At 40.6% G+C, this 126,647-nt stretch overlaps 7 protein-coding genes across 10 annotated transcripts; 3 read left to right on the top strand and 4 right to left on the bottom strand.

The window, feature by feature from the left end:
* Positions 1 to 16,486: 16,486 nt before the first annotated feature.
* LOC124272416 lies at positions 16,487 to 33,967 on the bottom strand. The gene is given in 4 exon segments (XM_046707587.1): positions 16,487 to 18,219; positions 18,221 to 19,122; positions 20,391 to 20,684; positions 33,598 to 33,967. Coding segments are annotated over 3 exon segments (1,746 nt in total). The 5' UTR covers positions 20,500 to 20,684; positions 33,598 to 33,967; the 3' UTR covers positions 16,487 to 17,484.
* Positions 33,968 to 40,983: 7,016 nt separating this feature from the next.
* On the top strand, positions 40,984 to 51,306 carry LOC124272729 (carboxypeptidase B-like). The gene is made up of 10 exons (XM_046707938.1): positions 40,984 to 41,067; positions 41,440 to 41,524; positions 42,235 to 42,450; positions 43,014 to 43,115; positions 43,990 to 44,094; positions 46,193 to 46,303; positions 46,730 to 46,820; positions 48,756 to 48,961; positions 50,688 to 50,772; positions 51,102 to 51,306. The coding sequence occupies exons 1-10, from the start codon at positions 41,000 to 41,002 to the stop codon at positions 51,284 to 51,286; spliced, it is 1,254 nt and encodes a 417-aa protein (XP_046563894.1). The 5' UTR covers positions 40,984 to 40,999; the 3' UTR covers positions 51,287 to 51,306.
* Positions 51,307 to 52,717: 1,411 nt separating this feature from the next.
* Positions 52,718 to 64,297, bottom strand: LOC124272425 (carboxypeptidase B-like). The gene is made up of 10 exons (XM_046707595.1): positions 64,157 to 64,297; positions 62,150 to 62,234; positions 60,971 to 61,192; positions 58,884 to 58,985; positions 57,207 to 57,308; positions 56,509 to 56,619; positions 56,058 to 56,142; positions 54,338 to 54,542; positions 53,551 to 53,635; positions 52,718 to 52,919 (listed from the first exon to the last, which is right to left on the bottom strand). Exons 1-10 carry the CDS (start codon positions 64,225 to 64,227, stop codon positions 52,896 to 52,898), a joined length of 1,092 nt encoding a protein of 363 aa, XP_046563551.1. The 5' UTR covers positions 64,228 to 64,297; the 3' UTR covers positions 52,718 to 52,895.
* Positions 64,298 to 65,656: 1,359 nt separating this feature from the next.
* Positions 65,657 to 79,411, top strand: LOC124272436 (carboxypeptidase B-like). The gene is made up of 10 exons (XM_046707605.1): positions 65,657 to 65,842; positions 72,055 to 72,139; positions 73,929 to 74,126; positions 74,975 to 75,076; positions 75,805 to 75,912; positions 76,381 to 76,494; positions 77,251 to 77,350; positions 78,202 to 78,407; positions 78,671 to 78,755; positions 79,200 to 79,411. The coding sequence occupies exons 1-10, from the start codon at positions 65,775 to 65,777 to the stop codon at positions 79,382 to 79,384; spliced, it is 1,251 nt and encodes a 416-aa protein (XP_046563561.1). The 5' UTR covers positions 65,657 to 65,774; the 3' UTR covers positions 79,385 to 79,411.
* Positions 79,412 to 82,532: 3,121 nt separating this feature from the next.
* LOC124272443 (glutenin, high molecular weight subunit PW212-like) lies at positions 82,533 to 93,649 on the bottom strand. 4 transcript variants are annotated; one of them, XM_046707633.1, is made up of 9 exons: positions 93,548 to 93,649; positions 93,431 to 93,493; positions 92,273 to 92,361; positions 89,968 to 90,014; positions 89,083 to 89,298; positions 88,835 to 88,962; positions 88,393 to 88,429; positions 87,132 to 87,356; positions 82,533 to 85,044 (listed from the first exon to the last, which is right to left on the bottom strand). In XM_046707633.1, exons 2-9 carry the CDS (start codon positions 93,485 to 93,487, stop codon positions 84,755 to 84,757), a joined length of 1,089 nt encoding a protein of 362 aa, XP_046563589.1. In that variant the 5' UTR covers positions 93,488 to 93,493; positions 93,548 to 93,649; the 3' UTR covers positions 82,533 to 84,754. The 4 variants fall into 4 exon arrangements, with proteins under 4 accessions (XP_046563589.1, XP_046563581.1, XP_046563573.1 ...); XM_046707625.1 differs by having other exon boundaries at positions 88,835 to 89,052; XM_046707617.1 differs by having other exon boundaries at positions 88,835 to 89,298.
* On the bottom strand, positions 93,498 to 110,743 carry LOC124272674 (mitogen-activated protein kinase kinase kinase 7-like; the record flags this gene model as incomplete). The annotated part of the gene is made up of 9 exons (XM_046707859.1): positions 110,589 to 110,743; positions 109,458 to 109,758; positions 108,807 to 109,017; positions 107,771 to 107,917; positions 104,994 to 105,088; positions 102,980 to 104,112; positions 102,334 to 102,552; positions 101,698 to 101,819; positions 93,498 to 93,982 (listed from the first exon to the last, which is right to left on the bottom strand). Coding segments are annotated over exons 1-9 (2,742 nt in total), but the record flags the coding sequence as incomplete, so codon positions are not given.
* Positions 110,744 to 112,779: 2,036 nt separating this feature from the next.
* Positions 112,780 to 122,766, top strand: LOC124272467 (nudC domain-containing protein 1-like). The gene is made up of 9 exons (XM_046707649.1): positions 112,780 to 112,891; positions 113,567 to 113,721; positions 114,139 to 114,327; positions 114,806 to 114,992; positions 115,524 to 115,715; positions 116,534 to 116,744; positions 118,699 to 118,840; positions 119,783 to 119,911; positions 121,023 to 122,766. Exons 1-9 carry the CDS (start codon positions 112,780 to 112,782, stop codon positions 121,479 to 121,481), a joined length of 1,776 nt encoding a protein of 591 aa, XP_046563605.1. The 3' UTR covers positions 121,482 to 122,766.
* Positions 122,767 to 126,647: the final 3,881 nt, after the last annotated feature.

The following is a 126,647-nucleotide window of genomic DNA, read 5'->3' on the forward strand; positions in this document are numbered from 1 at the left end:
GCTCAAGGCGCAAGAATGACTGATTGAAAGAGTCTCCCACATTTATACAGCAACATGTACACGTCCAAATAGAGTTCCTAATAATACATTGAAACCAGGTATGTTTTGAGTCCTGACTTGAATGTGGCAATACTATCAGAAACTTTCAGATTGTATGGGAGTGAATTCCACAAGGTTGGGGCTGCACATGAAAAAGTCCGGTGTCCAAAAGTTTTAAGCCTGAAGTTTGGCACAAACAGAAGCTCTTGATTGGATGATGGAAGGCAGCGTTTGTTTCAGGAAGGAGTAAGCAGGTCAGAGAGATATGGGGGAGCAAGTCTGTGACCGGCCATGTAGGTGAAGCAGATACTTTTGTAGTCGCTTCTTGTCTTGACGGGGAGCCAGTGCAACTGTTTAAGAACAGGTGTGATGTGGCCATGTTTAGGAATCCGACTGATAATACGTGCGGCCGTGTTCAGCACCTTCTGTAACTTATCCAATAGCCTCTGACTGATCCCAAACAACAAGCTGTTGCAGTAGTCGAGCCTTGAAATCACAAGCGCCCGGACTAAGGCATGGGTGGCTTCAGCTGTAAGATATTGACGGGTGTTGCTGATGGAGCGAAGATGGAAATAGCAAGTCTTACAGATGTTGTTCACCTGTGTTTCCATTGACAGTGATGTATCAAAGTATATGCCTAGATCTTTGACAGATGAGCTTAACTGCATCGGCGATGGTTAGGTTCTTAATGGGACATCTTGACATTTGGTGACTTGTTCCTACCAGAAGTGCCTCAGTCTTCGTGCCATTGAGTTTAAGCATATGAGTTGTCATCCAGGACTTGATTTTCCTTGTGCAGTTTGTACATATGGACCACTCCCCTTCACTCGGTCCCGAGACTCCATGTACGCTCCAAATGTCGACATCATGGGATTTCCAATGAAGTAAGATCTATTCTGACGATTCTTCCCATACAGGCATTCTTTTATATACGTTATGTCTACACTTAGAATCAGATCATGGAACGGCCACCCAGTGTAGCAGGGCCATTTGATATGAAGATAAATTGACTTCTCTTGTCCCAAGACTAAACCGGAGTTGGTACTGGTTAACGGAGTTTTTCAGCGGATACCCTACAAATATGTCTCGTCAGACGGTCAGGGCCAGCGTGTTTTCCCTTAGTCCAGCTGGTCAGAGCATACAAGAAGTTCACAAGATCGGGGCTGAGTTCGACGCTAGACATGATGGAGATGTACCTGGACGAGCCAGTCCTCAGGCAGTATTGCGACGTACATTGACGTACAGGACGTGGTAGGGTACCAAAGATATTGCTATTTGGTTGAACATCTCCCTGTTTGTGATCATATATCGCTTTGATCGTGTTTGAATTTCATTGTTTTCATTTGAGTGTGTGAGTGAGTATGGTTTTGCGCCGCTTTTAGCAATATTTCAACAATATCACGGCGGGGGACACCAGAAATGGGCTTCACACATTGTACCCATGTAGGGAATCGAACCCGGGTCTTCGATGTGACGAACGGACGCTTTAACCACTAGGCTACCCCACCGCCCCGTATTCATTTGAGAAAGATATAATGAGGATATTAAACTTTGCAGATTACACCATCTCAAAATGTAGATAGACGGCCACGGACTCTTCCACCATGCCAGCGGTGTCTTGTGGTTGGTTTGATAATGCTGGTCGTGATGCTGTTAGGGGAAACCGGCACCACAACATTGCTTATCGTCAATCATTAATCCTCGCAAAGACACGAGGGCCTGTGGTTGGAATGGGATGTAGGTGTTTGGGGAGATAACCCTCTTTGTCTATTATTGACAGTGGTTATTTTGGGGGTTGTACAATGACGTAACTAACCAAATGATTATTTTGAATATCACACGTGGGTAGACATGCTCATATGTTTTATAGGTGTGGCATTACCAAGTATTGTGATGTTAAGCTGTATTGGAACATAAACGATATAGGCAAACAATATTTAAATATGTATATTAACGACTACAGAACATACTTCAGCTACTTGTACCTCAGCTACGACGACTGATAACACTACAAAAACCTATGCGTCGTCTATTACACCGTCTTCGGCTCCTTCAACGACACCGTCGCCTACCCGTTGTCTACTTCTAAGCTTCATACGGTGACTCATATTACCTCGACCGTGACAACAACCACAACGGCCCCATTACCGGTAAGTATTTATTAAAGATATTAAAGAAATTCCAAGATACGTAGGATTATATCTGGTTGTGGGTTTTGTATAAACTTTGCATATATTTGTACATATATTTACGGAGAGATCATGATTATTTAAGTCTCACATTCTCTACAGAGTCACACAATACACACATTTTCGTGATGTTTATCAATACACACATTCTCTACATAGTCACACAATACACACATTTTCGTGATGTTTATAAGTACAGAAACCACTGGTTAGGTTATGAGAGATTCATAAAACTGAAAGAAAAAATTACAACCCGTGAAGATCCGGGTTAGAATTGGTCTTCAGCATTCCATGCTTGTCGTAAGAGGCGACTAACGGGTTCGGGTGGTGAGGCTCGCTGACTTGGTTGACACGTGTCATCGTTTGGCGTGACGAGCGTACGCGTTGACCATTAGGCTATCCCTCCGTCCCAAAAGGGGGCATTTTGGCACTGATTGCTTATGGGTATGGAAAGGGTTTCGTCGCAATATTTTCATTAACAGCATTCCCTATTTCGAATCTAATCACCGTTTCTGTGCATGTTGATTCTAAATACCTACATCAGAACCTTTTCCATTGTCATAAGATACATCAGATTGATACAGGATATATTGTACGACTCAGAACTGTATCATTTGTATGTGATTATGAATCACTGTCAAATAGTGAAAAATGATACCAGGTGTTCGCAAAAAGTAGAGAATATCATTTTGAAATTTAAATAAAATGCTATGGTGTTCGAATACACACACGCACACACACACAATGCTGTTGTTCGCACACACACACACACCCCACAGTCGACTAAATCAGCTACGATATATCGCCATCTACGTTTCAGACAACATAGTTCATAGAAGATGCAGGAGAGCCACTCCGACGGTTGATCCAGCCACAGGGGCGTGTCACGCTTAGAAACAGCGTTAGAAAGACATATAGGTATATAGACCCTACCCTAGAACTATATAAAAGGAAAGGGATGTAACGACGGAACCATTCCCTCCTCAATCAAAGTTAGATTTCACCACGTAAACTATTTTTAATGTCCCGTCGAGGCCTACGGATCAAAAACGAGATGATTTCCCTACAAAATGAGCTAGAAATGGTCACAATCGGATCATTATTTCAAAAGTTATACGCCACGACTCACCGAAAGCAGCTACCTCCGCAATTCCAAGCCAAAATCATGGATCACCCAAGACAGCGAAAACTCACCTTTTAAATTCGTTTATTAATTCCAGCCACGTTGACAGCACCTATCTAGGGCTAGATTCGATCGGCAGCGGCATTCCACGGGTCTAAAAACGTATTACAACATCTACAAATCATTTCCTCGACAGTAAGTAGGCATCTTCTCCAAAACCATCGGCAATCATACTCACTTGTCGGCCATAGATGGCCTTTTATATAGTACTAGGGTAGGGTCTATATACCTATATGTCTTTCTAACGTTGTTTTTAAGCGAGAGACGCCCCTGTGGATCCAGCATCCTCAATCGTCCTGTCATGTCAAAACGACAGGCCACACTGGCTGTGTTTTTGTTATTGAGATCTCTGCAACGTCCTCAACGTTAACATGACGCCATACACTCCCAGACCTTGCATCGGTTTATATGGGTACGTTTTCAGTGAATGCCAAACGTTCGTGATGAAATTCTTTTATACGAAGAACATCAGAACATTATTATCATTGCTGCTTGATAACGGAAGGCTGAAAAAGCAAATATCTGCAGGATTCCCCTGGCAATTGTTTGTGATTAGTATAGCGCCGCAAAAACATGTATAATATCCTTTGGGATGTGGAGGTATTGTGATTGCCACTCCAATCTGACTGACTGACTGAGTTTAGTTTTACGCCGCTTTTAGCAATATTCCAGCAATATCACGGCGGGGGACACCAGAAATGGGCTTAACACATTGTGCCCATGTGGGGAATCGAACCGGGTCTTCGGCGTGACGAGCCAACGCTTTAACCACTAGGCTACCCCACCGCCCGCCACTCTAATCACGAATACCAGACAGGGTATTACTGACAATGAGAATTGTATACATTTAACGACTTCATATAAGTTCTTATCAATCGCTGCACTAGAAGCTTGTGTGAAAATTATCTCTGGTTCACTGTAAGCATTGCGAACATTGTACAAAACTTGATTCCGAAAGAAAATATTATTCACATATTATGCATCTTCGCTTTGCATGTTTTGGGAACAACTTGTTTTTTACTCTGTATGCATTAACATTATGTCTTTTCGACAACTGTACATGATTTATACATATAAATAATGATATCAATATTTAGCACCCTATTATTATAGCATGTGACTTAACCGTTGTTCACAATAACCATCCACTTTCAATAACTAGTTTTGTCAAACATGCAGTGTGGGTACTTATATTTTATCAAATTTGTGTTTTGTTAAGAAATGTATGTTTTATGCAGTACATGTTAAAGGTATTTGGTGCCTTCTCTCATAATCAGTGTTTGCTGTTAAATTGAACTTTAAGGCTTTCATGGTATCTTGTCTATAGCCCGGTCGTGGACGAATAATTGTCGATATGGTATTGTGGTACCAACAAGTAGATTTGACTTACTTTGCTGTTTGTAACTGACGAGCCCTCTTCTACAAAATGTACATTCAACACATCCTTGAGATGTCCAATAGTGCGTCTTGATACTTATTTCATTAAAATAATATAGTAGTTTGTACTTATATACATGTTCCTACTAGTGTTGGGAATTGGTTGAAATCTCATAACTGATGATTGCTTCATTACGAATGAACAATCATCGATAAAAATTGGTTAGCGTCAATTTTCAGATTTTCCTATTCAGGTTGTTATTGCAGATATGTATAACATGATGCACCTTGCTACTTTAAAGTGATGTTGATATATCATGAACATAAACCTTCTGGGGTCTTAAAGAAATATTCAGTCATGACTTTTCAGTTAGTGAAGTGAGTTTTCTAAGAATTAAACAAGTTTTCAGGCCCTGACAACTTCGAAGATATGTTTCATCGTCAAGTGTTTCAAAGACTAAAACAGCAATTATTTCAATTAATCGGAACACCACTAGTTCCTACCAATTTGTGGAATAATGAATGAAAATGCAGTCGCGTGTGCGCTTATGTAGTCACAAGGTTTTCCTCAATAAAGCAGAAGAGTATTGCGATACCTCAAACACTGTTGTTATAGTGGAACACCCTGTCGCACCTCCCAGTCCTCTTTGGTCTTACAACAAGCATGGGTAACCAAGAACCTTCTTCCAAAGATGGTATGCTTCTTAATGGTTCAATACAAGAGTGAGTATGGTTTTGCGCTGCTGTAGTGATATTTCAGTAGGGTGGATGACATGCGAACTGGGCTTCACACATTATACGCATGTAGGGATTCGAACCTGTGCCTTCGGCGTGACGAGTGAATGCTCTAACCACAGGGCTACCACATCGCCCCGTTCTATACAAAAATCAATGTGAGCATGAATGCTCTATCATTTATTAACGTACGTACATATTGATTTCTAACAGTCTTCTGGTTCATCTCGACTGATCAGACAACCAACAAAGCTTATTTCTAACGATGTTTCATCGGCATTTTAGAAGTTGATGAATGATGAGAAAGGTTACTATATGGCAATCTATAATATTTTATGATACTCTTGCTTGACAACGGTATAAGAATCTATACCGAAACGTCGCATCATAACATAATATAGAAGTTCATCAATAAAGTATCACACCTTTCTTATATATCTAACGTAATTTAAACTATCCTGTCATATTTCAATCCTGAAATACAGACGTGTGTCGCAGATTTCTTAGTTTAAAGCCCCTTTTACAAGGGTGAGTTAGGGTGAGTGAGTTAAAGATTATCGTCACATCGGCAGTATTTCAGCCATACGAGACGAGAGAAAATGATGCGCTAATAACAATATATTTAAACGGTAAAAATCATGTTGTCAAAGTACAGTATAACAACTAGATTATCACATTTTATTTAAAACTAGTTTGAGAGCAAATGAAAATATTAAACTGTTAATCAACAACACAATATAAAAATGGGCGAGAGATCGCCTGCAACCATACTAGGGACCATAGGGACTAACAATACTTCAGCTTCCTGCACGGTTTTTCAACTGGATCAATACCATTCCTTTCAGCTAGAGACTTTACGCAAGGTTAGCTATTGATCTAAAATCTACATACATACTGCGATTTACAAACTGTGGTAGATATAAATATTCTTTGAATGATGTTGGCTTAAGGGGCGTATTTCTCACTTAAAATGCAATATGGGTTAAGACCAGCGTTTTTTAAAACCCTTTACTATTTTCCTGACTGTGCCATTTAACGAAATGAGTTTGAGTATTGTGAACTAAACATTTCAAAATGTGGGCAATCGAATTCAGAAATACGACAGAGAACTGATACTTGTGCTAAATTTAAATACTTTCCGTGAATTTCAATACTAGGTAAGTCTCATACAGCAAAGGGAAAATGCTCAGTTGGGTTTTTCGCTGGTGTCACAATCACACAGGTTCCAATCGTCGGTAAGCTTGAACGAACTGCATGGAACGGGTAGAGTAGTTACTCAGGGTTCCTTAACGCCCGAAATGATGTGGCATTTATAAACAGCAGAAGCCGATCTAAACGCAATAAACTTATTCTTTTCTGATCTTATACGCACACCATTATCTGATTCAATTACTTTGACATACAAGGCGTTGGTTTGGGTGTTTACCTCATAACCCCCTACCAGGTGGAGCTATTTGAAAGTCTTTCAAGTTATAGAATTACGTTTGGATAGGTCAAGCGTAACCATCGCTGTCGCAATGTCATCAGTTTGCTTGTCGGGTTTCCCAAGTTGTGCATGGCGTGTTTTGTTGCGTTCCTCAGTGAAATTATGTTAATGTGAAATTCTAGAAGGAAATTTGTAGCGTGTTTTCAGTGATCCATTTTTATTAGGTTTAGAGCAATTTTTGCCTTGACACCTTAGTGAAGCCTGGGTATTATTTTGCATTGGCGTTCATGTGCCCATTTGTACTTTAGTAACGTTCGATTGAAATACAGTAAACCACGTTATATGGAAGACGCTTTTGACGAACTGATCCATATAACGAACCTATTTTTGGGTCCCAACCACTTGCTGTATATTGTAGTCGGGGTACAAGAAGCTATAGTTAAAACGAACTATAACAAATGGTTCATTTGAGTTCATTATAACCGGAGTTTCTAAAACACATGGCTGTCGATGCGCAAGGAACCTCTTCATCTTGGAAAGTATACTCTTAAAACAGACAATGTGATAGTCAGAGAGAACTTCACTCAAATAAATTAACTTGTTGAGCACACTTCGTGTATTTAAGTGAAATATATCAAGTGCTTGTTCAGAGTCCTGGTTCAGTTTTAACTGTTTTACCCAATGATATAAAAGTGTTGATGTGGATGAAAGAAATCCCACAAACCTCACCAGGAGAACGAAGAAATCCATCTGGTAAAGACAAATCACATTTGCAAGTTATAAACTTTATTGTGGAGTGTTAGACTGACCATAATGTAGAATAAAACTCACCTCTCTATGTCTACCAAAATGGTTTCAGGAAAAGTCTTATTACAGGCAAATATGGCCTTAAACAAGGCTGTTTATTGCGTCCTTTGTTATTTAGCATGTACATAAATATTGTTACATGCATTAAAAAATCTACAAGATTGATAATAAAATAGTTGTGTGTTAGCTTGAGCTAAAAGTATAATACTTGAGTATGTTGATGCAATTTTATGTCTATGTATAGTGATAAATCCAAAGTTTTTCAAAAGTTTAAGATGATAATCGCCATTCAAACAAATGTTCTATTCATGTCTGGTAGACATACTTTAGAATTTAACAATTGTTAAGGATATATATTCCGGTAACTATTGTAGCATGGGGTTATTGCTGACTGAATATTTGACTGGGTTTAGTCAACAGAGCTCTTAGTTTAAGTATAAATATCTAAGTACATGCATCTCCAAGTAATCTCTAATTACAAATCTTCCAGGACAGCTTCACAACCTTTGCTGATTTCCCATAGCAAACATGATAGAGTGGCATATCCTGTTACCTGCCGTGTTGCCCAGTTCTTGCACATGTTTATTGTACATAAATCTGTATAAAGGTTACTTACCAGTAAATACCACAAACCAGTGTCTAAACAAAGTTAAATAACATTCCACCTATATATAATTAATACTTAATAATGTAATCATAAAGATGAGTCCATGACGTAAATATATTGTAACGGTTCAATGGGGGTAAAACGAGAAAAATATATTTTATTTAAGTAGCATGTCTGTTCTGTGGACCACTCTCGCTTTTACCCTGTTAATTACAGTTTTTACTAATACAAAGAAATAACTTGACAACATGAAGTTGAAACAATAAACAAGGATTTATTACACATAAATTTATCACAGTCAATAATGTCAAATATTATTTAAATCAGAACAAACTTCTGATTAAGTAAGTACTGTCTCAAGCAAAGCTTGGATATATTATACTTACATAATATTGTGGTGTTCTCGGTAGATACCGGTGAAAATATATACGGAAAATCTGCGACTCGCATCCACCACAATCAGTCTAGAACTGTCAACTGTCAACTGACAACTGACCAGAACTACGTCACAATCCTCATGACGTAATTTGTTTACAAACAACAAGCAAAACATATTAATTTATTATTGGTGCAGAATAATAAATGTAGAGCGTCACAGGACTCATTATAATTGTGGAAATGTCTTTTGACGCTTAAAATACAGAATTTGCAAAAGTAATTTTGTCAACGAACTGTGTACACATAAACTCATGACGTCATCATCAAATATGGCCGCCTCCATGGATAACATTGCCGAAGCAATAGCTCTGACGAAACGACAGTTAAATATAAGTTCTATCAGGTAAAAAAGGATATGGATTACAATGTACACAACATCGAGTAGTTTTTTAATGTTATTCAAACGGTATTACGTCTCACAATCCAAAGACTGAGGATAAATGCAATGAAACTCACTGCCTATATACCGACGGGGAAAACTCGTCGAATGGAAACACACCGGAATTAACCCGAGGCCAAATGCGAGAAAAGATAATTAGGGCTGTATATTACAATATCCCCCCTTTTACAATTAAATCGTCCCCGATTTAACACATTACTTTGTAAACCTTATTGCATGTCGAAACTTATATATATACATGTTAAGATAACCATTTTTATCTTATAGAATGATACAGTTCTTTTTATTAAGGACAATCATAATATACTTACATAGTAAGTGTTACAAGAACAATCCATAGAGAATCACACACAATATATATACAATTTCATGATAATTACATACTTACGACACATCCAAGAAAGAGTCCAAGGCAAATTCAAAGAATTACAATTCATATAGTAGTGTTAAATGTCACATCTCAGAATTCTTTGCTTGGGCTTGCAGAGAATTAATGTACGCATCTGCCTGTCTCCTTAATGTGAGCTGCTCCATAAACCTCCTATCTTCCGCAAGATGAAGAACTGACATGGCTTCCCTGCCAGCCCGGATAAACTTGTCGAGAGCTGGCCTGGATAATGGTACTTCCGACATCGTCGGCCAAGCTGGAGTTGCTTTGTGGAGGCGCCGGGTCAACTGCTCCACTTTCATCCTGAGGGCCTGTACCTCCAGGGCCTGACGGTCATAAGCGAGCTCCCAAGATGACTCGCTGGCATCTTCATCTCAGGCTGGGCCTGGCTGGCAACAAGTGATTGCTTTATCTCAGGCTGGGCCTGGCTGGCAACAAGTGATTGATTCATCTCAGGCTCTGCCTGGTGGTTACTCTCTGCTAGGGGCAAGGCGAGTGTTCGGGACCGCTGCCGCTCCTTCTTTGGCTTGAACACCAGGTTTCCAGGGTCGATAAAAGACCGGTTCTCGGACACCTTGGTCTTGCCCTTCGACAGATGACCATTGGGTTGCTGGGATTCCCCTTTCTTCCAGCGTGGGTAGCCGTGTAGTGCCTGGTGAGATCTCCAAATCTGTTATAGGTCGCTTGGCACCGATCAACAGGACAAAATAATGTCGTCAGCTTCTTCAGGTGACGCATGGTCCAATGCCGATCAAATGCATGCAGGTTGGTGAACATTTGCTTGTCCGGACATGCTGGACACTCCATCCCCGGCACGAATGTCACGACCTTGATGGATGGGCTAGCTGACACTTCTGGTTGTGGATTCTCCTCCTCTCCGAGGGACATGTTCTCATCAAACAACTCCAGGACAGATGTGGAAGACCTTATAATAAGAGTAACAATTAGAATTAGCAAATTGTCAACCAGAGTGAAGAAATGTATTTCTAATGTGCAAAGAATTTACAATTATTTTATTTTATTATTATTTTATTTTATTAATTTTTTTTTAAATTTTGTAGTGCAGGTATAAGAGAGAGAGTTCCAATTTCAATGTTATTCCCACAATAACATACCCTACTAATCCTACTGGTAATTAAGTTGATCCGACATCTACTCTCAGTAGGATTTATAACTCAGTCATTCTAAATGTTTAGGCCCTTAGAAATACTGATGGAAAGCGTCCAACACGCCTAAATTTTAAATCCGTACAGATTTGTAAGTCCTAAGCACTAGACTTTAGTCTACTTCATCAGTCCGTTCTCTGCATCCCTAAGTACCTATACTGATAATTTTGATATTTTTGTTTTAATGAGATGATTTTTAACTCTCATCTCTGATTGTTTCAGGAATACATGGATGATGTCTCAAGCCTATTGCTTGGAAGTCCACCATTTAGGTGGATCACTCCCCAAATATGGTAACAACCGGTCAATATGCACAACCTTTGGTGTTTTATTAGGTCCATTCTGGATCACGGTAGGTTATGTCATCAATTTGTTTGGTGACAACCCAACCAGCTGACCATTTGGGGATAAGTTTGTAACTGAGGTTAGTGGCTCTGTGGGGGTTAAACAACCACACTGGTTGCCCTACTTTGAGTCTGGACTCTTTGCTCCCCAAGTCGTGTAGCGTCTTTTTCGCACTTCGAAGAGCGTTTGAGACTTCTTCTGGCAGTCTCAAAAGCTTTTGTGAACTGTTGTTTGATCTCGTCCACATATTCTTCTCTAGTAATGGGATTCTCGTTAGGATCACCAGTTACTAGGTGAAATGGCATTCGCACCTCTGAACCAAATACTAATTTATTTGGCGTGCAGCCCGTTGATTCATGCTTGGAACTTCTATAAGCTGCCATCACAAAGGGAGATGTGTGTCCCAAGACCTTGGTCTCCCTTCTGTATATATACTTAGCATTGCTGCTAGCGTGCGGTTAAAGCGCTTCGACCTGACCGTTAGCCTGAGGTCCGGGAGAGAGGTTGTTCTGGTTTTACCACTCCCAGCAATTTACATAGCTCTTGGAAAAGTGTAGCTTCATATTGTCTACCCTGATCACTATGTAACATTTTTGGGGTACCAAAAGCATATCCACTCTTCCACCACTTTCTTATCCACTGTTTTAGCCTCGATATTTGGTATTGCATAGGCCTCTGTCCATTTAGTGAAAGAATCTGTGACCACCAGAACATATTTATTTCCAGCAGTGGTTCTTTCAGGGGACCCATGATATCCGTTGTCAATCTCTCCATGGGTGAGCCTGTTATATACTCCTTCATGGGTGCTTTCTGCTTTTTAGGTGTTTTCCTGGCTACACATTTGTCACAGTGTAGACAGTGGTCTCTGACATCTGCCTTCATTCCAACCCAGTAGAATGACTGTTCGAGCTTCTGCGAATGTCTTGGAAACACCAAGGTGACCTCCCAAAGGTGAATCATGACAGCCGAGGATGAATCTTCTCTTAACAGCTGGTACAACAATCTGCCAGCGCCATTCCTTACCATCATTACTTTCCCATCTCACGATGAAGAATTCCTTGTCGCATAGACAAGCGATCAAACTGACCCCATAATGCCTTGCAAGCATTAGAGTATCCTGAAACCGTTTCCCATTTGGACGTTTATTCTGCTCTCTAGCCTTAAACATAAGACTGATATCGGGATCTTGCATTTGCATGTCTTTTAACTCTTCCTTTCTGAAGGTTATATCATTTTGTTTTGCAGATTGGGATCTGGTGATGGCAGAACAAACAGCACTTGTCTCAGCAACACTGCATGGTCCTTCCTCTCTATGACACTGCGGACAAGGGGTACAAGGTCGGCGACTTAGAAGCGTCAGCATTCCAGTGAACTTCGGCGGGTCTATGAACTTCTGTCAAGTCATAGTTACCTAACTCCTGCAACCATCGAGCCATTTGATTGACTGGCCTCTTGATGCGCTTAGCTAGCGACTGCAGAATTGTCAGTTCTGATGGTGACAGGCCTACCAAAGACATATGGATGCCAATGGCGACAAGCTGCAACTACTGCCAACAGCTCACGGCGAGTGACACAGTAATTCTTTTCAGCTGGAGTGAAACATTTACTGTAGTAACCCAGTACCACCTCTCTGCCATTTTGATTCTGTGACAGGACAGCTCCAAGACCATCACCAGATGCATCACTGTCGATGGTGATTTCACCCTCTCGTGTGGGAAAACCAAGGACAGGGGCTGAGGTGAGGCGTCTTTCAACTGTATGAAAGCTCTGTCAGTTTCCTCAGTCCATTGGAACTCAACCGGCCGGACTGGAAAGTTTTGTCAGTGGTCTCGCGATTTTCGAAAAATCTTTGATGAATTTTCTATAATAGTTGGCTAGTCCCAGAAATTGTTGGATCTGTTTTCTAGATTTGGGAGTTGGCCAGGATCTGGCGGTTTCAATTTTCTCTGGCTGGGTGTGTACACGTCAGCCGAAATGACATGACCCAGAAAGTCCACTCTCTCCTTGAAGAGATGGCACTTCTTCGGCTTTAATTTAAGGCCTGCTAAAGATAAGCGATCAAGACTGTTTTCAGGCGGATCATTACTTGATCAAAATCACGCCCAAACACTATTATGTCATCCAGGAAACAGAGACATTCGTTCCACTGGAGACCTCTGAGAATCATCTCCATGAGCCTTTCGAGCGTGGAAGGGCGTTGCAGAGACCAAATGGCATAACATTCCATTCGAACAAGCCGAAGCGTGTTGTAAAGCTGTTTTCTCCACGATCACGTGGATCCATCTCGACTTGCCAGTAGCGGCTTGTAAATCCATGGTACTGTACATCCTTGCACCCCTAGGCTATCGATACAGTCATCGATCACGAGGCAAAGGATATGAGTCCTTTCTAGTGCGCTTCGTTTAAAACCACGAAAATCGCAACAGTATCTCCAACGACCATCCTTAGCAGAACAAGAACTGTTGGGGAAGCCCAGGGACTACTGGATGGTTGTATGACACCTTGCTCCAACATTCGATTAACTTCTTTCTCCTCCGCCTCTTGCTTAGCAAGGGTCTGACGGCGAGGGGCTTGCTTGACTGGTCTCGCATCACCCGTGTCAATGCGGTGTTTAACTAAGTTGGTACATCCAAGATCATCATCGTTCTTAGCAAAACTATCTCTATAATTGTATAGGAAATCTCGAAGCTTATCTTGTTGGCTTGCGTCCAAATTAACCTTGCCGGTCAAACAAATCTGCTAAATGATCAGGTACCTTAGCATTGTTAACTCTGACACGTGAGACTCTCTTAGCCAGTTTATTTGAAACTAAGTTTACATTCTCACACTGTCCCAGGATTCTACCTTTAGCTAGGATATATTCTTTGTCTAGAACATTGATCACTTTGACTGTAGCCACTTTACTTTGATTAGTAACTACTGAATTGCCCATAACTAACCCATGTGCACATAACATGTCTTTGCAGGGTTCTATGAGGATAGAGGACTGATCTCTCTGAATCTCAGGCAAGCTAACTTGGACATAGGATACAGACTGGGGTGGCAATGGGACATCATCAGCAACCATGACAGTGGTCTCTGTGCCAACCATTGGCAACCATCTGCCCGGCGCAACTGGATCCTCGACCCAGCGATGTCGATCACACCCTCAAGTCTTTCTAACACATCTATTCCAATAATGCCATCGCACTCATGAGAGTTATCTACCTCTGCAATGATGAACTCTTCCTTACTAGGGCTTAAATCATCTCCCAGAAAGACAGATGCTTGGAAAATTCCAAAAGCCTGGAACAAACTTCCATTCACAGCCTCAAGCCTCATGTCAATAGGATTAATAGCTATAGAGGAGGACAAGCTTGCTTGCAGCATGAGACAACAGAGACACTTGGCTACCAGTGTCAACAAGTAAGGTGAAATAAGTATGACCTATCCTTAAATTAACAAATTGGCCCTTATCACCTATTTTAAAGCAAGCTTGGAAATCTGCTTTAACAGCAACTGGGTCAGGTGGATTGTGTAGAGGATTATCGGGAATTGCCTCCCCTTTACTGGAAACCACACTAATCCCCTTTCCACCTGACCACTGGATTTAGCTGATTTAGGCTTTGAGGTCTCCTTAACTGGTACATTCTCCACTGGCATCCGACCTAATTCCGGGCCAGTGGGTAACCATTCCTGACAACCATTCATCTGGGAATTCAGAGGACACTCAGAAGCCCAGTGACCTGTCTGTTTACACTGGAAACAGGCATCTTTATCTCTCCTGCTCGTGCTTGGCGGCGAGATTCCTCCGCCGACCGGAATTGTCTTTCTTCCATGGGGACTGAGACTGATTTTGTCTGTCCTTATTGCGATTGTAGTTTTGTCTTCCTCCTTCAGGTAAACTACGGGGAGCGAGAAGAGTGAAACTGCCGCGGCAGCAAGTTTTTCCACAGTCTTCTGGAGGCTTGATAACTGGTCAGTAAGAGAATCGATTTTTTTTATCCACGGAAGAATCTTCCGACTCAAACTGAACTCTCTTCCCTCGAGAAGGATGAGGACTGACAGATCTCACAGATTTCTTTGAACCTGGTTTTCCAACAACAGACTCATAAAGTTCTGCAACCTCGATAGCATCTTGAAGAGTACAGACACCTCTATCAAGGAATCTAAGTCTTAAGTCTTTATCGACTGCTCTTTTAAGTGCATCTAAGGCAAACCTTTCTTGCATCTCAAAAGGTAGATCTGGATAGGCTCCCAAAGCCAAATGCCAGATATCATCACATAACTCAGCGATAGTCTCACTAGGTTTCACGGGTTCTCATCATGAGCTCCTCCCGTTTGACATCAGGGATACAAGTACCATACCGTCTTCTTAACTGATCAGACAGCCAATGACAGTCTAAGCGGCTCTCTTACAGGTAAACCTGCATAGAAGCGTTGTGCTGCTCCCTCCAGAGCACATCCCAACATCTGAGCAGCCTGGGCATTGTTCCAGCGGGACTGATTAGCAATATTGCTAAACTGGGCCGAAAACCCGATAATCACCAGTTCCATTGAACTTGGGCAACTGCAGAGAAATTCTACCAATGGAAGTATCTCCCTTGAGGTACCTCTATCCATTGAATCTATTCTCTGAGACAAACTGAGAACACAGCTGGACAACTGTGACACCAGACCCACAAGATTTGGATCTGAACTCACCACTGGGCGTGGCGGTTATGCGAAGGTGTAGCATGCATAGAATTGTCTTGAGAATTGAGCTCAGGATGCAAACCATTATTCACTGGGGAATGAATGAATGTGTTTGAACTAAGTACATCAACTGGTGAAAGCTGAGGCGGTATAGTACCAGCAACATTCTCAGACTCAGCCCTATAGGCATTATCTGGAGAAGTATTTGTCACAGAGTGTAACTCTGGAAAGCTGTGCATTTGGCGAGAGCGTAAAATTACCTGCGGACCCTCCACAGAGTTTACTCTCCTTAGATCAGGGTTATTCTGACTGTGAAACTCCATTTTTATGTAATGGGAAAATTTTACTTGAAGTTATAATAAAAGTTACCAACTAACTTATGTTTTATTCAAGTTATTTCCTAAATATTTCTTTGATCCACAAGAAAGGATCCCACCGCTGCCACCATAAAACTGTGGAGGCGCCGGTTCAATGGGGGTAAAACGAGAAAAATATATTTTATTTAAGTAGCATGTCTGTTCTGTGGACCACTCTCGCTTTTACCCTGTTAATTACAGTTTTTACTAATACAAAGAAATAACTTGACAACATGAAGTTGAAACAATAAACAAGGATTTATTACACATAAATTTATCACAGTCAATAATGTCAAATATTATTTAAATCAGAACAAACTTCTGATTAAGTAAGTACTGTCTCAAGCAAAGCATGGATATATTATACTTACATAATATTGTGGTGTTCTCGGTAGATACCGGTGAAAATATATACGGAAAATCTGCGACTCGCATCCACCACAATCAGTCTAGAACTGTCAACTGTCAACTGACAACTGACCAGAACTACGTCACAATCCTCATGACGTAATTTGTTTACAAAACAACAAGCAAAACATATTAATTTATTATTGGTGCAGAATAATAAATGTAGAGCGTCACAGGACTCATTATAATTGTGGAAATGTCTTTTGACGCTTAAAATACAGAATTTGCAAAAGTAATTTTGTCAACGAACTGTGTACACATAAACTCATGACGTCATCATCAAATATGGCCGCCTCCATGGATAACATTGCCGAAGCAATAGCTCTGACGAAACGACAGTTAAATATAAGTTCTATCAGGTAAAAAGGATATGGATTACAATGTACACAACATCGAGTAGTTTTTTTTAATGTTATTCAAACGGTATTACGTCTCACAATCCAAAGACTGAGGATAAATGCAATGAAACTCACTGCCTATATACCGACGGGGAAAACTCGTCGAATGGAAACACACCGGAATTAACCCGAGGCCAAATGCGAGAAAAGATAATTAGGGCTGTATATTACAATATGTACCTGCTAGGCTGTTACAAGCACTGAAATATAGTACTGCAGTAACCAGCTATACAACAGCAACCTGTAGATGATAATGTCTGGGCTAGGTAAACCGGGTATGTCGACCTATGAATCACTCACATTGAAAGCACAGTGACAGTCGGAATCTCTCACACAGAAACCACCGTCTGTATCTATCACAGTGAAATTCAATGACAATGTAGTGCCTTCAATGGCTTCTTAGCACATTGTAAAAAGACTAAATACTCTCAAATCTTTCTTGGAAATGACATTTCTGTAAATGTGTATTCAGTGTTGTAGAATATAGTTTTGACTTCTTCAGAATGGAATATTCTTCAACTGTAATAGTACTGTTTTCTACACAGTTATTAAGTCAAAAAGGTGAAAACATTAATACCCTCAGACAAAACATATACATGACCATGCCTATCAACACAAATACTACGGGGACACTTTATGTCAGTAAGGATGTTCCCTACAAACTGTCCCGACTCAGTAAGATGGATGACTCTGTGTTGAGATATTTCTGTGACCAGGATGTCACCCCTGCAGGTACTTGTGATACCCTGAGGACACTTCAGTGCTGTTTCTCCAGAAGGTCTGAAGGTGAACACTTCATCACCCTCAGGGGTCAGACACACGACACAATTGGATCCCCTATCAGACACCAGGATGTTTCCTGTCCTTAAAGTACAAAGGTAGTTGGGAAACTGTAAGATAGTGTTACTATTCAGCTGAGGACTGATTGACCTGAGCACGTTTCCTGTCATATCTAGGATATCAACAGAGGGAGGAGACTGGGAACTTGCTGCGAGTGTTGATGGTGTCAGAGATGTAATGCCCACGTACATTTTGCTGGTTGTGATGGTTGACAGCAGTACCAGGTCGGGGTTGACTCCGACTGTTACTATCTCTTTTATCTGTGGCACTGCAACAGCTACCTGATTGTGACTCAACTTCGTCAGACCCCATGGTTGACTGTTCAGACTTAGTCGACCCTGACAGGGTTGACTGTTCCTTGTATAGAAAGACTTAACACAGTTGTTGTACTGGTCTGTGATGACAATAGTATCTGTTCCGTCTGCAGCCAGCATCGTCATGTCAAAAAGGATCAGTTGCACTCCCATCTCCTTCTACTCTGGGGTTGATTGTGTCAAGTGACACAGGACTGGCGTCCAGGTCCATTACTCCTTCATATAAGACGTCAATCTCCCCCAGTTGTAGACTGTCTATTGCTCTGCTTAGCTCACTGCTGTCCTGTCTAAATGAGATCCTCGCAATTCTTCTCCTCTCCTTCAAGTCTGCATCTCCAACACCCTCCGCATCACCTGTATCACACCTTTGATACATCTCATACACATCCATGTCACACTCAGACTGTAGAGCCTGGTCTATCAGTTCAGCTTGCTGTTGGTACACCTGAACTGTCAACTCGCCTGATTTTACATCTGCTTTCAGTTGCCCAATGTGTTGGTCTGACAACTCTTTCAGTTCAGCCAGGAGCTTCTTTTCCTTTAGATTAATCTTGTCTATGGCTTTCCTGGATGCTGACTGAATGAGTGATTCCATTTGTTCATGTCGTGCTGTTTCTGATTGAACTTTGGATTGCTGTTTTTCAACATGCTCTTTCACCTGTTCTTGTTTTGTAGATAACTTTGTCCTTGTCATTGTGATGACACTTTTCATTGTCTGCAGCTCGGACTCAATGGTGACAACCTGGTCACATTTCCTGTGGTGGATGGTACAGCATGTGTGGCACACGGCTCTCTTACAATCTTTACATAGGAATTTTATATGTTCCTCATTGTGCTCTCCACACATGACCTTCCTCTTTCTTCTGACCTTCACCTCTCCAGACAGTTCAGTGACATCATGATGACGTGTTGCTGGGATACGGTTGTGCACTCTTGCACATTTCTGGCAGAAGGCGTCATCACAGACCGAGCACCAAACGTCAGCTGGAATTGTCTCCCCATCATCTTTACAGTAACTGCAGGACATGGTATCTGAAAACCATATTTCCCCTGTTATGATCTTCTGACAAACGTTTACTGTGGCTAGTGCAACACTCCAGTTGCAGAATGAGCTACATTTAAATATACTACAAATATACTATCCCAAAAAGAAACGCATAGGCATTTTGTAATTTTTAAATATCTATTAATTACCTATTGTGGTCAAACAATCCTCAAAATATGTAACAAAAGTGTTGATAACATGATTCTACATAATTGCACAAGTGAAAAGTCGACTCTACCTGAAAATGTTGATTTTGATGAGATTTCTTACAAGAATTAAAAAGGCATCGCCACAACGCAACGGAAATCACCTTCCAGTTGAAATTGTGCAGCAAAGGGCATGCACTGTCTGGCTATAAAAATCCAGATTACTTTTGGAAATCGGCATCCGTTTTGAAGGAGTTTCAAGGTCAAATCACTACGCCAAGCCTTGACCCTGTGACACAGAACATCGCAATTGAAAGAATGCACGCTGGAGATTACCAATCTTCTGTTGCCAGGCGTCTGAATGTTAGTCTGAGCACGATATCACGGCTTGCAGCTCGTTACAACGAAACAGGTACAACAAATGACTGTCCCCGTAGAGGCAGACCTCGAGTCACCACTGCAGCCCAAGATCGGTACATCTGGGTACTACATTTGCGTGATCATACTGCCACGTGTGAGAGCACAGCGGCAAGGGTGCCTGGACTTCAGAGGATATCCGGTCAAACTGTACGGAACAGGTTGAGTGAAATTGGACTGAAAGCCAGGAGAGTCGACGTCGTGAGCATGCTATGTGGTCACCATTGTGCTCAACGTCTCCGTTATCTAAAATTGTCCACTTGGGTGCATAGACATTACCTTCTTCTAAACTGATGTCAAAATTCATTTCTTAAAGTTTATTTGTAAACGAGTTATACGTTTGGAAATGCAACATTTTCGCAACAGATTTCTGGGTTATGAATGTTTTTTTTTTAATAGTATAGAAAGAATAAAGTGGAAATATGGACATTATTGGCTCAAACAGGAGTGGTACCAAATGTGAGTCCTCTTTTTACATGGCAAATCTTCTTGCTCCAATAACACTGAAGACAAAATATAGGTAGCAGAACCAGAGGTTAAAATTCCTGTCAACTGTCACTTTTGACAGTTACTGAAATATTGCACTGGCTCATGAATGAAGTATTTTGGGATGTGACATCTAAATATTCAGTGCCAGTTGATATTTGCTGTGACAAATTAAACAATGAGCATGTTCTATTTCAAAGGTTTACCTTTAGACCCAGGACCAAATGAATCCAAGAGACCCTGGATGAGAAAACTAGGCTTGATGTCATCCGCCCAATCCTCTACTGGTCTCTTGGGATCAGACACTTTTGTCATCTTCCTGCAGAATGGACACAGGAGAGACTTGGCGCGCTGATGGCTTCTGGTTTGGTTTTGGTGTACTTAATGACACATTTCCGACAGAAGGTGTGATTGCAGTCAAGTGTACAAGGGTTGCCAAACACCTCGGTACAAATGACACAGGATAGGAAATGCTCTGTCAGTTTCTGTGAGGTTGCCATCTGAAAAATATAAAATGAAACATGCTGACTAATACATTTGCTCTCACAGGAATTTTAACCCACCACTCACATAAACAAGAACACTGAATCAAAGTAGTTACCCTTTGAGTGAGTGAGTGAGTATAGTTTACGCTGCTTTTAGCAATATTCCACCAATATCACAACGGGGGACACCAGAAATGGGCTCCACACATTGTACCCATGTGGGCAATCGAACAGGCTTTTCCGCGTGACGAGCGAATGCTTTAACCGCTAGGCTACCTCACCGCCCAGCTACCCTTTGAGATGCGAAGCAGTTCTTCACGAAACCCCAAAGTGGCTAGATCTGGAGCAGGGAGTAACATGTTTATGGAAGTTAGAATGGTCATAATACCTTCCTCTGCAATCATATTACTGTTAAGCAATGGGAAGTAACCTTGTGACAAACCACAATTAATATAATCTCCTTGAAATTGCGAGAAATTAGTTTTGGATCACCGTTATTTTCCTCACAGTAGTGCAATCCCCTCTGTCATATTTGTTAGTGGAGGAAGATGCCTATATTCAAGGTAAGAATGATATGTGGAATATCTTAACCAATCAATTGGTAACACATTGCTATTTTTCAGTGTTGCAAAACTAGATGACACGTAATAGAAATAAACACAAATAATTACTTTCAGCGTGAAAAACATGTGAAGGGGCAAAGTTGTGAGTGTTTCATGCTGAAAAATTGTGTTTGTCATTTCAGTTAATTGTTTTGGTTGATTTTTATGTAATGGTGCATATGTTAAACATGCATGTGCACATGCTAAACAATAGAGTCTGAACTAGATTACCCAGTGATTGACATCCATCTCCTCAGTGGTGGTCCATTAATTGAAATAATCGAAGATCGGTCGCACTCGCAGTGACCAATTGAGCAAGCAATCGAACATGTTTTCTCATAATCGAACACAAACAATTTTGGAACACTTGTTTGCACCAACAATATTTTTCACAAGGTTGGTTTTGTCTGTGTCATTAAATTTACATTTCATACACTACAGCTCGTTCCAAATCATGATTGAATTTATCTAAAAGACTTCTGGAAAATTATATTCCAAACATTAGCCCTCCTTTATAGATATGACATTTGCAAATGTATTTTGCGCAATTTGAAAAAAAAAAAACCCTCAAAGAACTACATATTTTTTCTTTAGTTTTTTGTGCATTAACAAAGATAACAGGAACATTTGATAAATGTTGCTAACCAATTATTTTCGATGATTGATCGGGTGTAATGGACCAATCATCAATTATGAGATTTTACCCAATTCCAAACACTAGTAATTGATCAACTGAGTTTGACAACCCCATCCCATTAGTCACTTCTTATGACAGGATTGGTTGCTGAAGACCGATTTTGGCCAGGTTCCTTACAAGTCTTGAAGGTACCTAACATCATCTCTATACCAATCTTGTCATGATGAAGAATTTGGCTTCATACACATGTCGGTGTATGTCATTTTTTCTAATTTTAACTGTTTGGGACCTTCAGGACCGAACAGAAAAGCACTTTATTTCTCTCAGGCCGAGTGCATCAGCACATGAGGTAAATACATAAAAAGCCCTGGGAGGTCAATCCAAGTCAAAAGGGTAAAAATATCATTACTTTGTTCAAAATTGGGATTTGTTTTAAAAGTTCCTATTTCCTAAGCTAGGGGTGTTTTTTAACATTGCAATAATGTAAAAATATACATTAATGCCTCTTTGTCACATACAGGCATCAAATCTACAATAACATTAAGTGAGAAAATTCCAGTTCAGAATCTTTTTCTAAAAGCAGCTAGACTTCAGGTTGAATTAAAGGCCAAGCAGGTCTAGATGAGTCGCTGACATCATTATCATATCAAGAAAATTGAAACTTTTGACATTTTTTCAATGTCAGTTTGTAACTGAAGTTGGAGAGATAGGGTATGGGTCACTTCAGATGTTGAACATATATGTTTATATCAATAATACAAAGGTATTCATGCATGCATGCACACACTCCATGGGGATAGGTCATTGAATAAAACAGTAGAAAGTTTCCATTTTTCATAACAATTCTTTATTACTTGCAATGATTCATAGATCTACATTTGGACCTTGCTTTATCTCATCATGCAACTTTCTATATATACTTCCCACCTAAAGTTTAGACTCACTAGTGTAAATATAGACACTTACTTCAGGCAACTTTTCTAAACTAACTTTTGCCAAATATTCCATACGGTTTGAAGGTACTGTTTTCACATCAGAACTGATGTATTGTAAAACAAATTTGTAACGTTGAAAAGATTGTGGTCATGAGTCCAATAAATGATGAACCTCAGTGAAAATTGGTGAATTCTTAACAAAACTTTACACCAACATGCAGCTGTTCACATGAACTATATTTGCACATGCTTTTCAGCAATTTGATGTATGATCCTCGCGCAATTCATCTGCATAAAGTTTGCAGTTGCTTCCCTAAGGTTAGTGGAGAAATCAATCTTCGATGTAACCATATATATATATATATATATATATATATATAACATATAGTGCGTGTTTTAAGTGAGTCTAAACTTTTGATGGGAAGTATATAAGTTGTATAGTCTGAGGTTTATTAAAATCCTGAAATGCATATCACTTGTAAGAAAGTTTGCGAAATAAATGAAAGGGAAGCAGTGCTTGCATGACAATTTATGACAATTCATGACAACTCAGTCACAATGTGACAAGGAAAGGGTCACTGCATTCATTTGCTGTAGAAAATCTGTGTTTATCAACATTATATAAGGGAGATAATCACACAGTAGTCAAAAACATTGTGCAATTTGTAAAATTGAATTCATTGAAATGAAAATTGTTCACACAGTTTTATATGACACTGTTCATAGAATAGATATGATAGAAGTGACCACATCCATATGAAATCTCTGCTAAGGGAGCGTTCATAATTTAGGGGGTGGGGGTGGGGGTGGGGTGTGATGATGATTTTTATGGAGAAGCATGTACAATGTGAATGACCCCCTTAAAATTTATGTACAAAATAAGTGAACCCCCTGCATGCCATGTACAAAATCAATGACCCCCTCCCCTTCCCATAATTTCTAAGCATAATTTTAAACATACTTTTATGTACAAAATTGCTGACCCCCAGTATGTGTGTACAAAATTGATGACCCCTAGCCCCCAGAACAAAATGGGTGACCCCCTTAAAATCATCATAAGCCCCCCTAGCCGTAAATTATGAACGGTCCCTAAAAGCAGAGTCAATTGTACAGTTGTGACTTAATCATGAGTATATATTTGTTTCAGCAGTATTGCAACTGTACGATGTTGTTTGTAAACCAACTGAGTCTGGACCAGACAATCCAGTGATTATCACCACGCGATCTATTGACACTTTATGCTACAGGAGATCTCATTTGTTTGAATGGTAATTTGTTGATGCCTTGCAACAATGTTTTCTCTATAGGACAGTGAGTAAAAGCCTTGTGACAAAGTAAGCCCTGTTCATGGCCCAACCGGATGGTCTTAAAGGGGGCTGTTAAAAGACAGTTACTGTAATCAGTGAAATTTAAGGCATTTAGTCAGGAGTGATTCTTTTTCAGGTTATTATTATTATTATTTTTTTATATATTAAAAACGCATGGATAATGGATAGAGAACATACTGTCAAGCTGAATCTAAAACGTGCTCCATTACTCTCAATTATGCAGATTATCAGTATCCCTTAAAGGTAACACTAAGATAACTTGTTCTCATTTTGATCGACTGTTGCAGTTTGTGACTTGCTATCACTAAATTATGTTGTGTTGGATCTAATCATATACAAGATGCATATAGACAATTATGGATGACTATGATAAAGAATATAGATTTAATTTAAGCTTAGTGATTCTCTATTGACATATTTATGTTAATCCTTTATTAATACAATAAACAGTCACCAAACATTTATGTCCTTATGTCAACAATATTACATCAGAACAAGCGTTTGATAGATTACACATCAGCCCACTGTTACAGATTTGGAGGACAAAGAACACTACGCATTATGTTATTTGGTGTCCCAAATCTCAATGATGTACTGAAAAGAAATCTACTGAACATCATTAAAAACGCACCACTTATAAAAGTTCAGATTATTAAAAGCATGTGTAAGGAATTGATATTTTTTGTGTGATAATAGCAGATGGACGAATGACAAAAACAACAACACAGAAAAGACGCTCAATCATTCAAATGTTCGACAGTCAGAAAGGATCAAACACACGTGGGGTCAAATCGAAAAGTCAATATCGCGTGTGACCGCCATTTGCATTGACACATGCAGTTCAACATCTCCTCATTGAGTCAATAAGCATCCGAATAGAGTTCTTGAGGATGGCATTCCACTTCTGCAGTAGTGCAGCCTCGAGTTCCCGGATGTTTCACATCTGTTGTCGCCGCGAAAGACTTTGACTAATTTCGTCCCACAAGTGCTCCATGGGGGAGACATCTGGCGACTGTTCTGGCCAATGAATAACCTGGATGTGTTGATGGGCCAGATGCTGCATGGAAAGTCTTGTCGTGCGTGCCCATGGCTGTCCTGTTGAAAAGTATGGACATCTTGGTGGTGATTGAAGACAGATATGATGTGATTCTGAAGAATCTGCTCACGGTAATAAAGGGCATTAACTCTCCCTTGACAGACATGAAGGCAGTCCTGTGATTGTAATTTATTCCACCCCAGACCATGACACTCCCACCACCCAAAGGTCTGTCTGAACCACACTCTCATCAGCATAATGTTCACCACGTCTACGCCAAACACGTAATCGGCCGTCAGCATTACGTAGATGAAGACGTGACTCGTCAGTGACTACCACACTATGCCATTGTTGTAACCTTTACTGAAAATGCCTGCTAGCCCATTGTATACGCTCATTACGGTGTCTGTCAGTCAGAATTGGTCCCACGTAAGGACGTCGAGCATGGAGCCCTGAAGCGTGTAGACGGCGTCGCATGGAGTCAGCGCTGATGACCCCCACGGCAACCTTGAACTAGTGCAGCAGTCCTGGCAGTCGGCAGTGTTCAATCACTGATATGGACAAGGTCAATATGGTGATCCTGATGGAGTGTCGTAACACGTTGTTGCCAAGGTCATTGAAGGTCACGGGTGCTGCCTGTCTACTGATGTTGTCTATGAAGCCTAATGATGGTGGAGTGGCCAAGTCCAAGTTGTCGAGCAATATCCCTGCTGCTGGTGCCAACCTGAATCATGCCTAGTGCACGTTCTCTTCGTGAGGTGTTAACCTCGGCATCTCTGTCCTCGTTTCACAATCGTTAGTAAAGCAATGAGAATCGGTTATCATACACCTGCTTTTCATGTCACAGTCAGTATGATTTCAGAATGAAATTCGCGCTTTTTTCATGGCGTGGCTGCATGTTGATGCATTTTGGAATTATGAGTCATATTGTGGACAGCAATTTGTTTCTAAAGCATTTATTCAACTGGACATGCCCTTCGACTTCATGTTAGTTATATTCATTGATCATTGTCAAGCTGAAATCCATCTTGATGAAAATATGGACAATTTTAGACTGGTGCGTTTTCAATGATGTTCAGTATATACAGTACAACCAGAAATTATTGAGAATTTAAAAATTGTAAAATTTTTATTTTTTTCACTCATTACTCATGTATTAAATGTGAATATTAGCAGAACATAACTCCAGATTCAAAGACAGGTGAACAGTTAGTATTTTGTCAAGTCACCATGGGCAGCAATGCGGGCTTCAATGCGGCGGGGCATACTACTGATCAAAGAAGTTAGAAAGTCGTGGTCCATGCTGTCCCAATATCGGACCACCTTTTCGTTCATTTCAGCAATATTTGTCAGATTTTTCTTATTGACACTTTCCTTCATAAGTCCCTAAACATTTTTTATTGGATTTAAGTCAGGGCTATAGCTTGGCCAATCTAAAAATGTCATATTTTGGGTCCGAAACCTGGCCTGTGTATGCTTTGAACGATGTTTTGGGTCGCTGTCCTGCTGGAAAATCCAAACATTTCCATAGAACACGTGAGCAGATGGAAGTAAATGTCCCTCGAGAATATCTGTGTACCGCTCACTGTTCATATTCCCTTCAAATACACAGAGGAGCGTGGCCCCTAGCACAGACATGCCACCCCACAAGTTAAATTTCAGACTGTACTTTGGGCGCTGATACAAAGGTTTTTTAGTTTGTTTGGTCCAGAATTTCAGTGTATTAGGAAACAGCCACACAGAACTTTCATCTGAGAAAATCACATTGTCCCATTTAAAATTTCTATGCTGTAAGCACCAGTTCAACCTTCACTCCTTTTGTTCAGGTTTCATGATCGGTGATGGAATTCCTCGACTTTTCTGCCAACCCATAGCCTGCAGCTCAGTTCTAATTGTCTCCTTGCAGACAGCCACAGTTCCTCTATCAATCATATCCAGCCTTAAGTTTTCTAAACTCCTTAGTTTGTTTTTAGAAACAAGAATACCAAGCCGCCTCCTGTCACCGACAGTCAATTTTCTGGGACTACCTGCGCCTCCCTGGTGCTCAATGCCATATCCATTTGCAATATTTTTCAAAACATGATAAACAGTGGACAAAGGGATGCCTGTTCTACTTGAAATCACTTTAGCTGATCTGATGTCCTTGTTATAATACTTTAAAATCAACTTCCTCTTCTCTAAATCATCCATACTGAGGATCACTGAAAAGGTCGTCTGCTAGCAAGTAAACAAAGGGGATAACTCTTCACAAACTAATGAAAAAGGATTAACGAAGTTGTCTCTCTTGAATGAAACCAAGCACTTGATAGCTGGTCATGGTTGTTTATACTAGAAATCCAATTAAACATATTCCTAAAATTCTCAATAATTTTTGGTCATACTATATTCTTGGCTGTCCACAAATATATAGAAACAACAAACAGATTTTGCAGCTAGCATAATATTATTGTCGCCAAATCATAGTTCAGTCTATATATAAATAGTAAACTGTATAATATTTGCACATGTATGAAATATTCACTTTTCATTTTATCCGATTGTACATATCCTGTACATTAATACTATACATATAATTTGTACACATTTATGTTTCCCTAATATCAAGCCTGGTCCTATTGCATGCATGAACTATGTTACCATGTATTTAGCTGGGTTGCTGTACTTTAAGTGCAAAGGAACTGTTCACTGCAGTTTTCATACAAAGCAGGGCTCCAGATAAGGGCCGTATCGGCGTATGTATGGATAAAAAAAATGCACGATACGGTAGCAAATAATTTAGAAAACGTAGCAGACACGCACCACAGCAATTGTGTACGGTCTTAGAATCATGTACAGGCGTATTTATCTAAAAAAAATATTGTTTATTGACCTGTTTACACAAGAGTAGCAATGTTGTGGTGCATATATGAAACGAAACAAGATTACTGATAGTCCATTAACTTCCGTTCAGTACTCTAAATGTACGCTTAAGGTTTTCCAGTACTCACTATTGAACAAATAAGGAGTACGTACTCCTGATGTTTAAAAATTATCTGGAGCCCTGCAAAGTCACTAGACCATTGCCCCTGCGCATTTAGATAGAGTACATCTTGACATTAATGTAATGGAGACCCTGAAACAAATTGATCCAGGACTCCACCCCTCTAACCCACACCCCCTTACCCCTAGCCCCCTGTTGTTATAAGCTAGTAATTAGTACCTCTAGCCCCTCGCCTGGCTGTTCTGTTATTTGTACTCACTCCCCTGTAAGTATGAGGGACACTAGTTGGTAGCTATGCGGAGTCTCTCTTTGGAGTGTTTAGAAGTACATGTCATTCACCTTCTCACTCAAGGTCAATGCCCTTTCAAAGTTGTCTTGCATTTGGCATGATGCTATTTTCGGTTTCCTACAGCAATGATTGTACATTGAATTTTTTATTGCAATATATGTAACTTTGGAATATTCCTTATTTTCTCATCAACTGGGTTTTGATTGTTTTCCTATGTCCGTCTTATGTCTCAAATTTCACACCAGACAACTAGGAAAAATGGCGGACTACAAATCCCCTCTTACATAAAAGAAGAAAATCAAACTCGCATATGAAGACATTGTGTTCAAACACACTGTGTAACTAGATGGATCTGAAAACTGGATTGTCAGTTCCTTCAACCAATCCATGTCAAATGCGTTTAGTGACCTGTTGAAACTGCACACATCATAGGTTTTAGCGTAGCGTCGATGTGGGCTAGCTTCCTGGTTCAGCATCAGTCAGTAACTGGCTGTACGTTTACAAAACTGGTTACACGAAGTGAGTTAAAGAAAATGTCATTTGTACAAATACAGTTCCTGGTAGGAGTTATTTGTATGCGTTCACATTAAAGTCCCATAGAAATGAATATAACCAGCTGTCATCGAGCGATTCACTTGTCAGATGTTAACAATTCTCCGGGTGACGAATTTCAAACGGGGGTACACGCGATAGTTCTACTGTCACGGACAACCGCGTGCATAAAATCCACTTGACTACAAATGAATTATAGATAAGTATTGTCCAAGTTGTCAATTGTCTTTTTATAGAGATCAGAGTAGCAACAATACCTACCTGTATCCCGGTACGGCAAAATGCTCGTATCCAATTTCGCATCAAATCTCGAATAGATATCTATAGTACTGCAGTAGAGTTATCTCCCTTGGAATACCACAAAAACGGTTCTCAATCATCAGATAGTCAGTTACACTTGAACCTACGTCTTGAAAAGAGGGCGAAATTTCTTGTATTTTTATATTTTTATGTGTACATTTTGCTTTTAGTTCATTTATTGCAAAACAATATCGGAAACTAATGGGATACAATTTATGGGGACAATCAAAATAGCTTGGTAGGAGGGAGGGGCTGAAACTAGACTGGTTCCCGTGCGTTCCTGTGACTGATTAAGCTTGAACGGCCGCACACTCCGGCGCAGTGATGACTTACCATGGAACTCTGGGTAGTAGTGAATGAAAGTGCAACAACACCAAGCGCAAAGGGAGCCGGGAACCAGCTTCTCAACGCTGCCAGCAGCATTACACTCAGAGTTACCTCCCATACCTTAAGCACATACATGTATGTCCGTTTGCGTAAGCTGGTTCCCGGCTCCCTTCGGCGGCGGAGCTAGGGGCCGGTACACCGGTATATCGGCGGATTTTAGGTTGTCCTCGGATTTGCCTGCAGGAAATGTCATAACGGGTAGAATCTAGATATAATTGACGAAAAACAACAACATGTCAAATGTTACTGCAGCATCTTATAGCCCACTGTCTCATCGTTTATCGATTACCGATAAATATCACATTGTTATCGTATTTCGCACACACAAGCAATGTCAACTACTGGTTTTGTTATAGTTTATCTGGGGGAAAATGGCAGTTGATAAAAAGAACACGAATATTAAACATGTTGAAGTTTTCTTGACTGTCACAAAAATGGCCATGATTTGAAGATGTTTTAAAGATATTTGAAACTATCTTCACAGTATACATATTCAGTGTACGAAATAAGGCCCGTCCGACCGCCCGAGACGGGCTAGACTTCTGACGGACGGCCTAAATTTACAGCTAGGCAGCCCGATGGTCTGGTAAAAAAAATAGATAAGATGTTCCATACATCTGAATAAATCTACCACTTCTTGAAATCTATTTTTCAAATTGAGCGTTACATTTACACTTGACAATTACTGTTTGAACGTTGAACCACCATATCGCACCTAAACAGTAACTACAAATGGAGTTATTTTCTTTGGATTGTCTGGTCTGGTTAAATCCATATTGGGCTGGTAACATTTTGAAGGGACGGTCTGGGTTGACTGAGACTGAAGCATTATGGTTGACGGCAGTACCCGGTCTGGGTTGACTGAGACTGAAGCATGATGGTTGACGGCATCCATCTGGGTTGACTGCGACTGAAGCATGATGGTTGACGGCAGTACCCAGTCTGGGTTGACTGAGACTGAAGCATGATGGTTGATGGCAGTACCCGGTCTGGGTTGACTGAGACTGGAGCATGATGGTTGATGGCAGTACCCGGTCTGGGTTGACTGAGACTGAAGCATGATGGTTGACGGCTGTACCCGGTCTGGGTTGACTGAGACTGAAGCATGATGGTTGATGGCAGTACCCGGTCTGGGTTGACTGAGACTGGAGCATGATGGTTGACGGCAGTGCCCTGTCTGGGTTGACTGAGACTGAAGCATGATGGTTGATGGCTGTACCCGGTCTGGGTTGACTGAGACTGAAGCATGATGGTTGATGGCTGTACCCGGTCTGGGTTGACTGAGACTGAAGCATGATGGTTGATGGCTGTACCCGGTCTGGGTTGACTGAGACTGAAGCATGATGGTTGACGGCAGTACATGGTGTGGGTTGACTGAGACTGAAGCATGATGGTTGATGGCTGTACCCGGTCTGGGTTGACTGAGACTGAAGCATGATGGTTGATGGCTGTACCCGGTCTGGGTTGACTGAGACTGAAGCATGATGGTTGATGGCAGTACCCAGTCTGGGTTGACTGAGACTGAAGCATGATGGTTGATGGCTGTACCCGGTCTGGGTTGACTGAGACTGAAGCATGATGGTTGATGGCAGTACATGGTCTGGGTTGACTGAGACTGAAGCATGATGGTTGATGGCAGTACATGGTGTGGGTTGACTGAGACTGAAGCATGATGGTTGATGGCAGTACCCAGTCTGGGTTGACTGAGACTGAAGCATGATGGTTGACTGCTGTACCCGGTCTGGGTTGACTGAGACTGGAGCTGTGATGGTTGATGGCAGTACATGGTCTGGGTTGACTGAGACTGAAGCATGATTGTTGATGGCAGTACCGGTCTGGGTTGACTGAGACTGAAGCATGATGGTTGATGGCTGTACCCGGTCTGGGCTTGACTGAGACTGGAGCTGTGATGGTTGACGGCAGTACCCGGTCTTGGTTGACTGAGACTGAAGCATGATGGTTGATGGCTGTACCCAGTCTGGGTTGACTGAGACTGAAGCATGATGGTTGATGGCAGTACCCGGTCTTGCTTGACTGAGACTGAAGCATGATGGTTGATGGCTGTACCCGGTCTTGGTTGACTGAGACTGAAGCATGATGGTTGACGGCAGTACCCGGTCTGGGTTGACTGAGACTGGAGCTGTGATGGTTGACGCCAGTACCCGGTCTGGCTTGACTGAGACTGAAGCATGATGGTTGATGGCTGTACCCGGTCTGGGCTGTCTGAGACTGAAGCATGATGGTTGATGGCTGTACCCGGTCTGGGTTGACTGAGACTGAAGCATGATGGTTGATGGCTGTACCCGGTCTGGGTTGACTGAGACTGAAGCATGATGGTTGACGGCAGTACATGGTCTTGGTTGACTGAGACTGAAGCATGATGGTTGATGTCTGTAACCGGTTTGGGTTGACGGAGACTGAAGCATGATGGTTGCCGGCAGTGCCTTGTCTCGGTTGACTGAGACTGAAGCATGATGGTTGACGGCAGTACATGGTCTGGCTTGACTGAGACTGAAGCATGATGGTTGATGGCTGTACCCGGTCTGGGTTGACTGAGACTGGAGCATGATGGTTGACGGCAGTACCCGGTCTGGGTTGACTGAGACTGGAGCTGTGATGGTTGACGGCAGTACATGGTCTGGCTTGACTGAGACTGAAGCATGATGGTTGATGGCTGTACCCGGTCTGGGTTGACTGAGACTGAAGCATGATGGTTGACAGCTGTACCCGGTCTTGGTTGACTGAGACTGAAGCATGATGGTTGACGGCAGTACCCAGTCTGGGTTGACTGAGACTGAAGCATGATGGTTGATGTCTGTAACCGGTCTGGGTTGACTGAGACTGAAGCATGATGGTTGCCGGCAGTGCCCTGTCTCGGTTGACTGAGACTGAAGCATGATGGTTGACGGCATCCATCTGGGTTGACTCTGACTGGAGCCTCTAACGTCTCCTGCTACTGTGGTGATGATGATATTACATGACTCAACAGCTGCCCACTGGTCCAAGACACCTTCATTCAAGACATCAACCTGCCCTAGTTGAAGATCGTCTATTGCACTACTCATGCAGGTTCTGTCTATATCCCAGTTCTCCTCTCCTTCAGGTCTGCAGCTCCAACTGCCTCCACTCCACCAGTCTCACAGCCTTGATACATCTCTTACACATCCATGTCACACTCATATTGTCGAGTCTGGTCTATTAACTCAACCCGATGGTACACCGGCACTCTTCCGTCGCGTTTAAAAGAATACACTCAGAGCTACAGGTAACTTTTGGGGTCATTGAGTTATGTACTCGCTTTTGTTCATCTCAGTTGGGTATCCTAATTATCCTTTGAGTAACCAAATAAATTGTACCCACCTCACTTAAACTTAATTGGGTATTTTGCCATTTTTCATTAATTGTAAAAATATAGTAAAGTTTAATTGTTGGTTTACTTGTTTGTTATTTATATTTGATCTGTAATATGAGAAACGATAAGGAAGACTGCAAGTTGCCAAGTTCATGTGTTGAAATAGAACCTCTCAATATATCTCAGTTATTTTATCTATCCTCAGTAAAGTCCATCACATGTTTGTGTGTACACATGTAAGATCCCATTTATTGAGTATTTACAAATATTCAAGCGTACTTGTACGCACTAGACTTAATAGGAATTAAGATTTCACATAAATATTTGCGTAATTTACGCGGATACGCAGCTTATCTGTACCTCTTATACACGATGTATCCATTGATACTACAGTTTCTGAAATCTATCTCCTGTATATGAACTGCACAGAAGATCATTTTAGATTTGTCATGTTTGTCTTCCAAACATTTCCAAGTATCAGTGTTTACTTGCTTTGAGGAAGCACGGTGTGCATTGTTTGAAAGTTTTACCTTCATATCCTGGACCAAACGAATCCCAGAGTTCTTGGCTTGACGTCATCTGCCCATTCCTCAACTGGGTGCCGTTGTACAAAGCGATCTTAGCGCTAAGGTGACCGTTACCCCAATTCCTTAACATAGACTTAAGGTAGTCATAGCACAAAGGTTGTTTTGTACATCGGCACCCAGGTCTCTTAGTGTCAGATACGTTCGTCATGCATCTTTCTTCAGAATGGACATGGAGGACACATTGCGCTGATGGCTTCTGGTCTGGTTTTGGTGTACTTGATGGCATATTTCCGACTGAAGGTGTGATTGCAGTCAAGTGAGTGAGTGAGTATGGTTTTACGCCGCTTTTAGCAATATTCCACCAATATCACAGCGGGTGACACGAGAAATGGGATTCACACATTGAACCCATGAGGGTAATTGAACCTTGGTCTTCGGCGTGACGAGCGGACACTTTAACCACTAGGCTACCCCACGCCCCATGCAGTCAAGTGAACAGGCTTTATCCAACATTTCCGTACAACTGACACAGGACAGGAAATGACCAGTCAGATTGTGTGAGGTTGTCATCTGAAACAGCGAAAAAATGAAATACAACCATAAGCAAACATACACATCTTGGTGCGTGCGTGTGTACGTGCCCGTATGCGTGTACGTATATGCGTGTGTACGTATATGGCGTGGACCAGGCGTCAAAGGCGCTGCAATTGGCTGTGCAACGTTGCTTCCCTATGACCTACCAGAAACATTTGATGTTAGTTGGAATCGTGGTTCGTTTTTGGGTTTGTGTGTACCAAACCCGTACTCGTGGCTAAACGTTTAAGACTATCGGGAATTCCAGTATTTTAGCCCCGGAAAATCACTGTTCTAGTGATGACATACTAGTATGTAGCCATATTTAAGCCCAGGGCTTAAATTCGAAAATGCGCAATATGTTGATAAAATAAAAAGAATTTTTTTTTTAAAAACTCTTTTATCAGGAAACTGGTCTATTTATCCAAAATTGAATGACCACATGGTTCAATCTAACTGCAACTGCATGTACATCATAGGGGATAAGATGATCAATTTCTGTCACTAATAACTGCCCTGTAACTGGTGTCCAAAATGTTCTGTAAACGTGATAACCTCGCAGAGGCACAACTAATGTTAAAAACGTCGAGGGTTGCCATGTGTTTGGAAAGGGACATCACTCTAAACACCCAAGAATTAAATCCAAATTCAAACCCATGGGCTTAAATACGGAAAAATTTTTTTCGCGTAGGCCTAAATACGTGAATTCCCGGTAGCATCACTTCGGGCTTTCCTTCCTCATTAGACTGACACGCAGTGACATAAATGGAGTAACTGATCGACTCTGTCAATTTCTGTTTGTTAACCAAATAAAACATACAAATACTATAATTCTGGTATTACAGATACACAACCTCGCCTGCGTCAATTCAAAAGATAAACGCGAAGGAATATTCAGTCTCGATTATCTGCTGTAACTGATTCCGTTTGGCGTAAAAGGCAAAATATAGATACAAATTATATGGGATTACTGAACGTCAGTGATGACACCGGGTGTTCGCGAAAAGGGTTTGCATGTAGTGACCTACCAGTACCACGCCAATCACACAATTTTCATAACAAAGTAGGTGTTTGACGACACAAAACAGTACACCATTTATTATACGCCACGTATAATTTCGAGAAAATCAACCCAACTGGTTCATACTTAGTGAGATTCCAGAAATGGGGGGTGGGAATTGCGATAACCGCATTCTTCTGAGCGAGCACGCTGACATTGCTCATGTCCATAATGAAAGTAGAGGAGAATATTCAACTTCCTGGTACAGCCCCGCATTTCACCTTGTAACAATCTGCCATCGAATCTTGTGAAATTCCATTGAGACCATGAACTGACCATATCTTATTTATATATCCATGGATCTTCAAATGTGTGTGCACATAAAGAATGAACTGACCAAAGGAGCAATAACGTGTAAACTGACTGAAAAGAACAGGCTCACTTCCTAACTGCGGAGTCTTGAAAGTGAAGGGTTTACAACATAACGAAAGTACACTTCGCTTTTCTTACCTCTTGAGATGAATTTCAACCGGTATTGTTAGACAAATACATGCCGATATACGCTGTTAATGAGTTCTAGATGAATAGTTTGTCCGACTGTTCTGTTATGTAACACGAGTGTGGTTTTAACACCTACCTGTGCAATGGTGTTAGTGTTAATGGGTGTGATTTCGAAACCAACCGCTAATCATGGTTATCTCCCTTTATATACACAAGGGCTAAGCGCTGCTCGCAACAAACCGGTATCTGGTTTTATACATCAGTTTGATATAATACTGTATATCTGTACAGGCATAGAATTACTTCATTACACTTTTCAATGTCCATCTCCTTGAACTTTGTTATGAAGCTTGTACAACAAGCTGATGCCTGCACGTACCCATTATGCTGGAATAAAAAAACCAACCCCCCCCCAAAAAAACAAAACAAAACGGTATTTGATTAGCCTAGTACCATGCCCTAACTTCGTCGAGGCTGCAGGAAGAACAGCTCAGGCCTGCTGAACATGCATCCCTCACTGGGCGAACAATAGGAGCTAAATGATATATCAATAATTGTCCAACGGACGAACAATGACAGAGGCTCTTCAGAATACGTTACTGTTATTTGCAAGTATTTCCGGCTGGTTGGCAAATTTCGTGAATGGTGGGTGTTAGCGTTAGGACAAAACAGGCTTTCACTTTTAGCGAACACCTGGTGTCATGACCGATTTCTGTGATTCATTCATATAATTTTCACAACTATTTCCTTTACACCAAACGGAATATACTTCTGATGATAGTTAAGTGAGTGAGTTTAGTTTCACACCGCACTCAGCAATATTCCAGCTATATGGCGGTGGTCTGTAAACAATCGAGTCTGGACCAGACAATCCAGTGATCAACAGTATGAGCATCGATCTACTCAACTGGGATATGATGACAGGTGTCAACCTAGTCAGCGAGCCTGACCTTGATGATAGTTAAGAGTCAACCACAGTGAGAATGGCAGCTTGGAACCTATCTCGTTGCTGGCAAGGAGTCACGCTATTAATGTACCGGAATGATTTCCTCCCAGACCTCACCTGTGCCTCAAATTCGACGAGGAAGCAAAACGCTGAAGGACAGGCAAAAAACCAGTAAGGTATTTGCTCCCCAAACAATCACACAGCAAATCTCGCTGCACTACTGACATACACAATGCGTTTTAGAAAGTGGTCATATGTAACATGTTGTACTGGGATTACATCTCGGTAAAGAGCAGATTACAGTAACTTTGGGGGCTCAGTCTCATCCAGGATACGTACCCACTCTTTCAGTGCGAGGAACATACTCGCCAGCACACAGCGATCTAACCCACTCAGCCATCGCAGCATTCGTACATGTCCATCTCACAAAAAGAACATAGGTTGTTCTTACATCACATGGAGCATATTGGTTCAGCTTTCTGATCCAGATACGACATGGAACTCCATGAAAGAGTCTTTATTCCATTAGCCTTGTGATTAAAGCGTTGGCGTTGCCGTTGGCGTTCGATTCTCCCATGAACAGTACAGTGCATGATGTCCCCTGCCCAATGGCTGTAATTATGCTGAAGAGGCGTCCAAGTTTTATAATTCCTTGAATAACTCTTTGAATCAGTTAGTCTCTACTTGGCGAGTTATAACGGAGATATGCTTGTCTGACGAAAATACTCTTAAGTCTCGTTTGAATGATAACAAATGCACATAGAATAATGGTACTGACATCTACATGAGATGCCAATGGAAGGATGGAATAATTCCGCCGTCATACAAAATGATAAAAGTAGAATCCATTGTACGATTCTGACAAAACCATAAGCACGCGTTTATAAATCACAATCAAATAGTTACGATACCAAGTGTTCGCGAAAAGGTGAGCACATTTTGCCCCACCGGTTCGGAAATACTATTTATAATAAAGGTAGTCGTTTTTTCCTAGATTTGTTATAGTCTAGTGTTTTAAAGGTAAATATAATATAATGATATGATTTAGTTCATGCCTGTACATTTTATCCTAGCGTTAAGGTAAATATGATAAAATGATTTGATTTAGTTCATGCCTATAATTTTAAGCATAGCGTTAAGGTAAATGCAATAAAATGATATGATTTAGTTCATGCCTATAAGTGTAAGCCAAGTGTTAAGGTAAATATAATAACATGATATGATTTAGTTCATGCCTATAAGTTTCAGCCAAGTGCAAAGGGAAATATAAGACATGCCACGTCGCTGTTAATGTAAATATTCCGATTACGATTTGGCTGTAGTAGGGATGTCACGATACATAAGTTTCATTAATCGATACGTATCACGATATTTTCGCGGCATTATTGCGTAAATTTAGTTTCATTTTGAACATTAATATTTCATATTTTATAATTGTCCATGAAAAGATCAACAGTTTTTATTCTAAGAGATTAAAAAGTTCTAATTTCCCGTCTTTGTGCATGAAAAATAATCATTTATAACTCTCATAACATAAAAAAACCATGATACAAAATGTAAACGATGCAGAAACATATTTAAACCGGTACTTTCAAAACTAAATATCAATACAGCTTTGAATGTATCGATAATTGTATCGTCTTAGAAAAAAGTATCGATGCATCGATGTATCTATGTATCGTGGCATCCCTAGTTACAACCCGTGAAGGTCCGGGGTATAATAGGTCTTCAGCAACCCATGTGCGTGCCATAAAAGGCGATTATGCTTGTCGTAAGAGGCGACTAACGGGATCGGGTGGTCAGTTTCGTTGACTTGGTTGATCCATGTCATCGGTTCCCAATTGCGCACATCGATGCTCATGTTGTTGATCACTGGATTGTCTGGTCCAGACACGATTATTTACAGAGCGCCGCCATATAGCTGGAATATTGCTGAGTGCGGCGTAAAACTCACTCACTCACCCTAGTTACAACGTACATTTACAAACAGACTATCACTTGTCAGCAGCTTGAAGATAACACAGATCAACTGATATAAACATTGGTCTTCCGGACTGTCCTAGAGGTGACAGGTATATGCATGTATTAATCACACGCTGACCAAGATGTGTACTGTTACGGACTGACTTGTTATCAGGCAAAGTCATCTTATCACATGTCTTGATCATGTGTCGTATTACAAGAAAACAATTGAAACTTTCATGTAACGTTCTTGTTAATTTAATCCACATTTTTTTCTATAACTAGACCCACTCCTGAAACATGTAAATGTATTACGTCCAGGTCTGAGATAAAAGTGCCTCGCTTGTCTACCAAAACAGATTCTGTTTGGCGTAAGATCCAAAACAGTGCATGGATATTTACAGGCCCCTGTACATCAGTGGCGACACGTGGCGTTTGAGAAAATTGTAGGCATGTGTTGCCCTGCAGGAAGTACCCACCACTTAAACCAATTGCATGAAAACAAAGTGTTTTTCTGTTACAAGGACATGTAATTTGAACATGAAGTTTTGATTTTTAGAACATTAATATTCGTTTTACGTACAGCAATAAATGATCAGACTGTATTATTACATCCATGGTTAAGAATGTACAGAATGGACAGTTCTTTACAACTCCTCGTAACTCTTTGATCATTCTCACTATTGTAGCATATGTTATATTTGGGATTACACTTCTAGTACTTTTTTGGTTTGAGTCCCATCCGGGATTCGAACCCATACCCTCAGAGTCAGGCACCAAATCGCCATCACACAAAGCCGGCCGCCAAACCCGCTCAGCCACCGCGACTGACCACTTTCTACATGGCATTGTGTAATCATCCTCACTATTAATATAGTCCATCAACCAGACAGCCACTGTTTACACTTGCTGGGTTAATATAGGACATGTACAATGCATACTGATAGCGTGGTGATGACTGACGGGTTGTAGCCACATACCCGATGATAACATATCTGGGTTCTTTGTCTTGTCAGTGGATATTACAATTATGTAACTTTGAAAACTCCTCTCAATTAGAATATTGAAAGGAGTAGTATATCCAATATGCTGACCAGATAGGCCTAACCCTCGTATTCCCAAAGGTCTAAGGTATTATTGGAATCACAATTGCACAACATGTTGCCACCTTAGAGTAAAAGGCCATCCATGTCTCCTTTCATCAGGAACTTGGCTGACATTGTTGAGAAAGCATTGCCCATAGCATACTCACTCCTATCCTACCCCAATAAAAAAAAGCTAAATATCATCAGGAAAGTCGTAGCTATTTTTTATCTTCGGTACCAGCTTCCAATTACAAGTGTGAATACCCATCATACGTTATGTGTGACTTTGTACATAATAACGACAATAAATATTCCACAGTCAGTAGTGATCAATGGCATTCCTAACAATGGCATTCCCAGCAATATTCAAGCAGTATCTGCATCCATTTCACATGTAGAATGATTCTATAGGGTATAAAGAGAGAGACCAGAATGCATGATATGATACACAGGTACGAGAAATATGCCACGATTAACAGCTGAAGAGAGAGAAGAGCCATGGTGCAGATGGGGTCGACATACAATGCTGTTGCCAACGCCCTGGGATGCCACTGTATCATGGTTATAAGACTTATTAAGGGCTTTAGACAGACTAGGGTCACCGTAGACAGACCATGAAATGGACGTCTACGCATCACAACGCCAGCTGTAAATAGGTACCTCCGTCATTAAGGAAGGAGGGTAACGTTTCGGTTTGGCGTTTAGTGTATTTCTTTCAGCTATTTAAGCTTATCAATTTGATTATTGTGAACCCGGACCTTTACAGGACTGCATTCTTTAATGGATTTACAATTCGATTGTACAACCGACTCTGCTATTAATAAAGATTTCTTATGGACGTGGAAAGGTATTTGTTGTTGCTGTTTACAATGTTTCAGAAAAAAAAGAAAATGAAACAAACCTCGAAAAACGTGAAATACAATGTCTCTAGGTTTTACCCACCCATTCGCCAATACCCGAACACCCGAAATTCATTATTCGGGGGACATGCTGCATGTCCTGTTTTATGGAAAATGAAATAGTGTTCTTATTCACCGACCCAAATATCCCCACTCTTGACTCAGGTCCAACCACAACCCTTCAATACTTAACCTTTCGTTCCCTAACAAGTATTCGCACATTACACTGCCGATTTCAGCTCAGTCATGCTCTTCACAGGCTATATAGGAAATCCTATATCCTGCGATTATGCTTACAATCGTTTACCTGAGCTTTGAACGTCTATCACATGCATTGGTGTATTGTTTCAAATTCACCTGACTGTTCACACCAGGTGATAAGGCGTGTCGGTCAATATCTTATTATTAACCACCAAAGGCTGGAGTGAGGCAGGGAGACATGCTCCGTCTTATACTTTTAGTGTGTTGCGTCGGCACTTTGTTTGCTGAAAAAGTTCGTTACGATGGGTAAGGATTTTCACATTATAATCATTTAGAAGTAGAATAATTTCAAAGTTTCATGTGGTATTTACAACGTATGGGTCTGCGCGGAATACATTTGCCATAACAATGCATGTTTTCGTTGTCACGAGGGGATCATTTCGCTGCTAATTAATTCATGCCAGAACTCAACGGATCGACGTTTGCAGATTTGTCACCCCCACTAGTGGGTTTCACTTGAGCGCTTGACCCGGACTTGGCTTTCATTTCAAGCTGACCCGTTATGGTTTAACTGTAAAAACAATGAAGCTGAGTTCCATCAACTTACCCAATCTCACGAAAGAGTGAGTTTTCTCTTATTCGCTTGTGACTGTAATGTCGTCTTATCTATCAATACAGGCACAAAGTTATTCGGGTGACACCCGACAATGAAGCTGAGTTCCATCAACTCGAACAATTTCAACAATACTTGGAGAAGAAAAGAGTGAGTTGATATTGATCATTATTATTATTATTTATGTTACACGGCAGGCCAATGTTTTATACGAAATTACATCATTAAAGTATTGTGTACAATGCAGCTTGTGATTAATTTATCATGATTAAAGTTGCAAGATCACTGATGCAACGTGAAGGACTTATATGTACTACAAATAAGCACTGGCCAGAGTCGTAAACATAATTGGGTCTGAAAACATTAAAGTAATTCAAAAAGCATTTAAGTTAGGTTTCATTAAATAGAAATGTTTGATCTCTGCACTTGTGGTAGAAGTCATAAGAGTTTGATTAAATAAGGATATTATTTTCAAGAGAATCAATAAACGCGCATTTTAAATATGGAAACTGTATCGTGCAATGTCAGTCAAATGATATCTAGGCTTTTGTCAAATCTAAAACGTGTGTTCGATTTTTCTTCTATGGGTCCTGTTATATTTTCAGTGGGTCAGACAGACATCTGAAACTTCCAGGACCCAATGCCCTGTTACATTACACCATTCACGAACAATGAACCACAAATAGTGATTAATATCTCTGTTGCTAGTGGCAGTATAGTAATGATTGGACAAATCAATGTTTTTGTTTTACATTTGATATAAAATTAAACACATGGTTTATCTCACACAACGTATTGTATTGAGTACGAAAATGACACCATGTTATTGTAAACCTAAAACTTTATGTATGCCTACTTAGGTTGACATATGGCACAGAAGCTCCGGACCCGGTTCTCACCTCGACTTCCGAATTGGACCGGATATGAGCTACATATTGGACTCCCTGCGACTGACGCCACATGTTCTCATTCCAAATGTGCAGGACTACATTAACTATGAACAGAAACTCAACACAATGTCCAAACACCCTGTAGGAGCTGGGTTTGACTACGGTGTATATCATGATCTCGACGAGGTACGTGTTCCAAATTACGAAAACAGGAACGCTATCTGTCTTTTAGAGCAGCCTGGAATTGTTATTTTAACTTTTCTTGATGTCACTTTCTCGACATGCTTGTAGGAACAGGCGACTAACGGGATCGGGTGGTCAGGCTCGCTGACTTGGTTGACACCTGTCATCGTATCGAATTGCGTAGATCGATGCTCATGCTGTTGATCACTGGATTGTCTGGTCCAGACTCGATCATTTACAGATCGTCGCCATATAGCTGTAATGTTGCTGAGCGCGGCGTTAAACATTTACCAAACCAAATCACTTTCTCGAAATTAGGGAAACACTGCAAAAATCTAGTTTGGTATCGGAATGTGCGTTTGAAAGAGTATGCGTGCAAGCTGTTTACAAAAAAACCGAGGCCGTGACATATTTCCATTAAGTATACCATGGATTTTCTTTCAGTAAAGATCCATTTTCGTTACTACTATTGGAGACGTTTCCGTAAGCATATAAATAATATAATTTATAAATACATCGGTTTCATGAAGTAAGACATTTCAAATGTTATTTTCTGTCTTTTTCAGATCATGGACTGGATGAAGGACATCGTTTCTCAGTATTCTGATATAGCTCAGATGTTCCCTATCACCCAGTCGTTTGAAGGCCGCCAGTTGAATGGAATCAAGGTGATGCCTAACCCTAAACTGTAAAACACAACGCCAACACATATGTCACTACAGTGCTTGTTGAGGCTCAACAAAGGTCCAATAAAGACTGTTTAGGCAACAAACATATATATGATTAAACATGTATTCTTGACACGCTAAGTTGTACATCGCATCGACAGTGCTTTCAGCGCCCTGAGCAAGCACTAGTTGCGTGGATATGTGCGCTATATAAATATCCTATAATGATAAAAATGTTTTGAAATTTACACAATACGTTTTAGGGATAAGTGAGTGAATATGTTTTAGCAATAGTCCAGCAATAAGACGGAAATGGGCTTCACATTGTACACATTTGAGGAACCCGGTCCTTCGGCGAGACGAGCGAACGCTTCAAACAGTACATTACCGGACCGACTTTATTCGGGATATGTTGTTCGGATGATGCATAATTATTTATGCTCTTGACAGTCTTCAGCAACCCATGTTTGTCATAAGATGCGATTAATGGGATCGTGTGGTCAGGCTCGATGACTTGGTTGACATGTCATCGACGCTCAATAGACATGCTCTTGATTACTGGATTGTTTGGTCCAGACTCGATATTTACAAACCGCCGCCATATAGGTGGAATATTGCTGAGTGCGTCGTTAAACAACAAACAAAGAAGGAATCAACCAATATACAAATGTCTTTTATTTCTATACTCTATTATTAAAGACAGTGAGGTTTTCTGTTAATGATCCAGTTTTAACTTTTTGTTGTAACAAAAGTGTTTTCTACTTAAGGGAATTCCAATGTCACGAATTGGGTCTTCATTCATTTCACTATTGTTCGTTTGCTTCCTAACTTGACAGGAATGCTGACATTTTTAAGTGACTGTATGAATGTGTAGATTTCAGTGGACTCTCGACCAGGAAAACAAGGAATATGGCTGGAGGGAGGCATCCACGCCAGAGAATGGATCTCCCCTGCCACAGTGATATACATGACAGGACAGGTGCGTTTATATCTTTATTACCCACGTGGTCAACGTATGGGTAGTACTAGTCTCGTACGTCACACGAGTTGACCTGTGTCGTAACGACTTGACCTCAGATTCTAACGATTTGATTGGATAACCGATGACCTCTCAGTTAGGTCACGTTGTGACGGAACTACTTGTTCATTCATAACAAACACGTGAATTCATTCATTCTACAACTTAGATGCATCGTGGGAATGTAAACATTGCGAACGTTGCCGTGTCGCTGTTTAATTGTGAGTCGAACTGAGACATTATATCCGTTGAAAAACATAAACGCAATGTTTCCACCAGTGATGTTAGCCGAGTGAAACCAAGAAACACGATGCTACTGAGTAGTTAACTGTAGGAGGCTGTACAAGAGGCGATGACAACTGACATGCATCGTGACGTCGGTTTCCAAGGGGACAGACGTGAATGGCGTAGTGACGTCAATACAGTGTGACGTCATGCAAAAGTTAACTTCAGAACAAAATTCTTCCGCAACCTCTTTATGAAACCGGTTTCGGTTTGAAACCATAACAACAACAAAAATACGCTATTTTGTCAATTCAATGTATGTAAGACGTGAGTAATGAATAAAATACTCGGTCTCACTACATACGAATTATCGGTCCTTCCTATGGTATCTGACCGAGCGAAAACGAGGTCAGAAACCATAGGAAGGTCACGAGTTTCGTATAATTCGTATGTAATGAGACCTCGTGTAGTATTCTCTATATGATATGTTTATTTTACTTATATTTAGTACATGACAGGACAAGTGCGAATATGTATAATGTGCATATTTTACTCATATGTTGCACTGGATAGGCTATAGCCTGTGTATTTTACTTTCACAGCAAACTGCGGTTTTAATTCAAAGGGACAATTATATTTAGTTCCTTGTAATCATAGTTCGTTATAGTTTGACGAAAACATACAGCAAGTGTCGGGAAACAAATATACCACTGTTCGTTATATTCGTCAGTTTCTTTTAAGCGTTTTCGTTAAAGTTTACTGTATGTATACATGGTTGTTGGAGAATACATACATGTCCACTAACTAACGAAGCTTCTGCTCATACACAAAACAAAACAGGGCGTGTAATTCAAGCATTGAGGCACTTGTTTGATGAGTCCCGTATCGAAACGCATCCGGCTACAGGGTTATTGATCTAACGGTAAAACAAGAAAACAGTTAGTCTGGTACAGGTAACTCGTTACTCTGGGATAACTCAGGTTAATCTTGTTCACGTTAACGTAACCATCGTCTACGTAAAACTTTAATATCGTTCACTTTCAACGTAACCACATGAATCGTTAACGTAAAACGTTACTCTCGTTCACGTTTAACGTAACCCTCGTACAGGTAAAATGTTACTCTCGTTCACGTTTAACGTAACCCTCGTACAGGTAAAATGTTACTCTCGTTCACGTTTAACGTAACCCTCGTACAGGTAAAATGTTAATCTCGTTCACGTTTAACGTGACCCTCGTACAGGTAAAACGTTACTCTCGTTCACGTTTAACGTAACCCTCGTAAAGGTAAAACGTTAATTTCGTTCACGTTTAACGTAACCCTCGTACAGGTAAAATGTTAATCTCGTTCACGTTTAACGTAACCCTCGTACAGGTAAAACGTTACTCTCGTTCACGTTTAACGTAACCCTCGTACAGGTAAAACGTTACTCTCGTTCACGTTTAACGTAACCCTCGTACAGGTAAAACGTTAATCTCGTTCACGTTTACCGTAACCCTCGTGCAGGTAAAATGTTAATCTCGTTTACGTTTAACGTGACCATCGTACAGGCAAAACATTAACAAGAGAACGTTACTATCGTTCACGTACAGCTTTACCCTCGTGCAGTTAAAACATCGCTCTCATCTAGGTAAAACGTTACTATTGTCCAGGTAAAACGAATGTCGAAATGACATAGACGTTTCTGTGTAGATTCTAATAAATGACAATTGTTTATCAGTGTTTTACACCTACATCAATACAAGTGTGTCATTCATACTAGTATTTCAATAACTGTAAAATATGCATGTACTGTACAGTACTGTAGTTCACCTCTGTGTCATTCCTGTATCAGCTTCTAGAACAAAATGGGAAAAACCCGGATGTGACGGCAACTCTCAAAGCCTTTGACATTTACATCGTCCCCGTCGTCAACGTCGACGGTTACGAATACACCCGAACAACCGTAAGTTATTTTTAGATTCCAATAAGGCGACAACTTCAACATGTACAAAATAGCAAGAAGAATATACCTTTAAACTGTTTTTGTCTATCGTAAAAAATTCCATAAGTATATGTTTGATGAACGTCGCATTAATTGACGTTGAACCAACGGCTAAAACTGATAAAATGACTGGGTTCCAAAGGATAAGTTTGATTTCTTTTCTACCCATTTCTTACATTTTTGTTCACACTATACTGAAAATTTCATCTTCAATTTAATCTATTGTTTTGAAACATGAAGATATTGCTCATTTACGACAGGCGGAATCGGTAGCAACGATATTCCCACCGGTGTCGCGAACATCGAATATCGCTTTATCTTCTTGGATTATGTTTATTTTTCCGTGGCCTCCCATCAGACACTTGATTATTCTCGAACCCTTTTCAGGACCGGATGTGGAGGAAGACGAGAAGCAAGCGTGACGGTCAGAAATGTGTCGGGGTTGATCCTAACAGAAACTGGGACTTCCACTGGTGCGGTAGGTTTTGTGCTGGATACTGAAGCTGGTTTGTGGTTTTGGTTTAGTTGTTTAACGCCGCACTATCCCAGCTATAAGGCAGCGGTATGTAAATAATCGAGTCTCAACCAGGCAGTCCAGTGATCAACGGCACGAGCATCAATCTACGCAATTGTATACGATGACATGTGTCAACCAAGTCAGCGAGTCTGACCACCCAATCCCGTTAGTCGCCTCTTACGGCAAGCATTGGTTACTGAAGATCAATTCTAACCCGGATCTTCACGGGTCTTTATGGAAGTATGTCACGGCCTCAGGCACAGACGCACATTCACTTTCAAACGCACATTCCGATGCCAAACTATATTTGTACATTGTTTCCCTAATTACGAGAAAAGGAAGTCAAGCAAGGGAAAATAACCCTGATACAATTCCAGGTTAATACAAAGACAGATGGCGTTCCTGTTTTCGTTATTTGGAACACGTACCTCGTCGAGATCATGATATACACCGTAGTCATACCCAGCTCCTACAGGGTGTTTAGACATTGTGTTGAGTTTCTGTTCATAGTTAATGTAGTCCTGTACATTAGGAATGAGAACACGTGACTTCAGTCGCAGGAAGTCCAATATGTAGCTCATATCCGGTCCAAACCGGAAGTCGAGGTGAGAACCGGGTCCACACTCCGGCGCAGTGATGACTTAGCATAACATCACTGCCACAGGCTAATTTGCATATCACGTGACCGGACTTTTCTCTTGTTTGTAATCAAACGCGCATATTCATAATAAGAAGAGACTAGCCTTACGCAAGCTTTTCGGCGCGCTCTTCACAATGTTTTACAGTGTTACATATATATTCTTCCACAACTACGACAGTAAGGTTTATGACAATACATATTTAGCTGTCAAGCTGGCTGCATCGTTTGCGCTCCGTCGGCTTCGATGACAGCACGTGAAGCCGTACAACTTATGCAAACAAATCGAAATAGATGTGTAGACTCGTCAAAAATAGAGTTAAGAAATATGTACATTATATTGAATGGACGATGCAAGATGTGACGAATCGTCACATCTTTCTGGCCTGTGGCAGAGGTACTATGCTGGCTGGCTGCATGGAACTCTGGGTAGGAGTGTGAACAGTGCCATATGTCAACCTAAGTTGGCATATATAAAGTTTAAGGTTTACAATAACATGGCGTCATTTTGGTACCTAATACAATACATGTTGTATAGCACCCAATCGCGTTAGTCGCCTTTTAAGACAAGCATTGGTTACTGAAGACCAATGCTAACCCGGACCTTCGCGGGTCTGCTGCTTCATGTGTATCGCTACATGGAATATCCATACATGTGCGTGGTGAAAAATGTTTACAGTAGAGAATAGAATTTAGTATCTCCATTAAACCTACTGTCACTCGGTTGAAAGCAAATAGCAATGACTGCCCAATCAAGATTGATTTTTATTCTGTTGAAATGCCGCAAAATCGAAATTTACTATGGTCCATTATCAATTATGTTTTAAGTACGGAGGTCAAGTCATCTAAGGCGCTGCTGGGCTGAATTGCATCCCTGTAGTGTTCCTGGCACATGTGACCATGGGATCCGATCCTACATACGCCCTCCTTAATGTGTATTTCATCAACATACCCATGGCTGGTCGTGGGGTGGTAGCCTAGTAGTTAAAGTGTTCGCTCGTGACGCTGAAGACCCGGGTTCGATTCTCCACATGGGTACAATGTGTTAAGTCCATTTCTGGTGCCCGCCGCCGTGATATTGCTGGAATATAGAATGTTGCTAAAAGGGCGTACTCACACACTTGGGGGCGGGATTTCACGGGCGGTAAATTACCTCGAGCTTTAGTCCCACCTATCTGACATACAGTGATGAAACTGATATATTGTTCAAAACGGTGTTACACCAAACCTCATTCACTCATTCATCTCGACATTTTCAGAGGTGCCAGGTGCGAGCACTGACCCCTGCTCTGATTCCTACTGTGGTCCATCGGCGTTCTCTGAGAAGGTGGTCGGCGGCATCGCCAACTACATTCAGAACGAAACCATCAACATCGTTGGCTTTATTGACTTCCACAGCTTCTCTCAGTTGTGGATGACACCTTGGGGGTACACCACTGATTTGCCTAAAGATGCTGCAGCACAGGTGCGTCACCGTTTGTACTGAATTGTCCTGCATGTGATTCGAACCTTTAGAGAGTGTGAGTGGAGCATCAACTGTCTTATTGTTTCTTCTCAAAAGTTAAAAAAACCCCAGTTGGCTGACCAGTTGGCACACAGACACAAAACGAACGCACGCACGCACACGCGCACGTAGATACACTGTTAGACACAAGTCATACTTAAATTATATACACACACACACCAAAAAATAATATGTTAAAAATGCAAAAAGAAAATGCACCAACATAAAAAACAACCCAAAACAAACACAACAACAAAAATACAACCGAAAAAAAACCAAAACCAAAACAAAATCAGATCAAGACCAAAAAAAAAAAAAGCGCACACACACAAAAACGCACACATACGTAATTTTAGTTTAGTTATCAGTTGATGGTTGTATCAGGCTCAGCACAACGGCGGAACAATCACATGATTTCACACGTTGCACTTTTTGTTTTTTACGAATTTCACCTGGGCCTCAATGTGACATGGTTTCGCATCTAAATTCAGGTAAACGATTGGATAAATGTCAAATGGTCTGGAGGCTCAAGAATTGACATCACTCAAACAGACCCAACACAGTTAACGTTACTGTAGAAGAATTTGTTGGGGTGTATAGTTTTGAAAATACACTACATGCATAATGCATCAGTTTGTATGTTTGCAACACGGTGAAAAAGACAGACTGACGGAACTATTATCTCCGTATCAAACCATCAAAGAAACTACATCGACATACAAATGTAGCATACATACAAATAATGTTAATACATTATCTGACAGTCTATTATAGTAACAATAACTTCATAAAAAAGTACTTTTTTAAAATTATTATTATTATTTTTTTTTATTGGTTCCCAGGATTACAACGTCATGATATGTAGAACAGTGATGTACAGATAGATGGATGATGTACAGGTATCAATATCATGTTAATACACATATATAAGTCAATAAAAGAGAAATATGACCTCAGGTAAATTGGGTACATTTTAAATTCATCACCCCATTTATGATTGAAATCTTCTATTTTATTATTTCTTTTCATATATGGTTTTCCACAAAGAATTTTTCCTATAGTAACAATAACTTCATAAAAAAGTACTTATCACAACTTGTGTTCGGTTGTTACAGAAATTAATCAGTGTGGATAGTGCATACATATTTTACCATAGTACATACATACTAACATTTGTATAGCGCCGATATCCAGCTCAACTGTTCAAAGGCGCTTTGTCTTTTCCCTCGATCATTGGATGTCAATCTCAACGGCAGCGCATCGAGTTATTGTGGCTTTCCCATCCTAATGAGGTACCCATTCACAGCTGGATGGACTGGGGCACATAGTCACAGTACTTTGTCCAAGTTCACTGCACGTTGCTGTACCCGCAACTAGGTGTTTGCACGTATTCGTGTGGCCACCATCTGGTCATATACCAACGGATTCGTGGGTTCTTTTAAGTGCACAGGGTTGTGTGCTGTACACTAGGGGTTGTGACAACACTGAAAGAGTCTGCACACAAAGTTGACTCCAAGGTTTTTACACCCGGTCACAGGTGGGCTCGATCCCGACACCTCAACCTCGCTGGATCACTAGCCTGGCGCCAGTTCGCCCACTACGCCCCAAGTCATCAATCATAAGGAACATTACGTAATGAAAAAAATGAGATGATAGTAAACCCGAGTTTGGTCTATTTTCACTTCAGAACGTGACTTCAGCTGCAGCAGTGGGTGCCATTGAGGCGGTCCATGGAACCAAGTACAAGTACGGTTCCATTGCCAACATAATATGTACGTATATTACGATCTGTTGACGTATGAGCGGAAGTGGATGCTTATTTAAAATATATTGATAAGGATTCTTAAATATGTTAGGGTGAATTTGATTTATAGATCATACATTAGGTTTATCTGCTTGGTGTGTTACTGATACGTTTGAAAGAGATTCAGATTCATTGACAAGCTATAGCTCCTATCAGGGGACTTTTCAATGCTTTGAGATGTTAACAATATAATCTTAAAATTATGTAGTCGAACCTCACTTAAGCGGACACTTGCATTTTCTCACATTTTGTCCGTATAAACGAACTTGTTGAAATGATCACGTGTTGTTTTGCTAGATGTGGCTTCCGGAAGTAGTGCGGACTGGACATACGGTGTGGCTGATATCAAGTACTCTGTCGGTGTTGAACTGCGTGACACGGGAAAATATGGATTTCTGCTTCCGCCAGACCAAATAGTCCCTTCAGGAGAGGAAACGCTGGCGGGCGTGCTGGCTTATATGAGTAGCATTAACATGTCATAGTAAATGTTTGTTATACCGAGGCAACTGCTTGTTTTCTTTCATCTGTAGCACAATACCGTGCATTCTGTATTGCATTATTCAAACGTTGGTGGGCCTAAATGGCTGCAAGAGTTGTATGATCCCCAGGGGGTTGAGATTGATAATACGATGTGCCGTTGATATTGACATCCAGTGATCGAGAAAACAAAGCGCCTGTGTTCCAGCCTAGCTGTATATAAATAGATTATGAATAAAAAAATATTTGGTGACCCGAATGGGGATTAATGTCGCGTTTAAGACTGCATTTACATTCTGACGTGCACGCACGTGCGTGTGTGTCATTGCACTTGTAAGGACGTATGCCTACCCTTAGTGCCATTATTATATTACTATAGAAGCACATTAGTGCTTCTGTCTGAAATATTTCTAACATCCACGTAGATGATGCGTTGTAGTTATTAATGCTGCTTTGAACGGTATTCCAGTTATATCAGGGCGTGTCTGCTTAATGTTGGAGGAAAGCCCGAAGTAATGCAGGTCTAGTTCCTTTACCACTAGCGTCAACATTCACGAGCACTGGTAAATTCTGCCAGAGCGAAACGATTGCCCCAATCCTCCACCTCCATGTCCTTAGACATCAATTTCTTCCCCAATATTTCTGTAAACATCCTAATATTGAAAATAATGTTTATCTAATGAAATGTGATTATTCACCACTTCTGTTCCGTTCACAAGGTTCAGTTACATAGCTAATCCCTAATTAGCTAGGGTTAATCCATTCTATCAGATAGGGGAATATGGTGTGTTTTCTTTGTTAATTACCTACTCCACTGTCTCACAACTGGGAGTCTCACAATTGAGAGTTCTCACAAATGGGAGTAGACCCCGATCCCAAGTCCTTTCCCGGAGCCAGCCTGGTGGTAATGAACCGTATGTATGTTCATGAGCTCCCCTCTTTAATGTTTTTGTCAGCATTAAATGACACATAATTTCAATATCTACTTTCTGCTGTGGTGCTTGAATGCTGCGTGAGGCACACTGTACACAGTATAATAAGCTTTGTAATCAGATAGGGGGCGGTGGGGTAGCCTAGTGGTTAAAGCGTTCGCTCGTCAAACCGAAGGCCCGGGTTCGATTTCCTACCTGGGTACAGAGTGTCAAGCCCATTACTGATGTTCTCCGCCGTGATGTTGCTGGAATATTGCTAAGAGCGGCGTAAAACCATACTCACTCACTCCCTGTAGTCAGATCGTTGAAAGAACAACGCAGAGCAATTGGTAAGGCAAGTATAAAATATCAAATATTTATTTTCATTATACCAACTGTGATGGCCATATGGCTGTTGTAACAAATCTTATATAATGGCAACCACAATGTATACAGCTTCAGAAATCTTCTAATTTTAGACGACGAATTTCGCAAATAGTAATGATGCAAATACTAAACATTTCGTTGTTTTTCACTTTACATCAGTTGTCAAGCACATATTTGGCATAGGCCAGAAACCCTTCCAACGTCTCCTCCCCACACGGGAGGATCTGGTCAGCTGGGAGGAGGAAACCAAACTGGCCCTTGTCCCTCAGCTCGGGGGTGGCTGCGTACTTAATCCCCATACTGCCATACGCCCAGTCTACAGAGTTGCCGTTGGCGATGTCTGCAACAGACAGTGGATGTTGCAACACCAGCTATTTTTATCAGTCTTATCATGATGGATGTCTGTCTGTATACTGTGTGCATGATAAAACAGTGCACGAATACAGTTTGGATCTTGGCTAACCCTCTTACATGCTTACAAATATATTTTCAAGAATAAAAAGTAACACAATTGTTACAGACAACACACAATATATTCCACACTGATCCAAAAGATATTTAATTAAAGCAGTCCAAACCAATTCGACCATCACGATCAACAGTCGACCTGTTAAGTAATCTTTGGAAAGAAGTCATCCAACGCTTGGCGATTACGTACAGAACTGACATTCATGAACCATGAAAGCCTTTTCGTCCAGGGAAAACTATGATTGCGACTAGTGAGTGAGTAGGCCTATGGTCTTACGCTGCATTTTAGCATTATTTCAGCAATATCACGGCGGGTGACACCGGAAATGGGCTTCACATATTGAACCCACCTGGGGAATCGAACCCGGGTCTTCGGCGTGACGAGCAAACGCTTTACCCTCTAAGCTACCTCACCGTCCTTCAACCTTGGTAATTTGGTTGATTGCCTGTACTGGGATATGTCTGAGTAGGGCGTGATACAATATAAACAAATGTCTACTTACACAAGACATTGGAAATGGTTCCATGTTCATAGGTTGTTCCATGCACTGCTTTGAGGGCAGCCGTGGCAGCAGCTGAACAGGCATCCTGCAAGTAGCCGGGTCAAAGAACATACACTTTCCAATTTGCTGTTGTGTATTCACGTACTGGACATGCGATGTGTATGTATGTCGCCAGCTATAAGCGGTTTGTCTATGGTGCCATGCACGATATCCGCAGCTTGCTTGTGAAAAGCAAAAGGGCTTTACAATGCAGTTCTGGACAGTTGTGTAAATTCGTTTAGAGTTTCTAGGGATCGTGAAAATAACCATTACTAATGCCCTGTCCTATACAATACTGGCTCCATAATGGATCGTGACAATCGGCATTACTATCAATGGATCGTGAAAATCAGGAATACTATTCCCCTTCCCTATACAATACTGGCTCCATAATGGATCGTGAAAATCAGGAATACAATTCCCCTTCCCAATACAATACTGGCTCGACAAGGGATCGTAAGATTGTGAAAATCAGCATCAGTAGTACCCTTCCCTATACAATACTTTCTCCATAATAGATCTCGAAAATCAGCATTAACAGAACCCTTGATTATACAATATTGGCTCCACAAGGGCTCGTTAGATCGTGAAAATCAGCTTTACAACCTTCCCTATACAATAGTGGCCCCACAATGATAACTTTTCCTTTGCTGAGTGTAAAACAGATCTTGAATTTTAGCATTATCATATTCGACCTCCAGCGTGAATCAGTAACTTGAAACATATAACCAAGTGTATCCACGTGTACCTGGTCGGTGAAGTCGTTGGGGTGTCGGTGGTGTATCCCCATGGCGTCATCCAAACTTCAGAATAACTGTGGAAGTCGATGAATCCCTTGAACGTCACCCCGCTGTCCTTGATGTAATCGGTGACGCCTTTAATGACGGGTTCAGAGAACGCACTTGGCCCTCGGTACGTGTCGGAACATGGGTCCCCGCTGGACCCGCTAGATTCTGCAACGGAGTGGGTTGAACTTCAAATCACTAGTCGTACTGTAAAATTAACAATTGGAATCTCTGATTTATTGATCACTTGATTGTCTGGTTTGTTTTCAGGTCGCCATTGTTTGGCAGGAGAACTGCCGAGTTCCGTAAACAAACGTGGTGAACAAAGATATACCTACATATCTATCTCAGAAACGGACCGATTTCCGTTCTGTCAAAAGATTTGATTTTGCTCATTGTATACCACTATCCCACATAACAAACATAAAGAAAAACTTCATTCCTTGATTCATGGGGCTTTTGTAAACAATATTGGTGAACAAAGATATACCTACATATCTATCTTCAGAGGTTCAGGACAATTTGTTAAAAGTGAAAGCAAATGTCATTTGAAGTTTACCGAGAAAACAATATGTGAAATGCTGGACATTCTCATTGATAACATCTTTGTGAAATTTTGGGGTAAAACATTTCGCCAAGAAGTAGGCATCCCTACGGGCACCAATTGTGCTCTCTCTCTGCGGATCTGTTTCTTTATGTACATGAATCAGAATTCTGCTTAGGTTGGCAAAAGCAAAACAAGGTAATTTGACCAAGAAGTTTAACTCAAGCTTCCAATACATCAATGATTTAATACCGTTCAATAGCCATCAAATCGCCAATTGCCTTCCACTGATTTACCCACTTGAACTTGAAATTAAGGAGACAATAATGATAAAAATTATTTATTTACAATTTTTGGTAAAAAAGCCATTCCGTTGTTAAATTAAATGTTTTATGTATGAAACAACAGGATATTATTACATGAATAGATAAGGCCAGACCAATTGTATTTCTTGTTTTACGGCTCCGTTTAGTGAGATCGCCTCAACTGTTTCATATTTAGATCTATGCATAACTATCGAAGATTCAGAGTGACAAACAAACAAAACAAAACAAAACAAAACAAAACAAAACAACAACAACAACAACAACAACAACAAGAAAAAACTCCACTCGGCTGTATGACAAAAGGGATGATTTCTTTTCATGTCCAGCATTATTCCAACAGCTCCAGACTTTGATGTTGACATTTCACACCTTCTGAGGTACAATCGCGCATGCTCTTTTTATCAAGATTTCAAAGAGGGTAATACTACTCCTGTTCAGATGTTGTTCGATCAAGCTACACCATTCGAAGCCTCAGTAAAGCTTTCAAAACGTATTATGGCAGACATATCCAGATTTGATGCATCAGTGACAAAATGATGTCCGAAGCAATTCTCTATTTTGACTTGTACCATGATAAGTTCCTGATTTTTTCAGGTCAACAATTGACTAGGTATATTTATGAATGCTGCCACCGATGGTGCAGAGTACGCTGACTTTTCGCGAACACCTGGTGTCATTATTGGATAGTGATTCACAAATACATGCTCATGACTTGTACAACCAGCTCTTCTTTCAGCAGGAATTTCTGTTGGATGTGGAAAGGGCTTCGTCGCTTTTCTGATTGATGTGGAACATTGTTTTATATTTACTTACCTCCCCACTGAAATCCGTAGTTCCTGTTTGGGTCGACCCCCTTGCAAATGCCATGCTCTGTTCTCGTCTTCCTCCAGAGACGTTCCTGTAACATGTTACTATGTGTGAGTGTACGTTTCAATAACATTTTACAATATTGTAAAATGAAGTGCGCTCACCTCTTTCAATGCAATACTGAGGTGGAACTTGCTGTTAAAGTGGCCTCAACTCTGTGAATACAATGTTAAGGTGGAACATACTATTAAAATGGCCTCAACTCTGTGAATACAATGCTAAGGTTGATCTTACTATTAAAGTGCCCTTAATTGTGTTAATACAATACTGAGGTGGAACTTACTTTTAAAGTGGCCTCAATTCTGTAAATACCGTACTAAGGTGAGACTTACTATTAAAGTGGCCTCAACTCTGTGAATAAAATGCAAAGATGATCTTTCTATTAAAGTTCCCTCACCTCTGTCCACGTAAAGACGTAGCCGTCGGCGTTGAGGACGGGAACGACGTAGATATCAAATCCCTCCAGAATCTCCTTCACCTCTGACCGTGTGGGGTATTGTTCCAGTAACTGATGAATGATCGTTGAACCATGTACTTTACTAACTATTTATGACTCGATCATATCAATTCATTTACATATCGTTTACATATTTACATATGTATATGGATTCCTTATCAACGGCACTGATAAAAATGTGTAGGGCAGCTGTGAGATCATAACGTACATTGAATTATAGTTCCCACACCTATTCAGGTGTGACATATGCCCAATGCTGTTGATGTACTGTTTTCCCGTTATATACTGTACACACGTATTTAATGGTCACAAACAAGAAATTGTTATTCGATGGTGATGTACATTGTACAGGTACCACAGGCTTTACATGCATTACGTCAATGGGAATTTCATTACAGGTTATGACGTCTATGACGTCTCAAGGTACGTAATCGCACAATATACCCGTGAAGATCCGGGTTAGTAAGTGAGTGAGTGAGTTAAAATTAAAGTCACATCGGCTGTATTTCAACCATATCGTGACTATAAAAGGTGTAAATGTATACATGAAATACATATACTGATACGCCTTGATACATGTGAAACACTGTTAGAATGTCTAGGATGCGATGATTGGATCCCGTGTGACCTCCACCTACCTTCGCTGTGATGTACATTACAGTGGCGGGGGAGATCCACTCTCGGGCGTGTATACCGCCTTGGTACCACAGGCCCGGTTTCGTTGTACTGCTCGCTGATATCTGAGAAGGTAATTAAACATAGAGTTACTTAAAGGTCACATGCAACCCATAAATCAAACATAATTAAAACACAATTATCACTTATTCAGGACATATAATATACATTGCTGGTTACGAAAAAATATATAAACAAAATTATAAGCGTACAATCGCAAATCGAAAGTGCAAAATTGTGTACTTCGGTTTACTTCCCAAGAAACGAAACAGCCGGGATACCGAACCCAGTCAGAGCGGGTGAGTGTGCACTCAAGTGTAACGGCTGGTTCATTTGCAGATGCGGCTAATTGTGTGTATATATATAGAGAGATGTTGGGTTTTGTAAATACATGCTCATTTTTTGTGTATAACATTTTGCAATCAACAGACATCATAACATGTCATGTGTTCAAGTATCACACCTGCCTGTCTGTATATTTACATAATGTGACAGAGACCGAACTCGGGCCATAAATCAATGCATTTTGTTTATGGTGTATAGCCTGATTGGTGTTAAGTTCAAATTGCATGTGGTCAGTGATAGCAGCTGTGTATTGAATATTGTCATTAGCAGACAGGCAGGCAGACACACAGGTGTCAATAAAACAAGACATTGAGTTTTGTCTGTGACAACGACATATCTATATCACAGTTAGAAATTCTGTCAACGCTAAATAATGACATTGCTTTTAAGTATCGAACTGAGAAAGTGTCTCGGTAAGAAGAACGTGTGGTGAAATAGACAAATGAAATTATATAAACAGTTATTTTACTGTCATAATATATAAAAAGCTCGCGCCTGTGAGATATCAACAAAACATTAGAAAAATAGCTCACACCAAAGCCTTCACCGAGTATTCACCCGACAACCCGCTTCCAAGCTGCGCGAACCTATTTACTTGCGCACGTGCTATGAGCGCAGCCCAGCTGTTGAAACCCGTTTTCCCCAGAAAAGTCTGGGGAAAATTAGTGAAACGTTTGAACTCCGATTTCGCGCGGTTTTTTTCATCGCGTTATTTTTCAACTTTATAAGTTGAATTTGCATTTTTACGATTTGTTTCGGTATGTCCATACCGAAAGGTATCAGAATCTGCAAAGTTGTGTTTTACGTTGCATGTGACCTTTAACCCACTACAGAAAGTAGACACCTATTGCTGTGGGATAATTAATCAACCTTAAACACCCCCCCAAAAAATAAAAAAAATAAATAAAAATAAAATAATAATAATAAAATATAATATATATATATAAATAAAACAAAACAAACAAATAAATATAATAAAATATTAAAAATTAAACTGCAAAATAAAATAAAAAACACCACAAGACAAACCAACAGAAAAACAACAACAAAACCAACAACAAAACAAACACCTCGTAAATATTTTGAAAAGTGTTTTGATTGTGACTGACTCGTCACAATTATTTCTTCTATTGTATGTCAGTTTATGAATTTGTCCGAAGAGTATCACTGAATTTGATAAATATGATCCCAGTTACAAAAATATAATGTTACATTATTTTATTATTATTGCGACAGAGAATATTGTTTAATGATATCCAATATCGAATTCATTCTATGGATTATGATGAAGTTACCTTAAGACCCCGGACGTTCCTGCCTTCGTATGTCTGTGAAGCTGTAATAACGGTGACGATGTTGGGATATTCAGCAGCTATGTCGGTAATCCACTGGTTGATCTGGAGGCAGATGGATATAAATCTGTAGTTGACATGTAAACAAAATACATTAATATGTACAGACATTGCATGAGATTTAGCGGCAGTTGATTGGACAACAATGCACTTTGTTCTGTACCGTTTGAATAAATAGGAAGTAAATACTTCACGCTTACTAACGGAGTACTGTTTTCGAACTAGCCGGCATCGATGGCATGTCAATGTCCACAGTTCTTGGTGTGTTGACAATTGGGAAAGTAATTATAAGCCCATTTGGTGTGTTGACAATTGGGAAAACAAGCCCATTTAAATTGAAAAGGAGCCCCAGGGAGACCAGGGTGCCGTTCCACTAACCGATCTTAGCCCTATGCCAATCGTAAACCCCTAAAATCTCAATCTTAGCGTGACGTTACGATCGGTATACCGTTCCACTAACCAATCTTACCTAAGTCAATCGTAAAGTTAAGATTCAAAGTCTAAGTTGCTCATGACCAACTTAGGATAGCTAAAATCAATCGTAGATAAACCAAAATGGTGGCTTTCCTATTCTATGTGAAAAATAAGAGCGAGCATTTCACCGTGAGCGTCCCCTAAAGTCCCCCCATGAAATGAATTTGTATATTTCTGTGATGTAAACAAACACTGCACTGAAGCCTTACAAATGTCAGGCCAGTCTGACCACTGTCGTCATGGGAACACAACCGAGCGAGTCGGTGTAACACATTTGTACAACAATATTGCAACGTCATGGTTAAGAATAGGGACAGCCGTGAAGTGAACAATGTTCTGAGGCAAAAAGATACAAATATGTTTGATTTCACTGCGCATATTTGGTGGGGGATTCTAAAGGCAGGCCGCGTGTTATTCAAGACCACTGACAGATTCTACATACGTTATAGCCTCGTCACGCCTTGTTTATTCTGATTGACAAGGTTCAGGCACATATTAAAAGCTCTGACACAATTGACATTTTTAAAGTACAGACTTAAAACCTGTTCTCAGTATATTACTTATAATCTCGGCTGTAAATATTCTCGTGTAAATTATCTGTACACAGCGCATTGAACATGCCCAAGGATGTGGAATAGGCATTTATTATTATTATATTATGCTTGATACCCAGCGTTCTCACGCACTTGCACCTGAAACCAAGGTGCTCACTACCCTAATATTTTGCTCTAGGTTTTTTCTCCACGTTGACACTTGGTTGGAAAAATACCCATGAAGGACCGTGTTAGAATATTGAACTTCAATAACCCATGCCTGTCGTAAGAGGCCACTAACGGGATCGGGTGGTCAGCCTCGCTGACTTGGTTGACACATGTCATCGGTTCCCAACTGCGCAGATCGATGCGCATGCTGTTGATCACTGGATTGTCTGGTCCAGTCTCGATTATTTATAGCTAAGATACATAGCGTTCACTAACATGAACGCTCATGTTAGTGAACGCTATGCATCTTAGCTAGACTATTTACAGACCGCCGCCATATAGCTGGACTATTGCTGAGTGCGGCGTAAATCTAAACTCACTCACTCACTCAGTTGGTTCGTAAACTACTTTCTATCATTTGCTAGACTATGCAAAGGGAGATAACGCGTGCCTCGCATTCCTCTATCTCTCGCACGAAAGAGTCTCGATCTAAGCTTGGATCGGATCGTAAGATCGGGACCGGCTACGATCGGCCTAAGATCGGTTAGTGGAACGGGTGTAACTTTTAGCTAAGACGATTGTAAAATTGGCGTAACTTGCTAAGATTGATCTTAGATAAGATCGGTTAGTGGAACGGCACCCAGAGCTTCAGAACCTGATGAAATCTAGACTTGCTATATTTAGGGCTTTAGCGCTGCAGATAGGGCTTGGCAGTAGGGAAAATAATGTGGACTGTGAGACAGACTATCAGCAAATCATACTTTGTGTCAAGAAATCGTATGTGACTAAGTGAGTTATCATTCGTAATATTACGTCAATATGACGTTGGCCTCGGACGTAGAAAACTACAGTTACCTCGTCAAAGTCATGGTATCTACCATAATCAAAATCAATGGCGTTGGTGGATTTGTTGTTGGATTGTCGTTGTTTCTGCGCGGCGATCTCGACGTCTTTCACCATCACCTCGTAACGCAGGCCGTACATGTGCAACCACGACGTCATGACGATAAAGTCATCTGGAGTGACCCGGAAGTCAAATGGACTACCAACGCCATTGCTGCGGCGCCATACGTCAACCTGTTGACGCAGGATTGAGAAGTCCAGTCAGTTTGGTCCAGACATCGTCACATTTTTAATACCATATAAGAAAACATTCATTTTAAACTCGTGACTGGTTCCTTATTATGTATACGTCTATAAAGTTATGCATATATCTGTCTTTCGACTAAACCACACAATATGCATTTCTAGATGTGATGTCTAAGACATGGAAAAGAAAACATTGATTTGATTTTATTGTGAAAGAAATTTAGAGGATGATGATGGTTTCAGCAGTATCATTGTTGCGAATCATTGTCCGACCGTGCTCAGACATGTGGCATTTTGGTTGGTTGGTTGGTTGGTTGGTTGGTTGGTTGGTTGGAAGATCAAGACCCGTGAAGGTCCGGGTTAGAATATTTGTCTTCAGTAACCCGTGCTTATCGTAAGAGGCGACTAACGGGGTCTGGTGGTCAGGCTCGCTGACTTGGTTGACACATGTCATCATATCCCAATTGAGTAGATCGATGCTCATGCTGTTGATCACTGGATTGTCTGGTCCAGACTCGATTATTTACAGATCGCCGCCATATAGCTGGAATATTGCTGAGTGCGGAGTAAAACTAAACTCACTCACTGTGGATCAAGTCCAACCCGGATCTTCACGGGTCCTGACATTTTGCAGTGTGGATCTGTTGTATAAGCATGCGGTAAGAATAATTCGATGAGGACTCTTCTGACATTCTAATTGACTGCAGCGAAATAGCCTTTAAACTAGCAAAATATATCCGAGAGTGTGAGAATTGGTTTAGTCAAATGGCATACAAATACACAAAATGGTCTGAAGCATAATGCATCGAACAGTGTGATCACTAGTGTATATTCATTTACCAGGATTAACGATAAATATTAAACATATGTAAACATACATGAATGACTCATTAACGCTTTAATTACTTCTATATTTAATTGTATTAATTGTATTGGTGTGTATACATTATCTTTTTCTGCGAAAGCCTCCAACTTCTGCACGGTCTTATATTCAGTTGGTGTTTTGGGGACAACTCTCAACACCCGGTGTCTGAAAGGAAATATGGTGACTTAGACTACAATGCTTTAACAGAATAAACTGACGAACAGAAGCAAAAAGTCCACTGTTACTTTTGACTATTTAAAACAAAAACGTGAATATCTCGAAAATTGTTTTGATTGTGAAATACAAGTTACGGACATAGTTTACTTTTTGCTACTTGTAATTCACAATCAAAACACTTTTTAAATTATATACATTAATTTTAAGAAATAAAAATAACCCCCAAACCTTCTTTTCAATGTCAATTCAGATTCAAATCATATAACACATAATGGTTTCCAGGAAAAAGTTACCCATTCCGTCTCCGAGTACTTCCAGCAATGGGACGCACGCAAAAACTATTATTAAAATATTGATGTAAGCACCGATTGGAATAAATTTAACGAAATGGGATTGAATTTGTCATTTGGACTATTAGTTCATGAAATTATTGACGAATAGAATACACACTATTACACACGTTGGTGCAGTATGGTAGCTTGTTTAGCCAGCGCCGTATGACAACTCTCAGATGAAGCACAAACAATACACTGAAGAATCGCACACATCTCATAATCAATGTAGTGGAAACTAAATATATAAAGTCAATGCCAGAGATAAACCAGTCTCGAATATCTGCCACTGGTTCAACAGTAGTGAAAAGACATTCAGGTTTCCACTGACGCCGATCAAGAACAGTTAGGCTTGTTCTGCTATCAGCATGCTTCTTCCGTTAACCGTGAATATGGAGCAACCACAGAATGCCACAGCAATCCATGTGACCTTACATGCTGCCACATGTAGTATCTGCTTGATCAGTGTTGAAACATCTTATTGTATACTTTAGAAGTAGGTATGAAAAAGCAACACCACCAAATTCTGTACTTCGTGGCAACGAGTCTTGCAGGGTGTTCTGTGTTAACCACGGCCACCGGGTGTCTTCAGAATTTGACAGTGTGATTCGTAAACACGTACGCATAATGGACTCTTATAACGATAGAAAGTGGTTTTCCGTCTTTTTCTCATTTTTATGAACTAGTACCAATATAGATTCGCCCAGACGCCCGCTATCCCAACCACAACCTTCCGATCTGTAAACAAAGAGGACGAGGGCGAACAGTGTGATACTGGTGCAAGTGAGTCACAACCTATCCTGAAAGGAACTGGTCCACAAAAGGTGGTTATATATGGTAAATAATACAATAGAAAAGTATAGAAAATGAATCAGTAAGGTTTTGTGTCGTTTCTTTTGTGAGGCTTAATACACAAAGAGTGGAAAAAATGCTTATTCACTAATCAGCAGATCAGATACATCGCTACGAGGTCAGGGACAAAGACGATAAGTTGCCCGATCTTCTGAAATTTACCTTAATCTCGGACGAATTACCATAAACTCTTTTACTTCAAGACTTCGTTTACAGATGGAATCAAATGTTATATTATTTAATATCAAACCTCCTATGCTGTCTCGAAACATATATGAATATGATTTCACCAACAATAAAGTGTTTGTGTTTTTAGTTTTCGGTAATGTGTTTGTGAGATATATTGTTGTAGCGATGAATTGCTTTATTATCATAGAATATGAAAATATATATTCGAGTGAAAAAACAATACTTACACTGTAGTCACACAGCACATAATGCAGGAACTACTTTAATTCACACTATTGGTTTTAGACCAAGACCACGACGATCAGTGAGAAATTACATTAAAAATGGAATACCATAAATAGTTTTTTTGCATTGTGAAATCTATGTTTATATAGTCGAGTGAAGTGCAAAGGTGTGGCTGTCATGACACAGCAATGAGTAGAATTTGATGTATCCAGATGAGAAAAAAGCCCAATGCAACAATGACCAACATCAATACTGACTACGAAAATGACTAAACTTTGAACACTTTCGGGACTGGTCAACAGGGAGACTCACCCATCGTATCTGACCACTGCCTGGACACATGTCCAGCAAGCAAAAAGCAGCAACACTCCTGACCTCAACATGGTGTATGGCGGAATGGGGAGGTGGTTGGTCTGGCAATATCAAGCAGCTGTTTCTTCACAAGCCTTAAGAGATAGTAGCACTGTCTGTTATCACAAATGACATTGCTTTTCATGTAAAACACATGGTCACAAGCACACCATGTTGATAATTTATGATAAAGAATCTATACGTCCATGATTATTAGGAAGCCTTGGGTAAAACATATTGATGATATTAATCCAGTTTAGGGTACTTTTTATACTATATCAATTTGTTTATAAAGTTTTCAACTTCTAAGCACAATTTATAAGATTCGTGACTTTTACGAGTACCATGAAAAGTGTTCAAGGGTTTGATGGCGTTTCCGGATATAAAAATACTTTAAACTTACAAAAACATACGTATGATGTCATCTCAAGGCGTGAAAATGTTATATTAGGGAATAACCTAAACCTCAGATCAGTTAAACGGCCCTGTTAATGCGAACGTAATCGGGTTACAGGCTAAAATGCTTAAAGGAGAAACATGTCATGAAGATGGTAAAGCAAACATTCTCAACTGCAAAAGTTTATTTGACATTATGATGCAAACAAACACAAACAGAGTTAAACTTTTACTTCCGCGAATGAAAATGTTGATACACTGTGTAATGGATGTCCAGTTGCGAGTATGCCACGAATGTATATGTGACTTGCTCGCGATTTGACCAACATGGAATGTAAATGCAGATACATGTGTTGTACCTTGGTTCTGTTAGCTAAAATCTGTCTGACAAGCATAATAAGAGATAGCGGTCCTTGATTATGTCCGATGCTCGATATCAACGTGACCATTGGCAGTTTTAAGATAGTCGAACATGGTTGTTTAGTCTGTAATATTTATAATTTCCAATAACATATAACGTGACGTCATAAAATATTTGTAAACATTGTGCAGGTCAGCTGCATGTAATTAACCATATGCCGATTGGCCACTGTGGCTTCACATCTTGGATGAGGTACAGGATACTGCAGGCTGACCTTAGGTGTACGGCAACACGATACAGGGCTGCCTGACTGTCAGCACATATATGGAATTCTGGTTGTAAGAGGGACTTGACAGGGGCAGGGAACTGACGATCGCCTTCCCAGATGCTGCCTGGCCGTTGCTGCATCATCATGTAATTGCATATTAGACTCCCAATAAAGTGCTGTGGACCCACTGACGGACTCCTGTATTTGAAAAGACAATAACAACCCAGCTGTACTAGCCTGGGGTAACAGCCTGGGGTCTTAGGTACAATCGTATACAACTGCATAAGTATAATAAAACTGTGGGAATTAAATATAAATACTATCTGGTTATCTCTTTCCCACGTACACAATATCAGTATAACACACGGTGGACAATTCAACTGCTAAATAATACACAATTCCAAACGTGATCCATTTCATCGCCAACAGATGGACACCTGTTCCGGACTTCGGAACAACAGACCTTCATTAGGTCTGATACGTTCATTGTAAACATTGCTACCAATTGCAATATCACTGTAAATGGAAGGCTGGTAGAACCAGTTGCAGTGAATATGTTCTCAGCTGTGGTGGTGTCTTTGCTCTGTTTAATTTCCGTACAAGGAAAGGTTTCTTATGAAGGGTATGTACTATTTCATTTGTTTCTTCCAACTGTTCATAATGTGTAAAACGTCTAAAAATAATCCTGTTAACTCTTTCGTCGTTTTGTTATTTTATTAACAAATTATATCGTTAAAACAGTAAACAGTGAACTACATTATCTGAAATAGTGACAATGGTCAATGGTTGATGATGTCTCCGTTGATGGTTGGGTGCTTGTGCAAATAGTTGTCTTTATTTGGTTGAAATCCTAGTCAATTGTTTCACAGAAAATGCACACGATTAAGTAGAAGCTACAAAATAACATGGATAAAGATCATTATACTGAGAAGGATTGGGCATAATAATTGACCGTTAAATTCACATGCAGCTGACGTGAATTGTGAAAATAGATACCTTGTTTCGTTTGATACATTAAACACAGGTAGCAGTGGTTGTTCTGTCAGTAATAGCATACAAATCTCTTAAGAATATCCCAACTATTACAGAACTATCACCAATAACTAACCAAATGCTCGCCGCTCAAATCTGATAAATCGTATATTGGGAGGGAAATACAGGGGTCAAAATGTTTTGAAAATGTGTAAAGATTTGATAGGAGAGGGCAAGCGCTTCACCAAATGGAACTTTGCTAGTGCTGAAGGTGTCTCTTTAAGGTGTTGGAGCCTGCTCCGCCCTTGTTACATGTCCCGATACATTTCTGATTCGGTTAAAGTTACATCATTCCATGTCTCATGTTGTACCTCGTGATCGGAGAATTACTGTAAATTACCCATCGGTGATTCACCGTTAACTAATACTTTAAGCGTCTATGGATTCTGCTACTCCCAGTTATTTTGTTCTATATGTCTTGATTAATTACCAAACAGTGATAGCACCCATTCAATCACGAAGTAACCGCATTCTCAATGAAGGGTTTATCATACTTTTCTTGTTTAGAAGATGCATTTGTACCTTATAACATCGTCCGCTTGTGGACAAGAGTTCCTCACAACTCGGAATAAGTAAACATGAGAACACGGTTGAGATCTTGTGAAATAGAATGAAAACTACACAAGAAGCAACACGGGAACATTGGCGATGTTAATCAATTGTAAAGCATTCCGTACAAAACGCGAAAAAGGCAAATATGCCAAAGGTACACTTATTTACGTGGGATAGGGGAAGAATGGGGCTTCTATGTTACATCGTAAAACCACAAAGCATGTACACAACAAAACCATATTCCGTTAAAGTAAATAAAAATAATAAAGACGATTAAATGTCACTTCACATGACCACATACTGTACGATCATTCACAAAAAATGACATGTCAACGGTCCCCATACGAATCCACTGGTACCATCTTGGTCAGGATGATGTATCCAATTCCACAGTGAAGTGTCAGTGACGAAGCACACAACCCTGCAGGATCCCACAGTACGATCTTGGGAGGGAGCCTCGTGGTAAGATGAAAAAGAGTCAGCACACGGGTAGAATGTCATGGGTAAACATGTCGTTTGTCTGAAGTTCAACAGACCCTGCTGAACGATGTTGTCAGAGGTAGATGGTGGAGCAACTTCATCAGCGATGTTAAATGCGAGGCTAGGAACCATACTGCCGTATGGCGCATGGCGTGTGCAACGGCTGTGCCGGGAGGAGTATAGCGGTCGTCGCCAAACCAAGTATGGAGCCAGATGATTGATGGTTGAGGGGGCCCGACTACAGTGAAGGAAGTGCTCGACTACGGAGCTACAACACTTGAGAAAAAGTGTTAAGTCACAACAAACATATGTGTGAATGTAAACAGTGTTTTCAGGTATGAAAACATATATGTCACCATGGAATACAGCGACCTCTTTTGGACACAATGCTGTGCAGGTAGGTATCAAAAGACTAAGCATATTAAGACAAAGTACGATACTGACGGACAGTATCGAATTATAGGATGACTCATTATCCAAGTCATACTTGTCATATTCATGATATGTAAATAACATGAAGAGATAAAAGTACTACGTCATAGAAAGCATGGATGTGATCTGTAATCGTCATATAACGCTTAACACTTAAGCATACAGCATTCAGTAAATGCTTTGTGGTGTAAAAGACGAGAAGGAGCAACTGTTTTTTTATTTAGGAACAACATATATAAATATGTGAGGGTTTAAGAGAATACATTGAAACACAGATGAGAATCGATTCTAGCAAGTAATGTTGAAGAGAATATGTGAGACACCAAGTCCGAATTCAAGTATTGTCTCTAAAGAAAAGTTATACAATATTGTCGTAAGAATGATTATTGTCCTTGTGACTCGGTAGTTATAGAAGAAAAAAACATGGTGGTATTTAATGTTAAGACATTTAATAAAATATTACTATAACTTTAGAACATAGAATATTTACCGTATACTATCACTTTTAAAATTCGAAACCATTACATCTTCTCAAATGATCAATGTGCCCAACTGACAACTGTTTATAACACTGACAAATGACTGGTCGTTATAACACTGACAAATGACAACTGTTTATAACACGACAAATGACTAAGAGGTTCTTGAACCCCATCACAGTATGAGATATGACGTGTAGAAATTAACATCAGGGACAAAAGAAGTGTCTCATTTGTCAGATGGCAAAGACTGAGAAGATAAAGTAGCTTTGACACGATGGGGAGGATGCAGCCTGCGATATGGATTATGTCAGAGGTAACGGAAAAGCTGCTCCACAATGTTGGAGGACCATACATACCTGGCATAGTAGGAAGAAACGATTTAAATTGAAACGCTTTTAACCAGCTGCTATAATATTTCCAGAAACAGATTGTGTTCTAGTGTGAATTTGTTGCCTCTGTTTCTGTTTAATTTATTAGAAGGTGTCAGACATACACACAGAGCCACACAATAATTTCCGTAATCATCAAAAAACTAAAAAAAAATCAGAATTACAATGTAAACTCTGTCAAAAAAGAAACGCAACCCCTGTATTTTAGAGATTTTGATCTGAAGTTTTAGGACGACACGGCATTTTTATTATTTAAGACAGAAGTCTGAAATTTGGCAGAATAATAACCCAGATGGGCATGTTTAAAATTGTCATTTCAAAAGTCATCTCACAGACACCAGTTTGTCACCAGGGGGGGCGTCTTTCTCAGTATCTCGTATGAGCACCACGCGCTGCAATCACTGCACGGCATCTCCTTGGACAAGAACGGATAAGACGCCGGATTCTTTCCTGGGGAATGGCTCTCCACTCCTCCTGCAGTGCAACGGCGAGCTGTTGCAGCGTCTGTGGCGGCGGCTGACGTTGACGTACGCGTCGATCCAGAGTATCCCACAGGTGTTCAATAGGGTTGAGGTCTGGTGATTTAGAGGGTCATGGCAAGACATTGACGTTGGAATTCTGCAGAAAGTTCATTGTTGCACGTGCAGTATGAGGCCGGGCGTTGTCCCGTTGAAAAATCTGTGTCTGTTGGTCAATAATCGGGAGAAGGTGAAGCTCTAACACGTGGTTGATGTAACGTTGGGCTGTCAGGTTCCCTGGAACGATCACCAAGTCTGATTTCTGGTTGTATGAGATGGTTCCCCAAACCATGACGCTTTCTCCGCCAAATCTGTCCACCTGTCGGACGCAGATGGGCGCAAAACGTTTATGACGTCTCCTATACAGACGCTGTCTTCCGTCGTGACGTTGCAAAAGAAAACGTGATTCATCAGAAAACCAGATTCGCCTCCAGTTTTGTAAAGTCCGTATCCTTACGTTGTTGCACCACCTGAGTCGTCGGCGTCGATGTAGGGGGCGTAGTACAGGTCCAACAACTGGTCTACAGGCACGTAAACCCGCTTCTTTCAGACGGTTCCTAATCGTTTGAGCTGACACTCTCCTCAAACCTGGTATTTGTGTGGCAGTCACGGTTGGTAGGGCATGCCGATTACGCAGGTGATGGACCCGGATGTACCGATCTTGAAGGGGGGTCGTGATTCTTGGCCTTCCACTTCTCGGGCGATCGTTGGTCAAATTCAAGTTGTTGTAGCGGCTCTAAAGTCGGGATATCGTTGTTTTGTGAACATTTAGGTGCCGTGCAACAGTTCCAAAACTTTCTCCGGCTTGAACACGACCAATGGCGATATTTCGGTCGGCAGCACTCAATCGTGGCATTTTTAACACAGCTTTTCGGCGACAAATGAATGAATATAATACGGAAGCACATGGGCTTTTATACACCCCTACATTAACTGCCATTTTCATGATTTGCATGTGTTTTTTTTGTGCGAAGTCACCATGAGGGTCATTTCATGCGTTGTGACGGAATAAGCAATAAAATACACTTATGCGTACAAATGCAGTTGTTTGGATGGTAATCTTCATTAATTACGTGTATCATTTCAATACATTCGAATAAAATTTAGTTTGGAAGCAATAACTTCATTCAAACGAATTTTTCATATCTGAGGACAGGGGTTGCGTTTCTTTTTTGACAGAGTTTATGTGTTTTATGAATCAATATGGATAGTGGTGATACCAGGTGTTCAAGACTAGTTGAGCGTATCCTAAGGTGGCACATGTCACAAATACATGCAATGCCAAGTCAACTATTCACCTGAAAACATAGGTGCATATGATACAAGTGAAAATTATGGTATGTTGCATCGGACATCAATTTTGTAACAAACACAAAATGCGGATCTGTGCTATAGGAAAGTGGTTTGGAGAATACATGACAAAAACAACTATTGCCACCCAATTCACCCTGTGCTCTTTATGGTGATCGGAAAGAAAGACACAGGAAAAAAAGTCACGGAAAAAAAGTCAAAAATTTGGATAGGAAAAAAAGTCACAATAACCATAAAATATGGAAAATAAAATAAAATAAAGTGCAAACAGCGACATATAGTTCATGTTCAAATTGTTTTGTTGTATTGTTTTCCTTTGTTGAATCTAAAAATAAAATACTAAGCACAGCGCTTGTACGGGCGACAGCGCGACAATTTCCCTTGTAGATTTGATATCTATATCGATATTTCCAACGTGCACACTGTTTACAATGAAAGACGATTGTCATGGTTATTGAGCATTGGATTGAATTTCTAGCATGTTCATTGCTGTGTCAAATATATGCATTTCCATTGAACAGATTCCTCCTTTGTTTACTTGCTAGCAGACGACATTGTCAGTGATCCCCAGTATGGATGATTTAGAGAAGAGGAAGTTGATTTTAGAGTATTATACATGTAACAAGGACATCAGATCAGCTAAAGTGATTTCAAGTAGAACAGGCATCCCTTTGTCCACTGTTTATCGTGGTTTGAAAAATATTGCAAATGGATATGGCATTGAGCACCAGGGAGGCGCAGGTTGGTCCAGAAAATTGACTGTCGGTGACAGGAGGCGGCTTGGTATTCTTGTTTCTGAAAACAAACGAACGAGTTTAGAAAACTTAAGGCTGGATATGATTGATAGAGGAACTGTGGCTGTCTGTAAGGAGACAATTAGAACTGAGCTGCATGCAATGGGTTGGCAGAATAGTCGAGGAATTCCATCACCGATCATGAAACCTGAACAAAATGAGCGAAGGTTGAACTGGTGCTTACAGCATAGAAATTTTAACTGCGACGATGTGATTTTCTCAGATGAAAGTTCTGTGTGGCTGTTTCCTAATACACTGAAATTCTGGACCAAACAAACTGAAAAACCTTTGTATCGGCGCCCAAAGTACAGACCGAAATTTAACGTGTGGGGTGGCATATTTTCTGGTTAGGGGCAACGCCCCTCTGTGTATTTGAAGGGAGTATGAACAGTGAGCGAGATATTCTCGAGGGACATTTACTTCCATCTGCTCACGTGTTCTATGGAAATGTTTGGATTTTCCAGCAGGACAACGACCCAAAACATCGTTCAAAATCTGACAAATATAGCTGAAATGAAAGAAGAGGTGGTCCGATATTGGGACAGCATGGACCACGACTTTCTAACTTCTTTGATCAGTAGTATGCCCCGCCGCATTGAAGCCTGCATTGCTGCCCATGGTGACTTGACAAAATACTAACTGTTCACCTGTCTTTGAATCTGGAGTTAGGTTCTGCTAATATTCACACTTAATACATGAGTAATGAGTGAATTGTTTTGAAGAAATTACAATCTTAAATTCTCAATAATTTCTGGTTGTACTGTAACAACCAAAGGATATGCAGCAGTGATTACGCCTTTAAACTTTTGTTAACCCGTTGATATATTTTTTATCATTGCTGCAGGCATTTGGTGCTGCGAATAACACCACAATCTGAGAATGAGGTTGAATCTGTCTTGCAAGCTCAAGTGATAGCTGAGGAGAAAGGCGTAAGTATACTAAAGGAAAAAACTAACTGTGCATAACGTAAAGTTTGATTTACATTTACTTTCAAATTTAATATTTCATCTTTGAAATAATGTATCTCGTTGACATTATGTTTGTGACCCAAATTCCAAGTTGCATGTCAATGCTGGCGTCGAACCCATTCCACGGGAGAACAGCATAACGACAACCCCAAATAGTATCTAAGACGCCTAATTTCGTACAAAACTTCAAATTGAACTCTGCGATCCAGCAGTGCTCTGAATGATCTTGCCATCCCCCAGAACCACCACTAAAATGGGGGAAAGATGTTTTACAGTTGCAGCCCCAGCGTTGTGGAATGAACTTCCTTCTGAACTGAAAAGTGCAAAATCAAGGGATTCAGTTAATAAAAACCTTAAAACATACCTGAGTGTGTTTTTTCTATCATTGTGTAATTTTTCTGTAAAGCGCCACTGAGCAGGAAATAACCTGGATATTAGGCGCTATACAAATAAATGGTCATTCATTCATTCATTCAAATATAACTTGCAATTTTACTATTTACCAAGTAGGATTGACGTATCATTTGAATTATGTGTGGAATGCATGAATGCTCCGCTTCTAAACACCTTCAAGTAGTTTATGTACCTCATATACAAAATTATACAAGTTCAAAGGTATATTCATAATGACATTTTTTTTGTTCATAATTTGTACAACACTATTGGTTCTTTGGTGAAAAAACTACATTGAAGTCTCCAATTCTCTAAAATCTAGGAAAAACTTTCGGTTTAACTAATTATTGACAATCGGAATCGTTACATCACCAATTGCATGAATCGGAACGATGAAGGCAACGCCTGTAAACAAACAACTCCACATCCATCTGATGCCGAAAAACTATTGAGATCCTTTTGAAACATCTAACTTAATTTGCTCGAATTGATTTTCCATATTTATCAATTTTGTTATTGATTTCGTTTGATAAACCTTCAAGCCACTGCCACTGTTGACAGCCGAAGATGACACTTAGGCCTATCAATATAGTTGAATAAACACGAATGATGTTTGAGAATATGAGCACATAAGCTGAAATTATATCGTTCTTTGACCATCGTTAAAAGAGGGAAAATTCTGACAATTGAACATGTCGACGCACGAAAACGTTTTCTCATAGATGACTTGTCGTACACAGAAATGGATGAAACTAGATCAGTACATATGGTGATGGGGGTGGTGGGGTAGCCCAGTGGTTAAAGCGTTCGCCCGTCACGCCGAAGGCCCGGGTTCGATTCCCCACATGGGTACAATGTGAGAAGCCCATTTCTAACCATACTCACTTACTCACATATGGTAATTGGATCTTTTGGAACAATGGCATTAAGAAATTCTCTTCGTCAATCTGAATTCATTTCACTCTTTTAAATTGGTATTTATCTCATTACATTAAAACATATAAACAGTTTTTGTGCTCTGCAAGTAAGCAAATAAACACAATTTCATTGAGGAAAAGTTTCGAAGTGTTATTTCTGCCTAGTTTGTCCCAACGTTTGACGTTTGTTGATCAAAGTGCTTCGTTACCCACTTCGCAAAACATATCCAATGTTGATCTACTGTTAACAAAACATAGTTCATCACATTTTTATTTTAAGGTATATTTTAGCAAGAATGTCAAGAATTGGAGTCATACTGTACCAATCAATCAAACCCAGTCTCACTGAACTGACTACACTAAACGGGAGCCGTCAAGAAAAATGTAAAAGTCACTCTAAAATATCTCGAGGTATAATTTACCTTTATTTTTCCTTACAGTATGACATATGGCACCTCTCAACTGGCGTGGGGACACCGCTAGACATCCGTGTCTCCCCAGAAGAGTACCAAGAAGCGTATCAACGATTTTCTGACCTTGACCTTGACCACGAGATCATCATCAGTGACGTTGAGGCAGCGTCTTCCTCGTCGTGTGGGGACTGGTTTGATTATGGTTGTTATCATAATTTGGAAGAAGTGAGTGTCACAGTACCTGTGATAATAATAATATTCCTAAGATCTATTCATTTAAACAAATATTACTATAAAAATTATTCAGTGTATAAATATGTACAGTTATTATCATAAGAAAATATTAATACTCAACGCTCTCTAGGTAGATATGTGTATGAGGCATTCCGTGTAAGAAACAACTTTTAACTTATTAATAATGTCATCCTCACCATCCAACATAATAATTATGTATATTGTATTGCATGTATGGCCAGAGGCCCATGTGGCTTGCGTCAATAAAATCTGTCTGTCTTATGGTTTAACGAGACACTCAGCTGCAGATGTCGTAGCTATGTGCTCCTACCCGTTTACTCTGCAACATTCGCTGGTCGCTAATACCGAACACATGGGAGGCTGGGTAGCATAGTGGTTAAAGAGTTCGCTCATCAAGCCGAAGACCCGGGTTCGATTCCCTACATGGGTACAATGTGTGAAGCCCATTTATGGTGTCCCCGCCATGATATTGCTGAAATATTGCTAAAAGTGGCGTAAAACTAAACTCACTCACTAATACCGAACATCCTTGCTGGAGTGCAAAATATAGAATACCGTGGAACCTTTTACATTCCCTGTTTTTTAACCATTTTCATTAACTAATGACAGAAACATCCCTTTTCAGAATAAGGTAACAATGTTCTATCAATTCCCACGTGAAAAAACTCAAAGAAATTCATTCAAGAATCATTTTTTAATGTGTTTTTTTTTATAAACTGAGCAGTTGTTAAAGGAAATGTAAGCCTGCATGAACATATCCAGACGTGCATTGAACGTATATATTGGACACTGACGTTAATGGGCATCCTGTTACATAGATAAACACATGGATAACGGAAACGGCAGACACCTATTCCAATATGGCAGAAGTTGTCACAGTATCAGCAAGTTTCGAGGGAAGAAGCATCATGGGACTGAAGGTATTGTGTAGTTATTGTACCTCATTTTCTCTTCAGGTATTGGAGATCTGTTTAAACTCAGGTGGGGAATCCTGTTTTCAGGGACATTTAAATTGTTACGTATACACATATACAGACTCGCTGCGGTGACAGTTAACCGACTTGGGTGTCTAGATATTGCTTGTGGCAACTGCGTGAAATGGGCCTATTGAACACTTGGGGTTCTATTCATCTGACGTTATTGTTGCAACCACCACCTCAGTGGTCGAGTGGATAGAGTGTCTGCCCAGAGAGCGAAGGTCGGTGACTCAGCCCCATAGCCACGTCATGGCCACGTCATACGAAACGGCGTAAAACGACATCAAAGGTTATAAGAGGGGTTACTATAATATGTGGGGTTTCCATGTTAAACTAGGGCATGACACTGCAGGGGGTGCTACCGTTCCAAATTAAGAAAATAATCTAAACCTCATTTCACTTCACATCAAAATTATTCGTTTGTCCAGTAAATTGTTAAACTGGAAACTTCCACGGGAAAACCGGATTATTAAGATTTCACCACATAATCGAATACGAGAGTTTCTCAACTTACTTTAGCAAGCAGGAAAGTAACAGAGAGGTAATAGAAAGGTCATAGATAATTCCAATGTCAATACACTTGTAATAAGTTTAGGCCAAATCAAACTGATTGTTTATTCACATCAAAACAAGTCCAATGCTGATATAATATTAAATGCTGGCTATTACAGATCAGCTCACCGGGAAACGGCGCCTCAAATGCAGCAATATGGCTCCACGGAGGGATCCATGCCAGAGAGTGGATCTCTCCAGCCACACTCATCTACATGACCAACTCAGTGAGTCGGAGTCAAACAACAGGGCCTGCCTTCATATATTGGATATAAAAGCGACTACCCTTTACACATCATAAGACATATCTGCTTAAAGTAGATTCAGTTATAAGACTTCAACCTTATCCTAAGCATGTGTTTATGAGTTATTGTTAAATAGTGATGATACCATGAGTGTGCTTTGTTGTATCAGAAACACATGCAAAGGGAAGTCAATTATTCACTCGAAAAACGCTAGAACATATGGTACAATTCAAAATAGTCAATTTCATCGGAAAGATTTTTCCCGCATATGCATAATTATAAACAACTGTCTCACTAACATATACATTACAACTTTCGCCTAAAATCAAGCCATCATTCGAGTATGTACAATGTCTGTGTGTCACATATCCGTCGTTACAGCGCAAGAAATCGCGATACAAATGGATGTTCAAAAGTAACATGATGACATTAGAAATTATTTCTATTCAGCTGCTGCGTGGCTACAACGACGAGAGGAGGGATGTTGTACAAATCATCGACGGGTTTGACTGGTACATTGTACCAGTCCTGAATGCTGACGGCTACCAATACTCGTGGACCGACGTAAGATATGGACATTGAAATTAAAGCAACTTAACCCTTTCAACATGCATGAGTGAGTGAGTGAGTTTAGTTTTACGCCGCACTCAGCAATATTCCAGCTATGTGGCGGCGGCCTGTAAATAATCGAGTCTGGACCAGACAATCCAGGGAACAACAACATGAACATCGATCTGCGCAATTGGGAACCGATGACATGTGTCAACCAAGTCTGCGAGCCTGACCAACCCGATCCCGTTAGTCGCCTCTTACGACAAGCATGGGTTATTCAACATCGATGTGAAATCTCTGCTAAAAGCAGAGTCGATTGTACAATTCTTTACCCGGAAGCCTCTTGGAGTTATAATTTTATGATTTATAATAAATAGTCCTTTTATATCCACAACGACAGCATGCTCATAGCAGACAGATAATTATTACCTCGGATAACCCAAGCTGCATGGGGCGCTAGAAGGTTAAGTCACATGATTTATCCCGCTGGGTACCCATTTTCTGCTGTGTGAACAGAGGCAAATTTGAACAAACTCGCTTGACTAAGGTGAGACCACATGTGCTTCGTTGTGGGGTAGGACTGAAGTTCTAGAACCTCTCAGGAGTCAAGATGCCAAACAGGGTCACCCATCCAAGGACAATCCGCGCCGTACGTTGCATAACTTCAACTGATTTGTGACCTGAGCTCTATACATAGGATGTTTGTGATACAGTGACTAGAAATGCACTATGATTCCATAAGGAAATGTACAACATGTACTGTTGTAGGATCGGATGTGGAGGAAGACCCGGAGCAACCGTTCAACAAGCGACTGTGTCGGAGTGGACCCCAACCGGAACTGGCCCTACCAGTGGGGAGATTCAGAAGGTGAGACGAACCGCTGCACGGTGGTCGAATGTTTCAGCAATCTTGCTCAGTGTCTCAACAATCTCTCTCTCATCTCTCCTCACAGAGTATACACCAGTCACATTTCTCCCTTCTCGGGATCAACATCTACATCCAGTTCCAATTGCTCGTCTCTCGTCCAGCATGCCGAACCAGTTCTGTGGAGCTCTATCACTAAATATTAGACTTAATATTAGGCTTGTGACGATACAGAAAATTCACGATAGGATACGTATCGCGATATCTTGCAACGATACGATTCGATGCAGATCACGATATGCCATCTTTAGTTATTTTCTTTCGAAAAGTATGTTTTGATGGCAAGTAACAGTGTAAATTTTAACACAACCGTCAATTTCTGATGAAAATAAATAATTTTAAGGTCAACGATACATATCACGATAAGAAAAAAGTATCGATATATTTATCGTTAGATAAAGTATCACGATTATCGATACTAAGATAAATCGTCACGGCTCTACTTAATATTAATATTAAACTGATAAACCAATCACCTGATTATTTTAAGAACAATCAAATGTCAAACCTTTTCACAGCTATGTACGAATGATTTGTACATTCCATTCACTGTTTTTCTTCACAATGAACAAGCATTAGTGGGTGGACACTCGCCAATAAATATAGCCATAAGTATTATCATTATCATTTATCAATCCTTCAAATGTGAAACTATTCTTAATTCTTTTATTTTCCGGGCGCTGCGTTTGTTTGTTTAATTAACAAAAGAAACAATTCCGAAATCATGTTCACCTTGTTCAACACATATATGACTTATAGGGATAATTTCTTAGTTCGTGTGTTTGATGATCTAGGCTCCAGCGGGAGTGCCTGTTCAGAGACATACCGCGGACCCAAGGCATCTTCCGAGCCATGTGTCAATGGCGCTATCACGTATCTGAATAATCTCAGTGAGGACGTTACAATCAGGGGCTTCATTGACATGCACAGCTATTCCCAGTTGTGGATGACTCCGTGGGGGTACACCAAAGATGTCCCAGAAACTGACTTCGATAATCAGGTATGTGACTGTGACTGTGACTGTGACAGTAAGTGAGCAGGGTGGCCGGAACAATCAAGACCCTGTTGAAACCTAACAGTGTTTCGTGTACTGTCTCCCAGTCCCTGAACCACATCATTTTCCCTTCCGCCCAGCGCCTTCTGCCATGCTAAAGTGTTAGCTTGTGTTTCGTGTTGTGTTCATGGGGAAATAACACCAGTCATCCATCTGGCATTGTAAACAGCACCTGTATTTCAATAACATTATTTGGTTCTTTGATTCAGGATGCTTCATCTATTGCTGCCGTGCATGCCATCAGCAACTCTGGCGGCCCCGTGTACGACCATGGCACAATAGCAAACACTATATGTAAGTACGTGCTTGCAAAGGACTGAATAACAGACGATGAGAATTGAGTGAGTGAGTTTAGTTTTACGCCGCCTTTAGTAATACTCCACCAATAATACGGCGCTGGGCACCAGAAATGGCTTCACACATTGTACCCATGTGGGAATGAACCCGGGTCTTCGGCGTGACGAGCGGGCGCTTTAACCAAAAGGCTACCCCCACCGCCCCACAAAATGAAAGGGTCGACTAATTTTAGTTCGTTATAACAGTAATTCTTGCTATGCAAATCGACTAAAATATACAGGAAACGACAGGGACCAAAAAGTTCGTTATATCCGTCAGTTCTTTATATGTGTGTTCGCGATAAACGTAGTTTATTGAAACTCTATTGTCAATTTGAATGAGAAACTATATATAAATATAAACGCCGAGAAACACAGAACTTTACCTCTATCTTTTGTTCAGATGTTGCTAACGGGAACAGCGTGGACTGGGCCTATGGAAAACTAGGGGTTGTTTACTCCGCTGGTGTTGAGCTGCCAGACAAAGGGAAATATGGGTTCTTATTGCCAGAAGACCAAATAACACGAGTTGGAAACGAAACGTTCCAAGGACTTGTAGCATGGGCGACGTACGTCCTAGAACACTGATGGCAATAAATGCTGCCTGGAATAACAGTTTTCGAGTTTCGTGTTTCTCATTGCTGTGCCCCTTTCAGTGGTCGAGTGGATAGGGCGTCTTCCCAGAGGACGCAAGGTCAGTGGTTCGATCCCCTACAGCATACCGAAAGACGTTGATAGATGGTACTTGTTGTTACCCCGCCAGGCGCTGGTCATGGAGGGAAAGTTAAACTGCGTCAGTGTATACAGAAATCCAGCGGAAAAAAGTATTTCTCCCTGATAAATGAAGAATACTGACAGTGAAATTGTCAATCAGGATAGAAACACAAGAATAAGATCCGTGAATATCCTGGTTAAAGTTGATCTTCAGCAACCCATGCTTGTCGTAAGAGGCGACTTAGGGGATAGAATATTGGCCTTCAGTAACCCATGCTTGTCATAAGAGGCGACTAACGGGATCGGGTGGTCAGGCTCGCTGGCTTGGTTGACACATGTCATCGGTTCCCAATTGCGCAGATCGATGCTCATGTTATTGATCACTGGATTGTCTGGCCCAGACTCAATTATTTACAAACCGCCGCCATATAGCTGGAATATTGCTGAGTGCGGCGTAACACTAATTTCACTCACTAACTTATAGGATCGGGTGGTCAAGCTCGCAGACTTGGTTGACACATGTCTTCGTATCCCAATTGCGTAGATCGATGCTTATGTTATTGATCACTGGATTGTCTGGTCCAGACTCGATTATTTCCAGACCGTCGCCATATAGCTGGAATATTGCCGAGTGTGGCGTAAAACTAACCTAAACTTACTCACTCACACATTCGTGTTCATACAGTAACGGGTATGGCCACCATTTGCGCCGAGCACAGCTACACATTTTCGTCTCATCATTAAGATGACCTTCCTCATGAAAACCTGCAGTATCTAATTGTTGCAAAGCGAGTTACATCTCATGGACGTTATTCGGTTGAAGCCAGAGTCTTCCCCATCTCGTCCGGAGACACTGATAGCCTCGGCAGGACAGCGTTAAACCAGATTCAAAACCAACAACAAAACAAACACACAAATATAACGACACATTTCAGTCACTGCTGGTCGTATTTGAAATTCTCCACGTATTTAAAGTAAAACCTTTTGAAAGCTTTTCTAAGTCCCCGAGAAAGGCTCTGGTCGTATAAGGCTCACTTGAAGTCTTCGTTGACAGATCATGCTCGATGGTTTCTTAAAAACTTTGAGACATCAAAATCTAGAGCTACTGGGACATTGCACAAAACACAGGGACTGTTTACTATTGGAAGTTGAAGTCATTGCCCTTGTGATGCAGTCATGTGGAGAGTTGTTGTCCCTCTGAATACTTATGCACTTTTTTTGTAAGTATGTAGAAGATGATGGCGGTTTCGCTGGTCTTTTTATCATATTTAACACAGATGTTATCAATGATGAGTGAGTGAGTTTAGTTTTACACCGCTTTTAGCAATATTCCAGCAATATCACGGCGGGGACACCAGAAACGGGCTTCGCACATTGTAACCATGAGGGAAATCGAACCTCGGTCTTCAGCGTGATGAGAGAACGAACGTATCAATGATGAAACTCAGCATTTACATAATCTGTAAAATTCAGATGACATATGGTTTCATTCTTTCCAAATTACCCGGATTCCTTGATTACTTCGAATGGAAATACTGGGACATTTTGTCTGATACTGACATTTCAATTTACGAGATTAATTTCAAAATGAAGAAAAGGCTAGCTAAGTCTTCACGGGAGTTTCTGATTTGACCAAACCAGGAGCGGACACAGCTTTTTGACAAAGGGTGAGTGCACAGTTCATGTTCATGCGTCTTCACGAGAGTTTCAATGGGCACTTAATAAACTTTCAGCAGGACAAAAGGGCTGCTGCCCCTTTCTGGATCCGTCTATGCAAACGTCTCAATGGTTTATTATCCCTCGCCATGAAGTTGGCTGGGGATATAGGTTCGAGTTCCGTGCGTCCTTCCGTCCGAGATGGAAACAGATTATCTCAGAAACCGTTATAGATAGGGAAATGAAATTTGGTATGTGTTTTCAGGACACGAATACCTTAATGGAGTTCTAAAACGGAAACCGTGTTGAGATTCTTTACAGAGTTATGGTCCTTGTCATGCGTTTCTTGACTTTGTGCATGGTATCCCCAAGGGGAACAGATTTTCCCAGAAACCGTTATTGATAGGGACACCAAATTTGGTATGTGTTTTCAGGACATGAATGTCGTGGTGGAGTTAAAAAACAGGAACTAATAGGAACAGAACACTTTGGTGGGGCATATTGATGACCATGTCTACTTGTTTTTTTTTATATCCTTTCATGCAAAGGATCTGTTTCTTAATGAACATTAATCAGAAGTTTAACTTCAGCTTTGAACAGTTATTTGGATAACCTAATACCGTTCACCCACCAATAGAATAGCCAATTCCTTTCTTCTGATTTAGCAGAGTATGGAACTGAGAAAATGGTCTTCACACGTGGGCACTGATATTTGAATACTCGGGGAAGTGTTCATTTCCAGGCAATACCTTGATAACAAGAAAAAGTATAAACATGAAAAAGTTCAACAAACAATGACTTAGGATTAATTCCTTTTATTTGCTATTTTGCACAGTAAAGACATTTAATGCAAGTATTCAGTATGTGAACAGTGCCTACAATTATATCCCTAAAGCTAGCTAACTCGTCAGGTAGGCAAGTAGGCAGATATTCTGGTTTATTACCCACGTGGTCAACGTATGGGTAGAACTAATCTCGTACGTCACACGAGTGTCGTATCGCGTTGACCTATGTTGTAACGACTTAACCTGAGATACTAACGATTTGATTGGATAATATCCGATGACCTCTCAGTTAGGTCACCTTGTGACGGAACTACTTGTTCATTCATAACAAACACGTGAATTCATTCATTCTACAACTTAGATGCATCGTGGGAATGTAAACATTGCGAACGTTGCCGTGTCGCTGTTTAATTGTGAGTCGAACTGAGAACATTATATCCGTCGAAAAACATAAACGCAATGTTTCCACCAGTGATGTTAGCCGAGTGAAGCAGTTGCAAACCAAGAAACGGGGTGCTACGGAGTAGTTTACTGTAGGAGGCTGTACGAGGCGATGACAACTGACATGCATCGTGACGTCGGTTACCAAGGGGACAGACGAGAATGGCGTAGTGACGTCAATACAGTGTGACGTCATGCAAAAGTGTACTTTAGAACAAAATTCTTCCGCAACCTAATTCAATGCATGTAACACGTGAGTAACAAATAAAATACCACACGAGGTCTCATTACATACGAATTATACGAAACGAGTGACCTTCCTATGGTTTCTCGCTTTCGCTGGGTCAGATACCATAGGAAGGACACTCGTTTCGTAAAATTCGTATGTAATGAGACCTCGTGTAGTATTCTCTATATATTTATAGGTATTGTGACAATAAATCTGAAAAAGGTTTGATCTCTTAAACATTGTTTACAGGTGCAACTGTTGAATGCCAATGGATGATGACTCAGACAAACAATCTATCACTCCCGTAAATCTTCAACTTTCATGTTGATTCTCAACCATAGCTCTTTGAACCCATTTGCCGCCACATATTGTTAAAATGATTCACACACAGCACAAAATTCATCCTTCTGGGGCTTGGGATATCTGAGAAGACTTTAAACATGTCTAAATCATCATAAATATACACTATGAAACAAATCAACTAACATGACCCTTGGCTAAAAATAGAACATATTTTTCTTTGCACATATTAAAATATTCGCAGGAGTCGTCAGGCGTACAGAATTATAAGAACAACACTTTTATTGGTTGGTTGTTATGTAACACCGCAGTATTTCAGCGGTGGTCTATAAATAATCGAGTCTGGACCAGGCAATCCAGTGATCAACAACATGAGCAACGATCTACGCAATTGGGATACGATGACATGTGTCAACCGAATCAGCCAGCCTGACTACCCGAACATGCCAGTCGCCTCTTACGCTTCTCTGTTGGCAGTTGATGGTGGAAGATGGAGAAATGGCTCTTATCTAGTTTCAGGAAAGGTTCCATCTACAGCAATTTGTAGCCGGAAAATGACTGCACGAATGTGGTGTGTGTGTAGCCGTGAGGTTTTCATTTTCTGGCTTTCCTTCTGTCAGCTTATCAATCACTCAGAACAAAATGCAAACAGAATCAACTTTTCATGACAACCAGTCTTGCTATTTGTTTGACAATCATTCTGTTTCTCATTATTCAACTCTGTCCTGAAAGCTAGTACAGAACATCACGTCATCAATAATCATGTAAGGGAATTTACAGATACATATAGACGACAAAGAAAGCTGGCGTCCGTTGGGAGATTGACATGGGCGACATACATCAAGAAAGTGAGTGAGTGAGATTAGTTTACGCGGCTTTTACCAACATTTCAGAAATATCACAGCAGGGGACACCAGAAATGGGCTTCATGCATTGTACATCCAGACAACAATCATTAGTTTCCAACACCATCACTACATGTGTAAATCCTTCATGTCCATCTGTAATAAAACTTGATATTGCTATGAGCAGATAACTCCTACTCAGCTGACAGTGAAATGGACACGTGGCCCTAAAACTCTAAACCCAACAAACCAACAGTGAAATGGAGGAGATGAGAGTAATATAACTTGTAGTAATAAGAATGTGTTAAAGACACACACATGAAGACAAAGGAATAATGAAATCTGAACTAGATACGTAACAGTTAGGAATACATTCTTCTGTGAAAACTCAATCTCAAGGTATTAATGATCATACCTTACACAAAACACACTATTCATGATCATGTTCAGCAAACTTAACAAGCATGAACAAACATACTGAACAGACAGACAACAACAATTTGTGCTTATTTGCAATATCTAAAAATGACAGCTTTGTGTCTTCCATCCAGAAAGAAAAGGTTAAATAACTAATATTTTATATAAATTAGTCTGTTGGTCTTCACACTTTTTTCTCTCAAGCAGATATATTTTAATTAAATATTGATTTTTAGAAAATTCTCAAACACTTAAATTAAATTCCTGTAGGTAGATTTAAATGGACATAACATAATCATTACAAAAGAGTAAATATACAGTTTTTGTCACATCAATAAGTGTTTGACAACCTTTGACAAAATACCTCATATTCTCCAAAAACAAATTCAATCAACTTGATAGCAGTATCCTGACAATCTGTTCCCTTCAGTGACAAAATCAAATCTCTTCGATGATACAAATACAGTATTCTTGCTCATTGTCCATCTTATAAGCTAATTTCAAATCACATCAATATATTTCAGCTCCTTTTCATTAATATTTTACAATCTTGACAAAAATCCTCATATCATTAAGGAATAAATTCTATCAACTTGATAGCAGTTTTCTGACAGCCTATTTCCTTCAGTGACAAAGTCAAATCTCTCAAACTAAACCGAGGATTTCTTTGCAGCAAATCGTTGATGACTCGCATACAGTATTCATAGTCGTCTTTCGCACTGTTCATATTGTATTCCAGTTTTAAATCTCGAAGTTGTTCATCATTCATTTTGACTTCTACAGCCAAATCCATCCACTTTGGGCCAATGTCACCGGCTACCAGGTCAACATGGTTAAAATCTATCTCTTCCCCTCTGTTTACTGAAAAAAAAAAGAATTATGAAAATATTATATTACAATTTACACATGAATCATATCTAAGATACATTCTAATATTTGATCATCAAATGAAAAACATAAAGATTTTATATTGGCACAGATGCATGTATGTATGGAGGTCTCGCAGGCAGAATTCATTTTTATTTCAATGATTTGCTGAATCATGTCAATTGTTTAATGCATTTAATTGTACATGATGCAGACCAGTGCAGTATGTCCTTAGGTGCATATAACTCCAACTGACCCTTTTCCTTATTGACAATATCACAGATAAATTAATTGCATGTGAATATAAGTAAATATCATTATGTTGATTTCAGATTCCTAATATGAATGGTAAACTTTCACTTTTCCATATTTTAAAAGAAAAATAAGACAGTGGTTAGAATAAATCCCGTTTGCAACACAGGATGAAAGCTTATGTCAACCTCATGAATTAATAATGAAAGCCCCTGTTAAATGAGTGAATGAGTTTAGTTTTATGCCGCACTCAGCAATATTCGAGCTATATGGTGGCGGTCTGTAAATAATTGAGTATGGACCAGACAATCCAGTGATCAAGAGCATGAGCATCGATCTGCACAACTTGGATACGATGACATGTGTCAAACAAAACAGTCAGCAAGTCTGACCACCTGCTCCCATTAGTTGCCTCCTACGACAAGCATGGGTTACTGAAGACCAATTCTAACCCGGATCTACATGGGTCACACCTGTTAAAACATACCGGTAACACCTTAACGATAAACCGTCATTACTAAGTAATAAGCTAGTAAGCAATACTTAAACGTACTAGTTTAGCTTTTCCATGGAGATTCATGTTCGATCGTCTGGACCTAAAAGATAAATTTTTCTCTTGAGTAACATACTTCAATTTTGGTTTAAATAAAAATAATAAAGCTCATTAATGTAGGAACCAAACTGAACATCTACAGATCATGCGGGTGAAGAGTAATTATATTCATCGTCCAAATGTACTAATTGTCGGACTTCATGATTTGTCAGGATGATATCTAATTCATGTTCATGGCCATGAGGGGTGGTGGGGTAGCCTAGTGGTTAAAGCCTTCGCTCGTCTTGCTGAGACCTGAGTTCGATTCCCAACATAGGTACATTAATGGTGTTGCCTGCCAGCATATTGCTTGAATATTGCTAAAAGCAACATAAAACCATACTCACTCACTCATAGCCATGAATTAGATTCCATGATGGATTCTTAACTCAATTTTACTGATTTATTTTTATACATAGAGAAATGAAACTAAAAACGGAAAACAAATAAAATGAGACACAAAAGTAGGCTCTGTAGCTCACCTGATTCAAAACGTTCAATATTTTGAAAACAAACTGCAGTCAAACATTTGGTTGCAGTCCCTTTTAGCTCGAATTTACATCGAACGTGAGTGAGTGAGTGGGTTGGTGGGTAAGATTAAGGGGAGAGAGAAGAGACAATCAGCAAAGCAAATTCAGGATGAACCAGGTGAGGTGAGGTGAAATTGGGTTTAACGTCGTGCTTGAGAATATTTCGCTCATATGACGACGTGCATGCGTGTGTATGTGCATGTGCGGCTGCGTGTACTAGCCCAAACTGAAGCTGGTTTTATAGTGCTAGCCTACTGAGATACCATGCCGCAGTGAAGCATGAATATCCCACTCAGACACCTTATACTGACTCCGAGCCGACCAGTCCTTGTTGTACCCATTAATGCCGAGCGCCAGACAGGGACCAACGTGTACGTCTTTTTTGGTATGATGTGGTCGGGGATCGAACCCGCGACTTTCCGCTCTCCGGGCGGACGCTCTAACCACTACACCACGGAGGCGGTCAGGATGAACCAGGACTTGAACCCATGGTCATGGACTACGGGCTGGGCTGTGAGTGGGTCATTTCAGTCATGTGTAACAATCATTGACACTAGTATGTCTCTGGAGTGAGTGAGTATGGTTTTACGCCACTTTTAGCAATATTCCAGCAATATCATGGAGGGGAATATCAGAAATGGGCTTCAACGAAAAAATAACAAAATCATCAATGTATATAAATACATGACAAAAAAACTCTAACGTACCAACAGTTCTGTGTTTCTTTGACATTTTCTTGAACTTCGACCTGGAATCAGCGGACGTCTTGCGGGTACCCCCAGCACCACCCATGCTGCTGCTGCTGCTGCCGCTACCACTAATCAAATTATCGTCGTCATCATAGTTCAGTACCATCACGTTGTTCTGCCCAAACTGAACCCCAGGAGGCAGAGTCAGCGGGTTGAAGTTCCCGGACATGGAGCCATCAGGATCTACGGGTTACAATCACATTTGTACTTATAAAAGAATATTCAAAGGCTAGAATTTATGGACGTCAACTTTTGAATTTTGAGGAACATCACGTTTGAAAATATCACTTCTAAATGCCATTAAAAGACTTTATTCAAGGGGTAAATTTACACAAAAAGCATGAACGGTTTTCTCATAGTAAACCAAAATGGATAAAGAATAATTATATTGTCTTTTTCTAAATACCAAAGTGGAAGGATCAAGACTATTCAAGATAGCGTTTAGGAGTGTTCAGGGGAGGGTTAATTGTACATGATTTTTGCTGGATATGTTAAGAGGAACTAATTCATTTTTTATACCTCTTAAAATCTATGGAGGATGTTGATAAGTTTAAAACTATAAAAAATCCATTTTACCAACACTTTTTCAAGATTATTTTCAAACAACCTAAATGTTTTCACAAATACCATATTCCTGCAGCAAAATGTCATTTTCCAGCAAAAGTTATACACCTACAATATTGGACTGATATTCAAACACCATAATTGGACACAGATAGTAGATATATCACGTGACCAGAGTATTGATACACATTTGCAGTGAAATGAGTTTTACACCGCTTTCAGCAATATTCCAGCAACATCACGATGAGTGACAACAGAATTGGCTTCACACATTGTATAATGGCTTTTACCTGACAGGTGAACACCAGCAGGCTCCCCCACCGCCCAATAAACAATGGAAATGTAGTTGACACTTCATTTTGGTTTGGTTTGTTGTTTAATGCTGCACTCAGCTATTCAAACTATATGTCGGCAGTCTGTAAATAATCAAGTCTGGACCAGACAATCCAGTGATCAACAACATCAATCTAAACAATTGGGAATCGATGACATGTGTCAACAAAGTCAGTGAGCCTCGACAACCGATCTCATTAGTCGCCTTTTACGACAAGCATGGGTTGCTGAAGACCATTCTTACTGGATCTTCACAGGTGGAGACTTGAAAGAAAATAACAGTGGTGTCTTGTGTTACCATGGTTACATGATATATACTTACTGAGTTCTACATGGATTGAGTTTGGATCACTGCGAAACTGAAAATAGATATTGTTACACGTAACTTCTGGAACAATATTATCAAAATGTCTGATGGTTGATAATTTTGTCCATCCTCATAAAAGTTGAACATAAGTTTCCATATTCAACAGATAATTATGAATCAATATCATTTGCATATATTTTCTAACAAATACAGAAAAAATGGTAAGGCATGTGGATGGAATATATTGCTGGATATTTTACGCTAAGTCTTCATAAAAACACACAAATAACATGAAATAAATCACGATTCCTAACTTGTTTTGTTTAGCATAAACAGAAATATGAGAAATGATATCACATGCAAATAACAAATGCTTGATTTCAGGTCATCGAAAACTTTACTTGGTATATTTGAATACAGAATATGTATGAAGAGAGGAAATGTGTCTTTTCAGTACCTGAAACTGGTATTGTGTTTCAGATGTTGTACTTCTACCAGGTCGTGCTCCAGATGTTGTACCTCTACCAGGTTGTGCACCTGATGTTGTACCTCTACCAGGTTGTGCTCCAGATGTTGTACCTCTACCAGGTTGTGCACCTGACGTTGTACCTCTACCAGGTTGTGCACCAGATGTTGTACCTCCACCAGGTTGTGCTCCAGACGTTGTACCTCTACCTGCTTGTGCTCCAGATGTTGTACCTTTACCTGGTTGTGCTCCAGACGTTGGAGCTGAGCCTGCTTGCTGACCTTGACCTGCACTACTCTGACCTTGGCTTGAACTTTGACCTTGACCTGCAGAAGAATTCTGTGTCGCCCCCGATGCTTGACTTTGTGTTGTAGGTGTTTGACCTTGACCTGAGGTTGTTGTGGCAGTACTTTTGCTTGAACTTGCAGCCTGACTATTGCTTTCACTTGATGCACCTGGGTGTTTAGGTAAGTGTTTTAGAATCTTTCGATGAAAAACGGAAAATATGGAAATGTCGTTACTACAGTCTACCCCTGACTTACAACATTTAAGCTTTCAGCAATGTCTGTTCATTTAAAGTTTCAAAATAATCCTCAGTTCGTCCAACATGTAGTTTTTACCAAGCTTGAGTGAGTGAGTGAGTGAGTGAGTTTAGTCTTAACTATTTGTAGCAATACTGCAGCAATATCAAGGTGGGGGACACCAGAAAAGGGCTTCACACATTGTACCCATGTGTGGACGAGCGAAGGCTTTAACCAGTAAGCTACCCTACCACCCTCACCAAGCTTGAAATAAGTAATGTGCTGCATGAATAACCAATGTTATTAAGGCTTTTCAAATCAGTATGACAGAGCGAGCTCATACACATCCTCGATTATCTCCACGGTATACATTACGATCACTCTCCACTATACCCTGGAAGTATCCACGGCTTGGGACGATGATTTTATTACCTCCCTTGGCTGGCTTTTTATCCAAGGGAGGTAATAAAATCAACACCCCAAGCCGTGGGTGCATCCAGGGTATAGTGGAGAGTGATCGTAACGTATACCCTGGAGATTATCGAGGATGGATCATACAGTGATGAATACCTTACATTAGCTGGAAGGAAAAAGTAGATTTACCTGGTTGATTGAGGAAGCCTTTCGCAAAACCAAACGCTGTCTGTAATCTGCAATCACATACAGAAATAACACTGAAAAGCACATTATTTCACAATCTATGTAACTTAACATTAGCTCATTTCAAGAAGACTGAATAGAACAATATTAGCATTTGCATTGAACTCCATTTGGAAGTTTTCGGGTACATTGCATGTCAACTTGACAGAGGCCGAAATGATGCAGTTCTTAGACGTTTACAACTCCAGAGCAAGGAGTGAGTGAGTATAGGTTTACGCCGCTTTTAGCAATATTCCAGCAATATCACGGCTGGGGTCACCAGAAATGGGCTTCACGCATTGTACCCATGTGGGGAATCGAACCCGGGTCTTCAGCGTGACGAGCCAACACCTTAACCATTGGGCTACCCCACAGCCCCACAGAGAAAGGGAAGCATGGTTTGACGCTATCAAACCTAGAAACAAAATCAGGGGGAAGCAGGATTTGAATTATGATCATTGGTTTCCGGCATGCCCAACGGACTCAACTTGTCAAAGCAAAATGCAGCCATTAGCCATTCAACCCCTATTGATGGAAGGGAAGGGAACTTCTCAATTAGTCAGTTTCCACAAATATGATTGCATGAAGGCTGGCTTGCAGTATTGCATAGTATGCCATCAGAGTATGTTTAGTGTAAGTATATTTCACTGATTGTTAGTGGCAGATCATAAAACAGAGTGACCTCCCTTAGTTGTTTACAGTCGAAACTCTATTACAGTGCTTGTTACCTTTGTGTGGAGAGTCCTGCTGTGAGTTTATATTTCCAGTTGCTAATTTACTGCCCACCTGGTTAAAGATGATTTGCAAGGTAACAGTTTCTAGATGTCTGGATCCACAAATATAAGAGTGAGATGAGGGCAATTTGAGGCCTCCTGTGACCTGACTTTGTGTTTCCTTTAATGACTATCAACCCAAAATGTTTCAAAATAACTTGCTAATTATTCGTGATCTTCTGTTTATACATAGGGTTCAGTGTCTGTGTTATGTTAAGTGTCCGTGTTAATTAAAGTGTCAGTGTGTCAGTGTTTAGTTCAGTGTGTGTTAAGTTAAGTGTCTGTTTTTAGTTAAGTGTCTGTGTGTCTGTGTTTAGTTCAGTGTCTGTGTTTAGTTCAGTGTCAATGTGTCTGTTTTTAGTTTAGTGTCTGTGTTTAGTTAAGTGTCTGTGTTTAGTTAAGTGTCTGTGTTTAGTTAAGTGTCTGTGTTAAGTTTAGTGTCTGTTTTTAGTTAAGTGTATGTGTTTAGTTCAGTGTCTGTGTTTAGTTCAGTGTCTGTGTGTCTGTGTTAAGTTAAGTGTATGTTTTTAGTTAAGTGTCTGTGTGTCTGTTTTTAGTTAAGTGTCTGTGTGTCTGTGCATACATACGGTTCAGTGTCTGTGTTTAGTTAAGTGTCTGTGTTAAGTTAAGTGTCTGTGTTTAGTTAAGTGTCTGTTTTAAGTTAAGTGTCTGTGTTTAGTTAAGTATCTTTGTTAAGTTAAGTGTCTGTGTTTAGTTCAGTGTCTGTGTTTAGTTCAGTGTCTGTGTTAAGTTAAGTGTCTGTTTTTAGTCAAGCGTCTGTGTTAAGTTAAGTGTCTGTGTGTACATATGGTTCAGTGTCTGTGTGAAGTTAAGTGTCTGTTTTTAGTTAAGTGTCTGTGTTTAGTTAAGTGTCTGTGTTAAGTTAAGTGTCTGTTTTTAGTTAGTGTCTGCATGTCTGTGTTTAGTTCAGTGTCTGTTTTTTGTTTAATGTCTGTGTGTCTGTGTTAAGTTAAGTGTCTGTTTTTAGCTAAGTGTCTGTGTTTAGTTCAGTGTCTGTGTTAAGTTAAGTGTCTGTGTTTAGATAAGTATCTGTGTTAAGTGTCTGTGTTTAGTTCAGTGTCTGTGTGTCTGTTTTTAGTTAAATGTCTGTTTTTAGTTAAGTGTCTGTGTTTAGTTAAGTGTCTGTGTGTCTGAGCATACATATGGTTCAGTGTCTGTGTGAAGTTAAGTGTCTGTGTCTGTTTCTAGTTAAGTGTCTGTGTGTCTGTGCATACATACGGTTCAGTGTCTGTGTGAAGTTTAGTGTTTGTGTGTCTGTGTTAAGTTAAGTGTCTGTGTTTAGTTAAGTATCTGTGTTAAGTTAAGTGTCTGTGTGTAGTTCAGTGTCTGTGTGTCTGTGTTTAGTTAAGTGTCTGTGTTAAGTTAAGTGTCTGTGTTTAGTTAAGTGTCTGTGTGTCTGTGTTTAGTTAAGTGTCTGTGTTAAGTGTCTGTGTGTCTGTGTTAAGTTCAGTGTCTGTGTGTCTGTGCATACATACGGTTCAGTGTCTGTGTGCCTCTGCACAGGCATCTTGATATTCTCCTGCCGTTTCACAAGATGGTCATCTGGTAAACCCTGGATCTCACGCTGTATGAAAAAGAGAGATAAAACAACATGAAGTAATCGAAGATGTACCATATCTTGTGTCAGTTGATTTGAACTGCTTGTGCTCAAAAAAACCTTCCAGCAAATTCTTTGGCAGAAGCAGTTCCAATCTGCGGACACAAGCCCTCAGTCAACAGGCCAAAGATATATCAAACAATCTGGCAATGATGAACTGATAAAACTCAAGAGCTCTCCAGTTAATCACTCTTATCAGCTGGGTATATTTTGTCCCACCTCAAGTACAGTTGGATTCCTCAAGATACTGCATTAATTACCAATAGCCATTGTTGTTGGGGTGGTGAGGTAGCCTAGTAGTTAAGGCATTAGCTCATCACGTCGATGACCCTGGTTCGATTCCTCACAAGGGTACAATGTGTGAAGGCTATTTCTGATTTCTCCAGCCATGATATTGCTGGAATATTGCTAAAAGTGGCGTAAAATGAAACTCACTCACTCACTTCATTGTTGTTATTGATAATCACTTTCATGCACATTATCATGATGTTTTTATTAATTCCTGTTAGGTGTAATTAAGTCTTTTCTATGCCGTAGTACATCACTCTTGCTTGACAACAGTCTAAGAGTCTGTAAGGAATCGTCACATCCTAATATGATACAGAAGATGTCATCTATGAAGGATCCTACCTCTCTTATCACTCATCAACTTCTAGAAGGCCAATCAAACAGACTATGGAATGAATGGTTATTTTGAATTTGTGTTATGCAATGTTTGTTTTTTATCTCCATAACTGATAGTACCCATGAAAATCGGGGTTAGAATTGGTCTTTAGCAATCCATGCTTGTCGTAGGAGGTGACTGACAGGATCGAGTGGTCAGGTTCGCTGACTTGGCTGATTCATGTCATAGTATCCAAATTGCGTAGATTGATGCTCGTGATGTTGATCACTGGATTGTCTGCACCAGACTCAATAAGTTACAGACCGCCTGCACATAGCTGGAATATTGCTTAGTGCGGCGTTAAACAACAAACCAGCCAACCAACATAACTGATATTGGGAAATTAAACCATTATCTCCATCAGTGACTTACCCTCTCAGGTTCCTGGGGCTTCGGGCTTCGGCTTTTTGTCACCAGCAACACCTGCATTAACACCTACACCAGCAACACCTGCATTAACACCTACAGCAGCAACACCTGCATTAACACCTACAGCAGCAGCACCCACTGCTGACCCTGCAGTCTGGGAGATGTTGGTGGCTGCAGACTTAGAACCAGCGTTGCTCTCTGTTGCTGAGGATTTCAAAGTTATTGTTCCTGCTTTGGTGGCACTTGGATCTTTAGATCCAGGTCCGGGATCTTTGGTGGCGGCCGTGGTGTTAGAAGTGGCGGTAGTGGTGTCTTTGTTTGGGCCAGTGTTGGTGGCAGCGGTGCTGCTGGTAGAAGTGTTGGAACTAGTGGCTATGGAGACTGAAGCTTGTGAGTTGCTTGGGGGTTTGGACACAGTGTTGGTGGCAGCGGTGTTGCTGGCTGCAGAGGCTGAAGCTGATGAGTTGTTCGGGGGTCTGGACACAGTGCTGGGTCTTGATGATGAGGAAGAGTCATAGATAGAACCCGGGAGCCCTGGTTTCCTCAACATGTCCACTGCAGAAAGAAGAAAATTATGCATGAAGATGGGAGTCATCTGATACTTTGAGAAAATATTAATTAAAATGTAAGAGAGAGGGAGTATGAGCATGTACATCATGTATGCTGATGTGCTGAGATTTCACAGTATAAGTGTAACCTTATAAAGGTCAGGGACAACAATAACTGAATTAACAGCTCATACTACTATAAGTTGTAGTTGTCTTGAGGGTAATACTATAAGTTGTTCACTGGTCACTGGAATTGGGTTGATGTACCCTCGATGTTTGTTTATGTTCCCTGAGACCGAAGGGTGAGGGGAACATAAACAAACATAGAGCTAGGGTACATCAACCCATGGGCCCTGAGGGACCAGTGAACAACGTATTTGTCTTACCAAACACCTTAATGTTAATTTTGAATTGTTTGAAGCACTGGTACAAATCTTTTTGTAGCCATCGCAAGATTTTGCTGACAAGAAAAACAGATTTAGAGTTATCTCCCTTATGTTAATTTTCATTCGCAAAACATTGGTAATTTCGATAAATCATACGTTATTCAATATCATTCGAGATAAAGAATTACCACCACGGAAGTACCAAAATGAAATTTTTAGAGTAAAATTAATATTTTATACTTATCCTGACTCATGCTTATTGCTTGTCTTCTTCTTCTTGCTAACATAGTGGAACACTTGTATCTCCCAATTGAAGTTCCCTTCAATTAAAAAATCACTAATTAGTACTCACCACGAAGTTACCTCCCTTCCACAAGCTGAACGAGGGCCACCTGAACCCATGTGCCTCACTCTCCTTTTGTTTCGAGTCCGACACTTTTATTTTCCTCAAGAAATCCAAAGTGTTAAGTGGGGAGGACGGAGGGTTTATTCATGAGTCAGGATAAGTATAAAATATTAATTTTACTCTAAAATTTCATATTTTTCCTTATCCTGACTCATGCTTATTGCTTGTAGAACTGACGGAAAAGGAGGTGGGAATATATATACTTTGGATTTTAATAATTAGTGATTTGAACTGTGATGATTGTAATAACCCTATGGGAACTTCATAAAGGCACTGAACTGATGAATTCCTGCTGTTTAACTTATCAGCTGCCATATAAAGGTTATTACAATTTATTGAATATGATAAAGTATATACAACATTAATGTAAGCTGAAGCTATTAATGTGATAATATAAACTTCTGTGAGTTTATAGTGGATACTTTTATAAATTAACCAAAGTATTAAGCTTAAGATATGCATATATTTAAGCTATAATAGTATAGTACTGTGCTTAAGATATAATTATAACTTTGCTGTATAATAGTAACCAACTCCTTAGAGTTTGTTAGCTAATACATTTATGCATATGACCATATGACTGAGCTTTAAGGATTGATGAAACTTAAGCTGAACATATATATATAGTAGCAAAACTCCTAGGAGTTGTAAGCTTATATATAGTATGATATAAAACCATAGTACTGAGCTTAAGATAATAAATTAAACTTAAGCAAAATATATAGATAGCATGTAGCTATTAGTACTGTTATCAGATAAGTATAAAATCTGTAAGATAGACTTATCTTCTCCGTGGAACTGTCAACTGTTGAGCGAGGACCATGGGACCGAAATGGTGGATACCTGAGACGTCCTCGGTGGTGATATCTCTCAGATAGTGGTTGGCAAACACCATATCGGATCTCCAGAAACATCCCTCCATTATGGTATTCAACGAGCAATTCCCATGTAGAGCGAGAGTTGAGGCTAGCGCTCTAATTTCGGAGGATTAGAAGCTCTTGGAGGGTCGAGTCCTGCAGCCTTGTAGGCACGTAGTATGACAGTTCTGATCCAGATAGAGATCGAGTACGTGAGACTTCCGCTCATGAGCTGTAGATATAGGGATAAATAATCTCTTGAATTTCCCTCTGCTCTGTTTGGATCGTTGGAGATATATTTTCAGTGCCCTCACTGGGCATAGTGATAGATCCATCGTGATCATGCGGTCCAAGCATGGATGAGAGAGCTGGGACGGGAATAATCTGTCTGGTTGACCTGGCAGTTGGTTTTTCGCTATAAAATCCCAGCTTAAGTCCCAGATGAGCCATGTTATGAATATCATCAAAGCCGCATTCTCTCAGAATCCAAAGCGTGAATCTCTGACATCCTGGCGGCCGCCGTAGCTAGTGCTAACAGGAATAAGGTTTTGTGGGTCAGTGATTCAAACGATGTAGATAGCAATGGTTCATAAGCCCTCACTAGTGAGGTGTTGGAGCACTATATTTAGATCCCAGGCTGGAGCTTGAAACTTCCGCTTCTGATCCTCCAATCGAACGCCAGAACAAAGCGAAAGTAACTCTGGTGTTTTTGTTAACTTGACGCTCGCTCGCATAGTTATGACAGAACTTATGGCTGCAAGATAAGTGGACAAGGTTGAGCCTTTAGATTCTTAGTTTGCCGAGATAACATAAGAAATCTGCCACTTGAGGATGTGTAGCATATCTGGCTGTAAATCCTTTCTTAGCAGCCGAATTGACAAAACTGTGCCATTTGTCATCGCATGTTACGAGTTGAGTTATGAGTGCAAGCTGACCGCTTTAGCCGCCTGGCAGAATAACCTCTTATTCAGACATGCCTTGATACAATCCATATGCGAAGTTGGAATGCTTCTGGTGTTTCGCACTTGTTTGGTGTGCGGATGTATCAATAGATTGGCTGCTAGGGAGCTGAAGAATTGGTTTTCCCATTACTTGAATGAGATCTGGAAACCAAGTTCTTGCTGGCCAGTAGGGCTTAACCAAAATCAGATGGAGGCTCTGGCGCTTGACTGATTTTCTGTAAGACTTGTGGGATCAACGCTGAGGCGGAAAGCCGCACGCCGCTGAGTCTCTCCCACGATATGCTTAGAGCGCCCGCTGCCCATGCTAGTGGGTCTGGCACTGGGGCATAACTAATGTTGTCAGTTGCTTGTTGAATCGAAAGTGGCTTAATAGGTCTATCAGTGGAGATCCTATTTCCATGATTATTTGATTGAATATCTCTGTGTGGAGCATCCATTCTGTCGGGCGACGGTTGGTGTGGCCGAGAGAGAGCCGCCTGCTAATACATTCTTTGCTCCTGAATGTGGCAAGCTCTGACGGTATGTTTAGATTGTCGATTAAATCAACAGTCTGAAACATCGAAGTCAGTAGGTTCTGTGACCTTGTTGAACCTTGTTTGTTCACATAAAACGCCACTGTTGAATTGTCTGTGTGAACCATCAACTGAGCCGCTCTGTAGTATGTTGCTCCAGTGACTTATGGCGCTTATGACTGCTTGCATCTCTAGCAGATTTATGTGACATTTGCTCTCTTGATTGCTCCATAGGCCTGACGCTGTCCTGCCAGCAAGGTGGGCTCCCCAACCTTGTAGTGACGCTGCCTCACGAGAGATGTGTGTTCGATTCCTCGCTCTACTAAGGAGACGCTTCGCGCAAACATTCAATCTCTTGGTCCACCAGAGTAGATGTGGTTTGACATAATCTGGTAGACTGAATGGTAGAGGGTCCTCGAGATGAGCATTGATGAGGACTTGTAACGGACGAATTGAAGCCTGCCTCTGACTGTCAAGTCTTGAGCTGATGTGAGTAGTCCCAATAGGCTCTGCCACTGTCGAGTGGTAACGGAGAGAGTAGGGCTTGAGGAATAAGTTGTTGATCTTGATCCATCTGTCCTCCGGGACTACAATACGATTCTGAGCTGTTAGAAATCGTGATACCTAGAAATTGCAGATCTTTATGCTGGTTCTAGGTCCGACTTGAGTAGATTTACTAACCATCCTAATTGTGTTAGTAGCTTGATTATAAAGTTCAGCTGTAGTTCGAGACGCTGTGGATCTGGATCCACTTGTATACCGCCGCCTAGGTAAAAGCGCCATGCTAAGACCTTGACGATGTAGGTATGAGACAATAGGCTTGGTCACTCTTGTGAATACCCAAGGGCCGATGTGATTCTCAAGGGAAGAACCTTCCATTGGTAATGTTTCCCGCCTAGGATAAATCTTAGATATTTCCTTGAGTTGGGATGAATCGAATGTGTAGATATGCCTTGCAAATCTATGCTGGCCATGTAATCTTTGGGACTAATTAAATGCCGGTTATGTAAGTGTATCATGCTAAACGCTGGAGGTTTGCATAGATATTCTCTGTTGAAGATGCTCATGTTGTATATGAGACCTAAACTTCTCCTTGGAATTTTTCTTCGCACTAGGAAAACTGGGGAGTAGAAACCTGGTACGATGTTTCGCTGATCCAGAACTTCTAAGGCCTGTTTGTTTAGTAGAGTAAGTACTGTTTCTCTTAACATAGGTAGTTGTGCCGGTTGAACGCTGAACCCTGGGGGTTGACTGTTAACGGAGGCTTGGCCTTGAGTTGTATTAGATATCCGTGTGTTGTAGGATGTTGGATACATATGGATCTTGTAGTATTCCCCAGTTTTCCCAGTGTAGCTGAAGGCGCCCACCCACTTGAGACGGTTGTACTGGAACGGCTGGGGTGGAAGACTCCAGTCGTCCAACCTGAATTTCATCGCCTAAATCCATCGGCACCTCTGGATGATCTGCCTCTAGCTGATCCTCCCCTAAATTTGTTGTATGGGCTTAATTTAAAAGAATCCTTGGGATCTTTAGCTGCAGCTAATTTCTTGTCCCGCGCTTTCTGTAGCCCCAAAACTTAGACTTGCCCGAGTATCTCTGTGTTGACTGTTTAATGACGCTCGCTAAGGTATCCATGGATCTGATCATAAGAACCTCTCTTGAGTCTTTAGATACTTCTTTGGAGACCTTGTCTATGTTGCCACCAAACAGTAAGGGCTTATGACCATGGAGCTGTGTATAGAGATTCTGTAAATTGCTTATCCCAAGAGCAGGAGGCTAGTAAGCCTTGCCGACGCAGCCATGGTAGTAGTTTCAGTAAGCTGATAGGTGCTCTGTAAGAAATTGGTGGTCTCTTTTCTGCATGAGTAGAGCTGAGTAGATCATTCTATCTTCCTCCTCTGTAGAATTCTTGAACTTGGTGATGAGAGTTTCATTAATCGCTCTAGATCTATTCAATCCAAAGAACATCCTCCTGGCGATGGTATCTAGTTGAGCTTAATTTTATGATCGCCTACTTTGTAACTTCTGGACTTGGCATCGCTGATTAATTTAAAGTTGTCATCAATATCCTGGGCCTTGAAAAGGGTCCATATTGTGTCCAGCAAATTTCTTGGCATTGAAGACCGGAAATGTGTAGATTGACTTTGAAGATTTGGAACAGGCTGTATCCAAATTAGCTGGTACCGCTGCAATCGGATCAATAGGAGGTAAGGTGATATTGTCTACATCATCATCCTTCATCAGGTAAGTCTGAGTTGAATTCTCGCTCTTCGATGGGGAAGCAAGTTGTAACTCATTCACCATCCAGTATCTGATCTCAGCATCTGAGAAAATGATACCTTCTTCCTCTGATGTAGGGTCACATGTCGGAGTCCTAGATCTGTAGGAAGATCTATGAGAGGACTGTGGTGAACGGACTGACGAGTGGCTAGTGTAAGGAGACCTTGGAGGAGACATCCTCGGCGAACGCTGGGGACTTCGCGAAGCTCTTCTAAATCTTCTGGGCGAGGTAGATATGGAGCCACTTAGCCTTCGCGACCTTCGCGAATGTATCGAGTCAGTGTCCGAATCGACATATGAGCGTTTGCTTCGCGAACGACCTCTGTGTTCTACAGGGTGTGGGCTCGGCGAAGCGCGCCTTCTCCGCGATGTCCCTCGCAACTGGATAGGCTCTAGCTCCTTCGCGGAGGCGGCCTGGGACTTCCTTTGCGAAGTGATCGCTACGGGCTGGGTTGCCCTTCGCGGAGGCGCGTTTGTGGGCTCTGGGGCCCTACGCGAAGCCAAGGCGGGCTCTGGGGCCCTGTATGACTTATTAAGGGTTGGGCTCTGGGGCCCGTGGCTCTGGGGCCTCTGTAAACCGTAACGGTCCTCCATCAGTCTCATGATTTGGTTAACCAGGTCGTCTGGGACAGTCTGCGCTGGCGTTGAGGGTGGCCTCTCTGTGAAAGTGACGGACCCTCAATCATAAACTCAGGCCAGCTGTAGGCATCTCTGGTTGCGGTTGATCTGCGCTTGTAGTGACGGTAGCAGATACTGGACGCTTCTTATGACGCACATCTGAATGATAATCGGAATGTCATCATCATATAAACATAATTCTGAGACAGGTAGAATATCGGAGGCAAAATTATTTGTAGTTTTCAGAGATTTCCCTTTGACGGCTGTGGACCTGGGGGTTCAAGCGCACGCTGAGATGATGTGGACGCTTTCCTAGTCTTAGACTGTGAAGACGGAATGTCTTGAGATGCAGGTCGCTTGACATAGCGGATCAAGCGCCCCACGCTTATCCCCCGAGGGAAACTCCGCATGCCACCAGCCGGGTGGCGGTCGCCAGTCAACAGTTGACAGGGTATAATAGCTTCCGATCTATTAGCCATGACTGAAGATTGTTTATAGATTTATCTGCCTTCCGCCTCAAAACGGAACATAAATATTTATCAAAGGCAGAAATTGGTAAATTAATACATAATTTACAACGAGAAACAATAGAACATGGAGTAATGCAACTAGGGCATTTTAAATGTGGATCGGTAGCTGAATAACGTAGTTTACAACCTGTGCAGATTCTCATTAACGTAAACTGCTGAACAAACACGCTAACCGTGAATAAAACAGCAGAAACACGACTAATAATCAATGCAAGTTGAATAAGGATACTAGTTACACCTCTATAACTGAATATAAGAGGTACTAAACTAAATATAAATAAAGGATATAGTGTGTTGGGAGACACAGGCGCTCTCACGTCCAGCTCACTGGGCGAAGAAGGAGAGAGTGAGGCACATGGGTTCAGGGTGGCTCGCCCTCGCTCCCGCGCTTGTGGAAGGGAGGTAACTCGTGGTGAGTACTAATTAGTGATTTTTAATTGAAGGAACTTCAATTGGGAGATACACGTGTTCCACTATGTTCGCAAGAAGAAGAAGACAAGCAATAAGCATGAGTCAGGATAAGGAATTAATGCATGCTGCCACTAAACTGGACCTCTGTGAAGATCCAGGTAAGAAATGGTTTTGAGCACCCCCTGCTGAGTTGACCAGAGGATTAGGTAGTCGGTATTGCCTAGTCTGATGCATTGTTAACTGGCATTGTCTGGATTAGGTGGTCAATGTTGGTGGTCAAACTTGCTAGCTAGCTTGAGGCATGCCATTGTGTCCGGAAAGAGTAGATCAATGACCATGATGCCTATAACAGTATGTTTCTACTGTACAAGATCTTTACAGACACCATCCTATACCTGGAAAGCTGTTCGGGGTGAGAGAGTGAGTGAGTTTAGTTTTACGCCGCACTCAGCAATATTCCAGCTATATGGTGGCAGTCTGTAAATAATCGAGTCTGGACCAGACAATCCAGTGATCAACAGCATGAGCATCGATCTGCGCAATTGGGAACTGATGACATGTGTCAACCAAGTCAGCGAGCCTGACCACCCAATCCCGTTAGTCACCTCTTACAACAAGCATAGTCGCCGTTTTGTGGCAAACATGGGTTGCTGAATACCTATTCTACCCCGGATCTTCACGGTTGGGAAAGCTGTTTGGAGTGACTTGAAACAGTAAACAAAAACTTCCTATAACTGAACAGGGACTGAGTCAGACTTACTGAGTTGCATTGTCTGCCTGTTGTGTTCATATCTGCCTGAGTACCCGTACATCCTCATCTCGTCCTCCAGGTCCATATCCATCATGTCCTGCTCCAGCCCTGGGTACATCCCCGGCATCCGGCTGAAACAGAGGCAGCAGCTGGGTTGCAAGAGTGCTTCACTTGACAGTAGGATTACTTGTATTTCAGTGGATGGGACAACCTAAAACTGCCTTAGTACAGTTAGAAAAGTACCCAGTACCATGGCACACTTAGTAAACCCTGCTAAAACAGGCAGTAGCACAGTTGCATGCAACTTGTATCAATTTTCTAAAATGAGGGTTTGATGTTCTTATATTTCAGAGCTTATGGCATGATTATAACCGTAACTGTATAGCTAACATAAGTAAGCAGTGAGTGAGTGAATGAGTGAGTGAGTGAGTGAGTGAGTGAGTGAGTGAGTGAGTGAGTGAGTGAGTGAGTGAGTGAGTCAGTGAGTGAGTTTTACAATGCTTTTAGCAATATTCAAGAAACATCATGGCGAGGGACACAAGAAATGGCCTCCACACAATGTACCCATGTGGGAAATCGTAGAAGGCTATGCCCTGCCCCCATCAGCCTTACTCCAATTTCCGAAGTGCCAGCAGTCATTCCTACCTCCTTGGTCCTCTCATGTGGCGCATGCGATAAGACTGAGGTCCGCCTGACCGAGCTACAAGCTTCATCAAAGCCCCCTTGTCTGTGGCTTGAAGGATTTCCAGCAGCACTGGTTCCTGCTTCATGTATAGAAGCAACTTTTCAGGATCTCGGATTATGTCCATCACCTCTCGATCCACCGGATTGATCCTGGGGGGTGTCTCTTCACGAAGGAGATATCTGGAACACACACATTTCTCACAGTTTGTACTTACTGAAGGGGTGGGGTGTGTGTTAGTTTTGCGGTTGAGAAAACTATACCATCCTTTTTCCCGCAGATTGAGTTTCTGATGAAGGAAGCAGAAGACAAACATGGTCCAAATGTTTATGTGATAAAATAGACAAAAAAGTAACAAGTAGGTCTGTCCAGTGTGCGAAATATTTTTCCAAATTTTGCAAACCAGTCAGGCTAGCTATGCCTGAAAGTTACTGGCCTACAGAATAATTCACTAGTCAGTCGGGCCAGTGACTGTGGGGATTTACTGGCCCAACTGGATTTTTACTAGCCACGGGCTAGTGGGCCAGTGGCTATTTTGCACACTAGGTCTGTCAAGTAATTCATACACATGGTCTCCCTAATGCTAATTATAACAGAAACTATGCCAACCTGATCATCTGAGGATCTCGAAGTGCTCTCTTGAGTTTGTAACTCATATCAGGAGTCAAACTGTCTGCTCCCATACTCATCCGCATAGCCATCATGTCTCTATATGCATCTTCTTCATGATCCCTGTATCGGGACATAGGATCCTTAGCCATCTTCTTGTGCTTCTCCTTCTTAAACAGTCCAAGGAACCCAGATGCTAGACTCTTCTTTTCTCTACGGTCAAAGTCCATCTTAGGATCCTTGTTCTCTCTCTTCTGTCGTTCCTCTTTCAATCTCCTCATTCTTTCCACTGCATCTGGTTTTGGAGTCCGGTTTGGCCTCTTTCTCCTGATTTCATCCTTCATCCTGTGGGGAAAGAACAGCCAACCTACATGTTCTGCTCCTTTCCTCTTCAGTTCCATCCTGAGGAATGGATCCTTTTCCATAAGCTTCAACAGCTCCTTGGGGTCTTTAATCTTCTTCTGCAGCTCCAGGTCAACTCCAAACACCTTTTTACAAAGCTGAGCATCCTTGTGCAAGAGAAGCATCCCTACCGGATCCCGAAGTACACGTCGAAGGGCTTTCTCCCGTTCTTCAGTCATCTCAAAAGGTGCTGGTGTAGCTGTTGCTGGTGCAGTGGTAGTTCCTGATGCTGAGGACCTAGATGTTGCTGTAGATGATGTTGCCTTAGCTGTTGTTGTTGTTGTTGTTGTGGCTGTTGTTGCTGCTGCTTTAGCTGCAGTTGACCCTTTCTGCGTGTTAGGCTTGGCTTGTGATGAAGATCCAGCAGAGCCAGCTTTTGCTGGAGATGCCGCAGATGCTGTAGATGCTGTAGATGCTGTAGATGATGTAGATGCTTTAGATGATGTAGATGCTTTAGATGTTGAGGATGAGGCAGCAGTTGTGGATGCACCTCGACTAGGCCCAGGAGCTTCTTCATCCTGTAGTCCTACAATGGCCTGACTCTGTCCCTTAGGAACAGGAGGTCCTGTGGTTTGAGGGATATCCTCTTCTTCACCTATGTCCTCCATTTCAACACTCTTAGGACTTGTGGTGGAGAGGTCGGTCAGTGGCTTAGTGAGTTTGGTTGCTGCATCAAAAATACTCTCAGAATCAGCGGTAGCTGCAGTATCACCTCCAAGATCTTCAGCATCCTGGATAGAAAGAAATACAGTTTGATTTTGAAAGGATGGTATGTTCCCTTACAGCTTATGCAAAACGACTGGGCAGGGGTGGAAATAACCCATTGCCTGACATCTGAGTCCAACGTTTTTTTCTGTCGGGCAAGCAAATTTGTATATCACGCTGTACCGGTGTCCAGTTGACTTTCCAATGTTAATTATGTTGTTTGTATAAAAAATCAACAAGAAAAAGGACGGTATAGTGGAAAACTTATCCGGGCAAGTGATTTTACATGTGCCACTGTACCGGAGTACACTAGCAATTTTAAAGTTATTTCCACCACTGCTGGGTTCTATAAAGGCCAGATAGTATTATGAATGACTTCTGTAACCTATTAGGGACCGTTTATAATTTATGGCTGGGGTGGGTTGGGGGTGTGATGATGATTTTTATGGAGAAGCATGTACAATGTGAATGACACCCCCCTTAAAATGTATGTACAAAATACAATACCCCCCTGCTTGTCATGTACAAAATCAATGACCCCCCTCCCCATAATTTCTAAGCATAATTTTAAACTTATTTTTATGTACAAAATTGCTGACCCCCTAGTACATGTGTACAAAAATGCTGACCCCCTAGCTCCCCAGACCCCCAAAAAAAAAAAACAACAAACAAAACACAAAACAAAACAACAACAACAAACAAACAAAAACCAACAATAATAAATAAAATAAATAAATAAATAAAATCAAAAATCAAAATCAAAATCAATAAATAAAAAAATCAAAAATCAAAAAAAAAACAAAAAAATCTTCATCACCCCCCTAGGAACGGTCCCTTACAATGCAATGTTTGAGGGTAGATAAAAGATATGTATCACTTATATCATTAATGAGTTTCTTTCTCTCACATATAGCTTTGCAATCTCCTTCTCCAGTTTCCCTAAGGCCTCTGGCACTGCAGGTGCGAGCTTCTCAAACAAAGAATCAATCTCCACTTTCATTTCTGGAAGGATAAGAAAATATATTAGATTCATGTATTGTATAAACAGATACAAAGACAAAACTGATCTGAAATCTAAACATATGGACTGGGAGATAAAACTATTTCTCTCCATTAATGATTATTCTCTTCTAATCTTTGCTGTTTCAATGAGACGTATTAAATATTCCGCAACGGTATCTGTTGTGAATGTTACATATCAAAAGTGACCGAGTTTACCTATAAATCTACATTTGTTACCGGGGTATGTAAAATACAACAAATCATATCATGTAAAATATATTCTTGACCTACTAAAACTTCTCTGGAGTCAAATATTGAAGAAAGCAAACTTTAGTAATTATAAGAAGAGAGATATGAGGAGTGGTTAATCTGAATTGTGCAGCTATTTATCCCAGGCTCTTGGATGGAAGTACTACCTGCAAATTAACACTTTATATTTGGGATTCCACTTTCTCAGAAAAGTACAGATTCTAGTACTTTTCTTGGGTTGAGTCCCATCCGGGATTTGAACCCACACTCTGAGAGTCAGGCACCTATTCACAAAGTCAGGCATCTAACCCACTCAACCACTGCAGTGTGCTGGCGATTAGGTTCCTGACTCTGCAAGTGTGGGTTCGAATCACGAATGGGACGCAACCCAACAAAAGCACCAGAATTTCAACCTTACTGTTTGTTTGTTGTTCTACACCGCACTCAGGAAATATTCCAGCTATATGGTGGCTGTACTTGACTGAGAAAGTGTAATATAGGATGAATGAGTGAGTGAGTTTAGTTTTACACCACACTCAGGAATATTCCAGCTATGTGGTGGCTGTACTTGACTGAGAAAGTGTAATATAGCATGAATGAGTGAGTGAGTTTAGTTCTACACCACACTCAGGAATATTCCAGCTATATGGTGGCTGTACTTGACTGAGAAAGTGTAATATAGCATGAATGAGTGAGTGAGTTTAGTTTTACACCACACTCAGGAATATTCCAGCTATATGGTGGCTGTACTTGACTGAGAAAGTGTAATATAGCATGAATGAGTGAGTGAGTTTAGTTTTACACCACACTCAGGGAATATACCAGCTATATGGTGGCTGTACTTGACTGAGAAAGTGTAATATAGCATGAATGAGTGAGTGAGTTTAGTTTTACACCACACTCAGGAATATTCCAGCTATATGGTGGCTGTACTTGACTGAGAAAGTGTAATATAGCATGAATGAGTGAGTGAGTTTAGTTTTACACCACACTCAGGAATATTCCAGCTATATGGTGGCTGTACTTGACTGAGAAAGTGTAATATAGCATGAATGAGTGAGTGAGTTTAGTTTTACACCACACTCAGGAATATTCCAGCTATATGGTGGCTGTACTTGACTGAGAAAGTGTAATATAGCATGAATGAGTGAGTGAGTTTAGTTTTACACCACACTCAGGAATATTCCAGCTATATGGTGGCTGTACTTGACTGAGAAAGTGTAATATAGCATGAATGAGTGAGTGAGTTTAGTTTTACACCACACTCAGGAATATTCCAGCTATATGGTGGCTGTACTTGACTGAGAAAGTGTAATATAGCATGAATGAGTGAGTGAGTTTAGTTCTACACCACACTCAGGAATATTCCAGCTATATGGTGGCTGTACTTGACTGAGAAAGTGTAATATAGCATGAATGAGTGAGTGAGTTTAGTTTTACACCACACTCAGGAATATTCCAGCTATATGGTGGCTGTACTTGACTGAGAAAGTGTAATATAGCATGAATGAGTGAGTGAGTTTAGTTTTACACTGCACTCAGGAATATACCAGCTATATGGTGGCTGTACTTGACTGAGAAAGTGTAATATAGCATGAATGAGTGAGTGAGTTTAGTTTTACACCACACTCAGGAATATTCCAGCTATATGGTGGCTGTACTTGACTGAGAAAGTGTAATATAGCATGAATGAGTGAGTGAGTTTAGTTTTACCACACTCAGGAATATTCCAGCTATGATGGTGGTCCGTACTTGACTGAGAAAGTGTAATATAGCATGAATGAGTGAGTGAGTTTAGTTTTACACCACACTCAGGAATATTCCAGCTATATGGTGGCTGTACTTGACTGAGAAAGTGTAATATTGGATGAATGAGTGAGTGAGTTTAGTTTTACACCACACTCAGGAATATTCCAGCTATATGGTGGCTGTACTTGACTGAGAAAGTGAAATATAGCATGAATGAGTGAGTGAGTTTAGTTTTACACCACACTCAGGAATATTCCAGCTGTATGGTGGCTGTACTTGACTGAGAAAGTGTAATATAGGATGAATGAGTGAGTGAGTTTAGTTCTACACTGCACTCAGGAATATTCCAGCTATATGGTGGCTGTACTTGACTGAGAAAGTGTAATATTGCATGAATGAGAGAGTGAGTTTAGTTTTACACCACACTCAGCAATATTCCAGCTATGATGGTGGTCTGTAAATAATCGAGTCTGGACCAGACAATCCAGTGATCAACAGCATGTGCATTGATCTATGCAATTGGGATACGATGACATGTGTGAACCACCCGATCCCGTTAGTCACCTCTTACAACAAGCATGAGTTACTGAAGATCAATTCTATCCTGGATCTTCATGGGTACTGAGAACGTGGAATCTCAAATATAACATTTGACCACTTTCTAAATGACATGGTGTACTCTACCTGCGAATGTTGGTCTCTTGTCTGACTGTTGTGTCCAGCATCGGGTCATCATCTCCATCACCTCCCGAGGACACTGGGAAGGGATCATGGTCATGTCGGGTCTCTGACCGCTCAGCACAGCCTTGGGGATGATGTCGTCACTCACTCCTGAAGGTCACAGTTTGAGTGAGTGAGTGAGTGAGTGAGTGAGTATATTCCAGCAATTTTTTCAGTATAATATACTACCAGGGATAGTTGTACCAATAAAATTAGCCCTGTCAGTGTTTAACCTTGACCTACAAAACTAGGGGTCAGGGAACCTCTATCATTGAGTGAGTGTAGTGGTTAGAGCGTCCGCCCGGAGAGCGGAAGGTCGCGGGTACGATCCCCGACCACGTCATACCAAAAGACATTAAAATATGGTACTTGTTGGTCACTGCCTGGCGCTCGGCATTAATGGGTACAACAAGGACTGGTCGGCTCGGAGTCAGTATAATGTGTCTGAGTGGGGTATTCATGCTTCACTGCGGCATGGTATCTCAGTGGGCTAGCACTATAAAACCAGCTTAAGTCTGGCCTAGTACAAGCAGCCGCACATACACATACACACGCATGCATATCGTCATATGAGCGAAATATTCTCAAGCACGACGTTAAACCCAATTTCACCTCACCTCATGATGAGCAAATGATTTAACCACAAGATTAACCCATAGTCCCCCGCTATCATTACTCTAACCATGTGATCTGCATCATCAAGCTTTCAGTACATACATGATACAACATTGGACCTAATCTGATTTGAATATGAACTTACTAAAAAGGCCTATCTCCAACCACAGTCTCCTATCGTACAATGGGTAGCTGGAATATGAACTTACTATCATCTCCTATCGGTACTATTAGCTGGAATATGAACTTACTAACAAAGGCCTATCTCCAACCACTGTCTCCTATCGTATACGATGGGTAGCTGGAATATGAACTGGAATATGAACTTACTATCAAAGGCAAACGGTCTCCCATTGTATGATGGGTAGCTGGAGTATGAACTTACTAGCAAAAGGCCTATCTCCAACCACTGTCTCCCACAGTACAATGCCAAAGCTGTAGACATCATATCCCTTGTTGGGAGGAGTGTTGATGTTGTTCCACACTTCTGGGGGCACGTGGGTGACTGTACCCTTCCTCCCCTTCTCATCCCCACCCTGGTTCCTAGTCATGGTCCGTGTCATCGTCTTCCATTGAGACAGGCCAAAGTCTGTGATCTGTTATGGAAATTGGAATACAAAATCTTTGAAGGTCATGGTTATGATCAGGCATACACAAGCTTTCACAAAGACAGGAAACATTACAATGGAGATGAGAACTCCTTTAAATACATAAAGATCACTGATACGATGTTCCTCTGTCTGTGTGATTATTCAAGAAAAACCAGAATATTTTTAAGCATCTAAAATTTCATAATATAAGGATATGTACGATGAACACTGTTTATTGCAATTCGCACTGAATTTCACAAGTTTATAACATGATTAACCTTAGCACAACAGCGGATTTGTTGACATACTATTTCCGATAACGTGAAGATGTGTGACCGCTGGACAAGTTTTTTTTAATGGGAGCCACAGATTACCCCGCGGTTTAACCGAATCTACAATATCACAAAGAGCATTAGTGTGAGGGATGACTTTATGCTCAGTCCTACCTTAGCTCTGATCCTTCTGTTGATAAGGATGTTGTCAGACTTCAAGTCAAGATGGAGGATTGGTGGATCGGGTTCATGCAGATAAGCCAACCCACTGATTACATCACGGATAATACTGACCAACAGTGACCAGTCTAGGTCCACAAAGTCGGAGCGGAAAGCAGTGAGACTGCCAAAATGCATGTACTCCAGAATGAGGGAGTAGTTGTTTTCCTCCATGATGAGGCCGAGCAGACGCACAATGGAGGGATGCTGCAGCTCCCAAAGCTTCTTGCCCTCAGCCTTGAAGACTCTTTGATGCCTGTTCACAAATATGTATGTGAGTTGAGTTGAGCTGAGTTGAGTTGCATCATGTCTTTTTACTTAAGTCAACAGTCAAAGTAGTATGTGGATTGTAGCATATATTCTTAAGGCCAGACCAATTTTATTTCTTGTTTTACGGATTTTTGTGCTCAGAAAACCTAAAAGCAGGAGGAAAAAAAAATCCCCCCAAAAATCACCAGTCAAAGTAAAATTCCTTCTAAATACTCAAAGTATGTTACTTTTGGCAATTTATGAAGTGTATATGGGGCCAAAAAAACAATCCAAAAACAAAATTTCTTGTATGTTTACATTTTTGGCCAATAAAAACTTTAGGATTTTATTTTTTGAGTGGGAAAAATTAAAAAAAAAAAAATTCTTATTCTTGAAAAATATGCCAGGCGGATCCGTAAAACAAGAAATAAAATTGGTCTGGCCTAAGGTTAGAATGCAAATTATTTCGCAGTCATCATATGAGCTTGTCTGATGACTTGCATCATAATATCTAAAATTCCCTGGAACTCAATAGTATGTCCCGATTACTTTTGAGTTTACTAACACAAGTTTGTCTCTTGGCATGATTTTAAGCAGATTTTAGTTTTATAACATACATTATTATCAGCTGTGAGTACTCGACTAATCTGAATTTTCCTAGTCATGGATTTCAGGCTATTTGCTACAGTTGCACAATGCACATGAAGACTGACTTCATTACTGTTTTCACTTGGCTAAAACATTGTAAAAAAGGACCAAGATCTTGTCCTTTATATCAACAGTGTTACTGTTGTCTTAATGCACATCCATGTTTTATGCAACCTAGCTACTTCCTACCTGGCAGGCAGTAGTCCATCAGAGATCATTGTTTTGATGGCGACAGTTCGAGATCCTTATGGACACCACGGTATACATAGCCATAGCCGCCCCGGCCGATGGGGGTTTCATCGTACTTGATGTCTTTGACTGATATCTTTGGAATTTCACTAACATCGGTGCTTGAAGCCATGACGAAAGTCTGTCACCAAACTGAACTGTAAATAGAACAATAATCATGATTACCGAAACATCCATTTATCATAGGGACTTTAACGCTCTGATATACTGAGACTAACGTATACTTCAGGAAGGAACAATGGAGTTTATTTAAATGATGATACCACTTTTGTGCAAGGCGGTGGGGTGGCCTAGTGGTAAAAGCGTCCACTCGTCACGCCAAAGACCCGGGTTTGATTCCCCACATGTGTACAATGTGTGAAGCCCATTTCTGGTGTCCCCGCTGTGATATAGCTGGAATATTGCTAAAAGCGGCGTACAACCATACTCACTCACTCACTTTAGTACAACTCACCCATGATGGGTGTGGTGCTCACAAAATACAGTTCTGTAATGTCATTACAGGCTTTTTATTTCTGAATACAAATTGCAACTTGAAAATGGATGCATATAATTTACAATGCCTGTCCAAGAAAAGAATATTTTCCATTGCTGCTAAAATTGAGACATACCAACTGATCAACACAAAGAGTGAGTAAGTTAAAATGAAACATTGTATCAACATCATTTCAAGAATCAATCCAAATAGGATGCTGCACTTCATGACCAGCAGCAAAGCCATTTATGATATTGCAAATCAGATCTTCCTCACCTTAACCTGTGAAGATCTGGATTAGAACTGATCTTCAGTAACCCACGCTTGTCGTAAGAGGCGACTAACAGGATTGGGTGGTCAGGCTCTCTGACTTAGCTGACACATGTCATCGGTTCCCAATTGCGCAGATCGATGCTCATGCCGTTGATCACTGGATTGTCTGGTCCAGACTCAATCATTTACAGACCGAGGCCATATAGCTGGAATATTGCTGAGTGCAGCGTAAAACTACCTTATTTCCTTAAGAACAATTGTGAATAATAGCTTTTTGTGTTTGGAATTCCAAATAAAAAGTGAAACAAAAAAACTAAATTTGACCTGAATCTACTTTCGTTATTGTTGATAAGAAACAAAATTATTTTGGCATGTAACCTAGCCAATGTTAATTTCAATTAGCTGAAAAGGTGTCAGAAGAGTTTTTATTCAAAATTATCTGTTAATACACTATCCGCAGGAAGTATATTGCATTTTTCCAGGAACACACTATATAAGTCTTACTGAGATTGCACTTGTGATGAAGTATCCCATAGATGCATGTGCTTAAGTCTACCGTTTCTCCATACTACATCCTTTTAATTGCCATACTACCATGATTAACATTAAGTGTTGGTCTAAGATGCAGAGTTAGGGGAGGAAAGAGAATATTATTAGTAGGCCATTTCTGGGGAATGGTGCGCCTTGTAAAGTGCAATATCCCCCTGTAATGCCCATGTATCCAAAATTAGCCCAATACATATGTGTACTTTCACTACTGATATTTTTGACCAGAACAAAATATAACTGTAGGACATATATTTATGACTTGAGATATTTAATCTCCTATGTTTGTGAGATCGAGAGGCAGCAACTTTAGTCAATGGGTTTAGGTGAATACTAAAATACTCTATCCGTTTACGCTGTTTACCACTGGTTGTCTGTTGGGCAGATGTCTCAACTGCTGGATTTCGTCTGAATCTTAACACCCTAGCAAAGACATACACAGCACAAACATGAAACTTACCTATAATGTAGCGAATAATTAACACTTGGTGTGCAGAAAACGCTTGATTCAATGCCTGTTGCAACCCATTCTGCAAAAGGCTCTATTTGTTGAGGGACTTTCCAAAGGGACTTCCCCTTCTAAAAATAAAAACGGAAGTGGGCTATTACAAAAACTATAATCTCCTGATACGAACGCACAAATGTTAATCATGTCGAATATACATATCTTGATGTTACAGTGACTGTATGTATATAATACTAGAACTAGATGATACCATGAAATATTTTGTTATAATGTTAGTAATTGTATTTGTTATTGAAGCTTTGGAAAGTGTGTATTATATTTCTTTGCTCGCTGTAAAAACAATTTCCTATTTTATGTTAATCAGAAACAACATGGCGGTGCAGGGGGATTTGCGTATCCAAAGAGAACTGGTAAACCCACATTTCGACGGATATAAACTTTCCCTGGATCATTTACCAGTTTACACCAAGACGTTAAATAAAGGTAAAGTCAAGACGAAAATACATTTGGAAGGAGTTGCTGAGTTTGAGAATGACGCCATCATTTCTATACAAAAAGTGACATGTAATTTCGGACACGTGTTCGAAATGACGAAGGTATATCTGTCGTTATCAAGAAGTAGGTGGCTTACCCATATACGGATTGATTGCAGTACCTCAGCATTTGTTAATGCCTCTCGCGAATAGTTAGCATCATGGCATATGTGGAGTCATTTCATGTGTTGCATTTTAAAAAGATTTTGATCAATCCATATTTTGATGGATACAAGTTGTCATTTGATGCACTGCCTGTAATTGTTAAGCAGATTGGTTATGGTAAGTTTCTTCGATACGCAAAACCGTGATAATTGAAACGATACTGAAATTGTCAGTTTGTGTGTTAAGAAATGAATCATTTATGAATGCTGTCAACGTGTCTATATTGAGTACTTACGTATAGTAAGAGTTACTTAACATTCTTATAGAAATCTGAGCATTTATTCATGGTATTCATGTTAAAAGTGTTATTATGATGGTTATATGATTATGACCACGATCATGACAACTCTTGTATATATGTATTTTCATCTGTGATCATAGCAATCGTGGTGATTTGTGATCATGCCCTCTTAAATTTGACATGTTGATCTTTGCATCTTTTGAACCCTTTTCTTTTCAGGCATTGATGTCAGTAAGTTGACAGATGAGCAGTTCTCATATCACCATGCAAAGCTGCTGTCTGTACACAACCATTTGATTTCTGATCCATGGCAACCTCTGTCAGTTTACTTTGTTGATAGTGACTGGGCCGTTCACAGAGCATTTGGTACTGATGTAAGTTTATCATTTATACTGCTGTTGCCATGGTTACCTTCTTTGGCTAAAACATATATATTTGATCATGAATGATGTCTGATAGTAATACAGCCTTCTTATTAAAATGCTATCCATGTTGTATTTCCATTTGTGGATGTGGTTAAAACATTCACTTCCCTGGTTTGATACTCCACATGGGTACAAAATACTACAATATGTAAAGTCCATTTCTGGTGTCCCCCTGCTGTGATATTGCTGGAATATTGCTAAAAGTGGTGTAAAACCATACTCACTCATTCACTCATATGTTGTTAGACAGCCTGTGATGTTGACTTTCCAATTAATTACACTATTTTTGTGGTTCTATGAAATATTTGCTAGGTCAAACATGCCAAGTTTTAACTGTTAACAGCTGATAAAGCTTGTCCATTTCAGGGAAACCGTGTTGACATCAGTGATTCGTTATTTGGGATCCCTGAGTCGGCGAATTTGAGGCTGCAACATGGACGTTTTAATGTGACCCTGACCTTCCCTACAGAACAGCTGGCAGTGCTGTCTGACGGGGCAGGGAATCTGTATCTTTTGGACACTGGGGACAGGAAAGGGGTGCCAAAACAATGGAAGGTTGGTTCTTAGCAGTGCTTTCTGTTCCAATAATTGAATGGTTAAGCTTTACACTTTTGGTTCAAATATTCGGGTCATTATTCAATGTTATCAAACATCTTATATAATGTGTATGATCAATCATCACTATTATTTCACACAACACATGAAGCAATGATTGATACCAATAAAAAAACTTTTAGTTAAAAAATTGAATACACATGTCTTCATATCCCAGTTGCGTATTTTGATGCTCGTGATGTTGGTCATTGGATTGTCTGGTACAGGCTCGACTATTTACAGATCTTGATTCACATCAATTCTTTTGATAACACACCAAAGAGACACATTACAGACACAAAGATGAATCTTGAAGCCCCAGTTTGTATATTGATGGTTCTCAGATGAAACAAGAAAGTTTAAATGAAATGCTTTGATCATGTTGATGATGAAGATACTATGAACATTCAGTTAATGCTGGTGATGCCCAATGCTTCAGAGCCTGTACAGCAAGCCGGTCCTAGGTGATGGGAAGCAGTTTGTTGTTGTTGACTCTGTACATCACTCGGACAATGAGACAGACCGCGTGGAGTGTCTCCTCCTGTACGTGGAGGAGAGGGAGGCCGAGGCTGGATCCTCCATGTCTCCTTTCCTCACAGTCATTGAGTGGATCACCATAGTGTCAGGTAACCATGGTAACATGTTTTATCAGGAGATAATCGCATTCATCATTTAACAGGATTGTAAATGAGTGATTACAGTTTGATTTTACTGTTGGCTACCTGGAAAAAAGTACTTGAAGCCATGTAGCTAAGTTTTCCTTATCCTGACTCATGCTATATTGATTATCTTCCTTTTGGCGTAATTTGAGCTAAAGATCTAAAGTTATAAGGATATAAAGCGCAAAAAGGACCCTGAAGTGAACGCCCAACCGTCTGCTTGGGCGATGAAGGAGAGAGTGAGGACAGCATGGTTTTGGTCATGTGGGTGCAATATGGCGGGGAAAAGGGAGGCAACTTGAGGGTGAGTGATTGTACATTCACTTCGGGAACTAAACAGGATTCAAGTTTCCACTTGAATGTCAAAAGGAGAAGGGAGATACGGAATATAGCATGTGTCAGGATAAGTATAAGATATCAGTTTTATCCGAAAAATTACAATTTTGTAATAAATTGAACTTTAAGGCCTTCAGTGATGTGTCACTGTTTGTGATGCAGTTGACAAGAAGACCTGGTGTGTGGAGAGGACGAGACGACTGGAGGGAAGCAAGCCCTATGACTATGCTGCTTTAGACAAGGGAGGCAACTCTGTCCTGATTTCGGCCAGTCAGCGCTACAAGCTGGTGTCAGATTCTGTGAAGCCAGTGCAGCCTGATTCAGAGGGGGACTGGGAAGTTGTGGGGAGAGATGGTAAGATCATCAAGATAATTTACAAATGATAATTTTGAACAATCCTTTTTAAATGTCTACTTTGAATGTGGTTGAGACACTCAAGTAGATATGATACAGTGAATTTTAATTGAATTTGGTTATAGGCAGTGAAAATTTGAAAAAGGGTTTTCCTGAAATATTAGCCAATGCAATTTTGATTTACTATGTTAATACCAGGGCAAAAATTAAAATCTGGAATAAATCTGTTATTTTTCTTTATGTAATTAGTTGTGAAATTTGAACATGCTAGTATCTCTAAAAACTAGCTAACCCACCTGGCCAGCAATATTTTGAGACTATTTCACATAGTGCTTCAACCAAGAAGCGGTTTTCAATCAATGAATCAGGCTAAGGAATGATGAAATAACTCTCAGGTTATTAATCGTAACATCATTGCACATATAGCAATATTTTCCTCTTTGATTGTAGCCACTTGTTGTTCATGCTACAATGCCAGCTTTTGGTTGGGACTATCTATCATGTTATCAACTTATAAAATATACACGTCGGTCACAACTGTGTGACAGTGCCACCAAACGTTGAAATATGGATAAGGGAAGGGAAGTAACTCTTGTAAACTTGACAGCTCAAAAATACACATTTCCCATTTTCAAATTTTACATATGATTTTTTGTTCTTTTTGCTTTTATTCTGGAGTATTGTCTGACTGTACCTCTCCTTAGTTTTATTTTGTCACCTGGTCTTGGAAATTTGGACATATTGACATTTTTAACCTTGTAATCAAGGCTATTACATTCCTTGAGGGCATATGTGCATATGATTGACCTTATTGACAGACAAGCTCCCAGAATACACCTGGACACAGGACAACGAGGACATACATGTCCAGTTCACTGTCCCGACCACGGTCAGCAAGGCCGACATCTATCTGACCCTCAGTGCAGACCATGTGGACTTTGGGGTCAAGAACAGCACAGTGCTCCTGAAGGGGGCGCTGCACACCGAGGTGGACGTTGAGGCCAGCACATGGACCATCGAGGGGCAGAAGTGAGTAATTAGGGATCGTCAAAATAGGTCTTCATATTTCAGTGACGTTTGTGTGGTGCATATTTTGATGTGTAGGTCCGCCCGGAGAGCGGGAGGTCGCGGGTTCGATCCCCGACCGCGTCATAGCAAAAGATGTTAAAGGTCACATGCAACCAAAAAATCAAACATAATTAAAACACAATTATCACTTATTCATGACATATAATATACATTGCTGGTTATGAAAAAACATATAAACAAAATTATATGCGTACAATCAAAAGTGCAATATTGTGTACTTGGGTTTACTTCCCAAGAAACGAAGCAGCCGGGATACCGAACCCAGTCAGAGCGGGTGGGTGTGCTCTCAAATGTAACGGCTGGTTCATTTGCAGATGCCCTCACGGCTCATTGTGTGTGTATATATAGAGATGTTGGGTTTTGTAAATACATGCTCATTTTTTGTGTATAACATTTTGCAATCAACAGACATCATAACATGTCATGTGTTCAAGTATCACACCTGCCTGTCTGTGTAATTACATAATGTGACAGAGACCGAACTCGGGCCATAAATCAATGCGTTTTGTTTATGGTGTATAGCCTGATTGGTGTTAAGTTCAAATTGCGTGTGGTCAGTGATCGCAGTTGTGTATTGAATATTGTCATTAGCAGACAGGCAGGCAGACACACAGGTGTCAATAAAACAAGACATTGAGTTTTGTCTGTGACAACGACATAATATCATAGTTAGAAATTCTGTCAACACTAAATAATGACATTGCTTTTAAGTATCGAACTGAGAAAGTGACTCGGTAAGAAGAACGTGTGGTGAAATAGACAAATGAAATTATATAAACAGTTTATTTACTGTCATAACATATAAAAAGCTCGCGCCTGTGAGATATCAACAAAACATTGGGAAAATAGCTCACACCAAAGCCTTCACCGAGTATTCACCGGACAGCCTGCTTCCAAGTTGCGCGAACCTATTTCACTGCGCACGTGCTATGAGCGCAGCCCAGCTGTTGAAACCAGTTCTCCCCCCAAAAGTCGGGGGAAAATTAGTGAATCGTTTGAACTCCGATTTCGCGCGTTTTTTTTCATCGCGTTATTTTTCAACTTTATAAGTTGAATTTGCATTTTTGATGATTTGTTTCGTTAAGTCCATACCGAAAGGTATCAGAATCTGCAAAGTTGTGTTTTACGTTGCATGTGACCTTTAAAATATGGTACTTGTTGGTCCCTGCCTGGTCGGCTCGGAGTCAGTACAATGTGTCTGAGTGGGGTATTCATACTTCACTGCGGCATGGTATCTTAGTGGGCTAGCACTATAAAACCAGCTTAGTACAAGCAGCCACACATACACACACATGCACATCGTCATATGAGCGAAATCGGGTTGTCAGGCTCGCTGACTTGGTTGACACGTCATTGTATCCCAATTGTGTTGATCGATGTTCATGCTGTTGATCACTGGATTATCTTGTCCAGACTCGTTTATTTATAGACTGCCGCCATATAGCTGGAATATTGCTGAGTGTGGCGCTGAACAACAGACACACAGACAAACAGATATCAGATACAGTGAGCTATGTTTGTAAGGAACATGCATATATCAAATTGATGGATATAACCTCTACTTTTTCATCCTGTCATTTGCTGCACATTTTAATATTTTTGTGCAATATCAATATTATTAACAAAGATGACATTGGTTTAATTTTGAATATTCCATGAAATTAATGTAATGTTTTAAAAACACTAATTCACTTTTCAAAGTGTCTTTGAGGTTTGCAGCTATTACATTGTACATAGGGTGATAGCTGATAGGGTAATAGCATTGTTGCAGTGTTAAGTGTTGTCATGGTAACTCCAGACATGGGCACATTGGCTGTCATCTTTGTGTCCCAGTGTCTTCATGTTGGCACAGCCTAGTGGTTGACAGGTTGATGAACTGCTGGATGTGTTTCAGATTGGTTCTGTCCTTATCCAAAGAGAACCAGACTGCGTGGCCGACTGTTGTCATTGGTGACAACAGAGGAGAGATGGTCTTAGACCCTGACCAGATCAACCAGATTCATGAGAGACTGGCCTCATATACGTCAGATCAGATGGTAGTTTACTTACTCTTCCTGTATGTATAAGAAGTGATGTGTCTGTGTGGTGAGTGTTGGGAGTGAGTGAGTGGGTAAAAACGTTTTATGACACCTTTAGCAATGTTATGGAAGTTTCTTGTTCCGGAGACACAAGATATGGGCACAACACATCTTATTCCATGAGGGGAAACATGGCAGGATGGGTGAATACTTTACTCACTAGGCTACCTCACTGTCCCCTCGTGGGGTTGTCATGTTGTCATGGCGTTGCTATGATATTGTTTTGGTGTTGTAGTGATGATGTTGTGATGGTGTTGTAGTGAGGATGTTTTAATGCTGGAGTAGTGAAGGTGTTGTAATGCTAGAGTAGTGAGGGTGTTGTGATGCTGGAGTAGTGAGGGTGTTGTGATGCTTGGGTAGTGAGGGTGTTGTGATGCTGGAGTAGTGAGGGTGTAGTGAGGGTATTGTGATGCTGGAGTAGTGAGGGTGTTGTGATGCTGGAGTAGTGAGGGTGTTGTGATGCTGGGGTAGTGAGGGTGTTGTGATGCTGGAGTAGTGAGGGTGTTGTGATGCTGGGGTAGTGAGGGTGTTGTGATGCTGGAGTAGTGAGGGTGTAGTGAGGGTGTTGTGATGCTGGGGTAGTGAGGGTGTTGTGATGCTGGAGTAGTGAGGGTGTTGTGCTGGAGTAGTGAGGGTGTTGTGATGCTGAAGTAGTGAGGGTGTTGTGATGCTGGAGTAGTGAGGGTGTTGTGCTGGAGTAGTGAGGGTGTTATGTTGCTGAAGTAGTGAGGGTGTTGAGATGCTGGAGTAGTGAGGATGTTGTGATGCTGGAGTAGTGAGGGTGTTGTGTTGCTGAAGTAGTGAGGGTGTTGTGATGCTAAAGTAGTGAGGGTGTTGTGCTGCAAGTACAGTGATGATGTTGTGCTCCCAGGGTAATGATGCCTGTGTTGTTGCCTCCAGAACCCCGCCCCAGAGGAGGACCAGGGGAAGCCATTCAACACCCAGGATCTGGAAGACTGTGATGCCAGCACTGAGGACAGTACATGGTTCATGCGGATAGATGGGGAAACTCACAAGATTTCTAATGAGGTGCACATTACAAAATTGAGAAATGAATGATTATATGAAATGCAACACTTGAACATTTCGGATACCGTACAATCTCTAGCAGTAGGACATGTCAAATACAGAAATTAACAAGAGCAGTCAAAAACTACCAGTGTTGAAAGTTTAAGACTTATCCTATCTCATGTTATCTACATTCTCTTGTTCTCATGACCTCGGAGTGAAAATGACCTGGAACGAAGTTTTCAACCTTCTTTAAACACCTTGCCCGAACACCTCCCAGCTCCAGATATTGTTTTAGGCAGTCACTGTAAGCTCATGCATGTGTGGAGCCTGCTCCAGTCGACCATGTGACTCACAGTGCTTGTCTTCATTCACTTTCTTATTTCTCTAGGATGCAGATGTTTTGTTTTAGAGAAATGTTTTCTCTTACAAATTGTTCATTATTTTGCCGGCTTTCACACAACTTTAGCATCTGGAAGTTGGTTGTTAAATATTTTGGATACTGTACATCCTCTAGCAGTAGGACGTCTCAAATACAGTATTAGCAGGAGAGTCAAAATTACCAATATTGAATTTCAGTCTCCAGTTTGGGAAATGTTTGCTGCTTCATGGTTAGACAGGATGAGGTGTTTAATAACAATAATTTGATATGCAGAGTCCAGGAATCCAAGCACTGGATGTTTGTCAAAAGAGCAGACTAAGATTTAGAAAGGGGTCACATGATGATTTGGCGATTACAGTGCATTTGTACCCTGATAGTGTAGATTGGTGTTCATACTATCAACCACTGGACTGCCTACCTCTGCACTGTGTCATATATAGGTAGCAGTTAATTGTTGAAATATTGTATACTGGCATAAACCAACATTCTCCTGTGATTCGATACAGTCTTGTGGCACAGGTGGACGATTAACATAGGTGCATTCATTGAGGACACCCAAAACCTATGATTATGAGTTCAAATCCCACTGTGCCCTGATTATATTTCTGGGTTTGTCTGCACCATACTTGTGATCCTTTGTACAACTTTTGGCTTTCTTCCCTCAGTAATCTGACATGCTGTGATGTAATTGGAATGCTGTTAGAATGTAGCATGAAACCCAACTCACTCACTCACTCTGTTATCTTCCAGGTGTATCTCAGCAGTCATCAGTGGCTGTTCAACGTGTGTCTGGAACCCAGTAAAACACCCGCTGTGTGTCTCAGGTACGATTGCGATGGGTCACTATGGCAACCAAGTGATGCTGCGAAAGATGGCAAACAAATTCTCGATCATGTCGGAATGCTGCATGCATTTGGATATGTGCAAGCATCTAAGGTCCAGCGAAAGTTTTCTTCCTGCTCCCCAGATATGTCATACGCTGTGATATCTGACTGCACACGACACCTGTACATTTACAGGCAACATATGCCGATTGCCTCCCCTTTGAGGAACAGGAAAACCGGGCGGCAGGTGAATGCAGTTGCTAAGCAACAAGTGGTTGCCCTAGATACCACCGATGACATTTTGGGACTGCGGGCAACTAATGACAGAATATTTGTGATGACGAGTAGTTCGCTGTTTGTGGTGAGACTACACACTGAAGAGTAAACTGGCATGAGTTTGTTATTCTGGGATGAACAATTGTGTTGGTTGTGTGATGCCATCGTGCAAATACGAGGCGGAATCAGAAATACAGACTCGCTGACAAAAGAGGGACTGAAATTCCTAGAAGAATATTCTCACGAAGATGGAGCCATGCTATGATATTTAAAATATTGATTATATATTGTCCTTTTACACCTGATAGTTAAAATAAGTACACTTATTATAGAATGTCTATGATATGCAATGGTCTTTGTCATGGTTGTGGCAGTCAGGGTGATAGGCCATCAGCTGTGAATGTCTGCAAAATAAAATTAAATATACATGTAAATGAATCATATTCATTACATCCATTGACCTAGCACTCACTTGTGTTGATTAAGACCAGAATGTGTTTCCTGTATGTGAATAGTGCTAAATAGATAAAATATGGTAATAATATTTAATTATGTCACATCTATAACAATAACAGTGAAGGTACATGTCATGATTTTGAATTTATGTTTCTGACTAGCCACCGAGTCGGTTGACCTACATTCCATTACCATTTGAAAGTGCATCAGACTTTTTTAGTACTGATTTCTAGAAGGTTATATGAATTGGAGGAAAAGTTGTACTTGTTGTTTGAGCAACCACTTGAAATCATCACCAGAAGGTGATTAAAATGGTCCCAATAGGCCCTGTAATTCTCGCGAGGCCCTACTTCCGGTACTAAGCTGGTTCCTGGCCCCCTTTGTGTGTGCCAACTTGTGATATGCGAGATGGCGTCCAGCTCCTGGTTCCAAATTGCATGACCGCCAAATATGACTTTACTAGATCAGACCACGTGTACGTTGTATGTCACCGGTCTCGTGAGGTGCCGTGACCTACTTGCGGGCCCAATACACTTACCTTTGCTGTAAGGCCAGCAGTTGAATCGTGTGGTCAGGTGACTGGCTTGATAACATGTCACTGTTTCCTGGTCTCGTCGTCAAACTTGACCTTTTAGAGGTCAAGGTCATATAGCTGGAATATGGTTGTGTGTTTGTGATATTAACAAAACACACTAATCATGTAGGGAACATCGGTGTGAAAAGTTTATTGTGATTTTAGTGCTCAGATGATGGAGAATATTGTTAAAAGCTAATCTGTCAACTTATTCCATATGTTTTTGGGTTATATTACATAATGTTTGTGGTGATGTTCTGTCTTGATTTATGTAGGTCCTTGATTGTCTTTGACAAGTTGCATAAAAATGAGTTTAAGACCACAAACTTTATGGATAACAACTTCTTTAATTTTGTGAGTGTGATGGTCCGACCAGGTCCGACCAAAAGTCTTATTGACTTGAGTTACTAAAAATAGACTTTGACGTCACGCTATGACGTCATTCTATTGTTTACATGTCACAGTATTGTTGACATAACTTTTTTGGTTTGTAGCAAAAACAAAATTACTTTTCTTGACTAAATGGACATGTTTTGGTGTTTAGAAGTTGTTGTTTTTTGGTAATTACATAATAAAACAATTATGTACTGGTGAATTCAGTCAATACCTGTTTTTATGGACCCACGAAAAGCAATATTGACCTCGGACTTCGTCCTTGGTCAATATTGCTTTTCGCAGGTCCATAAAAACAGGTATTGACCAAATTCACCAGTACATAATTGTATATCATCATATCAGCAGCTTATTGATGAAACCTGTGTCATACCGTCAATATCTCATTCTCATCTATTTTTGTAATCTTTTGCTTAGTTTCTACATTCAAATTTCGGGCTGGTGAATTATTTTCAGGCCTCAGGCATGACAAGGCAAAATTTGGAAACTATTTTGCTCACTGCATACCAGCTCCAAAGAGACATTTTATTAATGAAAGGGATTACCTGATTATAAAAGTTTTCCACCTGTCCCCGACTGGGCTGGCTGGACTAAGTAGTCAATCCATCGTCCACAAAACAAAATAGACATATTGTAGGTAAACTTTCCCTGCATAGTCTGGTCTGCAGGACTTGCAAAACATGTACCATCATCAATGTGGCATCCACACATATTTTCCAAATCTGAATATTTTTAGTCAAGGTGCTCCAGTAAATTGAGGCACTTTGTGTGGTAAGAACCCCTTTAATTACAACGTCGATATAAAATAGTAGTTAAATTGTCTTGACCAGGCTCCCACGTTGAGGTCAATCAAGTCATGTTATGGGTGAAATTTGTTCAGTCAGTTGGAAGGACATAAAGGGACATAACTCATAAAAGGCAGGATCAACCTGCTAAATTGAGGCAACCAGAGTCAGCTCACTCCCACTCTCTCATGAAGATGGAAAAATGAGGATTTGATGGCTTCAGTTTGTGATGAGGCTGATCTAATCTTGATCTAGCTTGATCAATCAGCATAAACATAGGGGTGAAACGGTACACCGCAGTATTAGTAGAACTGCTGTATTTTGCCTTCGGTTCGGTATTCCGTAATGCAATCCAAAAATCGGTATTTTCGGTTTTCGTACCGTTCTTTTATCTAGTCATAAAATGACAGTTTTGTTTATTCAAAATAACAAAGATTGTTGTTATAATTTTGCCGCGTTATTAAACAATGTAAGGTTTGGCTCTTCTTGTCAATTTCCTGCATTATGATTATATCTCATATACCGAACCGAACTGAACCGAACCGAACCGAACTGAAGGCCTTGTACTACAATATGTACCATACTGTTTCAGCTTGCTAAGAGCAGCATACAGTTTCATGGGCATGGTGGCAGTTGTTTTGGAACTCCTAATAAAACATCATTCATCACAGCATTATTTAAATCTGTTGATGAAAACTGGGAAATATTAAAGGAACACTTGCATTCCCATGTGTTACTTTATTTGTTTCTCTCAGTATATTGTGTGTGTCTGTCAGAGTAGGTTTCTTGTTGTTAGTCAGTATATGCAGCACCAGAGATTACACACAATGTATTTCATGTATTAATATTTAAGAAGTCAGAAGTTGCCCTATCATTATTTCTTTCATTGTAGTATTTTTAAAGGTAGGGCATTTGATTATATATAAACATACATTTCGTTTTATATTATGCAATTTGGCTTTGAGAGGCTGAGACTGTAATCTGAAAAATATGTGACAAATGTAGACAGACTGAAATTGATCTGGGGAGCAACAGCTGCTTACATGATGCAACGATTATTGACTAAATTATTTCAGTGCTTCCAGTTGTTTTGTATAAATTGCTGCTTCTACACACTATCGTTATCATCATAATGATGATGAATGTCATATTTGTGTAATAGGAGAAACACCTTAATAAATGTTATTTTGCAGAGAGATTATAACGTCAATAAATTTTGATGTGTTTGTTTATGATTACATTTTCGAGTTATGGTGTTAATGATTTTCTCCTCATTTCCTTTTGTTTTTTAAAAGAGAAATATGTCATGTAAAAGAAATAAAAAACTGATAAAGCTGTTTGTTGTGATGTTCAGTCAGTCACTCACTCACTCGTAATACCAGGTCTAGAACTGAGTCAATTTAGACGTGCTCAGTCATTCTAGTCTTGAGTTGTACTCAAGTTTATATTTTTATTTATTCTGTAGGGTCTGGTAGACAGTCTAATGACATGTAGATTTGTATGTATGAATGCTTCGTCTGTATGAACACAATGAATGTTAATAATAATATTAATAACTCGTTTGTTCCACAACACTGATGGACATGCTCAAAGCGCATCATAGCATATATGTACATATATAGAGAAGGCAGACAGTTAGTGGTAGCGTCGGAAGAGATGTGTGAGAGAGGTGAGGTGAGGTGAAATTGGGTTTAACGTCGTGCTTGAGAATATTTCGCTCATATGACGATGTGCATGCGTGTGTATGTGTATGTGCGGCTGCTTGTACTAGCCCAGACTTAAGCTGGTTTTATAGTGCTAGCCCACTGAGATACCATGCCACAGTGAAGCATGAATACCCCACTAAGACACATTATACTGACTCTGAGCCGACCAGTCCTTGTTGTACCCATTAATGCCGAGCGCCAGACAGGGACCAACGTGTACCGTATTTTAATGTCTTTTGGTATGACGCGGTCGGGAATCGAACCCGCGACCTTCCGCTCTCTGGACGGACGCTCTAACCACTACACCACAGAGGCGGTATATGAGAGAGAGAGAGAGAGTTCCATAATGAAGCAGCTGCATGAGAAGGAGAGAGAGAGAGAGTTCCATAATGAAGCAGCTGCATGAGAAGGATTGAGAGAGAGAGAGTTCCATAATGAAGCAGCTGCATGAGAAGGATTGAGAGAGAGAGAGAGTTCCATAATGAAGCAGCTGCAGCTGCAGAGAGAGAAGAAGATCGAGAGAGTTCCATAATGAAGCAGCTGCATGAGAAGGATGAGAGAGAGCATAATGAAGCAGCTGCAAGGATCGAGAGAGAGAGAGTTCCATAATGAAGCAGCTGCATGAGAAGGATCGAGAGAGAGAGAGAGTTCCATAATGAAGCAGCTGCATGAGAAGGATCGAGAGAGAGAGTTCCATAATGAAGCAGCTGCATGAGAAGGATCGAGAGAGAGAGTTCCATAATGAAGCAGCTGCATGAGAAGGATTGAGAGAGAGAGAGCTCCATAATGAAGCAGCTGCATGAGAGGAGAGAGAGAGCTCCATAATGAAGCAGCTGCATGAGAAGGATCGATGAAGCAGCTGCATAATGAAGCAGCTGATGAGAAGAGAGAGAGTTCCATAATGAAGCAGCTGCATGAGAAGGAAGGAGAGAGAGAGAGCTCCATAATGAAGCAGCTGCATGAGAAGGATCGAGAGAGTTCCAGATGAAGCAGCTGCATGAGGAAGGATCGAGAGAGTTCCATAATGAAGCAGCTGCATGAGAAGGATGCTGCATGAAGGATCGAGAGAGAGAGTTCCATAATGAAGCAGCTGCATGAGAAGGATCGAGAGAGAGAGAGCTCCATAATGAAGCAGCTGCATGAGAAGGATCGAGAGAGAGAGAGTTCCATAATGAAGCAGCTGCATGAGAAGGATCGAGAGAGTTTCATAATGAAGCAGCTGCATGAGAAGGATCGAGAGAGAGAGAGAGTTCCATAATGAAGCAGCTGCATGAGAAGGATCGAGAGAGAGAGAGAGCATAATGAAGCAGCTGCATGAGAAATGAGAGCAGCTGCTGCATGAGAAAGATCGAGAGAGTTCC

This window comes from Haliotis rubra, unplaced genomic scaffold, assembly GCF_003918875.1.
Source record: "Haliotis rubra isolate DU_JTF1 unplaced genomic scaffold, ASM391887v1 Scf103, whole genome shotgun sequence".
Lineage (NCBI taxonomy): Eukaryota > Metazoa > Mollusca > Gastropoda > Lepetellida > Haliotidae > Haliotis > Haliotis rubra.

Excerpts from the sequence above, each read along its gene's own strand:
- LOC124272436 (XM_046707605.1), top strand. The coding sequence starts at position 65,775 with ATGTTCTCAGCTGTGGTGGTGTCTTTGCTCTGTTTAATTTCCGTACAA. Across the intron at positions 75,077-75,804 it reads GAAGCATCATGGGACTGAAG|ATCAGCTCACCGGGAAACGG; the intron begins GTATTGTGTAGT and ends TGGCTATTACAG. Across the intron at positions 78,756-79,199 it reads CACAATAGCAAACACTATAT|ATGTTGCTAACGGGAACAGC; the intron begins GTAAGTACGTGC and ends TCTTTTGTTCAG.
- LOC124272425 (XM_046707595.1), bottom strand. The coding sequence starts at position 64,227 with ATGTTGAGGTCAGGAGTGTTGCTGCTTTTTGCTTGCTGGACATGTGTC. Across the intron at positions 57,309-58,883 it reads GGAACGTCCGGGGTCTTAAG|ATATCAGCGAGCAGTACAAC; the intron begins GTAACTTCATCA and ends TTACCTTCTCAG. Across the intron at positions 52,920-53,550 it reads AACCATTTCCAATGTCTTGT|ACATCGCCAACGGCAACTCT; the intron begins GTAAGTAGACAT and ends TGTCTGTTGCAG.
- LOC124272443 (XM_046707617.1), bottom strand. The coding sequence starts at position 93,487 with ATGCAGGTGTTGCTGGTGACAAAAAGCCGAAGCCCGAAGCCCCAGGAA. Across the intron at positions 89,299-89,967 it reads AGGCTTCCTCAATCAACCAG|GTGCATCAAGTGAAAGCAAT; the intron begins GTAAATCTACTT and ends CTAAACACCCAG. Across the intron at positions 85,045-87,131 it reads AAAGAAACACAGAACTGTTG|TAAACAGAGGGGAAGAGATA; the intron begins GTACGTTAGAGT and ends TTTTTTTTTCAG.
- LOC124272467 (XM_046707649.1), top strand. The coding sequence starts at position 112,780 with ATGGCGGTGCAGGGGGATTTGCGTATCCAAAGAGAACTGGTAAACCCA. Across the intron at positions 115,716-116,533 it reads GGAAGTTGTGGGGAGAGATG|ACAAGCTCCCAGAATACACC; the intron begins GTAAGATCATCA and ends CCTTATTGACAG. Across the intron at positions 118,841-119,782 it reads CATATACGTCAGATCAGATG|AACCCCGCCCCAGAGGAGGA; the intron begins GTAGTTTACTTA and ends TGTTGCCTCCAG.
- LOC124272729 (XM_046707938.1), top strand. The coding sequence starts at position 41,000 with ATGCTCCGTCTTATACTTTTAGTGTGTTGCGTCGGCACTTTGTTTGCT. Across the intron at positions 41,525-42,234 it reads AATACTTGGAGAAGAAAAGA|GTTGACATATGGCACAGAAG; the intron begins GTGAGTTGATAT and ends ATGCCTACTTAG. Across the intron at positions 46,821-48,755 it reads CTGGGACTTCCACTGGTGCG|AGGTGCCAGGTGCGAGCACT; the intron begins GTAGGTTTTGTG and ends CGACATTTTCAG.